Below are 140,119 nucleotides of genomic sequence, written 5' to 3'. Positions count from 1 at the left end.
TGTGTGTGTGTGTGTGTGTGTGTGTGTGTCGCGATCACGCAAAAACGGCTTGACCGGTTTGAACGAAACTTGGTATACAGATCCCTTACTACCTGGGATGATATGTTCTGGGGGTCTCGCGGCCCCCCTGCACATGTGGGCGGAGCTACAAACAGCTAATCAGATTCCACCCATTCAAGTCAATGGAAAAAATGTAAAAGGCTGCCATTCTCACAGTAATCAAGCCAGAGTCCCCACACTTGGCACAGGTGGTCACTTGGTGACCGAGGTTACAAATCCAGGTAAACTGCAGCCATTCTTAGACTGTTAATCGCAGGGTTCTCAAACTTGGTACACTTGGTCACTGAGTGAATGCGATTAAGATTCAAGAAAATGGGTGGAGCCTACAACAGCCAATCAAAATTCACCTATTGATTTTCAAGGGGAATATTTAAACTGCTGCTATTCTTACACTTTTAATGGCAGAGACTTCAAACTTGCTACAGTCAGTCAGTGGGTGACTGGGGTCCAAATTCACTAAAGGGGCGGAGCCACATACAGCCAATCAGATTTCCTTGGTGGATAAACTGCTTCAAATCACACATTTTTGATGCCAGGAACCTGAAAACTCACACACTTGGTCATTGAGTGACTGTGTGTCAAGGTTACAAAAAGTGGGCGGAGCTAAAAACAAATTTCACTGGAAAATATAAACTGCAGCCATTCTTACACTGTTAATGGCAGGGTTCTCAAACTTTGCACAGTTGGTCATTGGGTGACAGATTAGGATTTTGGAAGGTGGGTGGAGCCTACAACAGCCAATAAAAATTCACCTTTTGATTTTCAAAGGGAATGTTTCATCTGCTACCATTCTCTTATACTGGTAATAGCAGATGCCTCAAACCTGGTACAGTTGGTTACTGGGTGACTAGGGTCCAAATTCAGGAAGGGGGCGGAGCCACAAATAGCCATATTTGTTTATTTTTCAATGGGAATATACAAAGTATTGATACCAAGGACCCCAAAGCTGATAAACTTGATGATTGAGTGACTGTATGTCAAGGTTAGAAAAAGTGGGCGGTGCCAACAACTTCAATTTTTACATTGCAGGGTTCCCAAACTTTACACAATTGGCCACTGGGTGACTGGGATGAATATTCAGAAATGTGGGTGGAGCCTACAACAGCCAATCAAAATGTACCTATTGATTTTCAAGGGGAATATTCACATTGCTACCATTCTTACACTGTTAGTGGCAGAGGCCTCAAACCTGATACAGTCAGTCATTCGGTGACTGGGGTCCAAATTCACTAAAGGGGTGGAGCCACAAACAGCCAATCAGATTTGTTAGTTTGATTTCAGCCATTCTGTTATTGGCAGGGTTCTCAAACGTGACACAGTTGGCCACTGGGTGACTGGGACTAATATTCAGAAAAGTGGGTGGAGCCTACAGCAGCCAATCAAAATTCACCTTTTGATTATCAAGGGGAATATTTACATTGCTGCCATTCATGCACTCTTAATGGCAGAGGCCTAACATCTGCTACAGTCAGTCACTGGGAGACTGGGGTTTAAATTCTGAAGGTAGCGGGCCAAAAACAGCCAATCAGATTTGTTTAATTTCAATGGTAAAATGCAACTTATTGATGCCAAACACCCCAAAGCTCATAAACTTGGTCATTAAGTGACTGTATGTCAAGATTAGAAATAGTGGGCGGTGCCAAAAACAACTAACTTTTTACATGGGGAAATGTAAACTGCAGCTTTTCTTACACTGTTAATGGCAAGGTTCTCAAACTTCACACAGTTGGTCACTGGGTGACTAGGATTAATATTTGGAAAAGTAGGTGGAGCCTACAAGAGCCAATCAAAATTCACCTATTGATTTTCAAGGGGAATATTGAAACTGCAGCTATTCTCACACTGTTAATGGCAGAGGCCTCAAACCTGCTACAGTCGGGCGTTAAGTGTTTGGGGTTCAAATTCAGTAAAGGGGCGGAGCCAAAAACAGCCAGATTTCTTTGCTGGATAAACTGCTACCATTAGCACAATTTTGATGCCAGGAACCCAAAAGCTCACAAACTTGGTCATTGAGTAGTGACTGTGTGTCAAGGTTACAAAAAGTGGGTGGAGTTAAAAACAGATTTTTCTGGGAAATTGTAAACTGCAGCCCTTCTTCACTGTTAATGGCAGGGTTCTCAAACTTAGCATAGCTGGTTACTGGGTGACTGGGATTAATATTCAGTAAAGTGGGTGGAGCCTAAAAATGCCAATCAAAAATCAAATGTTACTTTTCAAGGAGAATATTAAAATTGCTGCCATTCTTGCACTGTTAATGGCACAAGCCTCAAACCTGGTACAGTTGGTCATTGGGTCACTGAGGTTCAAATTCAGAAAAGGGACAGAACCACAAACAGTTAATCAGATTTGTTTCATTTCATGGGAAAATACAAATCATTGATGCCAAGGACCCCAAAACTAACAAACTTGGGCATTGAGTAGTGACTTTGTGTCCAGGTTACAAAAAGTGGGCGGAGCCAAAAACACATTTCACTGGGAAAGTGTAAACTGTAGCCATTCTTACACTGTTTATTTCAGGGTTCCCAATCTTTGCCCTGATGGTCACTGAGTGACTGAGATTAATATTCAGGGAAGTGGGTGGAGCCTATAATAGCCAATCAAAATTCACCTGTTGATTTTCAAGTGGAATATTTAAATTGCTGCCATTTTTACACTGTTAATAGCAGATGCCTCAAACCTGCTACAGTTGGTCATTGGGTGACTGGGGTTCAAATGCTGGAGAGGGGTGGAGCCACAAACAGCCTATCTGATTTGTTTAATTTCTATGGGAATATACAAATTATTGATGCCAAGGACCCCAAAGCTCACAAACTTGGTCATTGAGTGTTTGTGTGTTAGGGTTAGAAAGTGGGCGGAGCCAACACCAGTCAAATACATACCCGGGCAACGCCGGGTCATCAGTGGGTGGAGACAAATACAAATTTCACTGGGAAAATGTAAACTGCAGCCATTCTTACACTGTTAATGGCAGGGTTTTTAAACGTTGCACAGTTGGTCACTGGGTGACTGGGATTAATATTCAGAAAAGTGGGTGGAGCCTACAAAAGTGAATCAAACTTCACCTATTGCTTTTCAAGGGGAATATTTAATTGCTACGATTCTTGCACTGTTAATGGCACAGGCCTCAAACCTGGTACAGTTGGTTATTGAGTGACTGGTGTTCAAATTCAGAAAAGGGGGTGGAGCCACACACAGCCAATTAGATTTGTTTCATTTCAATGCAAATTATTGGTGCCAAACAATGCAAAGCTCACAAACTTGGTCAGTGAGTAATTGTGTGTTCGGGTTAGAAAAAGTAGGTGGAGCCAACACCAGCCAAATACATAGCCGGGCAACGCCGGGCAATCAGCTAGTAAATAAATAAAATTGACACCCACAGAGAGTACCGCACTTTGGTATTATATTTTCATATATTTGGCTACAATGGAGCAATATTAGGTTTGTCCACTAGATGTCATGAGACTCCAGTTGCTTTTAAAATTGTATTAGTATATTGTATGATGTTATACATACATATATATATTGTATAACATAATGTGATAATTTATATTTATGATTTTTGTTATTGTATATGCTGCATGATTGCAATATTATGGGTATTGTCTCTAACAAAGCCTTTTCATTATTGCACGTTTAGGTTCCTTTCCCTCACTACAATTGTGATCATTACTATTCTTTTTAGGCGCATGCGTACGTATGCCATAGCCTACGCATGACGCTATTCCCCACACCGTTGCATACATATATATGCATTGACACATAGACGTAATGCGTCACACGTCATGATGCCATAGACGGCAACTAAAACTTCTGCCCACCATTTTTTTCCCGCGGACGCCCTCATTAGTTTATTTAGAGCAGGATGGAACACCCAGCTGGCCCCAGAGGCGCTCTTGCCCATACCCATTGGGATATCAGTAAGTTTTGACCTTATACGATCCTTGACACACGGTTTGACCTATTATTTCAGTTCTAATTCTGATTTTATTTTTTTTCAGGCTCAAAATTATTGATACACAATTTAGGTTGTTATAATTCCATCCAATCCTGTGTATTTTTATTTTATTTATTATTTATTATTTTTTACTTATCTCCAATCAAGAGAATTGGTTTACTATGGAATTTTGTCTAATATTACAATCAATGCACATGGTTATAAAACTGCAGTTTATATACCTTTAGCACGTCAATTTTTCATATCCTATTGATATCCTGGGTATACCGCCCTCTTGGTTGTAGGATTGCATACATTCACATATAACACAAGCGTTTTACATATATAATTACATGACGGCTCTGACAACACCCGCTGTGATGAACATGGCTTTCCCCAGGGTGTTCTTTCATTGTTTTTTATGTGTCTATATTTTATACATTTGAATCATAAATTTGAATGTATCAATTGGTGTATCGATGACATATATGCGCTTACTCAGGATTTTATGTCAGAATCCTGGGTTTAAAAAAGTGAGTTGGATTGTTAAATTTTTGATTTACAGTGGCTTGCAAAAGTATTCGGCCCCCTTGAAGTTTTCCATATTTTGTCACATTACTGCCACAAACATGAATCAATTATATTGGAATTCCACGTGAAAGACCAATACAAAGTGGAGTACATGTGAGAAGTGGGACGGAAATCATACATGATTCCAAACATTTTTTACAAATAAATAACTGCAAAGTGGGGTGTGCGTAATTATTCAACCCCCTTTGGTCTGAGTGCAGTCAGTTGCCCATAGACATTGCCTGATGAGTGCTAATGACTAAATAGAGTGCACCTGTGTGTAATCTAAAGCCCCGTCTACACGAGGTGATCCGGCCCGCCTCTTCCGCATTCCCCGCGCGTACCCGCCGCGTACCCGCTCGCCGCGCGTGCGTCGGATTCGATCCGCCCTTGTCCCCGCCCGGTGCCGCTTATCTTCTGCTAGATTCCCTACCATTGCCCCCTCGTGGGGAACGAGCAGGGAATCAGCGGTGGCAAGATCCGACCTGTCGGATCTTATCAATCGAGCCGCATCATCGGCTCGATTGATAATACACCTCGGAGCGTCATCTAAGCGTGTAGATGAGGCTTAATGTCAGTACAAATACAGCTGCTCTGTGACGGCCTCAGAGGTTGTCTAAGAGAATATTGGGAGCAACAACACCATGAAGTCCAAAGAACACACCAGACAGGTCAGGGATAAAGTTATTGAGACATTTAAAGCAGGCTTAGCTTACAAAAAGATTTCCAAAGCCTTGAACATCCCACGGAGCACTGTTCAAGCGATCATTCAGAAATGGAAGGAGTATGGCACAACTGTAAACCTACCAAGACAAGGCCATCCACCTAAACTCACAGGCCGAACAAGGAGAACGCTGATCAGAAATGCAGTCAACAGGCCCATGGTGACTCTGGACGAACTGCAGAGATCTACAGCTCAGGTGGGGGAATCTGTCCACAGGACAACTATTAGTCATGCACTGCACAAAATTGGCCTTTATGGAAGAGTGGCAAGAAGAAAGCCATTGTTAACAGAAAAACATAAGAAGTCCCAGTTTGCCACAAGCCATGTGGGGGACACAGCAACCATGTGGAAGAAGGAGCTCTGGTCAGATGAGACCAAAATGGGACTTTTTGGCCAAAATGCAAAACGCTACGTGTGGTGAAAAACTAACACTGCACATCACTCTGAACACACCATCCCCACTGTCAAATATGGTGGTGGCAGCATCATGCTCGGGGGGTGCTTCTCTTCAGCAGGGACAGGGAAGCTGGTCAGAGTTGATGGGAAGATGTATTGAGCCAAATACAGTGCAAACTTGGAAGAAAACCTCTTGGAGTCTGTAAGACTTGAGACTAGAGATGGGCCGAACCTCCGATTTTAGGTTCGCGAACCTTCGCGGAAGGTTCGGTTTGCGGAAAAGTTCACGAACCGCAATAGACTTCAATGGGGAGGCGAAATTTTAAAAATAGAAAAAATTCTGACGGCTGGAAAAATGATAGAAAACATGTTTCGAAGGGCTCTAATACCTGGAGGCAAACATGATTGAAGGAAATACACATCAATAGTCTCAGGCAAAAATCTAGATTTCACATAAACCCCTATTTTAGGCCTCCCTTCCTCGGGTCTCATCTGCCACGGAATTATACTATTTCAAAAGCCAGTTTACATACCATAGCTGGGAATCGAACCCAGGTCTCACTGTGGTGGGCAAGTACCTTAACCGCTGTACCACAACAGTACTAACCGAAGCTGGCCTAGCATTTACCATTTATGTTCAATGCAATAGAAACATTAGGTTGCTTAAAGGGAACCTTAACTGAGAGTGATATGGATGTTTCCTGTTAAACAATACCAGTTGCCTGGCAGTCCAGCTGATCTCTGTGACTGCAATAGTGGCTGAATCACACCCTGAAACAAGCATGCAGCTAATCCAGTCTGACTTCAGTCAGAGCACCTGATCTGCATGCTTGTTCAGGGGCTGTGGCTAAAAGTATTAGAGACATAGGATCAGCAGGAGAGTCAGGCAACTGGTATTATTTTAAAAGGAAAAATCCATATCCTTCTCAGTTTAGGTTCCCTTTAAGGATTTGTAGCATAAAAGCCAACTCACATTGGCTGGGAATTGAACCCGGGTCTCCCTAAGGAGCTGTGGGCCCCGGTGCAAGTTTTACATTGGGGCCCCCCAAGCACTCTATACATAACAATTAATACGGCACACCAAGACATGCCAATGGCAACTACAGTGTAAGAGGTGCTTATTATGATTATTATGAGCACAGGACCAATAGAGAGCTAATACTGTAGTTGAGGCAGGGCCCTTCGGGGCCCCTCTGGCCCAAGGGCCCTGATGTGGTCACTACCTCTGCAACCCCTATTGCTACGCCCCTGGTACCACAACAGTACTAACTGAAGCTGGCCTAGCATTAACCATTTATGCTCAATCCAAGAGAAACATTAGACAAGACAAATAACATTTATATCACGCTTTTCTCCTGGCGGACCCAAAGCACCAGAGCTGCAGCCACTAGGGCATGCTCTATAGGTAGTAGCAGTGTTAGGAAGACTTGCCTAAGGTCTCCTACTGAACAGGTGCTGGCTTAGATCCTTAAGCAGTGCCTGGATGGTATAATGGTTAAGGGCTCTGCCTCTGACACAGGAGACCAGGGTTCGAATCTCGGCTCTGTCTGTTCAGTAAAGCCAGCACCTATTCAGTAGGAGACCTTAGGCAAGTCTTCCTAACACTGCTACTGCCTATAGAGCGTGCCCTAGTGGCTGCAGCTCTGGTGCTTTGAGTCTGCCAGGAGAAAAGCGTGATATAAATGTTATTTGTCTTGTCTAATGTTTCTCTTGAATTGAGCATAAATGGTAAATGCTAGGCCAGCTTTAGTTAGTACTGTTGTGGTACAGCAGTTAAGGTACTTGCCCACCACACAGTGAGACCTGGGTTCAATTCTCAGCCATGGTATGTAAACTGGCTTTTGAAATACTATAATTCTCTGGCAGGTGAGACTCTCCTCCCTCCGGTAGGAGGGAGGAGGGAATAGGCTGGAGGGTGAGAGGTAGGGAGTAATATACAAGAGCCTAATTAAATTCTCCCTAGCAGATTGTGTGTAGCAGCTGTCCCTTAACTAATTAGTGTAGGCAGTTGAGTGAGTAAAACGGCACAAGGACCTTGCCTTTTACAAGGGGGGGGGGGGGGGGCTCCAGGCGTGAGTGCAGTCTGATTGGCAACAATATGCCTGCTGACTGTGATGTAGAGGGTCAAAGTTCTGCTCCATAGAGCATTATGTGGCGAATCGAACTTCAGAGAAAGTTCGCCTTTGGTAGGCGAACGCGAACCACTGAAGTTCGCCAGGAACCGTTCGCCGGTGAGCCGTTCGGCCCATCTCTACTAGAGACCGGGGCGGAGGTTCACCTTCCAGCAGGACAACAACCCTAAACATAAAGCCAGGGCAACAATGGAATGGTTTAAAACAAAACATATCCATGTGCTAGAATGGCCCAGTCAAAGTCCAGATCTAAATCCAATCGAGAATCTGTGGCAAGATCTGAAAACTGCTGTTCACAAACGCTGTCCATCTAATCTGACTGAGCTGGAGCTTTTTTGCAAAGAAGAATGGGCAAGGATTTCAGTCTCTAGATGTGCAAAGCTGGTAGAGACATACCCTAAAAGACTGGCAGCTGTAATTGCAGCAAAAGGTGATTCTACAAAGTATTTGACTCAGGGGGCCGAATAATTACGCACACCCCACTTTGCAGTTATTGATTTGTAAAAAATGTTCGGAATCATGTATGATTTTTGTTCCACTTCTCATGTGTACACCCAGGCGCGTCGTTAGGGCAATAGATCCGAAGCACGTGCTACAGGTCTTGCCCAGAGTGCCACGAACCTCTGAGCACCTGGTGCGGGGCACTTGAAAGGAAGCGTCGGCGTCTGTTGCTATGACGCCGCTTCTCTATGCTCCCCTCCGTGGCCAGCCAAGTACACATGCGGAAGCTGCTGCTCTGCTCCTTCTCTATGTCATCTCCTGAAGACTCGGTCACGCTTAAGCTCCGCCTCCCAGCAAGTTTTGAATGGAGCGTGTTCTTGCTGGGGCTGATGGGGAGCTGAAGCGTGCCAACAAGACTTCAAGGAGAGGGCTGCGGGAGCATTTCACCGCACTGAACAGGAGCGATGGAGCAGAGCAGCAAACTGAGGAAGGGGAGAAGAAAGCCAGAGCCAGCAGCAGCGCCAGCGTGTGGAAGAATGCATGTGGGGGAGGAGGTAGTCTGCCTTTCAGTCTGGCTTGTTTACTTTTTGTGTCTCTCCCCTCCTTCTCCCCACCCTCCTCTCCCTCGTGAATGTTGCACTCACAGAGAATGTTGTGTGTGGTGTGGGCAGAAAAGGGTGGAGAGACAGAGAGAGAGGTGTGTGTGTGTGTGTGTGTGTGTGTTCTAAATTGGGGTAGTATGGAAACTGTGGGTATGTGTTGTGTGCCTGTATGTGTATGCCTCTGTGTCCCATCCTGTGTTTGTTGTTTACCTCCCTGTTCCCTAGTGTGTGTGCCCCCCTTCCCCCCCCCCCCCCCCATCCTGTGTGCGTGTGTGTCTGTCCTGTGCCCTGCCTTCTGTGTGTGTGCTGATCTCTGCTACGTTCGATATGTACAGTATAAGCTGTTACTCTGTGCCTGTACTGATAGTAAACTAGCTGCAGTGTGTGCTGATCTTTGCTACCTCCAGTATGTACTGTATAAGCTGTTACTCTGTGCCTGTACTGATAGTAAACTAGCTGCAGTGTGTGCTGATCCTTGCTACCTCCAGTATGTACTGTATAATCTGTTACTCTGTGCCTGTACTGATAGTAAACTAGCTGCAGTGTGTGCTGATCTCTGCTGCCTCCAGTATGTACAGTATAAGCTGTTACTCTGTGCCTGTACTGATAGTAAACTAGCTGCAGTGTGTGCTGATCCCTGCTACTTTCAGTACAGTATTAGCTGTAAAGCCTGATACACACATACAATTTTGATTAGCCAATTTTAGCTCTGTCATTGTCTGTTGGCCCACTTACTGCATGAGGGTGGTAAAATTGGTCAGTGATTGACCATTCAAAATTGTATGTGCGTATACATCTTTGATCTATGCCTATACTGATTGTCAATTATCTAAATAAAGGACATGGGGCTCCATCCAATATTTTGACGGGTAGGCCCGTTATCTGTAGCTTACACCGCTGCTAAGTTTATGTAAATTTGGCCCCACCCATGGCCCACTCACTGTGTGGCCACACCCATTTTTTTGCCACGGCACGCTGCTCGCGGTGCATACACCCCTCACCTCGTGCTTACAGGTGCCCCCAATCTCCAAGGACCCTAAGAACGCCCCTGCGGACCTCAAGATAGTGTGTTCTCTCGCCTAACTCATCAATTTGCGGTGTTGGTGGCAGATCTTATTTCATTCCTTATTGAGCCTTTTAGATCAGCAAGAAGGTCAGAAGAAATGTCTTTTAATGAAAAGTTACAATTAGAGGGTGTATCATTGTCAGAATCAGAATTCTGAACTCTCTGAAATGACTTCCTGCCGCCATGCCTCGTAAGCCACACCCCTCAAAAAAGTTTAATTTCTATGTCCAGGAGAGCACCCATTTAGGATTGCAAATTGTTTCAGTGTGGGTTGGTTGTGGTATTGGATTTTTTTGTGAGGATCAGTCAGGGTAATGGATTGTTTTAGGAGATAGACAGGGTTCCGCTAGGAGGGTGTGGCGGCAGGTGTCTGTCTCTTTCTCTTCATCCTGTCCAGAGTCCCACGCATGGTCCCAGCTTCTGCTCCCTGATGATGGGTGATAATTCAGATTTTATTGTATGAGAACAGAGAAGCTGGTGGACTCAATTGATTCTGAACAATCACATTATCGATTGTTTCCCTAAAGAAATGGTTAACTGGCATGGCTGATTTTCTCATAGATATTATGGCAACCTCTTTTGATTTTTGGAATAGCTTTGGTTATTTAATACTGTGGATCGCATAAATATAATATGTTCTTTCAATCTGATTGATCTTACTGAAAAAGCAAAAATTCGCCTTAAAGGGACTCCGAGCACAAAAAAAAAAAGAAAGTTGTACTCACCATGGGCTTTCTCCAGCCCAGTGCTGGTCGGGAGGTCCCACGCCGGCGTCCTGGCTCCTCTCCTTCTCCCCGCTCCGGAATGGCTGGCAGGCCGCAGCCCGGGCGACACTCTCCCGAGTGTCGGGCTTCTTCTTCCGCATATGACGCGGATTACGTCACACGCCGGCCGCCTCGCGTCATCATGGCGGCCGGCGTGAAAGTACTGCGCATGCGCGCTTTGTTCGCGCATGCGCAGTACTTTCACGCCGGCCGCCATGATGACGCGAGGCGGCCGGCGTGTGACGTAATCCGCGTCATATGCGGAAGAAGAAGCCCGACACTCGGGAGAGTGTCGCCCGGGCTGCGGCCTGCCAGCCATTCCGGAGCGGGGAGAAGGAGAGGAGCCAGGACGCCGGCGTGGGACCTCCCGACCAGCACTGGGCTGGAGAAAGCCCATGGTGAGTACAACATTCTTTTTTTTTTTGTGCTCGGAGTCCCTTTAAATTTGCTTGATGGGCACCTTAAAGGAAACCTAAAGTCAAGAAAAAAAATATAGTTTAACTTACCTGGGGCTTCTATCGGACCCCTGCAACCCTGTGTCCGCGCAGTGACAAACCAATCCTCTGGTTCCCCGCAGTGACAAAGTTTCATTTTTAGGCAATACAGCCAGTCAATGGTCAGACTCACTGCGCCTGCACAGCCCTGGCCGCATGCATCCTCAATCCCACTCCCATCACCGGGAGCATCCTGAACATGCGCAGTACAACATTGTCTCATACTGTGCATGTGCAGGACGCTCCAGGCGACAGGAGCATGATCGAGGATGCATGCGGCCAGGGCTGTGCAGGTGCAGTGAGCTGAGGTAGAAGTCCCAGGTAAGCTAAACAGGCTTTTTTTCTTGACTTTAGGTTCAATTTAAGTCTTTGCTGTAGCTGAAAGGAAGGGGGAGGAACAACAATGGACACTGGCTGCTTTGTTTAGCAAATAAGGATTAACCTAGGTGATAACCCTTGTGGATATTAGCAGATGTGGTGTCACTAGGCCCAGCGTAGAAGATGAAGGAGACTTGCCTTGTACATGGACTAGGCCCAGCGTAGACGATGAAGGAGGTTTGCCTTGTACATGGACAAGGCCCAGCGTAGAAGGTGAAGGAGGCTTGGCTTGTACACGGACTAGGACCAGCATAGAAGATGAAGTAGGTTTGCCCTGTACATGGACTAGGACCAACGTAGACTATGAAGGAAGGTTGCCTTGTACATGGACTAGGTCTAGCATAGACAATGAAGGAGGCTTGCCTTGTACATGGACTAGGCCCAGTGCAGAAGATGAAGGAGGCTTGCTTTGTACATGGACTAGGCCCAGCGTAGGAGGTGAAGGAGGTTTGCCTTGTACATGGCCCAGCATAAAAGATGAAGGTGGCTTGTCCTGTACACGGACTAGGTCCAGCGTAGACAGTGAAGGAGGCTTGCCTTGTACATGGACTAGTTCCATCATAGATGATGAAGGAGGCTTGCCTTGTCTTGTATATGGTGGTAGATTTGGAAACACAGCAAGGTTAGTATTAATAGAATGACCAGTGTGGCTCGGACAGGAAATAGCTGATAATACAGAAAGACTGCGGGATCTGCAAGAGAAACACAAAGACAGATTTACACCTCAAGAATAGCTTACAAACACAGAAAACACCATGAGGTGTTTAAAGGGAATGTCTGAGGTTTAAAAGAAAAATCTACTTACCTGGGCCTCCCTCTAACCCCTGGAGACGTCCTGTGCCCTCACTAGAGTTGGGCCGAACCTCCGATTTTAGGTTCGCGAACCGGGATCGCGAACTTTCGCGAAAGGTTCGGTTCGCGGTAAAGTTCGCGAACCGCAATAGACTTCAATGGGGATGCGAACTTTGAAAAAAAAAAATAATTATGCTGGCCACAAAAGTGATGGAAAAGATGTTTCAAGGGGTCTAACACCTGGAGGGGGGGATGGCGGAGTGGGATACATGCCAAAAGTCCCCGGGAAAAATCTGGATTTGACGCAAAGCAGCGTTTTAAGGGCAGAAATCACATTGAATGTTAAATGACAGGCCTAAAGTGCTTTCAAACATCTTGCATGTGTATACATCAATCAGGTAGTGTAATTAAGGTACTGCTTCACACTGACACACCAAACTCATCGTGTAACGCACCGCAAACAGCTGTTTGTGTAGTGACGGCCGTGCTGGACTGGTGCGCACCATGGCGAGAGTGCACGTTTTGGTGGCTTTACAGCCCATATGGTCACCTGGCTGATGTAGCTGAATGACAGAACAGTGACTGTCCAGCTGATCAAATTTGGTCTGACCACAATGAGGCAACGACCTTATTATCGTGGGTGTGACCCCCGAGACACTCATCTAGGCGCCGGTCATTGCTCCATTGTGATACGCAAGCCCCTTCACCACGGCAAGGTAATGATCACGAAGGGGAATGGGCGCATGTACATGCCTTTTCTTTTGTTGTTGCAGCTGACCGCAGTGCAGCCAGAAAAATTAGGCAGTCATGTACACGCACCCGAAAAATTATTACAGCGGCCGCTGCTAGCAGCGGCCTAAAAAATTCAGCAATCCGCCTGGAGTCCCGGACCCTGTTGGTGGTGGCGGAGAAGGTAGTGAAGCGGCCTGCAGGCAGACATGCTGTGTGGAGGGACTGGGAGCGACTTAGTCTTCTTGGGGCAGGCCAGGCAGCCAGTCACACGGCGTGCAGGCAGAGATGCTGTATGTGCGGGGACTGACTTAGTCTTGGGGCGGGCAGCAGCCCTCCGGGATCCATGCCTCATTCATTTTGATAAAGGTGAGGTACTTAACACTTTTGTGACTTAGGCGACTTCTCTTCTCTGTGACAATGCCTCCAGCTGCGCTGAAGGTCCTTTCTGAGAGGACGCTTGCGGCAGGGCAGGAGAGAAGTTGGATGGCAAATTGGGACAGCTCTGGCCACAGGTCAAGCCTGCGCACCCAGTAGTTCAAGGGTTCCTCATCGCTGTTCACAGCAGTGTCTACATCCACACTTAAGGCCAGGTAGTCGGCTACCTGCCGTTCCAGGCGTTGGTGGAGGGTGGATCCGGAAGGGCTACGGCGAGGCGTTGGACTAAAGAACGTCCGCATGTCCGACATCACCATGAGATCGCTGGAGCGTCCTGTCTTTGACTGCGTGGACACGGGAGGAGGATTAGTGGCAGTGGTACCTTGCTGGCGTTGTGCCGTCACATCACCCTTAAAGGCATTGTAAAGCATAGTTGACAGCTGGTTCTGCATGTGCTGCATCCTTTCCACCTTCCGGTGAGTTGGTAACAGGTCCGCCACTTTGTGCCTGTACCGAGGGTCTAGTAGTGTGGCCACCCAGTACAGGTCATTCCCCTTGAGGTTTTTTATACGGGGGTCCCTCAACAGGCAGGACAGCATAAAAGACGACATCTGCACAAAGTCGGATCCAGTACCCTCCATCTCCTCTTGTTCTTCCTCAGTGACGTCAGGTAAGTCAACCTCCTCCCCCCAGCCGCGAACAATACCACGGGAAGGTTGAGCAGCACAAGCCCCTTGCGATGCCTGCTGAGGTTGTTCTCCTGCCGCTGTCCCCTCCTCCTCCTCCTCCTCCTCCCCCAAAGAAACACCTTGCTCATCATCCTCTGAGTCTGATTCGTCTTCTGCACACGACTTCTCTTCTTCCTCCTCCTCCTCCCTCTGTGCTGCCGCAGGTGTTGAGGAAACAGCTGGGTCTGATGAAAATTGGTCCCATGCCTGTTCCTGCCGTAACGGTTCCTGGTCACGCTCATTCACAGCTTCATCCGCCACTCTACGCACAGCACGCTCCAAGAAGTAAGAGTAGGGAATTAAGTCGCTGATGGTGCCCTCACTGCGGCTCACCAGGTTGGTCACCTCCTCAAACGGCCGCATGAGCCTGCATGCATTCTCCATCAGTGTCCAGTTGTCGGGCCAGAACATCCCCATCTTCCCAGACTGTTTCATTCTACTGTAGTTGTAGAGGTAGTGGGTCACGGCTTTCTTCTGTTCTAGCAGGCGGGAGAACATGAGCAGGGTCGAGTTCCAGCGAGTGGGGCTATCGCAAATGAGGCGTCTCACCGGCATGTTGTTTTTGCGCTGAATTTCCGCAAAGCGTGCCATGGCTGTGTAAGACCGCCTCAAATGCCCACAGAACTTCCTGGCCTGCTTCAGGACATTCGCTAAGCCAGGGTACTTTGCCACAAATCTTTGAACCACTAGATTCATGACATGTGCCATGCAGGGTATGTGTGTCAGCTTCCCCATATGCAAAGCGGCAAGCAGATTGCTGCCGTTGTCGCACACCACGTTGCCTATCTCCAGGTGGTGCGGGGTCAGCCACTCATCCACCTGTTTCTTAAGAGCAGCCAGGAGAGCTGCTCCAGTGTGACTCTCCGCTTTGAGACAAGCCATGTCTAAGATGGCGTGACACCGTCGTACCTGGCATGCAGCATAGGCCCTGCGGAGCTGGGGCTGTGTAGCTGGAGAGGAGAACTGCCACTCAGCCAAGGAGGAGGAGGAGGACGGCGAAGAGCATGTAGCAGGAGGAGAGGAGGTGGCAGGAGGCCTGCCTGCAAGCCGTGGAGGTGTCACAATTTGGTCCGCTGCGCCCTGCTTGCCATCGTTCACCACCAGGTTCACCCAATGGGCTGTGTAGGTAATGTAGCGGCCCTGCCCGTGCTTGGCAGACCAGGCATCCGTGGTCAGGTGTACCCTTGACCCAACGCTCTTCGCAAGAGATGACACCACTTGCCTCTCAACTTCATGGTGCAGTTGGGGTATGGCCTTTCTGGAAAAATAAGTGCGGCCTGGCATCTTCCACTGCGGTGTTCCGATGGCCACAAATTTACGGAAGGCCTCAGAGTCCACCAGCCGGTATGGTAACAGCTGCCGAGCTAAAAGTTCCGCCACGCCAGCTGTCAGACGCCGGGCAAGGGGGTGACTGGCCGAAATTGGCTTCTTCCGCTCAAACATTTCCTTCACGGACACCTGACTGCTGCTGTGGGCAGAGGAGCAGGAACCGCTCAAGGGCAGAGGCGGAGTGGAGGAGGGTGCCTGTGAAGGTGGAAGGGAGAAAGCGGCAGAAGCAGATAATGCACCTGATGGAGGAGGAAGAGGAGAAGGAGGGTGGCTTTGCTTTTGTGTGCTGCTGCTGCTTTTGCTCAGGTGGCCATCCCATTGCTGTTTGTGCCTTTTCTCCAGGTGCCTTCGTAAGGCACTTGTCCCTACGTGAGTGTTGGCCTTTCCACGGCTCAATTTTTGTTGGCAGAGCGAACAGATGGCTTTGGTCCGATCTGAGGCACACACATTAAAAAATTTCCACACCGCTGAGCCACCCTGGGATGTGGGCACTATGGGGACCTCAGCAGCTGATGCTGAAGGGCAAGGCGGCTGGCTGTACATAGGTGGCGATACATGGTGCCGGACTCTGCCACCAGCTGTTTCTGACGAAGAGCTGCCCCAGCTTCTTTCAGCAACTTCTCTCCTCCTACTACTCTCTGACTCCCCCTCTGAACTGTCCCCCTCTTCATCTCCTCTATTGGGTACATACAGAGGATCCCTATCATCGTCATCATCGTAATCATCCTGCCCAGCTTCGCTTGCCTCAGACAAATCCAAACATGCACCAACATCAGTAGGTCCTTCATCCTCCTTACACGTTACATCCATAATGTTGCCGCTTAACTCAGACATATGAGCTGGTGAAAATTCATCTGGCTGTAACAACAATGGCTGTGCATCAGTGATTTCACCACTAAATAATTCTTGCGAAGTGTCAAATGCAGCGGAAGTGGTGCTAGTAGTAGCACTGGTGGCTGAGCAAGATGAGGTGTTCTGTGTCGCTAAATACTCAACCACGTCCTGACAATCTTGGGAGGTGATGGGACGTGCCTTCTTCCGAGCACTGTACTGTGGGCCAGGTCCACACGAAATTACATTTACACGACCTCGCGCAGACCTGCCGGGTGGCCTTCCTCTGGCTCTGCCACTACCTCTTCCTCTACCTGTTTTGTCCATATCGGGTATGCACGGAGTGGTATATCACACTGCGTGCACTCACGTAGGTAGGTGGGTTCACTTAACTGCACAGGTATGCGCACTGATGCGGTGGGTTCACTGAACAGAACAGGTATGCAGTGGCGGGTTCACTAAACAGAACAGGTATGCAGTGGCGGGTCCACTGAACAGAACAGGTATGCAGTGGCGGGTTCACTGAACAGAACAGGTATGCAGTGGCGGGTTCACTTAACTGCACAGGTATACAGTGGCGGTTCACTAAACAGAACAGGTATGCAGTGGCGGGTTCACTTAACTGCACAGGTATGCGCACTGATGCGGTGGGTTCACTGAACAGAACAGGTATGCAGTGGCGGGTTCCCTTAACTGCACAGGTATACAGTGGCGGTTCACTAAACAGAACAGGTATGCAGTGGCGGGTCCACTGAACAGAACAGGTATGCAGTGGCGGTTCACTAAACAGAACAGGTATGCAGTGGCGGGTCCACTGAACAGAACAGGTATGCAGTGGCGGGTCCACTGAACAGAACAGGTATGCAGTGGCGGTTCACTAAACAGAACAGGTATGCAGTGGCGGGTTCACTTAACTGCACAGGTATACAGTGGCGGTTCACTAAACAGAACAGGTATGCAGTGGCGGTTCACTAAACAGAACAGGTATGCAGTGGCGGGTCCACTGAACAGAACAGGTATGCAGTGGCGGGTTCACTGAACAGAACAGGTATGCAGTGGCGGGTTCACTTAACTGCACAGGTATACAGTGGCGGTTCACTAAACAGAACAGGTATGCAGTGGCGGGTTCACTTAACTGCACAGGTATGCGCACTGATGCGGTGGGTTCACTGAACAGAACAGGTATGCAGTGGCGGGTTCACTTAACTGCACAGGTATACAGTGGCGGTTCACTAAACAGAACAGGTATGCAGTGGCGGGTCCACTGAACAGAACAGGTATGCAGTGGCGGTTCACTAAACAGAACAGGTATGCAGTGGCGGGTCCACTGAACAGAACAGGTATGCAGTGGCGGGTCCACTGAACAGAACAGGTATGCAGTGGCGGTTCACTAAACAGAACAGGTATGCAGTGGCGGGTCCACTGAACAGAACAGGTATGCAGTGGCGGGTTCACTTAACTGCACAGGTATACAGTGGCGGTTCACTAAACAGAACAGGTATGCAGTGGCGGTTCACTAAACAGAACAGGTATGCAGTGGCGGGTCCACTGAACAGAACAGGTATGCAGTGGCGGGTTCACTTAACTGCACAGGTATACAGTGGCGGTTCACTAAACAGAACAGGTATGCAGTGGCGGGTCCACTGAACAGAACAGGTATGCAGTGGCGGGTTCACTTAACTGCACAGGTATACAGTGGCGGTTCACTAAACAGAACAGGTATGCAGTGGCGGTTCACTAAACAGAACAGGTATGCAGTGGCGGGTCCACTGAACAGAACAGGTATGCAGTGGCGGGTTCACTTAACTGCACAGGTATACAGTGGCGGTTCACTAAACAGAACAGGTATGCAGTGGCGGTTCACTAAACAGAACAGGTATGCAGTGGCGGGTCCACTGAACAGAACAGGTATGCAGTGGCGGGTTCACTTAACTGCACAGGTATACAGTGGCGGTTCACTAAACAGAACAGGTATGCAGTGGCGGGTCCACTGAACAGAACAGGTATGCAGTGGCGGGTCCACTGAACAGAACAGGTATGCAGTGGCGGTTCACTAAACAGAACAGGTATGCAGTGGCGGGTTCACTTAACTGCACAGGTATACAGTGGCGGTTCACTAAACAGAACAGGTATGCAGTGGCGGTTCACTAAACAGAACAGGTATGCAGTGGCGGGTCCACTGAACAGAACAGGTATGCAGTGGCGGGTTCACTTAACTGCACAGGTATACAGTGGCGGTTCACTAAACAGAACAGGTATGCAGTGGCGGGTCCACTGAACAGAACAGGTATGCAGTGGCGGGTCCACTGAACAGAACAGGTATGCAGTGGTGGGTTCACAGCACAGGTATGCAGTGGTGGGTTCACAGCACAGGTATGCAGTGGTGGGTTCACAGCACAGGTATGCAGTGGTGGGTTAACAGCACAGGTATGCAGTGGTGGGTTAACAGCACAGGTATGCAGTGGTGGGTTAACAGCACAGGTATGCAGCCAGGGAGACAAGCTAAGCCTAACTAATCTTTCCCTGAGAGACAGTCTGCAGCAGCTCGCCCTACTCTGACTAATGCAGGCACACGAGTGGCCGTAATGGCCGCCGCTGCCTGCCTTATATAAGGGGGGGTGGGGCTCCAGGGGCTAGTGTAGCCTAATTGGCTACACTGGGCCTGCTGTCTGTGATGTAGAGGGTCAAAGTTGACCCTCATAGTGCATTGTGGGGCGAACCGAACTTCCGGAAACGTTCGCCTGCGGGAGGCGAACGCGAACCACCTAGGTTCGCCGGGAACCGTTCGCCGGCGAACCGTTCGGCCCAACTCTAGCCCTCACCACAGCTCCGCTCCCTGCCGGTGGGCCGCGGTCCCGCTTGGTGCAAGATGCCTACATGAGAACTTCTGACATCATCTGGAGTGTACTGCTCAGGTGCAGTAGTTCTAGCTCTAATGTGGTGCCCAGAACTGAATTCCATATTCCAGATGTGGCCTGACTAGAGAGTTAAACATGGGCAATATAATGCTAGCATCTCGAGTTTTTATTTCCCTTTTAATGCATCCCAAAATTTTGTTATCTTTAGCTGCAGCGGCTTGGCATTGACTATGATTATTTAACTTGTTGTCGATGAGTACTCCTAGGTCCTTCTCCAAGTTTGATGTCCCCATCTGTATTCTATTTATTTTGTATGGTGCTAGACCATTGGTACGACCAAAATGCATGACTTTAAATTTTTCAACATTGAATTTCATCTGCCATTTGTGTGCCCATTTAGCCATCTTATCCAGATCCTGTTGCAATATGACACTATCTTCCTCCGGTTGTCCATTAAGAAAAAAAGACAAAAAGAAAATCCAACACTGGTGAGTCACCAACAACCGTGTACGATACTGAGGACATGCAGGAACCAAACGCCTGCCATGCTATGTTATTCTTATAGGTGGTCAGGAAGATACAAATGATGCTAGGTTGCATGCAAATTTCATGCAAATTGTATGCACCAGTTAGGAGCAATCAAATGGACTTCCGGCTGATTTTGTATAATTTGCATGAAACATGTATGCAAGCTGGAATTATAGTAACCTCACTGACAGTCTTTAAGTGTCCTCTGTTAGAAGACAATGCAAAGGTAGTGTGGCACCTGTAGCAATAAATGTATTGTTAATGCAGTGGCATCACTAGGGGGCAGGGCTGCTCAAATCCGATCCGGGAGACATCCGGATAGTTGCTATCCGGATATCTCCCAGTAAAGCTGTGCGGGGGGGGTCAATCTTACCAGAATTACGTCTTCTTCGGTCCGTACGTGTCGCCTCCCACGATGCGCTTCACGTAACTACAAACACTTCCTCCTTTCGGGTTGAAGGAGGAAGTGTTTGTAGTCACGTGACCGGCGCATGCGGCACTTAGAGCGCATCGTGGGAGGTGACCGCGTACGGACCAAAGAAGATGTCAGACAGGTAAGATTGACCCCCCCTTCCCCGCACACACAGCTTTACTGGGAGATATCCGGATAGCAACTATCCGGATGTCTCCCGGATCGGATCTGAGCATCCCTGCTACTCCCTAGGTAGGTGTCAGACCGCAACAGGTGTCACCAGCAGAGGGGGTGGGTGGGTGGGACACCAAATTCCAGGCTAAGCGACAGTGGAGTAGGATGGTGTAAATATATTCCAGGCTATTGCCCACCCCTCTCTCCCTTATAGAAAATTGGTACAATATATCCCCTTCCCAACCCCATTCTCAACAAATGTAAGCAGTGCCAGGGACAGGGAGCCCCCTAAGAGCGAGCCAGGAGTAGGAGCTCTGACTGGCACAATTGTCTAGTGTCATCCTCATGTGTCCCTCCTGCACGCAGGTGTAACTGACCCAGCCTGAGGGGTGTGTACACTCATGCATGGCAGTCACCGACTACGCATGCACAAAGTTTGGCAAATACATTAGGCTAGGTGCAAACACCAGAAACGCTTGCAGAGCGTAAAACGCTGTGTTTTTGCCGCTAACGGCAGTCTATGGGCCGCAGGAGAAAAACGCATGTAAAACACGCATAAGTGTTCTTTATGCATTTTACAGTATGTGTTTCGCAAAACGCTGGTTCTGTTGCATAATGTGTAGGATGGCTGCCAAAACTCACATAATGAAAGTCAATAGGAACGCAATGGTATGCTTTTTTCATGCGGTTTTCCATGTGTTTTTATATGTGTTTTTGCTTAAAAAATTGTTTAGTGATGCATTTTCGCTTTTTGTTTTCTTCGTAGTGATTTTGCATAAAAACGCAAGTGAAAAAACACATGAAAAACGCATATTTATGCATTTTGTATATGCAAACTGCAAATGCGTAAACACACAAGCAAAACCCATCAAAAACACAAACTCACAAAAAAAATTGCAACAAAAACGCACAAAAAATGCAACGCACATGCCAAAAAAACGCTACCTTTCACGCTATGTCAGAGACTGTGGATGATGATTGAGATTTTACACAGATTTTCAGGTTTGTTCCCAAATAGGAGTTTCACTTTTTGCACCGGATCTATTGGCCCCGGTGCAGATTTTACATGCCCCCCCCTCCAAGCACTCTACACATGACAATTGATACGGTGCACCAAAACCTGTCAGGAAAAACTACAGTGTCAGAGGTGCAAGAAGGGGACGGGGAGCAGTGTGTTAAGGATTACTACTAATCAAACTATCTATAGGAGTGATTATTACCAGCACAAGCACAGAGCCAATAGAGAGCTAAAACTGTGATAGAGGGTAGACCCTTCGGGGCCCCTCTGGCCCAAGGGCCCCAATGCGGTTGCTACCTCTGCACCTCCTATTGTTACGCCACTGAGCAAAACATAGTGTGTTATACCTTATTGCAGGTATACTGTGCAGTCAACACACATCAATCACAAGCAAATGTGAGCAGCAATAGTGATCTCATGTGTGTAATGCCTACACAGTGTGTTTATACCTCGTCACTGGCACACGGTGCAGTCACATGACACACAACTAGCAAAACAAATGTGAGCAGCAATAGTGATCTCCTGTGTGTATACTATGTTAATAACTCATTGCAGACACACTGCACAGTTACATGCAGAGGCATAGCTAGGGTGTTCAGCACCCGGAGACAAAGACAGATTGTGCCCCCCCTCCTCCCCCCATGGACAGTCCTGTGCAAAAAAGGGGCATGGCCGAGCATCTGAATATGCTTATGGTCCTGGGTGGAGCCAAATGTACAAATGGAGTTTAGATAGCCAGATGTGCCCCCCTTTAGATAGTCAGATGTGTACTAACAGCAAACACTCCCATTCTGACAATGACGTCACGTCATGTCTCCTCTGCAGTGTGCACAGTGTCCCCTTGGTAACAGCGCTGTCTCTTGCCACATGATGCCGCTGTAACCAAGGTGAGGACACTGCAGAGGAGAGATGACATCATCACTGGAACCTTAGAGCCGCTGAGTCTTCTGCTGTTATTAATGTTACTTAACTCCTCTGTGGAGGGTGGGAGATAAGTGAGGGCACTTCAATTGGTTAGTGATCCACCTCTCACGCACGTGGGGGTGCGGCGGCCGCATTGAGCGTCATCACAGTGCTGTTCCATGGGACATATGTCCCCCTTGCCCTCCCCTCCCCCCCCCCCCATAGCCACGCCTCTGGTCACATAACACACCTCAAACTTGTATTTCTTCTCACATTCTCTGGTCGAAGTCAGTCCTACTTTTGATTTTTATATACAGTATAAACAGTGATTGAAATCTTCAGAAGAGAAGATTTATGTAGAAAGACCTGTACAAACAGGACCCATAGTGTCTGCAGAAACCCCTCCTGCCCCTCCTGCACTCACCGTATCGGTAGAGGGTGGCACTCTCTGTGGAGTGGTGCAAGTAACAAGCGACATTCAGTCCCTGGACCTCCCTTGTGATGGTCAGTGTGGAAGTCTTGGTGAAGGTCCCGTCCTCATTCTCTGTCAGGTTCTCTTGAATCTGGTCACCTCTGGGTTGGATGCTCCAGGAGATGTTCAGCTCTGGAGGGTAGAAGGTCTCAGCTGTACAGATCAGTAGAGGATTCTCGGCGTCCTCTCTGAGTGTCAACACAGGACTTGCTGAGGAACACATAATACAAGGTGAAAGGAATATTACATTTGAGGCCCCTTTAACACTTGCATTGCCAGCAGGGAGTACGTTACTGAGCAGGGCTAGGCTATGCATATGACCCTGACCAGCAGGGAGTACGTTACTGAGCGGGGCGAGGCTATGCATATGACCCTGACCAGCAGGGAGTACGTTACTGAGCGGGGGCGAGGCTATGCATACGACCCTGACCAGCAGGGAGTACGTTACTGAGCAGGGGCGAGGCTATGCATATGACCCTGACCAGCAGGGAGTACGTTACTGAGCGGGGCGAGGCTATGCATATGACCCTGACCAGCAGGGAGTACGTTACTGAGCGAGGCGAGGCTATGCATATGACCCTGACCAGCAGGGAGTACGTTACTGAGCGGGGCGAGGCTATGCATATGACCCTGACCAGCAGGGAGTACGTTACTGAGCAGGGGCGAGGCTATGCATATGACCCTGACCAGCAGGGAGTACGTTACTGAGCGAGGCGAGGCTATGCAAATGACCCTGACCAGCAGGGAGTACGTTACTGAGCGGGGCGAGGCTATGCATATGACCCTGACCAGCAGGGAGTACGTTACTGAGCGGGGACGAGGCTATGCAATTGACCCTGACCAGCAGGGAATACGTTACTGAGCGGGGCGAGGCTATGAATATGACCCTGACCAGCAGGGAGTACGTTACTGAGCAGGGGCGAGGCTATGCATATGACCCTGACCAGCAGGGAGTACGTTACTGAGCGGGGCGAGGCTATGCATATGACCCTGACCAGCAGGGAGTACGTTACTGAGCAGGGGCGAGGCTATGCATATGACCCTGACCAGCAGGGAGTACGTTACTGAGCAGGGGCGAGGCTATGCATATGACCCTGACCAGCAGGGAGTACGTTACTGAGCGAGGCGAGGCTATGCATATGACCCTGACCAGCAGGGAGTACGTTACTGAGCGGGGCGAGGCTATGCATATGACCCTGACCAGCAGGGAGTACGTTACTGAGCGGGGAGAGGCTATGAATATGACCCTGACCAGCAGGGAGTACGTTACTGAGCAGGGGCGAGGCTATGCATATGACCCTGACCAGCAGGGAGTACGTTACTGAGCGGGGCGAGGCTATGCATATGACCCTGACCAGCAGGGAGTACGTTACTGAGCGGGGGCGAGGCTATGCATACGACCCTGACCAGCAGGGAGTACGTTACTGAGCAGGGGCGAGGCTATGCATATGACCCTGACCAGCAGGGAGTACGTTACTGAGCGGGGCGAGGCTATGCATATGACCCTGACCAGCAGGGAGTATGTTACTGAGCGGGGGCGAGGCTATGCATACGACCCTGACCAGCAGGGAGTACGTTACTGAGCGGGGGTGAGGCTATGCATACGACCCTGACCAGCAGGGAATACGTTACTGAGCGGGGCGAGGCTATGCATATGACCCTGACCAGCAGGGAGTACGTTACTGGGCGAGGCTATGTATATGACCCAGTCGGTGCACTCTTCAGCTGGGTCATATGATTGATGTTTTTTGCGTTGTGGTGCGATACAGCAGGAGCAAAAAACAAATGTAAAACAGGACTGAAGTAAATAGTAATTTAGAACAAAGTTCCCTATTATATTAATTATTTCTGGTTTATACTGTAATTTGTAGTGCCAACACCTTCAGGGCCGGCGCTACAATTAAGGCAAGGGGGGCAATTGCCCTCGGACCCCAGAGTCCATAGGGGCCCCCCAAGTATCTCTCAATTAAACATTTTATATGTCTAGCCAGGCCACTGGGTACCATGGCATGTACGGTGCGGGGGTGGAGGTGAGGCAGTAACAGCAAGCAGGGAAAGGAGTCCGTCCATATGCAGAGGTACGCAATGGAAGGGCAAAGGTACAACTCACCTGTCAGAATTAACTGGAAGTTTAGCAAACCTTCTCCACTTCGCACAGGGTCTCCTCTCTGCTGCCCTCTAGTGGTGCCTGACGCCTCTCATTACAGTGACTGGGAGATGTGGAGAAGACTTGCTGAAGTTCCCGCGGCACTGACTGGTGAGTAGTACCCTTGTTTCCACTCCACACTGCTCTGCATATGAGAGGTGGGGAGAGGCTACCTGATCTTGGGGGGCACATCTAGCTATCCATACTAGCGAGGGACTACCTAAAATGGAGAAACATCTGGCTATATTTTACTGGAGGGCGAGGCTTCCTAATACTGGAGGACACTTCTGGCCATTTAGTTAGAAAGGGATGGGGGGTCCAGCAGCAGAAGGGGTTGGTCAGGGGGGCCCCCCAAGTTGCATTTGCCCCGGAACCCCATTAGAGCTAGAACTGACTCTCAATACCTTGCTTGGTTCTTCTATACCAATGACTCATTTTTTATTGCAGAAAAATGGACAAACAAGGTCCATACAGATAATCAACGGCTGTGCTGTACTCTGTCTCTAGCAATTTCCTTGTGTCCTCCATAAGGCAGGAATGGATTCATAAGATGTTTTTAGCTGGAGATGACAAGAGGGTGTTGTCTGTACCGATGCCAGGTATGGATGAGAGTTCTGAATCAAATGTGACTCCTGAAAAACTAGCTTGGGGAGCTGGAGGTATTACTGGTAATGTTAACAGTTGTGACCGGTATACATGTCCACTCACCTGTGACCAATAGATGTGTCCCATCCCCTTTGTAGGAGCCTAGGAAGGTGTCCCGGTATGAGCAGACATAAAAGCCAATGTCTCTGATGGTGGCCTGAGAGATGGCCAGGGAGTTGTGTGTGATGATGATCCTGGATGAATTCTCTGTCAGTGTTACCTCCTGCAGTTTCCCGACCTTCCAGTAAGCATGGAGGATCTCTGTCTTGTCATCAGTGCTGATATTACAGGACATGTGAGCTCTCTCGCCCATCGGCACCTGAAGGATCGCTGGATGCTGGGTGACTCTCACTGCGACAACACCTGAAGAGACACAACTCATAATTATATAGGAAATGTTTGGAAGATCTTCCAGTCTCGTGTTCCAGTAACTATGACTGAGACACACGACCCTTCACCAGTCCACTGACTGTGTACGGCAAAATGGAGCCTCAGGGTGGTTCATGCTCAGTGTTCCCCCAATTCCAGCCTCATACAGGAAGAGGAGACTGATAGAGGGACGACTCACAACAACATGAATAGATAGAAGTCAATGAACACCTCATCCCCCCAGAAGATCTGCCAACCTTAGTCCACGCCTTCATCACATCCCGACTGGACTACTGCAATGCTCTCTACACTGGCCTTCCAAAAAAGTCTTGCACCGCCTACAGCTGATACAGAATACTGCTGCCAGACTGCTAACCAACCAACCCCGTCACTGCCACATAACGCCAGTCCTGCACTCCCTTCACTGGCTACTGAAGGGTCCTATTCAAGATCGGCCTACTGACATTTAAATCCCTGAATAATCTAGGCCCTGGATACATGAAAGATATGTTGCAGCTACGTAGCAATCCCCGCATTCTCAGATCCACAGTCATACCCAGAGTCTACTTGGAAAATTTTGGTCCCAGAGCCTTCTGGCATGCTGCCCCTACGTTTTGGAACTCCTTACCTCAACAGATCAGGACAGCTCCATCCCTGGACATGTTTAAATCCAGACTGAAAACCCACCTGTTCAGTTTGGCATTTGCAGAAATATAACTTTTGTTGTGTGGATACTTCATCCTACTACCAATTACTGAATCTGAGAGAGCTTAAGCGCTTTGAGTCCTATGGGAGAAAAGCGCTATAGAAATGTTATTGTATTATTGTATTGTATAACTTCAATGGAACGGGAGAGCTGGGACTGGAATTTGTCAGCCGTTCCCAAAAAATACTCCGATAGTAAATAACTGTAATGAGGAGAAGAAGGAAGACCGATGATATTAGAACTTCCCTAGAAGCTGCCTGGGAGGGAAGAGGGGTGTCCTTATGGATGAGGTCATTTAGGTGCTAGGATCGGCTGGCATCTAATAGATAGAGATGTCGCGAGCATAGAATTTTCCATTCATGAACGCCGAGTGCGAACTTCCGCAAATAGTTCGTGAACAGGTGAATCTGGCGATCCGCCGTAGACTTCAATGGGCAGGCAAATTTTAAAACTTACAAAGACTGCTTCTGGCCCGTAAATGTGATGGAAAAGTTGTTTCAAGGGGTCTAACACCTGGAGGGGGCATGTCAGAGGGGGATCCATGCCAAAGGTCCCACCAACAATTATGGCGTTGATGCAGAGTCTGGTTTTAAACCCTAAAGGGCAGAAATCACATTATGCACAGCTCTGGGTGTCAGTGGGCTGTGGAGTGTCTCACACAGAGAAATGCAATAGTACTATCAGAATACAGTGACATAGTAATGCACTGGAGAAGTTCTGTGCCTGCAAATTAATGAGGCAACAGCAGTAGTGTGCACACAGCTCTGGGTGTCAGTGGGCTGTGGAGTTGAGTGTCACAAACAAAACAACACTGGAGACTGATGTGCTAGCCCTCAATAAGGCGTACGTACAAAAAGGGCGCCTGGACAAAAAGGGCGCGGGGTGTAAACTCTAAATAATAATTAATCATTAATAGGGTTTATAAAAATAGTGTGCTATATTTCGTTTACAAATAAAGTTTAACAAAATTATAAATCATTAAATAATGTTTATAAAATCGAAAATTGTGAAAACGTTAATCTTCCCTATTTGTAAAGTTAAACTTATAATTACGTTTATTAAAAAAACAATAATATATGTTTAATTGTTATAATTGTATATTATTGTGAATAACCTTCATTTATGGTTAGTTCTTATAATAAAATCTGAAAATATTCTTTATAACGATGATATAAATATAAGTACGTTCGTAATAAGTGTTGTAAAACATTAGTAATTATTACTAAAATTTTACTAAAACTATACCTAAGCCTACTCTTACACAGAACCCTCCCTGTACCTATCCCTAACCCCTAGACCCCCCTGTTGGTGCCTAAACCTAAGACCCCCCTGTTGGTGCCTAAACCTAAGACCCCCCTGTTGGTGCCTAAACCTAAGCCCCCCCCCCCTGTTGGTGCCTAAGTAACCCTCCCTGTACCTACCCCTAACCCCTAGACCCCCCTGTTGGTGCCTAAACCTAAGACCCCCCCTGTTGGTGCCTAAACCTAAGACCCCCCTGTTGGTGCCTAAACCTAAGACCCCCCCTGTTGGTGCCTAAGTAACCCTCCCTGTACCTACCCCTAACCCCTAGACCCCCCTGTTGGTGCCTAAACCTAAGACCCCCCTGTTGGTGCCTAAACCTAAGACCCCCCTGGTGGTGCCTAAACCTAAGACCCCCCTGTTGGTGCCTAAACCTAAGACCCCCCTGTTGGTGCCTAAACCTAAGACCCCCTGTTGGTGCCTGAAACCTAAGACCCCCCTGTTGGTGCCTAAACCTAAGACCCCCCCTTTATTATGTGGATAATAATGTTTTACTAATTATTGATGCAAAAAATATTTTGCAATTTACGTAACGTACTGATCGCTTTATTTTGTGAATAATAATGTTTTTTATTATGTGGATAATAATGTTTTACAAATTGTGACTCCAAAAAATATATTCCAATTTACATTACGTACTGATCGCTTTATTTTGTGAATAATGTTTTAAAAACAGTAAGGGATAAAACTTTAAATAATGTTTTAATTATTTAAATAAGATAAATATATTTAGTATTTTCATAAATGTTATTCGGCACGGGTGCATTTTATAAACGTAAATCACCACAAGCTCAGTTATAAATCATTAAACAGCTCTGGGCGCCGTTTGTAAACTTTATTTAGCTCCGGGCGCCGTTTGTAAACTTTATTTAGCTCCGGCGCCCTTTTTTCCTGCTCGGCGCCCATTAAACGTTATTTAATATGGGAGTGAATGGCGGCGCCCTTTTTGTCCACTAGCTGCCTGCGCCCTTTTTTCCCAGCTCCCTCAATAAGGCTGTTTGGGATGCTTTCACAGCAAGTGAGGAACAAGAACACAGGCCTAGCTAATGCTTTCCCTACCTATCTGCAGCAAGTCTGACCCTGCATTCACTAACAGTCAGCAGCCAGCAGAGAACTGATCCAATATGGCCACTGCAACTGCTTTTTGATACGGGGGTGGGGGATCCAGGAGGGGGTGCTAGCTGATTGGCTGCTATACGTCTGCTGACTGTGAGGTAAGGGGTCAAAATTTAGCTCAATGATGATGTATAGGGGGGAATCGAACACGCCAAATGGTCGCTATTTGCCGCAAATGCGAACAGTCGATGTTTGCAGAATTCTGCTCGCCTGCGAACTGTTCGGGCCATCTCCACTAATAGATGCCATTGTAAAGTATCGGCAATTGGGCATCCAGACAGTAAGTTGGGCACCCAATGGGCATAGTAGCTGATCGGCTACTCCATAGGGAAGAATTATTGTAGCCAATCCTCTTTTTTGTAGATGATGGGCAACAAATAGCACCAGGAGGGGGGGGGGGGGTTAGGGTTAGGCATTAAAAGTGGTGGTTACTGTGAAAATGAAGGCCACATTAGTCTATAACAAAATATTGGTAATATAAATTACCAATATTTTTACTATCGGCACCACTTGGCGCCCAGTTCACACAGTGGCACCGCTACAAGTATTCCTTCTATGTTCATGCAATAATGCTCTCTACTGTCTCTACTTAAAGTGAGGCAAATCATGGCATAGGCTTTCTCCTTCATTTGCCCTCAAAGCCATTTAAAGCCGGATTGTCACCATAAAAATCAAATTTCAACAGCAACTGGTCTGAGTGTATTAAGTGATAAAGATGCCAATCCTGCATTCAAAACTTTTTCTGCTGTTATATAACATACTTAAGGAGCACTGGCCCTTTAATAGTCAGTGCCAAACAGTTGCATGCTGGGGGTTCTTTTTATCTATAATATATTCTTCCATTTATTTCCCTGCCTAACTGGCTATCTGAAACATGATCCCCTGCTCACTTGTGTTTACAAACAAGGCTGAGTTGACTCAGCGATTGGAGGAGAAAAGAAACAAAAAATAAAGGGCAGAAAAGCAGCCCCAGTCTCAACCAACACCGCTAAGGATAGGGAGCTCAGACCTGAACAACTCAGACTGTGTGCGCAGCCTGGGAGTACTGATTGATGGGAAATTAAGCTTCAGGAATCAAATCTCAGCTGTTGTGAAACATTCCTTCTTTCACCTAAGGAATATTGCAAGGATTAAACACCTAATTCCTTCAGAGGATCTTCCAACCCTAGTTCATGCCTTCGTCACATCAAGGTTAGACTACTGCAACGTCCTCTGCACAGGCCTGCATAAGAAAGACTTACGCCGCCTGCAATTAGTACAGAATGCCGCCGCAAGGCTGTTAACGAGCCAACCCCGCCATTGCCACATAACACCAACCCTGAGCTCACTCCACTGGCTACCGATAAAATGGAGAATTCTGTTTAAGATTGGCTTACTGACATTCAAATCCTTGCACAATCTGGGCCCTGGATACCTGAAGGACTTGTTGCAACTGCATCACACCCCCCACAATCTTAGATCAAAAGGACGTAACACCTTGGTCACCCCCAGAGTCCACCTCAAAACCTTTGGAGACAGAGCCTTTTGTCATGCTGCCCCTACACTTTGGAACTTCCTGCCACACCCAATCAGGACAGCTCCATCCCTGGAAGCATTGAAGTCTAAACTAAAAAACACACCTCTTCACTGTAGTGTTGGGCGAACACCTGGATGTTCGGGTTCGGGAACGTTCGCCGAACATGGCCGCGATGTTCGGCATGTTCGGGCCGAACCCCAAACTCCCCGAACATCCCGCTTTTGGGGGCCCTATGGGGTCGCAGGCATAAGGGGGGAGCATGCCCCGATCGCGGGGGGGGGGGGGTCGGAAATTCCCCCCACCCCCTCCGCTAGCGCTCCCCCCTCTGCCCGCTTCCCAATACAAAAGTTTGATGAAAGTAAAATAGTACCGGTGGTGGTGGCTGGCTGCTGCAGTGGCTGGCTGGCACTATGAAGTGACTGAGGAGGAGGAGTCGGAGTAGGACGCGTTGAGGGAGGCCGGGCAGCGGGCGGTTCAGCAGTAGTACCCTTGTGGTACTTCCGCCCTTTCTCTGACCTCACGTCCTCTGCATACGAGGGTACGCGTCACGCGTACCCTCGTATGCGTCATCAAGTAGAGGACGTGAGGTCAGAGAAAGGGCGGAAGTACCACAAGGGTACTACCGCTGAACCACCCGCTGCCCGGCGTCACTCTCCGGACTCCTCCTCCTCACTCACTTCATAGTGCCAGCCAGCCACTGCAGCAGCCAGCCACCACCACCGGTACTATTTTACTTCCTTAAACTTTTGTATGGGGAAGCGGGCAGAGGGGGGAGCGCTAGCGGAGGGGGTGGGGGGAATTTCCGACCCCCCCCCCCCCCCCCCCCGCGATCGGGGCATGCTTCCCCCTTATGCCTGCGACCCCATAGGGGGGCCGTATTCGGCCGAACAGGGCCCTGTTCGGCCGGGCATTCAGCAGTTCGGGCGAACCCGAACAGTTTGGCCGAACACCACCAGGTGTTCGGCCGAACTCGAACATCACCCGAACAGGGTGATGTTCTGCAGAACCCGAACAGTGGCGAACACTGTTCGCCCAACACTGGCATTCATGAACATCTGACTATCTCCTCTGTAACACAACCCAGCCTGCAACCCTGTATTAATCTGAGACACAGCTATGCGCTTTGAGTCCTATGGGAGAAAAGCACTTTACAAATGTTATTGTATTATTATTATTGTATTGTATTGTACTGTAAATGACATCAGGATTTATCCTAAACTGTGGGCAAAAGACATGACCCCCACCAGGAACAGAATTCTCTTCATTTCACTGAAATCAAAGCGTGGGCAGTACAATACATGTGTTATGTAAGTAGATCAAGTATTTATCTAGTTATATATGTGTTTTTTCCCTGGCATAGTATGGCTGATCCTACTTCTTTAAAGGGTTCCTCCTCAGTGCTGTAAACATGTTTCTCCTGGCCAGGGAACTGCTTAGGATTAGGGCTGATAATATGGTCTCTAAGCCCCGAGTAAGACCTCCTCTCTGTGGCAGGTTATTGTGAAACCAATTACTTCCATTATTTAGCATTATCAAAGCAAGCCAGATGTTGTTCGCAAATGCGTCACCCAGCTTTGTGGTCACACGGAGCAAAGTGTTCCTCCAACAAAGAGGTCAATGAGTGTCGGCATTTTTTGTGTACTTAATTATATAAAGGTGCCCATTAACAATACAATTCTTCTGACGACCAATCATCCAATTTGATCATAATCTCATTTGTAAATGTTATACAATTTGATCAAGTTAATGGAATCAATCTATTTTTCGGATCGATTCCATCAATCTGATCCAATTTTATAGCAGCTTTGCTTCCGTTAGAGGGCGCAAACGATCGTTTTCGTTGGATATTATGATTTAATTGGACAATAGATCGTCCAAAGGATTGTATGGTTAATGGGCACCCTCAGAGGGACATGTTGGAATCAGAGAAAAGACACACAAATGTGCCAGTGTCACCAAACTGATTTGCAAGATTCTTAGGGACTGATTGGAAGTTCAACAAAAATCTCATGAAACTGCCAGTGACGATTTCACTCAACTCTAGTGACAAAAATTTACAAAATACAGCAAAGTCCACGGAATCCTGCACCGGCGGGAATTGTCTGGTGGTGGTTACATGTGCTTGCCAGTTGCCTGAGCAACCAGCCGAAAAAGCACCGAGCTACTTAAAAAATAATATTCTGAGTTTGTAGCCAGTAACCTGCATTTCTATTGATATAAAGTTCTTAACAAAGAAAGAAAACTCAGAGATCGGGGGCGTAACTAGAAATCACTGGCCCCCCCCCTGCAAAACTTTGGATGCCCCCCCCCCCCCCCCATCCCCTCGCTTTCTGCACAGGTAAACTGAGAACCAGTTCAGACTCTTAACCCTAACCTACAAAGCTCTCCACAATCTCTCTCCCCGGTACATATCCTCACTAATCTCCAGATACAAACCCAACCGCAACCTCAGATCGGCACACGATCTTCTGTTGTCCTCTTCTAGAATCACCTCCTCACATTCACGCTTACAAGATTTTGCACGCGCTTCACCCCTTCTCTGGAATCTCCTCCCACAACACATCTGTCACTCGGCAACCTTTGTTACTTTTAAACGCTCTCTAAAAACTCATTTGTTCCGACAAGCATATGCGCTACCTTAGGCCACCTCCCTTTGTCCTAAGACCAAATTGCACTCCTACTAGGTATCTTAAAACACACTGCCTCTATATATTTGTTGCATACTACCCCTCCTCCTGTTCCCCCCATTCCCTTTAGATTGTAAGCTCACAAGGGCAGGGCTCTCTCCCCATTTTGTGTCTTGGAAATCATTATACATTTTATTCATCATGTTACTTTTATCACTGTCATTACCAATTCTGTATGTTGTATCATTCTTTGTATTTTGTCACTAATTATGTATCTTGTATATTGTGTATTATGTACCCCATGTTTGTTTCTTACTTTGTACAGTGCTGCAGAATATGTTGGCGCTTTATAAATCAATAATAATAATAATAATAATAATAACCAATGTTAGTCATTTGGCTAGTGCACACTTGTATGTGTTTTCCCCATGCAGAGAAAAACGGACAGCAGTGAAGCACGGCACACATTTTCTCTATCAGTTACATTCGCTTCTGTGATAAACCCTACATGTTTCACACATACAGACACACAGGGGCCCATATGCAATTATTTTTTTCACCTGTTATCTTCTAGGAGATAATTTTCATCTTCTCTTTACACTAAATTTTCTGCATTTTACAATTGAAAAAGTTCCCAAAAGTTGGTGAAAAAGTGACATCAAACGTATTTAAATGTATTTAGAGTATTTTCTCGCTTGCTGGTGGCTTGAAAGGCATTTTCTGACAAGTTGTGAAAATATCAATAAATAAGTAACAAAGAGAGGTGCTAGGTTGGTTCACACCATAAAAATGTTATTAGATAGCTAAAAAAAATATACTTCATGTAAAAACTTCAAATTCCAATAAGATCCATGAAAAATGATCCCGCGTTGATATATTGTGGTGGTGCCTACTCACACATACAACAACAACAACAACAAATAACATTTGTAAATCGCTTTTCTCCCGTGGGACTCAAAGCGCATAAGCATGGCTCCAACCATCGTGGTACAGAGGAAGAATTTTATAAATCTGGAAATGCCAGGCTAAACAGGTGGCTTTTCAGTCTGGATTTGAATAGCTCCAGGGATGGTGCTGTCTTTACTGGGTGTGGCAGGGAGTTCCAAAGAGTAGGGGCAGCATGACAGAAGGCTCTGTCTCCAGATTTTTTGAGGTGCACTCTGGGAGTGACCAAGTTTATAGAACTTGCTGATCTGAGGTTGTGAGAGGTGTGGTGCAGCTTCAGCAAGTCCTTCATGTATCCAGGGCCCAGATTGTGCAGGGATTTGAATGTCAGCAGCCCAATCTTGAAGAGTATTCTCCATTCTACTGGTAGCCAGTGCAGTGAGCGAAGGATCGGTGTAATGTGACAGTGGCGAGGCTGGTTTGTTAGCAATCTGGCAGCAGCATTCTGCACTAATTGCAGGCGACGCAGGTCCTTTTTGGGGAGGCCAGCATAAAGGGCATTGCAGTAATCCAGTCGTGATGTGATGAAGGCGTGAACATACAGTACCATACATGCCGGGCTCACCTGATTTCCCGCTAAAAAAAATTTCCTCAGTTAAAAAAACCCGGTCTGGATAAATCCCAAGTTGTAAATGGTTCTTCCAAAAAGTCTGACTGTTTCATATAAAGGAGTTAGTGTATATTCAGCAATATGAGAGCGTTACAGTAAGTTTCCTGCAGAGGCCGTGTCTCACAGACCCTCACAGACTTATTTATTGCTTTTTGTGTGGAGGGGACCGGGGGATATCCCCAATCCTAAGAGAACGGCTGCAGCAGGATATATTTTGGTTCAAATAGTTGGAAATAAAAGGAGGGGCCCTTCAAGAATTCTGATCTTTTGAAGTTGTGAAAATATCACCTCGGAGAAAATTCTGAGAAAAAGTGAATTGCATATGGGCCTTGGTGTGCAGAAACGCATACAGAAAACTGACAGATGAGAGTGCTCCCAGCCTCAGCTTGTTACACTCACTCTGTCCACCTCTGATCTCTGCACACTCCTCCAGCATCACTAGAGAGGTTGGGGGCTTGGGGCTGTGTAGAAGAGACTGCTGCACACTGAATAGGGACTGTCTACAAATCTGATCTCTCAAGATGCACACAATTTGCATTACTTTTGCATGCAAAGAACACATTGACCATCACTGCCTTTCATGGATGTAGCTTGAATCACAAACAACAGATCACACAGCAAAGTGCAGCTAATACTGATCACCGAGCTAAGGAATCCTCACACTACATCCAGTGTCTGGATCTGGATACAAGATGGCTGCCGCCACGTACCTGTAACAATGCCCAGGAGAAGGAGGATGATCGCCATGGTGATGTGAGCAGACAGGTGAGAGAGACACATATGGAGGACAGAGAGGGACACTGTTCCCCTCTCCAATCTCCCCCCCCCCCACCCCACTGCGACAGGAAACCACAACTCGCATGCCTGCAACACGACAGCCCTACTGACCGACTTATTCAATTACCTGACTATATATTTCCTGTGACATCATGGGTGGGGTATTTCTGGGGTCACTGGGACACAAGTCATGTGGCCAACAAAACACAAAACCCCCTTCAAATCAGACAACCGCAGCTCCGAACGACAGATTCGATGTCAGCATATCTCTATAAAGGTGGCCCTACCATAAACCATTCAATTATTTTATTAATTTTTGGGGGAGTGGTTTCAACCAGAGAAATCTTATTAGTATAATTGAATGAATAATTTGAAAAATCAAACCAATATAGCATACAATTACGAGTAATGTTTTAGATTAAAAAAAATGTTTAAACGGAATAATACTTACTTCCTGTTTTAATATTTTTAACAGGCACACCATGATGTTCGTTGCAAACTCCCCCCCCCCCCCCCCCTCCCCACACAACAGTCTTTCTCCCCTACTTATCACTACAATGAGACGTGTACTGTGCCCGACAGGCCGATATTTGCTAGTTGCCTTTAAAGGCTTCCCAAGCTGGATAGTGAGGTCTTCGTACTCCCGTGGCATTGGCACACACGTTCCTGTCACATACAATGGCCTCAATTCACTAAGATCATGCTGGAGATTATAAGGCAAGAGTAAACTTGCCACCGCACAGTCTTCATTCCTTACGTTACCTCCTCTGTAGTTAAGTTACCTCCTCTTTGGTTATTTTCACACACAGTTAATTAACAGCCTGTCTTTAACTTTAGAATTCTGGAGTTATTTTAAGGATTGAAGAGTTAACTTAAAGACAGAAGAGTTAACTTTAGGCTTGCCTGAGGTAAAATGTTTCCTGAATACGACATGCCTTATCACCATGGAGATAACTATAGAAACGTTATTAAAGACAGGAGATAAGCTTAGTGAATTGAGGCCATTGTCCCGTGGTAACGGAGATCGTGGTCACAGCATTCACAACTACCCCAGCCTCTCGGAAGTAATCTGAAACATGGGTAAGGCCTCATTCACATTGGGTGCATTCAGAAACGTATTTAATCGTATGATAAAAAAAAGAATGCATTGATGCACGTTTCATCAAAAGTTTCCGTGCGATATTGCTGATTTTTTTTTAAGTGGACCCATGCGTTTACATGCGCTTAAATGCACTTTTTTCAGCATGTTTTGCTTATGTGAAGTAGCAGTTATCAATAAAGGTTTGTTTTCATTTGAAAATGTTTTGTTTTTATTTTTAATTGGGAGAAAAAACACATCTCTAAAGCACACTGCTATGTGCTTCTGTGCGCCTATATGCACTAAAAAAAGTTCACCCATTCACTTGCATCGCTGTGCGCTTTACAGCGCAATGCACAGAAACGCCTGCAACACCACTTTTCTCAAACGGACAGTAACAAAGCGTATAGAAGTGAACTTGTTACATTAGAATTAATGAAAAAAGCGGTGCCAAGCAAAGCGCACAGCACAATGCACTGTGAAAAGCGTACAGCAATGTCCCTAGTGTGAACAAGGCCTTAGGCTCAGCATACCGGCCTTCACCTATACTGTTCAGCCTTGTATAAGAGAAGGAGTGCCTGTGTGTACAGAGACCATTTCTTGTGAAAAGAAGGTGGATTCCTGGAGAGTGAGGAGGACTGAAGGAACCAGAGCAACGGTCACACGTCGTCACACTGTCACATCCCAGAGGAAGGGTCCTGAGTCAGGGTCACATTGTCACATCATTAATACAGTGGTCACACTGTCTTCATCGTGACAGAAGGGTGGGCTGAATGCAATCAGCTCATAAGACAAGATATCAGACGGGATAAAGAGGGGCTTCAGGCAGGGCCGGCCCGCCCATGAGGCGGGGTGAGGCGGGTTCCTCAGGCGACAGGAAGTGGAGGGGCAGCACCAGACATAAAGAGGAAGTGACTGCGGAGCCGGAGAGAGTGCTGTGCAGGCTGCAGTGCAGACTCTGCAGTGAAGTCCGGCTGCTCCTGTGGTGCCCGACCATGCCTCCGACCCCGTGCCTGGCTGCACACACCGGGAGTGACCCTCCGCCGCCGAGACCGAGTCCGCCCGGACTGTGTTCTGGCTGGGACCCGACCCGCCCCGTCCCCCGTTAGGCTGTGCACCGCCTGCCCGCCAGTTCTGATGCCACGTGCCACCCACATGATGCCGCCAGCCTCCGAGTCCGACGACTCCGAGCTCTGCGGCCTCTGTCTCCTCCAAGGCTGCACGCTGCCTAAGCCTGCTAATGGCGGCGGCTGCCGCCCGCTCTGCTGCCCTGCCTGATTGTCACGGTCAGTCACTGAGCGCCGCCGACGTGACCGTGACTATGATGATGAGCCTGGCTGCTGCCGCTCACCGGCCTTGCCCGCCAGCGCGAGATCCAAGATGGATGGAACATGCCCGCGGCCGCCGCAGCCGTCTGTCCCCTGCCTGCCAGTGCCAGCCAGTGCAGGATGCATGCTGAATGCCTGCGGATCCCCGACGCCCGCCCTTCGCCATCGCCACCGCCAGACCCGGAGGGAGACCCCATCCCCGGTGAGTCAGTCACTTTGCTGCCTCACTCAGGCTTTCTTCACGGTCGGTTGGTCGGTCGTGTGGGGGATGTTATGTAATGTTATGTACAGCAGATGGGGCCGGGGGTATAATACAGGGCACCACTGGCAGTAATGGACGTACAGTAGGGAATTAGTAATGGTGGGCATACTGTGGGGAGGGAATTGGAATGGAATCAGTATAGAAGACATATGGGGGGGGGGGGCTTGGCAAGGGGAACAGGAATCAATGAAGGGGATGACAAAGTCGAAAGGAAGGGGGGGGGTCGGGCACAAGAAAGGGGCTAAGTGGGAGCAGGAAGATGGTGACATGGGAGTGGGGATCAAAACATGGAGAGGGAGGAGGGCAGTGACTGCAAGGAGGGGCATAAGACAGAGAGACTCAGGAGAGAGAGTGGCAAATAAGGAGGCACAGGGGAGAGGACACAGAAGGGAGGCACAGGAGAGAGTTGCAAAGGAGTCACAAGAGAGAAGCCACAGAAGGGAGGCACAAGAGAGAGGGGCAAAGAAGGAGGCACAAGAGAGGCCACAGAAGGGAGGCACATGGGGAAAGGACACAGAAGGGAAGGACAGGATGCACAGAAGAGTGGCAAAGAAGGAGGCACGAGAGAGAGGGGCAGACTGAAGCAGTCTCCTTTAATTTTGCTTTAAGGGGGGGGGGGGGGGTGTCGACCAGGGGGGGGGGGGGGGCGCCTTCACGATCTTTGCCTCAGGCAGCAGAAAGTCCAGGACCGGCCCTGGCTTCAGGCTAAGAACATGGAAGATCTCCATTATCTATGACATTAGCACCTTACTCTGGAGCAATAAAACAATTTATGGCATTTTCGGATCGTGCTTTCAAGGTTTATAGACAGAAGCCATTTCTTATTCTGGTTAGACTGGTTTCTTTAACCAGGAACCAATCAGGGAAGGTCTGAAGATCTGAAACTGGAAGCTGCATCATTGTCAAAGAGCAAAAGGCAGAGAGGAAGAAAATGATTGTACATTAAACAAGAGGTGAGCCAAGGGACCCGACAGACGGTGAGTATAATCGGTCATTAGAGATGGGACAGAGATGCCAATAAACCTGGTTCTGGAGTGCCTAGGCACAGGCTGATGCCCAAAACATTGTGCTGGTCAGGGCCGGTTTAAGCAACAATGGGGCCCCAGGGCAAAATAAACCTGGGGGGCCCCCCCCAACAGATACCCCGGAGCAAAAATCGGCATTAGGGGACCTTTTTTGCAGCTGGTATAGTCAGGGTGTGAAGTCCCAATCGGTCGGAGCTCCACATTCTGGCTATCCCAGCCTGCATGGGGGACAAGGGGTTAAAAAGTTTCAGGAGGGGGGGGACCCCACATAATTAAAAAAAAAAAAAAATTCCCACACTCTAAACATAAAAAAAAAATTGGGAAAATAGAAAAAAATGCCAGGGATCTTCATACAGCCATATTGCGGCTGTATAGCGATCCCTGGCCAAAGCGCTGCTGGAAACCCCGTCAGGAAATGTATTGCGCTTTCGTTTGATGCATGTACAATTACACTACCGTTAGGTTAGCTACTAAAAGTGACATTTACCGCATTTAAAACTATACTTTTTTCCTTCAAAACTTTAAAATCGATTTTCTCAAAAACTATAATTCTTTTTGAAAAATAGTGTTTTCCTCTTATTCCCAATGATCTCCTTAACATGTCCTGCAAATTTAGGGTTTCTAGCATTTAAGGTGGATTTGCTATTAACCATTAAAGTCGGCGGGTTTTTAAATGTGTATTTTTTTTCCTTTGAAACTTTAAAATCAATTTTCTCAAAAACTATAAGGTTGATTTGAAATTTTTTTTCCCTCTTGTAGCCACTGGGGGCCCCTACAAGCTCTGGGGCCCTGGGGCAGCTGCCTCCTTTGCCTCTATGGTAGCGCCGGCCCTGGTGCTGCTGGTAAAGACTGCATGGATCACTGCCAGTGAGAATTCAGTAAAGGACTCAGTTCTCAGGACTTGTTAAGGCCCAGTCCTCCTTACCAGGGCTGTGGAGTCAGTACAAAAATCATCCGACTCCAACTCAACAGTTTATGAAACCACCGACTCCATCTCTGACTCCGGGTACCCAAAATGGCTCCGACTCCTCGACTCCACAGCCCTACTCCTTACTGTTGCTTGTTGAATCACTGTTGTGTGTGTGTGTGTGGGGGGGGGGGGGGGGGGGGGCTACCCTGCGTTGGCAGTGCGACTCCTTTCTAATCTCTTAAATTTGTGGTTCATAGCCAGAGTGTTTTCTTGTGAGATGAAACAGAAGCCATGCCAGGATAATGAAGTAGAAGACGATGAGTTGCCAACTTTTGTATACAGACTTCAGCTGCAGAATTGCCATGAACTGACCCCAATCTCGCTTAGCCGGATTCCCGATAACACGACCAAGTTCACTGTTCACCACTCATGAAGTCTAAAAAAAAGAAAAATGACAATTTTCACTCTGCAATGTGTTACACAGGGCTCCGCTAATAGCTTGTGATGATTAAATGCATATATATATATATATATATATATATATATATATATATATATATATATATATATATATATATATATATATATATATATTAGCAGACAGGCGGCTGTTGGGCACAGGAATGTGGGGAAACAGCGTGTAAACACATTGGTAAAGTGTAGTAGGAATAGTAAAGAAAATGTGTTGTGTCAGTGTGTATGTACAGTATATGTAAATAATATGAGTGTGACAGTATATATATGCAGGGGAGTGTAAATAAACGAATTTGTGGCAATACAATAATGGCAAAAGCAGTAAATAAGCATTGATTTTTACGGTGAATATTTACAGTGTTGCCATTCTTACACTGTTAATGGCAGAGACCTCAAACCTGCTACAGTCAGTCATTGGGTGACTGGGACCCAAATTCACTAAAGGGGGCGAAGCCATAAACAGCCAATCAGATTTCTTTGCTTGATAACCTGCTTCTATTTCAACATTATTGATGCCAACCCCAAAGTTCACAAACTTGGCCACTCAGTGACTGTGTGTCAAGGTTCCAAAAAGTGGGCGGCACCCAAAAAATAACGGGGAAATTGTCAACTGCAGCCATTCTTACGCTTCTAAAACTTCACACAGTTGGTCATTGGATGATGGGGTTCAAATTCAGAAAACGAGGTGGAGCCACAAACAGCCAATAAGACTTGTTTCATTTCAGGGAAAATTTAAATTATTGATGCCGACTTGCCAAGGACCCCAAAGCTCATAGACTTGGTCATTGAGTGACTGTATGTCAAGGCTGGAAAAAGTAGGTGGAGCCAACAAAACCAACTTTTTTACATGGGAAAATGTAAACTGCAGCCATTCTTACACTGTTAATGGCAGGGTTCTCAAACTTGGCACAGTTGGTCACTGGGTGACTGGGATTATTATTCTGGAAAGTGGGTGGAGCCTACAAGAGCCAATCAAAATTCACCTATTGATTTTCAAGGGGAATATTTAAATTGCAGCCCTTCTTGCTGTTAATAGCAGAGACCTCAAACCTGGTACAGTGGTTATTGGGTGTCTGGGGTTAAAATTCCCAAGAAGGGTGGAGCTACAGTCAATCATACAGTGGGATGTGAAAGTTTGGGCAACATTGTTAATCGTCATGATTCTCCTGTTTAAATCGTTGGTTGTTACGATAAAAAATGTCAGTTAAATATATCATATAGGAGACACACAGTGATATTTGAGAAGTGAAATGAAGTTTATTGGATTTAAAGAAAGTGTGTAATATTTTGTTTAAACAAAATTAGACAGGTGCATACATTTGGGCACCACAAAAAATAAATAAAATCAATATTTAGTAGATCCTCCTTTTGCAGAAATTACAGCCTCTAAATGCATCCTGTAGGTTCCAATAAGAGTCTGGATTCTGGTTGAAGGTATTTTGGACAATTCCTCTTTAATTACAAAACATCTCTAGTTCATTTTGGCTTGATGGCTCTTTTTCACTCACACCACAGATTTTCAATTATATTCAGGTCTGGGGACTGAGATGACCATTCCAGAACTTTGTACTTGTTCCTCTGCATGAATGCTTTAGTGGATTTTGAGCAGTGTTTAGGGTCGTTGTCTTGTTGAAAGATCCAGCCCCGGCGCAGCTTCAGCTTTGTCACTGATTCCTGGACATTGGTCTCCAGAATCTGCTGATACTGAGTGGAATCCATGTGTCCCTCAACTTTAACAACATTCCCAGTCCCTGCACTGGCCACACAGCCCCACAGCATGATGGAACCACCACCATATTTTACTGTAGGTAGCAGGTGTTTTTCTTGAAATGCTGTGTTGTTTTTCTTTAAATTTTAGTTTAAGCAGTCTACAGCACCTTATTCCAAAATAAAGCTGGCTCCTCTAAATGTGCTTTAGCATACCTTAAGCAGCCCTGTTTGTGCTGTGGGCAGAGAAAAGGCTTCTCCTGCATACATCAACATCTCCTTATGTAAAGTGCACCAAATGGTTGAACGATGCACAGTGACTCCATCTGCAGCAAGATGATGTTGTAGGTCTTTGGTGCTGGTCTGTGGGTTGACTCTGACTGTTCTCACCATTCGTCGCTTCTGTCTATCCGACATTTTTCTTGGTTTGCCACTTCAAGCCTTAACTTGAACTGAGCATGTGGTCTTCCATTTCCTCAATATGTTCCTAACTGTGGAAACAGACAGCTGAAATCTCTGAGACAGCTTTCTGTATCCTTCCCCCAAACCATGATGGTGAACAATCTTTGTCTTCAGGTAATTCGAGAGTTGTTTTGAGACCCCCATGTTGCTCTCTTCAGAGAAAATTTAAAAGAGGAAGGAAACTTACAATTGACCCCCTAAAATACTCTTTCTCATAATTGGATTGACCTGTGTAAGTAAGGTCAGGGGTCACTGAGCTTACCAAGCCAATTTGAGTTCCAATAATTAGTTCTAAAGGTTTTGGAATCAATAAAATGACAAATTTATGCACCTGCCTAATTTTATTTAAACAATTATTGTGCACTTTCTGTAAATGCAATAAACTTAATTTCACTTCTCAAATATCACTGTGTTTGTCTCCTATATGGTATATTTAACTGACATTTTTTATCGCAACAACCAACGATTTATACAGGAAAATAATAACGATTAACAACGTTGCCTAAACTTTCGCATCCCACTGTATTTGTTTATTTTCAATGGGAAAATTAAAATTATTGATCCCAATGACCACAAATCTCAAAAACTGTGTCACTGAGTGACTGTGTGTCAAGGTTAGGCAACACAGCCCCACAGCATGATGGAACCACCACCATATTTTACTGTAGGTAGCAGGTGTTTTTTTTGAAATGCTGTGTTGTTTTTCTTTCAATTTTAGTGTAAGCAGTCCACAGCACCTTATTCCAAAATAAAGCTGACTTCTCTAAATGTGCTTTAGACAAAGTTGGCCAAGCCAACCACCACTAAATACATACCCAGGAAACACCGGGTCATCAGCTAGTTCATCTATACAACAGCATAACTCCTGCACCCACATTGTACGCTCAGCACTACCATAGTTGCATTTTACACTGTGGTCTATGGTGGTGCCAAACATACCAACCGGACCCACACCCTAATTACCTGCTTTGTGTTATATGTAGGGATTGCAGCTTATGCACTGTATTATTACCTCTCTTTCTAACACTGTGACTGTCTGTATCCCTTCTGTCCACACAGGGGAACGCCTCGCACCTCCATCATTGGAATGAGTCCAATAATTATGGTAAGGCAGGAATTTTCATTCTCATTTGGGACCAGAAAAGTAGCGGGAATCGCGCGCGCAGATATGTGTGCATCCCTGCTGAGTTATGGAGCTCCGTAAACAGCCTGCCAGCCACGATTGGAGCTGCCCCTCTGATCGTGGCTGGCGGGACTGTTGACCGCGAAACGCGTTGCGATTTTATGGAGCTGTGAATAAATTGTATATTTTTTACTCTGCATTTGAGTATATGTCCACTACCAGAGGGAGGTAAGTCCACCTCGACTTCCCTCTTTTTATCATTTTTAGAACATTGTTTTACTCTGCTTGGCGCCTCTGTTCGTACATATTACAGCAGGATAGTGTAATGAGGATGACACAGGCGACCTGGGTTTGACTCTCGGCTCTGCCTGTTCAGTAAGCCAGCACCTATTCAGTAGGAGACCTTGGGCTACTGCCTATAGAGCGTGTCCTAGTGGCTGCAGCTCTGACCTAACACTGCTACTGCCTATAGAGCGCCCCTAGTGGCTGCAGCTCTGGCCTAACACTGCTACTGCCTATACAGCTTGCCCTAGTGGCCGCAGCTCTGGCCTAACACTGCTACTGCCTATAGAGCGCCCCCTAGTGGCTGCAGCTCTGGCCTAACACTGCCATTGCCTATAGAGCACCCCCTAGTGGCTGCAGCTCTGGCCTAATACTGCTACTGCCTATAGAGCCCCCCTAATGGCTGCAGCTCTGGCCTAACACTGCTACTGCCTATACAGCGCCCCCTAGTGGCTGCAGCTCTGGCCTAACACCGCTACTGCCTATAGAGCACCCCTAGTGGCTGCAGCTCTGGCCTAACACTGCTACTGCCTATAGAGCACCCCCTAGTGGCTGCAGCTCTGGCCAAACACTGCTACTGCCTATAGAGCACTCCCTAGTGGCTGCAGCTCTGGCCTAACACTGCTACTGCCTATAGAGAGCCCCCTAGTGGCTGTAGCTCTGGCCTAACACTGCTACTGCCTATAGAGCACCCCCTAGTGGCTGCAGCTCTGGCCTAACACTGCTACTGCCTATAAAGCTCCTCTAGTGGCTGCAGCTCTGGCCTAACACTGCTACTGCCTATTGAGTGCCCCCTAGTGGCTGCAGTTCTGACCTAACACTACTACTGCCTATAGAGTGCTCCCTAGTGGCTGCAGCTGTGGCCTAACACTGCTACTGCCTATAGAGCGCCCCCTAGTGGCTGCAGCTCTGGCCTAACACTACTACTGCCTATAGAGCGCCCCCCTAGTGGCTGCAGCTCTGGCCTAACACTACTACTGCCTATAGAGCACCCCCTAGTGGCTGCAGCTCTGGCCTAACACTACTACTGCCTATAGAGCGCCCCCCTACTGGCTGCAGCTCTGGCCTAACACTGCTACTGCCTATAGAGCGCCCGGTGGTTGCAGGTCTGGCCTAACACTGCTACTGCCTATAGAGCACCCCCTAGTGGCTGCAGCTCTGGCCTAACACTGCTACTGCCTATAGAGCACCCCCTAGTGGCTGCAGCTCTGGCCAAACACTGCTACTGCCTATAGAGCGCCCCCTAGTGGCTGCAGCTCTGGCCTAACACTGCTACTGCCTATAGAGCGCCCCCTAGTGGCTGCAGCTCTGGCCTAACACCGCTACTGCCTATAGAGCACCCCCTAGTGGCTGCAGCTCTGGTCTAACACTGCTACTATCTATAGAGTGCCCCCTAGTGGCTGCAGCTCTGGCCTAACACCGCTACTGCCTATAGAGCGCCCCATAGAGACTGCAGCTCTGGCCTAACACTGCTACTGCATATAGAGCACCCCCTAGTGGCTGCAGCTCTGGACTAACACTGCTACGTCCTATATAGCGCTCCCCTAGTGGCTGCAGCTCTGGACTAACACTGCTACTGCCTATAGAGCGCCCCCTAGTGGCTGCAGCTCTAGCCTAACACTGCTACTGCCTATAGAGCACCCCCTAGTGGCTGCAGCTCTGGCCTAACACTGCTGCTGCCTATAGAGCGCCCCCCAGTGGATGCAGCTCTGGCCTAACACTGCTACTGCCTATAGAGCTCCCCTATTGGCTGCAGCTCTGGCCTAACACTGCTACTGCCTATAAAGCTCCCCCTAGTGGCTGCAGCTCTGGCCTAACACTGCCACTGCCTATAGAGCACCCCCTAGTGGCTGCAGCTCTGGCCTAACACTGCTACTGCCTATAGAGCGCCCCCTAGTGGCTGCAGCTATGGCCTAACACTGCTACTGCCTATAGAGTGCCCCTAGTGGCTGCAGCTCTGACCTAACACTGCTACTGCCTATAGAGCACCCCCTAGTGGCTGCAGCTCTGGCCTAACACTGCTACTGCCTATAGAGTGCCCCCTAGTGGCTGCAGCTCTGGCCTAACACTGCTACTGCCTATAGAGCACCCCCTAGTGGCTGCAGCTCTGGCCTAACACTGCTACTGCCTATAGAGCACCCCCTAGTGGCTGCAGCTCTGGCCTAACACTGCTACTGCCTATAGAGCGCCCCCTAGTGGCTGCAGCTCTGGCCTAACACTGCTACTGCCTATAGAGCGCCCCCTAATGGCTGCAGCTCTGGCCTAACACTGCTACTGCCAATAGAGCCCCCCTAGTGGCTGCAGCTCTGGTGCTTTGAGTCCGCCAGGAGAAAAGCACAATATAAATGTCCTGTGTTTGTTTATATCCCCATATCAAACAATCACAGTCTAGTTTTTTTCTTTTCCAGCTGATCATCGTGGGATGCTTCATCATCCAATCAGGAGGGGCTCAACAACAAAGTACTCCACCCTCTATCCTCCTGCAAGTGTCTACCTCCCTCTATGACTCTGTGCAGCTGCCTTGCTCCTTCCCCTTCGTGCGGGGGCCAGAAGGCTTGACGGTGGTGTGGGTGAAAGTGGAAGGCAATGGCAGCAGCGTGGTGGTCCATAAATCTGTGGATGGTAAAGCCGATCTCAGGGAACAGGATCCACAGTTCACAAATCGCACAGAGTTGTCCAAGGAGATCACAGGAGGGAACCTGAACCTGACGCTGAGTGAGGTCTCCTTCCGGGACGAGGGGACTTATATCTGCAAGGCTGCCCATAAGACTGCTGATGGAGATCTGGCTGTGCAATTATCTATCAGTGGTTAGTTTCTTCATTACAGATTATTAGGAGACATCGAACTGTTTATGTTCCACAGTTGAACTCCAGTCCTGGGGGGCCACATCCATGCCAGGGTTTAGGATGGACAGAGAAATGGAGAAATGTATTCTACTTGATGAATCACACCTTTCCTGATTCATTCCCATCAATTCATTTGAGTTGTGCCAAAAACGTGTGAGGAATTTGGCCCTTGAGGACTGGAGTTTGACATCTCCTTCTACATGCAGTCCTTTGGCCGTATGATACGCTGTGAGGTCTCCTGGCTTCTGGCGGTAAGACGTAGGGTGCATTGATCTCCTGGGGTAAGCTGTAGGGTGTTATGCCTCCTAGTGGTAGGTTGTGGTTCCCTCTTACTCCTGGTGATAGGCTGTGAGGTCTCCTGGCTTCTGGCGGTAAGACGTAGGGTGCATTGATCTCCTGGGGTAAGCTGTAGGGTGTTATGCCTCCTAGTGGTAGGTTGTGGTTCCCTCTTACTCCTGGTGATAAGCTGTGAGGTCTCCTGGCTTCTGGCGGTAAGACGTAGGGTGCATTGATCTCCTGGGGTAAGCTGTAGGGTGTTTTGCCTTCTAGTGGTAAGCTGTGGTTTCCTCTTACTCCTGGTGATAAGCTGTGAGGTCTCCTGGCTTCTGGCGGTAAGATGTAGGGTGCATTGATCTCCTGGGGTAAGCTGTAGGGTGTTATACCTCCTAGTGGTAGGTTGTGGTTCCCTTTTACTCCTGGTGATAAGCTGTGAGGTCTCCTGGCTTCTGGCGGTAAGACGTAGGGTGCATTGATCTCCTGGGGTAAGCTGTAGGGTGTTATGCCTCCTAGTGGTAGGCTGTGGTTCCCTCTTACTCCTGGTGATAAGCTGTGAGGTCTCCTGGCTTCTGGTGGTAAGACGTAGGGTGCATTGATCTCCTGGGGTAAGCTGTAGGGTGTTATGCCTCCTAGTGGTAAGCTGTGGTTTCCTCTTACTCCTGGTGATATGCTGTGAGGTCTCCTGGCTTATGGCGGTAAGACGTAGGGTGCATTGATCTCCTGGGGTAAGCTGTAGGGTGTTATGCCTCCTGGTGGTAAGCTTTGGTTTTCTCTGGCCTTGTGATAGGCTGTGAGGTCTCCTGGCTTCTGGCGGTAGACGTAGGGTGCATTGATCTCCTGGGGTAAGCTGTAGGGTGTTATGCCTCCTAGTGGTAGGTTGTGGTTCCCTCTTACTCCTGGTGATATGCTGTGAGGTCTCCTGGCTTCTGGCGGTAAGACGTAGGGTGCATTGATCTCCTGGGGTAAGCTGTAGGGTGTTATGCCTCCTAGTGGTAGGTTGTGGTTCCCTCTTACTCCTGGTGATAGGCTGTGAGGTCTCCTGGCTTCTGGCGGTAAGACGTAGGGTGCATTGATCTCCTGGGGTAAGCTGTAGGGTGTTATGCCTCCTAGTGGTAGGTTGTGGTTCCCTCTTACTCCTGGTGATAAGCTGTGAGGTCTCTTGGCTTCTGGCGGTAAGACGTAGGGTGCATTGATCTCCTGGGGTAAGCTGTAGGGTGTTATGCCTCCTAGTGGTAGGCTGTGGTTCCCTCTTACTCCTGGTGATAAGCTGTGAGGTCTCCTGGCTTCTGGTGGTAAGACGTAGGGTGCATTGATCTCCTGGGGTAAGCTGTAGGGTGTTATGCCTCCTAGTGGTAGGTTGTGGTTCCCTCTTACTCCTGGTGATAAGCTGTGAGGTCTCCTGGCTTCTGGCAGTAAGACGTAGGGTGCATTGATCTCCTGGGGTAAGCTGTAGGGTGTTATGCCACCTAGTGGTAAGTTGTGGTTTTCTCTGGCCTTGTGATAGGCTGTGAGGTCTCCTGGCTTCTGGTGGTAAGGCGTAGGGTGCATTGATCTCCTGGGGTAAGCTGTAGGGTGTTATGCCACCTAGTGGTAAGCAGGGCCGGCCCGCTCATGAGGCGGGGTGAATTTTTTCAAAACTTGCCTCAGGCGGCAAAAAGTCTAGGGCCGGCCCTGGTGGTAAGTTGTGGTTTTCTCTGGCCTTGTGATAGGCTGTGAGGTCTCCTGGCTTCTGGTGGTAAGACGTAGGGTGCATTGATCTCCTGGGGAAAGCTGTAGGGTGTTATGCCTCCTAGTGGTAAGCTATGTGAAGTTTTGGCTTTTGCTGGTGATGTGGGTTCCTCCGGCTTTCCGCATACTTATAACAAGTCGTGGAGACCTCTGGCTCCTAGTGATATGCTACAGGGTCCTCTGGCTCCTAGTGATATGCTACAGGGTCCTTTGGCTCCTAGTAGTGATAAGCTACAGGGACCTCTGGCTTGTAGTGATATGTTAAAGGGACCTCTGGCTTGTAGTGATATGTTAAAGGGACCTCTGGCTTCTAGCGATATGCTGCAGGGTCCTCTGGCTTCTAGTGATATGTTACAAGGTCATCTGGTTCCTGGTGATAAGTTAGTAGGTGTCCAGGCTTATGTTTTGTTGTAGAGTGTTCGGGTTACTGGTGACCAGATGTAGGGACCTTACTTTCTCATGATAAGTTCCATGGTCCCTACTTTCTGGTGGACTCTCTGAGATCAGTCAGAACTTGAATTTACAATGAGAGTGACACACACCTTTGACTAGATTCAGCAACACTATGCTGTAATCAATGTTAATTATAGCTAGAACTTGGAAATTAAACAATACCTTTTATTGAATAACTGAATAGATTACAGTTGAGGCTCTCCAGACATTTCAGGATTCTCAGTCACGTTGTGCATAAGGAGCTAATGTTTATATACATACTGACACTGTGATAAATGTATATTTTTTAAATAATTCTATGCAACAAATTTTGTTCAGGTGTGAAGCTACCAAATTATTGTTCTTTCCTTTGGTAGCAGCTCAGAAGACATCAGAGCCTCCCATAGGAGATTCAGAAAACATGTCATACCTTATCTCTCCTGCTGCCCCGCTATCATTGTACGGACCAGTCCTGGTCCTGGACTACACACTCCACTTATCTCTCTTCCAGGGGCTGATCCTAAACTTTTTGCTGCCTGAGGCAAACTTGCCAGTATGTGGCTCCCCCCCCCCCCCTAAATTCGGAATGACCGCACAACACTCAACAATTTACTCTGCTTCATTCAATGTTCTCAGTCAGCAAGGGAACATATGCAATAACCTGAGACATGACATGCTCCAGCTGAACACAACAACACATCGGCTGGCTGGCTGCAAGTCTGTGACAAACACACTGCTCACCCTCAGCCAGTCAAGTGTCCTCCATTCCTCCTCAGTCAGGACAGCAGTGCCACCGACTCCATTCTGCTATGAAAGTCAAATGAAACAATGCTGCTCTGCTGCCTCCCCCCTCCTCACTCACTGTCAGACTCCTCACACAGCACAACAAGCTGCTTTTCCCCAATGATGCTCTCCTCCTTCCCTTCTCCTCACTCACTGCTAGACTTCTCATACAGCACAACAAGCTGCTTTTCCCCAATACTGCTCTCCTGCCTCCCCCCTTCTCACTCACTGCCAGACTCCTCACACAGCACAACAAGCGGCTTTTCCCCAATGATGCTCTCCTGCCTCCTCCTCCTCCTCACTCACTGTCAGACTCCTTACACAGCACAATAAGCTTCTTTTCCCCAATGATGACCTCCTGCCTCCCCCCTCCTCACTCACTGTCAGACTCCTCACACAGCACAACAAGCTGCTTTTCCCCAATGATGACCTCCTGCCTCCCCCCTCCTCACTCACTGTCAGACTCCTCACACAGCACAACAAGCAGCTTTTCCCCAATGATGATCTCCTGCCTCCCCCCTCCTCACTCACTGTCAGACTCCTCACACAGCACAACAAGCTGCTTTTCCCCAATGATGCTCTCCTGCCTCCCCCCTCCTCACTCACTGCCAGACTCCTCCCACAGCACAAGCTGCTTTTCCCCAATGCTGCTCTCTTGCCTCGCCCCTCCTCACTCACTGCTAGACTCCTCACACAGCACTACAAGCTTATTTCCCCCAATGATGCTCTCCTTCTTCCCTCCTCACTCACTGTCATACTCCTCACACAGCACAAGCTGCTTTTCCCCAATGATGCTCTCCTACCTCCCTCCTCCTCACTCACTGTCAGACTCCTTACAAAGCACAACAAGCTGCTTTTCCCCAATGATGACCTCCTGCCTCCCCCCTCCTCACTCACTGCCAGACTCCTCACACAGCACAACAAGCTGCTTTTCCCCAATGCTGCTCTCCTGCCTTCCCCCTCCTCACTCACTGCTAGACTCCTCATACAGCACAACAAGCTTCTTTTCCCCAATGATGCTCTCCTGCCTCCCCCCTCCTCACTCACTGCCAGACTCCTCACACAGCACAACAAGCTGCTTTTCCCCAATGCTGCTCTCCTGCCTTCCCCCTCCTCACTCACTGCCAGACTCCTCACACAGCACAACAAGCTGCTTTTCCCCAATGATGACCTCCTGCCTCCCCCCTCCTCACTCACTGTCAGACTCCTCACACAGCACAGCAAGCTACTTTTCCCCAATGATGCTCTCCTACCTCCCCCCTCCTCACTCACTGTCAGACTCCTCATACAGCACAACAAGCTGCTTTTCCCCAATGATGCTCTCCTCCTTCCCTTCTCCTCACTCACTGCTAGACTTCTCATACAGCACAACAAGCTGCTTTTCCCCAATGCTGCTCTCCTGCCTCCCCCCTCCTCACTCACTGTCAGACTCCTCATACAGCACAGCAAGCTTCTTTTCCCCGATGAAGCTCTCCTCCTTCCCTTCTCCTCACTTACTGTCAGACTCCTCACACAGTACAACAAGCTGCTTTTCCCCAATGATGCTCTCCTGCCTCCCCCCTCCTCACTCACTGACTTAGTATATCGGTCTGGTTCCTATACAAGGCGTACAGATGCACATACCAACTTGCTGCTTAAAGACACGTGAGCAGAGGCGGATGCACCACCCTGGTCCTGCTAGTGGGGTCCTGGTGCCTAGTAATATTTCATCAAACAGTAGAGCATCTCGTTACATGTTCATTCTCTGCTTTGATGGGCTTCTCAGATCTTGTAGGTCACAATGATAATTCCTTGTTCGTGTTTTTATTCCAGGCTTGAATGCAAACAGCCCCTCTATAATCTTCACTTCCATCAGTGGGAAACGTCGCCTGAAGTTCTTCATCTCCGGGGTCTTCCAGAACCCCGAGGTCACATGGTACAATTTACCGAATACGGCAGACTTAACAAGAGAAGCCACACAAAACATCACCAGTCTCGGAGACGGGCGGAAGATGGTCGAATCCGTCCTGAATGTGGAAACCACGATGAACAAAGAATACTTCTGCTACATCAATGAGGGGAGGCTGAGCAGAAGGGCCCGCGCTGTGATATCAGGTATGCTGCTCTGATCATATAGGTGGGGGTAGAATAGTGCTAGGTATAGGTAGGTTAGTGCTGGGCCTTAGTAGGTGGTAGGTTAGTGGTGGGAATTGGTAGGCGGTAGGTTAGTACTGGGGATAGGTAGGTGATAGGTTAGTACTGGGTATAGGTAGTGGGTAGGTTAGTGCTGGGGATAGGTAGGTGGTAGGTTAGTGGTGGGAATTGGTAGGCGGTAGGTTAGTACTGGGGATAGGTAGGTGATAGGTTAGTACTGGGTATAGGTAGGGGGTAGGTTAGTGCTGGGGATAGGTAGGGGGTAGGTTAGTGCTGGGCATAGGTAGGTGGTAGATTAGTGCTGGGCATAGGTAGGGAGTAGGTTAGTGCTGGGCATAGGTAGGTGATAGGTTAGTACTGGGCATAGGTAGGTGGTAGGTTAGTGCTGGGGATCGGTAGCGTAGGTTAGTGCTGGGCATAGGTAGGTGGTAGGTAAGTGCTGGGAATAGGTAGGGGGTAGGTTAGTGCTGGGCATAGGTAGGGGGTAGGTTAGTGCTGGGCATAGGTAGGGGGTAGGTTAGTACTAGGCATAGGTAGAAGGTAGGTTAGTGCTTGGCATAGGTAGGGGGTAGGTTAGTGCTGGGCATAGGTAGGGGGTAGGTTAGTGCTGGGCATAGGTAGGGGGTAGGTTAGTGCTGGGCATAGGTAGGGGATAGGTTAGTGCTGGGTATAGGTAGGGGTAGGTTAGTGCTGGGGATAGGTAGGTGGTAGGTTAGTACTGGGCATAGGTAGGTGGTAGGTTAGTACTAGGCATAGGAAGAAGGTAGGTTAGTGCTTGACATAGGTAGGGGGTAGGTTAGTGCTGGGCATAGGTAGGGGGTAGGTTAGTGCTGGGCATAGGTAGGGGGTAGGTTAGTGCTGGGCATAGGTAGGGGATAGGTTGTTGCAGGGTATAGGTAGGGGGTAGGTTAGTGCTGGACATAGGTAGAGGGTATGTTAGTGCTGGGCATAGGTAGGGGGTAGGTTAGTGCTGGGTATAGGTAGGGGGTAGGTTAGTGCTGGGGACAGGTAGGTGGTAGGTTAGTACTGGGCATAGGTAGGGGGCAGGTTAGTACTGGGCATAGGTAGAGGGTAGGTTAGTACTGGGCATAGGTAGGGGGTAGGCTAGTACTGGGCATAGGTGGGTGGTAGGTTAGTACTGGGCATAGGTAGAGGGTAGGTTAGTGCTGGGGATAGGTAGAGGGTAGGTTCGTTTTGGGCATAGGGAGGGGTAGGTTAGTACTGAGCATAGGTAGAGGGTAGGTTAGTGCTAGGCATAGGTAGGGGGTAGGTTAGTGCTGGGCATAGGTAGGGGGTAGGTTAGTACTAGACATAGGTAAGTGGTAGGTTAGTGCTGGGCATAGGTAGAGGGTAGGTTAGTACTAGGCATAGGTAGGGGGTAGGTTATTGCTGAGCATAGGTAGAGGGTAGGTTAGTGCTGGGCATAGGTAGGGGGTAGGTTAGTGCTGGGCATAGGTAGGGGGTAGGTTAGTGCTGGGCATAGGTAGGGGGTAGGTTAGTGCTGGTCATAGGTAGGTAGTAGATTAGTGCTGGGCATAGGTAGGTGGTAGGTTAGTGCTGGGCATAGGTAGAGGGTAGGTTAGTGCTGGGCATAGGTAGAGGGTAGGTTAGTGCTAGGCATAGGTAGGGGGTAGGTTAGTACTAGGCATAGGTAGGGGGTAGGTTAGTGCTGGGCATAGGTAGGGGGTAGGTTAGTGCTGGGCATAGGTAGGGGGTAGGTTAGTGCTGGGCATAGGTAGGGGGTAGGTTAGTACTGGGCATAGGTAGGGGGTAGGTTAGTGCTAGGCATAGGTAGGGGGTAGGTTAGTGCTGGGCATAGGTAGGGGGTAGGTTAGTACTGGGCATAGGTAGATGGTAGGTTAGTGCTGGGCATAGGTAGGGAGTAGGTTAGTGCTGGGCATAGGTAGGGGGTAGGTTAGTGCTGGGGATAGGTAGAGGGTAGGTTAGTGCTGGGCACAGGTAGAGGGTAGGTTAGTGCTGGGGATAGGTAGGGGGTAGGTTAGTACTAGGCACAAGTAGAGGGTAGGTTAGTGTTAGGCATAGGTAGGGGGTAGGTTAGTGCTGGGCATAGATAGTGGGTAGGTTAGTGCTGGGCATAGGTAGATGGTAGGTTAGTGCTGGGCATAGGTAGAGGGTAGGTTAGTGCTGGGCATAGGTAGGGGGTAGGTTAGTGCTGGGCATAGGTAGATGGTAGGTTAGTGCTGGGCATAGGTAGAGGATAGGTTAGTGCTGGGCATAGGTAGAGGGTAGGTTAGTGCTGGGCATAGGTAGGGGGTAGGTTAGTGCTGGGGATAGGTAGGGGGTAGGTTAGTGCTGGGCATAGGTAGGTGGTAGGTTAGTGCTGGGCATAGGTAGGGGGTAGGTTAGTGCTGGACATAGGTAGGGGGTAGGTTAGTGCTGGGTATAGGTAGGGGGTAGGTTAGTGCTGGGCATAGGTAGGTGGTAGGTTAGTGCTGGGCATAGGTAGGGGGTAGGTTAGTGCTGGGCATAGGTAGGTGGTAGGTTAGTGCTGGACATAGATAGGGGGTAGGTTAGTGCTGGGCATAGGTAGGGGGTAGGTTAGTGCTGGGCATAGGTAGGGGGTAGGTTAGTGCTGGGAATAGGTAGGGGGTAGGTTAGTGCTGGGCATAGGTAGAGGATAGGTTAGTGCTGGGCACAGGTAGGGGGTAGGTTAGTGCTGGGGATAGGTAGGGGGTAGGTTAGTGCTGGGGATAGGTAGGGGGTAGGTTAGTACTAGGCACAGGTAGAGGGTAGGTTAGTGCTTGGCATAGGTAGGGGGTAGGTTAGTGCTGGGCATAGGTAGGGGGTAGGTTAGTGCTGGGCATAGGTAGGGGGTAGGTTAGTGCTGGGCATAGGTAGGGGATAGGTTAGTGCTGGGTATAGGTAGGGGTAGGTTAGTGCTGGGGATAGGTAGGTGGTAGGTTAGTACTGGGCATAGGTAGGTGGTAGGTTAGTACTAGGCATAGGTAGAAGGTAGGTTAGTGCTTGACATAGGTAGGGGGTAGGTTAGTGCTGGGCATAGGTAGGGGGTAGGTTAGTGCTGGGCATAGGTAGGGGGTAGGTTAGTGCTGGGCATAGGTAGGGGATAGGTTGTTGCAGGGTATAGGTAGGGGGTAGGTTAGTGCTGGACATAGGTAGAGGGTATGTTAGTGCTGGGCATAGGTAGGGGGTAGGTTAGTGCTGGGTATAGGTAGGGGGTAGGTTAGTGCTGGGGACAGGTAGGTGGTAGGTTAGTACTGGGCATAGGTAGGGGGCAGGTTAGTACTGGGCATAGGTAGAGGGTAGGTTAGTACTGGGCATAGGTAGGGGGTAGGCTAGTACTGGGCATAGGTGGGTGGTAGGTTAGTACTGGGCATAGGTAGAGGGTAGGTTAGTGCTGGGGATAGGTAGAGGGTAGGTTCGTTTTGGGCATAGGGAGGGGTAGGTTAGTACTGAGCATAGGTAGAGGGTAGGTTAGTGCTAGGCATAGGTAGGGGGTAGGTTAGTGCTGGGCATAGGTAGGGGGTAGGTTAGTACTAGACATAGGTAAGTGGTAGGTTAGTGCTGGGCATAGGTAGAGGGTAGGTTAGTACTAGGCATAGGTAGGGGGTAGGTTATTGCTGAGCATAGGTAGAGGGTAGGTTAGTGCTGGGCATAGGTAGGGGGTAGGTTAGTGCTGGGCATAGGTAGGGGGTAGGTTAGTGCTGGGCATAGGTAGGGGGTAGGTTAGTGCTGGTCATAGGTAGGTAGTAGATTAGTGCTGGGCATAGGTAGGTGGTAGGTTAGTGCTGGGCATAGGTAGAGGGTAGGTTAGTGCTGGGCATAGGTAGAGGGTAGGTTAGTGCTAGGCATAGGTAGGGGGTAGGTTAGTACTAGGCATAGGTAGGGGGTAGGTTAGTGCTGGGCATAGGTAGGGGGTAGGTTAGTGCTGGGCATAGGTAGGGGGTAGGTTAGTGCTGGGCATAGGTAGGGGGTAGGTTAGTACTGGGCATAGGTAGGGGGTAGGTTAGTGCTAGGCATAGGTAGGGGGTAGGTTAGTGCTGGGCATAGGTAGGGGGTAGGTTAGTACTGGGCATAGGTAGATGGTAGGTTAGTGCTGGGCATAGGTAGGGAGTAGGTTAGTGCTGGGCATAGGTAGGGGGTAGGTTAGTGCTGGGGATAGGTAGAGGGTAGGTTAGTGCTGGGCACAGGTAGAGGGTAGGTTAGTGCTGGGGATAGGTAGGGGGTAGGTTAGTACTAGGCACAAGTAGAGGGTAGGTTAGTGTTAGGCATAGGTAGGGGGTAGGTTAGTGCTGGGCATAGATAGTGGGTAGGTTAGTGCTGGGCATAGGTAGATGGTAGGTTAGTGCTGGGCATAGGTAGAGGGTAGGTTAGTGCTGGGCATAGGTAGGGGGTAGGTTAGTGCTGGGCATAGGTAGATGGTAGGTTAGTGCTGGGCATAGGTAGAGGATAGGTTAGTGCTGGGCATAGGTAGAGGGTAGGTTAGTGCTGGGCATAGGTAGGGGGTAGGTTAGTGCTGGGGATAGGTAGGGGGTAGGTTAGTGCTGGGCATAGGTAGGTGGTAGGTTAGTGCTGGGCATAGGTAGGGGGTAGGTTAGTGCTGGACATAGGTAGGGGGTAGGTTAGTGCTGGGTATAGGTAGGGGGTAGGTTAGTGCTGGGCATAGGTAGGTGGTAGGTTAGTGCTGGGCATAGGTAGGGGGTAGGTTAGTGCTGGGCATAGGTAGGTGGTAGGTTAGTGCTGGACATAGATAGGGGGTAGGTTAGTACTGGGCTCAGGTAGGGGGTAGGTTAGTGCTGGGCATAGGTAGGGGGTAGGTTAGTGCTGGGCATAGGTAGGGGGTAGGTTAGTGCTGGGAATAGGTAGGGGGTAGGTTAGTGCTGGGCATAGGTAGAGGATAGGTTAGTGCTGGGCACAGGTAGGGGGTAGGTTAGTGCTGGGGATAGGTAGGGGGTAGGTTAGTGCTGGGGATAGGTAGGGGGTAGGTTAGTACTAGGCACAGGTAGAGGGTAGGTTAGTGCTGGGCACAGGTAGAGGATAGGTTAGTGCTGGGCATAGGTAGGGGGTAGGTTAGTGCTCGGCACAGGTAGGGGGTAGGTTAGTGCTGGGCATAGGTAGGGGTAGGTTAGTGCTGGGCATAGGTAGAGGGTAGGTTAGTGCTGGGCATAGGTAGGGGGTAGGTTAGTGCTGGGCATAGGTAGGGGGTAGGTTAGTGCTGGGCATAGGTAGGGGGTAGGTTAGTGCTAAGAATAGGTAGGAGGTAGGTTAGTGCTGGGCATAGGTAGGTGGTAGGTTAGTGCTGGGAATAGGTAGGAGGTAGGTTAGTGCTGGGTATAAGTACGGGGTAGGTTAGTGCTGGGCATAGGTAGGGGGTAGGTTAGTGCTGGGGATAGGTAGGGGGTAGGTTAGTGCTGGGCATAGGTAGGTGGTAGGTTAGTGCTGGGCATAGGTAGGGGGTAGGTTAGTGCTGGACATAGGTAGGGGGTAGGTTAGTGCTGGGTATAGGTAGGGGGTAGGTTAGTGCTGGGCATAGGTAGGTGGTAGGTTAGTGCTGGGCATAGGTAGGTGGTAGGTTAGTGCTGGGAATAGGTAGGAGGTAGGTTAGTGCTGGGTATAGGTAGGGGGTAGGTTAGTGCTGGGCATAGGTAGGGGGTAGGTTAGTGCTGGGGATAGGTAGGGGGTAGGTTAGTGCTGGGCATAGGTAGGTGGTAGGTTAGTGCTGGGCATAGGTAGGGGGTAGGTTAGTGCTGGACATAGGTAGGGGGTAGGTTAGTGCTGGGTATAGGTAGGGGGTAGGTTAGTGCTGGGCATAGGTAGGTGGTAGGTTAGTGCTGGGCATAGGTAGGGGGTAGGTTAGTGCTGGGCATAGGTAGGTGGTAGGTTAGTGCTGGACATAGATAGGGGGTAGGTTAGTACTGGGCACAGGTAGGGGGTAGGTTAGTGCTGGGCATAGGTAGGGGGTAGGTTAGTGCTGGGCATAGGTAGGGGGTAGGTTAGTGCTGGGCATAGGTAGGAGGTAGGTTAGTGCTGGGCATAGGTAGGTGGTAGGTTAGTGCTGGGAATAGGTAGGAGGTAGGTTAGTGCTGGGTATAGGTAGGGGGTAGGTTAGTGCTAGGCATAGGTAGGGGGTAGGTTAGTGCTGGGGATAGGTAGGGGGTAGGTTAGTGCTGGGCATAGGTAGGTGGTAGGTTAGTGCTGGGCATAGGTAGGGGGTAGGTTAGTGCTGGACATAGGTAGGGGGTAGGTTAGTGCTGGGTATAGGTAGGGGGTAGGTTAGTGCTGGGCATAGGTAGGTGGTAGGTTAGTGCTGGGCATAGGTAGGGGGTAGGTTAGTGCTGGGCATAGGTAGGTGGTAGGTTAGTGCTGGACATAGATAGGGGGTAGGTTAGTACTGGGCACAGGTAGGGGGTAGGTTAGTGCTGGGCATAGGTAGGGGGTAGGTTAGTGCTGGGCATAGGTAGGGGGTAGGTTAGTGCTGGGCATAGGTAGGAGGTAGGTTAGTGCTGGGCATAGGTAGGTGGTAGGTTAGTGCTGGGAATAGGTAGGAGGTAGGTTAGTGCTGGGTATAGGTAGGGGGTAGGTTAGTGCTAGGCATAGGTAGGGGGTAGGTTAGTGCTGGGGATAGGTAGGGGGTAGGTTAGTGCTGGGCATAGGTAGGTGGTAGGTTAGTGCTGGGCATAGGTAGGGGGTAGGTTAGTGCTGGACATAGATAGGGGGTAGGTTAGTGCTGGGTATAGGTAGGGGGTAGGTTAGTGCTCGGCATAGGTAGGTGGTAGGTGAGTGCTGGGCATAGGTAGGGGGTAGGTAAGTGCTGGGCATAGGTAGGTGGTAGGTTAGTGCTGGGCATAGGTAGAGGGTAGGTTAGTGCTGGGCATAGGTAGGTGGTAGGTTAGTGCTGGGCATAGGTAGGGGGTAGGTTAGTGCTTGGCATAGGTAGGGGGTAGGTTAGTGCTGGATAGGTAGGTGGTAGGTTAGTGCTTGGCATAAGTAGGGGTCAGGTTAGTGCTGGGCATAGGTAGGTGGTAGGTTAGTGCTGGGCATAGGTAGGTGGTAGGTTAGTGCTGGGCATAGGTAGGGGGTAGGTTAGTGCTGGACATAGGTAGGGGGTAGGTTAGTGCTGGGTATAGGTAGGGGGTAGGTTAGTGCTGGGCATAGGTAGGTGGTAGGTGAGTGCTGGGCATAGGTAGGGGGTAGGTAAGTGCTGGGCATAGGTAGGTGGTAGGTTAGTGCTGGGCATAGGTAGAGGGTAGGTTAGTGCTGGGCATAGGTAGGTGGTAGGTTAGTGCTGGGCATAGGTAGGGGGTAGGTTAGTGCTTGGCATAGGTAGGGGGTAGGTTAGTGCTGGATAGGTAGGTGGTAGGTTAGTGCTTGGCATAAGTAGGGGTCAGGTTAGTGCTGGGCATAGGTAGGTGGTAGGTTAGTGCTGGGCATAGGTAGGTGGTATGTTAGTGCTGGGCATAGGTAGGGGGTAGGTTAGTGCTGGGCATAGACTGACTGTAAGAGGTTAGTATGAGGATAGCATCAGATAAGTAAGGTATCGGTAACATTTGAACGTTTGATAACAGGACCTCCTCCTCGTGTTTCCTATCATACTGCTGTAATTTAGTATATGCACTTGTACCTACCTTAGAGATAACTCAAACTACATATTAACTATGTATGTATTTGTATTTCTACTATTGTCATGACTGTACAGTGTCTTGAATTTCTTATGTATATTTGTTCCCCATGATTTGTTTTGTATGTACAGCGCTACGGAAGATGTTGGCGCTATATGAATAAAAAATATTCATAATAATAACAACAGGTGATAGTGGAATAGCAGTAAAATTACCGCAATATCTTGTGCCTGAATTAACACGTGGCGGTTTTATGTGAATGCGATTGGATGGGGCAGCCTGGTGAACGATTGCCTCTTACATCCTCTCTCGTTTTGTATTGTAGATGGAACTAAACCTGTGATCATACACGGCCAACCTTCCGGTTCCCCCACAATGTACACCGCCTGGAAGATCAGCATAGCGATCCTCTCCTCCACCCTGATCTGCATCCTGATTGTATAGTGAGTGGAGCAGGAGCTGCTGCCCAGAGACGAACCGACATTAACTAACTAATTAAAGGCGACTTGGTGGCCGATCGACCATCCAATTTGATTATTATAATCGAACTGGATTAAAATCGGTGCCGCCAAGTGCATGCCCGACCGACAAAGCGACCAATTTCCTGATGGAAATTGGTCGCATGGTCGATCGCATATGCCGCAAGATGTCGAGCCGATGTTGGTTGGTCGGGTGTGTGGCAGTACGGCAGCAATTTCCAGAACAAATGACGAGACGGCATAACCCCCGCCGCTAATGTATAACTGTGCCCTCCCGTCTGTGCATTTATACGTTACCTGTCCTGTAGCAGCTTCCGTGCGATGTCCGTAATCTGGGCGGCTCTCTGTACGCGCTACTGGGGCATAGCATCTGACGTCAGGCGCTGTACGGATAGCTGGCCGGAGGATTATGGGACACCATGCGGTGGCTGCTACAGGACAGGTAATGTATACATGCACACACTGGGGGGGGGGGACATTATACATTGGGGGGGGGGGCAGCGCTTCCCTGAGGATTTCATGCTGACATCGGACGGGAATCGGCCTGTAGTGTATGGGCAGAATCAACAACAAACAGATTTATCTCTAATCAGATTCAATTGGAGATGAATTGGTCTCTTTGTCAAATCTGCCCATAATGGTCAGGTCTATGGGCACCTTATTTTTTTTCCTCCCTTCACTGGATTATATAGTGAGCTATAGCTATATTCAAATGTCCAGCGCTGCGTAATATGTTGGCGCTTTATAAATACAATAAATAATAATAATAATGAGGCTTTGCATCCAGCTTATGCTCAATATGCATGGAGTGTGCATGGCAGAATGGCAGATGTGATGTATGTATGAGTGGGGTTGGACCTGTTTATATCCTAAGGCTCCTCCTTGTTTTTAGTGTTTTTAAATTGTGTGGGTTTTGATATGTGCTCAGACATGTTGTCCTAATAAACTTTACATTGAATTGGTCAGTGAGGCTTGATTGAGCTTTTTCCTGCCACCTTTCTTACTCAGTTTATAACTTGAGTTACAGGCCCACTGCATTTATCTTTGTATGTGTAGTTGTTGGAGGAGGATTTGCTTTTTGCAGGACCATTAAAGAGTAACTCCGGTGAAAATTATGTAATAAAAAAGTACTTAATTTTTACAATAATTATGTATAAATGATTTAGTCAGTGTTTTCCTATTGTAAAAGCTTTCCTCTCCCTGATTTACATTCTGACATTTATCACATGGTGACATTTTTACTGCTGGCAGGGAATGTCAGTAGAAGGAGATGCTGCTTCCTTTTTGGCAGTTGGAAACAGCTGTAAACAGCTATTTCCCACAATGCAATGAGGTTCACAGACAGGAAACTGCCAGGAAAATGGTCCTCACAGTCTCCTGTGGGAGGGGCTTCAGCACAATATTAGCCATACAGCGCCCCCTGATGATCCATTTGTGAAAAGGAATAGATTTTTCATGGGAAAGGAGGTATTGGCTACTGATTAGGATGAAGTTCAATTATTGGTCACAGTTTCTCTTTAACCCCCTCTTTTGAATTCTATGGGCACCTTATGTCATGTCTGGGGCACAGAGAAGGCTGAGAGAGGCACTCCAATGCTCTGCAGCCAGGTGCTCTCTCAGTCTTGGGTCAGTTGTCCTTTAAAAAGCGCTTGTAGTGTGATCCAGTCCTAACACATATTGGTGGAGCATGCTTCAGGGGTCTGCAAACACGGCAATGTTAATGGGGGCTCTCTGATTTTTACAGCGGACAAGCATAGACGTGGTGATTGCTGATGTGTAAACAGCCTGACAGGTCATTACACAAGGGCACCGCGGCGTTACAGCTAACAAGCTGCTGGGGGAGAGACAGTTAAATAATTATCCCGCAGCTGCTTCAGGTATGCGGCGCCCCCTGGGAGCTGGAGGAGGAAATTGCAGATGATGATGGAGGGCTGAGCGCAGGTGAGATATTCCCAGGTGACCTCGGAGATGTGACGTGCGGCAGAGCGGGGGTGGGGGGCAGAATCGCCTTCCTCCTCCAGTAACACCCCCTGCACTGACCCACACATCACCCCTCCAGAGAATTCCCCCCACAATACCCCTTCCTGAATATATATATATATGTGATAACTGCTGCTGTCTGTATATAGTCAGGTGTTTATAAACCAGCCTGTGTGATTGTTATGAATTAACAGCAGAGATGTGATTGAGAGGCTTATAATCCCCACTAGCATACAAATATAATGCAAATTGTATGCACCCTGTAAATGAGCCAATCAGACGCACTTCCTGATCATGCCAAAAAATGCGGGCAGCACGGTGGTGTAGTGGTTTGCAATCTCGTCTTGCAGCACTGGGTCCCCTGAATCCCAGCCAGGGCACTATCTGCAAGGAATTTGGATGTCCCCCCGTGTCTGCGTGGGTTTCCACCTGGGCACTCCGGTTTCCTCCCACATCCCAAAAACATACAGATAAGTTAATTGGCTTCCCTCTAAATTGGCCCTAGACTACAATGCATACATAGACATATGACTATGGTAAGGATTAGATTGTGAGCTCCTCTAAGGGACAGTTATGTGACAAGACAATATACTATAACAGCGCTGCGTAATATCAGCTCTATATAAATACTTAAAGGGTCACTTAAGTCTATAAAAAAAAAAAATGAGTTTTACTCACCTGGGGCTTCCTCCAGTCCCCTGCAGCTGTCCGGTGCCCACGTACTCTAGCTCGGATCCTCCTGTCCCCAACGCCAGCTACTTCCGTTTTCAACGACAGACGTTGACAGGCCTGGGAATGCGAGTGATTCTTCGTGTTCCTGGCCACAATAGCGCCCTCTATACTGCTATTGCAGCCAGGAACGCGAAGAATTACTCGCGTTCCCAGGCCTGTCGGCGCCTGTCACTGAAACCGGAAGTAGCTGGCGTCGGGGCCAGGAGGATCAGAGCGAGACTGCGTGAGCGCCGGACAGCTGCAGGGGGCTGGTGGAAGCCCCAGGTGAGTAAAACTCATTTTTTTTATAGCCTTAATTGTCCCTTTAAATCCTACTAATATTATCAATGGGAAAGTTTGGATGTTTGTTACTCAATCACGCAACAATGGCTGAACAGATTTGAATGAAATTTGGCACACACACAGTACATTACCTGGAATAACATACCGGATACTTTGTATCCCCAAAACCAAAAAGGGGGCGGAGACAAATACAAATTTCACTGGGAACATGTAAACTGCAGCCATTCTTACACTGTTAATGGCAGGGTTCTCACACTTTGCACAGTTGGTCACTGGGTGACTGGGATTAATATTCAGAAAAGTGGGTGGAGCCTACAAAAGCCAATCAAAATTCACCTATTGATTTTCAAGGGGAAATATTTACATTTCTGCCATTCTTGCACTGTTAATGGCACAAGCCTCAAACCTGGTACAGTTGATCATTGGGTGACTAGGGTTCAAGTTCAGAAAGGGGGTGGAGCCACAAACAGCCAATTAGATTTGTTTCATTTCAATGCAAATAATTGATGCCAAACACAGCAAAGCTCACAAACTTGGTAATTGAGCAATTGATTAATTGTGCGTTAGGGTTAGAAAAGTGGGCACAGTCAACACAACACCAGCCAAATACATAAGCGGGCAACACCGGGTCATAAGTGGGTGGAGACAAATACAAATTTTACTGGGAAAATGTAAACAGCAGCCATTCTTACACTGTTAATGGCAGGGTTCTCAAACTTTGCACAGTTGGTTACTGTGTGACTGGGGTTAATATTCAGAAAAGTGGGTGGAGTCTGCAAAAGGCAATCAAAAATTACCTATTGATTTTTCAGGGGAATATTCCATTGCTGCCATTCTTGCACTGTTAATTGCACAAGCCTCAAACCTGGTACACATTATCATTGCATGACTGGGATTCACATTCATAAAACAGGGTGGAGCCACACACAGCCAATATGATTTGTTTCATTTTAATGCAGGTTATCGATGCCAAAGACCGGCAAAGCTCACAAACTTGGCCATTGAGTAATTGTGTGTTAGGGTTAGGGTTAGAAAAAGTGGGCGCAGCCAGCACCTGCAAAATACATAATCGGGCAATGCCAAGTCATCAGTAGGCAGAGACAAATGCAAATTTCACTGAGAAAATGTAAACTGCAGCAATTCTTACACTTTTAATGGTAGGGTTCTCAAACTTTGCACAATTGGTCACTGGGTGACTGGGATTAATATTCAGAGAAGTGGGTGGAGCCTACAAAAGCCAATCAAAATTCACCTATTGATTTTCAAGGGGAATATGTAATTGCTACCATTCTTGCATTGTTAATGGCACAAGCCTTAAACCTGATACAGTCAGTCATTGGGTGACTGGGGTTCAAATTCAGACAAAGGGGTGGAGCCACAAACAACTAATCAGATTTGTTTAATCTCAATGGAAATTATTGATGCCAAAGACCGCAAAGCTCACAAACTTGGTAATTGAGTAATTGTGTGTTAGGGTTAGAAATAGTAGGCGGAGCCAACATCAGCCAAATACATACCTGAACAATGTTAGGAAATAAGTGGGTGGAGAAAAATACAAATTTCATTGCGCAAATGTAAACTGCAGCCATTCGTACACTGTTAATGGCAGGGTTCTCAAACTTTGCACAGTTGGTCACTGGGTGACCGGGATTAATATTCAGAAAAGTGGGTGGAGCCTATAAAAGCCAATCAAAATCCACCTATTGATTTTTAAGGGGAATATTTAATTGCTGCCATTCTTGCACTGTTAATCACCTTTACCTGGTACAGTTGGCCATTGGGTGATTGGGGTTCAAATTCAGAAAATGGGTGGAGCCACATCCAATCAGATTAATTTTATTTTATTACAAATTATTGATGCCAAAGACTGCAAAGCACACATACTTGGTCATTAAGTAATTGTGTGTTAGGGTTGGGAAAAGTGGGCAGAGCCAACACCAGCCAGATTCATACCCGGGCAACGCCGGGCGTCCAGCTAGTGCATAATAATTGTACTGTGTGAATGAAAGTGGAGCGCTGGATAAAGGCTTTTTCTTTTTTACTCAATACTTGCCCCCTCACCCTAAACACCTGCCTGGATCGCCTATACCTAAAATCGGTCTTGCCTCCGTTAACTCACAGTCGTGTAATAGTGACAGACGCATAAACAGATACAAATAACGGATAACCTATCCGAAATCTCTACAGAACTACAAATCCTGATCAAATATACTTCCTAACAATATAGACCTGAATCTACCGCCGTGTCCAACAGAACAGTAATCAGAGTATAGAAATAGAGAGGCTTGCAAGGAATAAAACAACTCCACAGCTGATAATAAAATCTCGATTGTGCAATCTTACCAAATGTATAGAGGATAAAAGTACACAAAGTATATATACTTTGAACAGATACTTTACATTTAGGTGGTCACTTAAATTAAGGTGCCCATACACAGTTTTCCCGTTCGATTATCTGCAGAGTCAATCATTCTGATCAAATTAAATGGATTGGATTTAAAGAAAACCTGCAATGAGAAAAACCTCCCCTAGGGGGTACTCACCTCGGGTGGAGGAAGCCTCCGGATCCTATTGAGGCTTCCCCCGTTCTTCTTGGTCCCACGGCGGCGGCGAAAATCCTCCCAGAACAGCGGGGATGTAAATATTTACCTTCCCGGCTCCAGCGCAGGCGCAGTATCGGCTCTCCGCTCGGAGATAGGCGGAAATAGCCGATCGCTGTCGGGCCGCTCTACTGCGCAGGTGCAAGTCTCCTGCAAGTCTCCTGCACCTGCACAGTAGAGCGGACCCGACAGAGATAGGCTATTTCCGTGCTGAGAGCTGCAACAGCGCCCCCGCTGGAGCCAGGAGAGGTAAATAAATCAAGCATTGTCAGGCTTGTCGGGGGAGGATTCCGGGGCGCTTCGGCGGAGTCAGCGCTGTACTGCCTGCAACTACAGGGGAGGGGGAAGCCTCATTGGGACCCTGAGGCTTCCCCCTCCCGAGGTGACTACCCCCCAGGGGAACTTTTTTTGTTACAGGGTCTCTTTAAATGTCCATTTGATCCAATTTTGATTGAGTTTGACTAAACAAAATCGATCGAAAGAATTGACCGATCAAGACATAAAATCTAGTTTCATCGGGGATGTGGCAGGAGCGGTAGTGCATAGACCACCCATAGCATTGTAATGCTGCTGCGCTGGTTGATTTTCAATAGATTCCCAGCGTCCCAATCAATTGATTGCTTTCAGAAAGGATTGGAACAGAGCTTTACGTAGATGTGGTCAGATTGTACAATCCCAATTGTATCCTCAGTGGGCACCTTAAGGCTATAAACGCTTTTCTGAGTGCTTGCTGAGCGCTTGTTATTGCTGAGCGCTTTTTAAAAATCACTCCCATTCACTTTCATTAAATTTGCTTTAAAAATCGCCACTTATGCAATTGCGCGACCGCTGCAATTTTTACGCGATTTTTACTGCAATTTTAATGAAAGTCAATGGGAGTGATTTTTAAAAAGCGCTCAGCAACCACAAGCACTCAGAAAAGTGCTTATAGTGTGGATCCAGCCTAAAGGTGGCCATACACTTATAGATTTGCAGCAGATTCGACCATCAGATAGATTTCTGTCAGATGCCTGTCAAGTCCAATCTGACAGGAATCTGATGTGTGCCACATGCTAGGAACAGATTTCTAGTTGCTTTCAGAATGAAATCTATTGGAAATCGATCTAAATGCATTATTGGACCATTAGATCCAATGCAACTCTACGGGCCATGGATCTGCTGCCAGCAGCCGATTAACCTAGATTTTCCATTCTGTCAGATAGATCAAATCGGCCGCAAATCAATCAAAATCAGCCACAAATGGATCAATTTGCAATTTCAATGGAATCAATATCTGATCGATTCTATAGAGTCAATCGATCGATCACGGGAATCGACCAGTGTATGGGCCCCTTAACTATGTGACTGCTAAGTATATAATGTAAAAAAGTCAGGATAATAAAGGCCTCTAGATTGTAAGCTCGCAAGGGCAGGGACCTCCTCCTAGTGTTTTGTATTCTGCTGTAATTGATCATCTGAACATGCACCAGTATTGGTGATGTCTCCACCACACACCAGCCATGTCTATAGTTGTATTGCTGGATGTCCTGATTGTACAGTGTTATGAACCTCTCATGTATCTATGCTCCCCACTATTTGTCTTGTACTGTGTACTGCGCTATGGAAGATGTTGGTGCTATATAATTAAAAAATACTAATAAAGGAGAGGCCTTATCCTTGTTTTCTCTTTAGTATCATTATTGCCTTAGCCCTAAGTATATATAATTATATGTGGACACATTCTATGCTGAGGTTTTGGGGGTGTACACCTTCACAGGAAACACAACCGCGGGTGTAAATTACACAGGAAATGCGATCAGTGTGACAGCATCTGGTACAGACAGCTAATAAACCCCGTATGCCAGTGATGAGGGAAAATGACAGTATTCTTTAGCCATTCATTTTCATGAAAATACTATTACATTTGATTTTCAAGATAAAATTCCATCGAAAATAATTTTTGTTATTTTTTTATTTTTCACGTTTTTTTAATTTTCACATTTATTGCAAATTGTCATAGTAAAATTATTGAGTTTTTGTGGAAAATTAGTCGCGGTAAAAACATAGTTTTTCTGCGTTTTTGCGAAGTTTGGGATTTTTTTTTTCTTTTTGCATTAAAATATTGATTTTTATGGTGCATACACATTGGGGACAAAAGTGGCTAGTCGCTAGTGCATAGGGAACGCGCACGCAACAGCCCGGCGACAGCTCCGCCCCCGCGACAGCTGTCTACACGGACGCGGCGGAAGCTGTCGCCGAAGGTCCCTCCCCCCGCCGGAAGCTCCATACATTGTGTATTGCGTTGCGTACAGTTGTGTTGAAGTTGCGGCGACAGCTGTTGCCGGCGACAGCTCAGACTAGCGACGGTTCATGGGCGCGCGCGTCATACACACGGGCGAACTGTCGCTGCAACATGCGCGTACCATGTGGTTGCAGCGACAGTTGTAACCCGTGTGTATGTAGCTTTAGCGTTTTTTCAGTTTTTAAAAAATTTAGTGGAAAACATTAAAATACAAGTTTGTTTTTTTTTTGGAGAAATTTTTTTGAATCGAAAATTGTTTCAAATCAAAGCAACTCTGCTCTAGGCATGGCAATACATGATAGGATCAGTGGTGTCCCCCCAGCCCTCTCATACGTACAGTACAGAAACTCTGCTCTAGGCATGGCAATACATGATAGGATCAGTGGTGTCCCCCCAGCCCTCTCATACGTACAGTACAGCAATAAAATCTGCAGAAACATGACAACTCTTCATAAGAGGAATAACCGATGTCACATGTCACACAGGACGCAGAGTGACATTCGGTGTCATCACACAGCTGGTAGCAGGTGACAAGCCCAGCGTGGCAGTGTATGACTGGCAGCCTCAGGCACAGCAGGACCCCCAGGGATTCCCCCTACGCAGATCTGGGAGCTGGAGGTGTAATTATATTAGCAGATGGTTCTCTGGCTGCGCAGGTAGCAGTGTCAGATCTCTGTGTGACTCTCTGCGACTCAGGTAAGGGAATCTGCACTATCTCCATCCCTCTGTCCCAATATTCACCTGTCTGTCAGTGTGGGGAGGTGGGCTCCTGTCTGTCAGTGTGGGGAGGGGGGGCACCTGTCAGTCAGTGAGGGGAGGGGGGCACCTGTCAGTCAGTGAGGGGAGGGGGGCACCTGTCTGTCAGTGTGGGGAGGGGACTTCCTGTCTGTCAGTGAGGGGAGGGGGCTCCTGTCTGTCAGTGTGGGGAGGGGGGGACCTGTCTGTCAGTGTGGGGAGGGGGGCACCTGTCTGTCAGTGTGGGGATGGGGGGAACCTGTCAGTAAGTGAGGGGAGGGGGGCACCTGTCTGTCAGTGTGGGAGGGGGGACCTGTCTGTCAGTGTGGGGAGGGGGGCTCCTGTCTGTCAGTGTGGGGAGGGGGGCTCCTGTCTGTCAGTGTGGGGAGGGGGGCTCCTGTCTGTCAGTGTGGGGAGGGGGGGCACCTGTCAGTCAGTGAGGGGAGGCGGGCACCTGTCTGTCAGTGTGGGGAGGAGGGAACCTGTCTGTCAGTGTGTGGAGGGGGGCACCTGTCTGTTCCTGAGCGGTGCAATATCAGGGTGGGCAGGGGTCTGTTCATTGTGCTACACTTCAGAATTCATAAAAATGTTTAACAGGTACATTTCTGGACCCCAGAACAAGGTAAATGTCATGGCCTCTTCCCTCTGGGTCTGACAACAGAGCACTTCAGTGATGACCCTGCATTGGGTAAATGTGAGCCTTGTAGCACCGGAGTCAAATCCTGCCCAGTCTACATGGAGTTTGTATTCCCTTCCCATATTTAGTGGGTTTTCTTCCCACCCAGCAAACCTACTGATGGCTTTACAGAGGAAAAATACACAAAATTACCCCCAGACTGTGGGGAACATTAGAGTGTGAGCTACTTGGAGGCGGAGTTTGTGAGATGTAAGCTGTGCAATGTACTCTGTAGAGCAGGAGTCCCCAAACATTTTCGGTCAAGGGCCGGGACAACATACTTCAGATTGCTGGGGGGCCGGAGTATAGATACAATAAAGTAGAAAAATATTACATTGAGCTTAGGTATTGTAGAAAACACCATCTCTAAGTAATACATTTTGTGTGTGGGGGGCCGGTAAAAAAGTCTCAGGGGGCCGCATTCGGCCTGCGGGCCTTAGTTTGAGGACCACTGCTGTAGAGAGTCAGAGAGCATCCGTCACTGTGTCATATAAATACACACTAAAGTTATTAAAGGGCAACTTGTCAAAAAAACAAAACATGCTCTCTAGTAGAGAGAGACATCTAGTGGCTAAACAACAAAACTGCATATTGCTACAAATGCATTGTGGAATACGACTGAATATGGTGGTTCTGGTGAAATCACTGCATATCCCAAAGTGAGATACAATTACTTTCCCCACCCCCTGTTGCTTTAAAGGACAACTGAAGTGAGAGGGATATGGAGGCTGCCATATTTATTTCCTTTTAAACAATACCAGTTGCCTGGGAGTCCTGCTGATCCTCTGTCTCTATTACATTTAGTCGCAAACCTTGAAAAGCATGCAGCAGATCAGGTACTCTGACTGAAGTGTGACTGGATTAGCTGCATGCTTGTTCCAGGTGTGTGATTCAGCCACTACTGCAGCCAAAGAGATCAGCAGGACATCCAGGCAACTGGTATTGTTTAAAAATAGATAAATATGGCAGCCTTCATATATCACTTCAGGTGTGCTTTACCATACTCTTGACCATACTTATACTTATCGATTTTCCCGTTTGATTCCTGGAAATCTGCCAGAACTCACTTGCTCTAAGATGTCGAACACATTGAATCTTAACCACTTTACCCCCGCGCGTACGGATTTCTCCGCCCCTTTTTCCATCCTTTCACCCCCAGGGACGGAGAAATCCATACTCTGCGCACTCCCGCCGCTGTCCGCGCTCCCGCTCGTAAACACGCCGCCCGCTGCTAGTAAACACGCCGCCGCCCGCTCGCCCAGAGATCAACGAACGGGAAAATCCATTCCCGTTCGTTGATCTCAGCCCCGCAATGATCTGCTGCCGCTCGGCTGAGCAGCGCGATCATTGTGAAAAATAACAAAGTCCCAGCCTCTTTCTACTTCCTGCAAGCGTCCGGAAGGACGCTTGCAGGTCGCCTGAAACAAATTTGTAATGTTGCCATCTTGTGGCCAAATAGTAAAACTACACCCTAACCATTTTTTACACACAAATAAACTTGTTTTACACAAAAAATTAACTCCTTACCTCCCACACTCCTAATTTTTTTTTTTTTTTTGTAATTAAAAAAAAAAAAAATGTACAATTTAAAAAAAATACATAAATAGTTACCTTAGGGACTGAACTTTTTAAATATTTATGTCAAGAGGGTATAACACTGTTACTTTATAAACTATGGGCTTGTAATTAGGGATGGACGCAAAACTGAAAAAAATGCACCTTTATTTCCAACTAAAATATTGGCGGCAAACATTGTGATAGGGACATAATTTAAACGGTTTTATAACCGGGATAAATAGGCATATACATTTAATGGGTTTTAATTACAGTAGCATGCATTATTTAAAAACTATAAAGGCCGAAAACTGAAAAATAATAAATTTTTTCCCACATTTTTTCCTATTTTCCCATTAAAACACATTTAGAATAAAATTATTCTTGGCATAATGTCCCACCTAAAGAAAGCCTAATTGGTGGCGAAAAAAACAAGATATAGTTCATTTCATTGCGATAAGTAATGATAAAATTATAGACGAATGAATGGAAGGAGCGCTGAAAGGTGAAAATAGCTCTGGTGGTCAGGGGGTAAAACCCCTCAGTTGGGAAGTGGTTAAAGGACTACTGAAGGGAGAGGGATATTGAGGCTGCCATATCTATTTCCTTTTAACCACTTGAGGACCATGGGCTTAACCCCCCCCCCCCCCCCCCTCCCTAAAGACCAGACCCCATTATTTATTTATTTTTTAGTAAATATTTATGTTATTCTTTTTATATTAAATGTCCTTATTTTATTTTTATTTTTTTTCTCCCTCCCTCCCCCCGCCAGCCAATCAGCGTGATCGGCTGTCATAGGCTGAAGCCTATGACAGCCGATCACTGTCATCTCTCCCAGGGGGAAAGCCATGTCACACAGTAGTGTTGGGCGAACACCTGGATGTTCGGGTTCAAGCCGAACAGGCTGAACATGGGCCAGATGTTCGGCATGTTCGGCCCGAACCCCGAACTCAATGGAAGTCAATGGGACCCCTGAACATGCCCATTTTGAGGGCCCTATGGGGTCGCAGGCATAAGGGGGGAGCATGCCCCGATCGCGGGGGGGGGGGGTCGGAAATTCCCTCCACCCCCTCCGCTAGCGCTCCCCCCTCTGCCCGCTTCCCCATAAAAAAAGTTTAATGCAAGTTAAATAGTACCGGTGGCTGGCAGTGGAGTGAGGAGGAGGAGTCCGTCTAGGAGAGTGACGCGTTGAGGCCGGGCAGCGGGCGGTGAGGTCAGAGAAAGGGCGGAAGTACCACAAGGGTACTACCACTGAACCGCCCGCTGCCCGGCCTCAACGCGTCACTCTCCTAGTCGGACTCCTCCTCCCCACTCCACTGCCAGCCACCGGTACTATTTAACTTGCATTAAACTTTTTTTATGGGGAAGTGGGCAGAGGGGGGAGCGCTAGCGGAGGGGGTGGGGGGAATTTCCGACCCCCCCCCCGCGATCAGGGCATGCTCCCCCCTTATGCCTGCGACCCTATAGAGGGGCCGTATTCGGCCGAACAGGGCCCTTTTCGGTCGAACAGGGGCCCTGTTCGGCCGGCCATTGAGCAGTTCGGGCGAACCCGAACAGTTTGGCCGAACACCATTAGGTGTTCGGCCGAACTCGAACATCACCCGAACAGGGTGATGTTCTGCAAAACCCGAACAGTGGCGAACACTGTTCGCCCAACACTATCACACAGCTGTCCCCAGTACAGCGCTGCCTTAAATCGCAGATCTGCACGGGTATAAAAGACGGCGCATTCGTCGTCTAACAGTCTCCTAGCGGCGATCGTCGTCATTCATGCAGAGATATGCGCGCATCAGCGCGGCGCAATCTCCTGCAAATCACCGCTCCAGGACTTGACGCCAATTGGCGTTAGGCGGGCCTGGGGCTGCCGCCTTGGTCACGCCCATTGGCGCTAGGTGGTCTTCAGGTAGTTAAGCAATACCAGTTGCCTGGCAGCCCTGCTGATCCTCTGCCTCTAACTTTAGCCAGAGACCCTGAACAAGCATGCAGCAGATCAGGTGTTTCTGTCTGGCATTATTGTCAGATCTGACAAAGTTAGCTGCATGCTTGTTTCTGGTGTGATTCAGACACTGATGAAGTCTGTGTGAACACCGCTCAACCCACCAATCACTGGACCATGCACGACCAGGTCAGCAAGGCCCACACTACACAGCAAGAAGGTCCGCACTTGTCCAGGATTCAAAGTCTTTAGGACGTATCCAGTATAGCAATACACACATGCATCAATAAGCTAACATGTTTCGAGCTACCTCAGCTCTTAATCATAGCTTATCGTTATTCAGACACTACTGCAGGCAAATAGACTAGCAGGACTCCCAGGCAACTGGTATTGTTTAAAAGGAAATAAACATGGCAGCCTCCATGTCCCTCTCACTTCAGGTGTCCTTTAATAGTTTATTGTAAGTCAAAAAAAGCAAATACAGTTATACAGAAATATTTGTGTTATGGAACTTATCAAAAAGTTTAAAAGTCCCCTTTGAGGCTGTGACAGGCATTTGTATAATTTGTATAAGGTTAAGCGTTATACTCTAATCATTTATAGACTGGGGAACAGTTAAACTTCCTGTGGTTCAAATAATCCGGAGACCAGAAGTGCTGTCTCTGTAAGCTGCCCCCCTACAATCAGCACAACAAGAATTTCATCATTTTTGGTCAGTGCCACAATTGTGCCCATTTATGCTGCAAAAATTAAGATTTGTGCTGCCTTTTTTTTTTGTTGAGATATCATCATTTTTTACCCCAGACAATAACATCACTCAGCCCCCGTACAGCAGCCTTCGGACATGAGACTGGTGCGGTTGGGTAGTGCTGTGTTTGTGCTCATTTGTGCTGCAAAAACTAAAGGTTTAAAAAATAAAGATGAAAAGTTCACTCCGCCCCCTACAAAAGTGCAGAGGCCATGTGAGCGTTCGACCTTTATAAAAACTCAAATATCTCAAACTATAAAAGATAGAATGATGTTTCTTGCAGCATAAATGTGGCACTACCCAGCCACATCAGGTTCATGTCCATAGGGAGGCTGGTGATGATATTGTCTTAAACAAATAAGCATTATTATCTGCAAACCGAAAGCAGCACAAATGGTCATTTTTGCAGCACAAATGGGCACAAACATGGCACTAACCAAACATACTGGAATTTTTATTTGTGCCGATTGTAGATGGGCAGCTTCACAATGCTCTGCGTACATTTACTTACCGTACTTAGATAGGTTCACTGGGGTGTTTGGTGTACCTACAGCATTTTCATATTGTTGTTTATAGTGTTCCAGTCACAGATAAACCTTCTTGCCCACCAGTATTTCCAGGCCCTGTCTCCTGTGTTTCCTGTACATTTACTTGTCCAGTATTGTACCACCTGCTGGCAAACACAAACTCATACCCCCCAACCGTCCCGTTTTCGTCGGGATTCTCCCGATTTGGGGGGGCCCTCCCGCTATCCCGGGCCCCCCCTCTTGAATCCCGACGGCTGGCAGAGAATAGAGGCGGAAAAACTGATCGAGGCTCCAGCCGCGGTACTGAGGGATGCGGGAGCCCGGCTTCAATACTTCCTCCCTCCCTCCCTCTCTGAATGCCCCCAAATGTATGTCCGTGTGCCCCCCTCTCCTCCCCTCCCTATAGGCAGAGTGAGCGCAGCGAAGCGGGCAGTCGGGTCCTCTTACCGCTGATGCACGCATACTGTCTCTGGCATCGGACCTCCATGTGCTTCCTGTTTACTATGACGTCACAGGAAGCACATGGAGGTCGGATGCCAGAGACAGTACGCGTGCATCAGCCAGCGGTAAGAGGACCCGACTGCCCGCTCCGCTGCGCTCACTCTGCCTATAGGGAGGGGAGGAGAGGGGGGCACACGGACATACATTTGGGGGCATTCAGAGAGGGAGGGAGGGAGGAAGTATTGAAGCCGGGCTCCCGCATCCCTCATTACCGCGGCTGGAGCCTCGATCAGTTTTTCCGCCTCCATTCTCTGCCCAGGCGCACCCCCCCACCTAAAAGTGGCACCCTCCTCCCCACCCACGGTGACGGGCATTCTCCCCCCCTCCACTGACAACCCCCCTAATTAATGTTAATCACATAAGGGGACACTGGGGGCACATTAGGAGGGAGGGAGAAGCTTAATAGCGTCCATGCGGCATCCATGCCGCATACGCATCCCCGGGCTGGTGCCTCGATCGGGTTTTCTTTTCCCCCCCTCGGCCACCCTTACCACCCTCCTCCCCCTCCCACTGGCACCCTCCCTTTCGGGAGTAATTAATTAAAAATTTTTAATAAAAAATAAATAAAAAAAAATAAAATAAAATAAATTAGTGGGCGTGACTAGGGGGTTGTGGCGTGGCCAGGGGTGTGGCCTAAGTGTCCCGCTTTCGACACTTAAAATGTTGGGAGGTATGACAAACTGTCTCCAGCAGAGCAATGACAATACACCTCTCATATGTTCACAGGGTAATCCCAGCTCGGTGCAGTAGATGGCGCTGCTGTATTGTGTCCTGACCATCTCCCTCCTCGTGTATCTGGCTGGTAAGTGTTTCAGCTTCAACCACTTATCTAATGCTGGGGGTCATGAATTTTAGCCCCTTCAGAAATTATAGCTTTCAAATATGTAAAACACTGTAAGGAAAAAGGACATGACAGAGCAGGGAGGCTGCGGACTTGGGAGAGAAGAGAGACTGAGGATTTGGCAGAGAAGCAGGGAGGATGAGGATGTGATGGAGGTGTAGGGAGTTTGAGGACTTGGTAGAGTAGAAATGATGAAGACTTAGAAAAGGGATAGGGTGGTCAAGGACGTGATAGAGCAGAAAGGATGAAGACTTCCAACAGTTGCAGTTAAGCTGAAGACATGATAGATCAGAAAGGATAAGGAATTGAGAGAGGTGCAGGAAGGCTGAGGACTTGATAGAGAAGAAAGGATAAGGACTTGTGAGAGGTGCAGGAAGGCTGAGGACTTGATAGATCAGAAAGGATAAGGAATTGAGAGAGGTGCAGGAAGGCTGAGGACTTGATAGAGAAGAAAGGATAAGGACTTGTGAGAGGTGCAGGAAGGCTAAGGACTTTATAGAACAGAAATGATGAAGACTTGGAAAAGGGATAGGGTGGCTAAGGACGTGATAGAGCAGAAAGGATGAAGACTTAGAAGAGTTGCAGTTAAGCTGAGGACATGATAGAGTAGAAAGGACGTGGACATGATGGAGGTGCAGGAAGTCTGAGGATGCATTAGAGCAGAAAGGACGTGGACTTGGGAGAGGTGCAGGGAGGCTGAGGACTTGATAGAGCAGAAAGGATGTGGACTTGGGAGAGGTGCAGGGAGGCTGAGGATGTGATAGAGCAAAAATATGGACTTGGGAGAGGTTCAGGGAGGCTGAGGATGTGATAGAGCAGAAAGGGCATGGACTTAGGAAAGGTTTAGGGAAGCTGTGTGGATGTGATAGAGCAGAAAGGATGTGGAATTGGGAGAGGTGCAACCTGGTGCATGAAGGCTGAGGATGTGGTAGAGCAGAAAGGATGTGGACATGATGGAGGTGCAGGGAGGCTGAGGATGTGATAGAGAAGAAAGGATGTGGACATGATGGAGGTGCAGGGAGGCTGAGGATGTGATAGAGAAGAAAGGATGTGGACTTGGGAGAGGTGCAGGGAGGCTGAGGATATGATAGAGCAGAAAGGATGTGGACTTGGGAGAGGTGCAGGAAGGCTGAGGACTTGATAGATCAGAAAGGACGTGAACGTGATGGTGGGGCAGGGAGGCTGTGGACGTGATAGAGCAGAAAGGATGTGGACTTGGGAGAAGTGCAGGGAGGCTGAGGATGTGATAGAGCAGAAAGGATGAGGACTTGGGAGAGGTGCAGGAAGGCTGAGGACTTGATAGATCAGAAAGGATGTGGACATGATGGAGGTGAAGGGAGGCTGAGGACTTGATAGATCAGAAAGGATGTGGACATGATGGAGGTGAAGGGAGGCTGAGGACTTGATAGATCAGAAAGGATGTGGACATGATGGAGGTGAAGGGAGGCTGAGGATGTGATAGAGCAGAAAGGATGTGGACTTGGGAGAGGCGCAGGCTGAACTGTTTTGCATTTAATTGTCCCTTCTCAGAATGTGACTATATACTTCCAAAACCCCAATATGAAGAGATTCTTGTGCCTCGGTTCGGCAATGCTACCCTTACCTGCCAGTTCAGCTTCATCGAGAACACGTATGACCTGGGCTTCAGCTGGCACCGAGAGGACATTGTGGAGGAGATCGAGGTGGATGATATCCAGGCATACATCCAGCAGAGGTACGAGTACAAGGAGCCGCAGCTGGTCTACAGCTTCCACAAAGACAGAGAAGACCTGCAGGAGCAGAGCTATCACTTCCAGGACCGAGTCCGGGTGGACATTAATGAGATCCCGGAAGGAGACCTGTCAATGCACATTCGCAATGTGGACTATCAGGATGAAGGACTCTACACCTGTAAAGCCATCAGCCCCTATGGGAAAGGAGAGGTCAAACTGAAACTTCTCATACAAGGTAACCCATGTCTAGCACATGTTCCTCCTAGTGATGATCGCAATAAAAAATTTCACTTATGCGTAATTTTGCATAATTTTGATAATTATGAAAAATTACTCATAATATTGCATTATTACGAGTATATGCATGATTTTTGTAATAGCTAATTTGTAATTATTCACAATTTCACTTATTTCCGACCAGTTTTTGCATAATTACAATTGATTGCGATCAGGGTCGGACTGGGACACTAAGGGCCCACCGAGGAAGTTTCCGCCTGGGACCTGCCACCCCCCCCCCCATTTTGGGCTAGCATACACATGTACTCTAGTAATTTTGCATGATTATGGTAGGGAATAGATTGTGAGCACTTCTGAGGACAGTCTCCAATAGGGATATGTCCACATGCAGTGCAGCGCAGCAAAAATAAATGGGTGTCACCACGCACTGGAACATGGGCGTGGTCATGACCTGCCTTCCTAAACTGGGGACACCTAAAGACCAGGGTATATCTATACTGGGGACACCTATATACCTGCCTACCTAAACTGGGAAATCTACCGCCAATCTGATTGCATTTTGTGGGGAAATCTGCCGCCAATCTGATTGCATTTTGTAATAAGTAGCGGTGTGTTATTCACAGAGATTAGGTCAGACCAGATACATTTTAGATAAAAGAATCAAGTAGTTACATGCCTCATGATAATTCATAAAGTAGTCAAATGGCAGCAGATACCCCCACAAAATGCAATCAGCAATGATATAAACACTTAAAAATAATACCCCATAAAACTCAATGCCACATATACAGTATGTCACATGCAATCATTTTGTGTATCTCTGCTAGTACCACTCAGTATATAAACTGCATAGTAACACTGGGAGCTCATAAATCAGCCGCCTGGTGTTTGGGCCCGGGTTCAGTAAAGTGTCAGCAGTGTAATGTTAAACCGGACCGGAACTCAGAACTTCCTCTCTGCTCTAAAAGATACACAGCAGCATAATAACCTTTACATAAAAACATTTCTTGGTTACAGCTGATACAAATCCTGCAATAAATCTGCAGTGTGTCTACTTCCTGCTTTCATGGAAGCAAAGAAAGGGATAACGCTTATCTGCCATCTCTGACATGGCGGTCATGTGACACGGAGAGATCAAATTAAAGTTGTGATTAGTCACAGATGAGGGGGAATTAGACAGATTAAACTCGCTGAATACATACAGGGAATACATACAGGCTTCCGAGTTGACTCTGCCTTCTCTGACTGGTCGAGGGCTTCCGAGTTCTGTGATTACGTTAAAGAGAACCTGTAACAAAAAAAAAGTTCCCCTGGGGGGTACTCACCTCGGGAGGGGGAAGCCTCAGGATCCCAATGAGGCTTCCCCCTCCCCTGTAGCTGCAGGCAGTCCAGCGCTGGCTCCCCCGAAGAGTCCCGGAATCCTCCCTCGACAAGCCTGACAAGCGCTGATTTATTTACCTTCCCTGGCTCCAGCGGGGGCGCTGTTGTGGCTCTCAGCACGGAGATAGGCCGAAATAGCCTCTGTCGGGTCCGCTCTACTGCGCAGGAGCAGGACACTTGCGCCTGCGCTGTAGAGCGGCCCAACAGCGATCGGCTATTTCCGCCTATCTCCGAGACGGAGAGCTAATGCTGCGCCTGCGCTGGAGCCGGGAAGGTAAATATTTACATCCCTGCTGTTCGGAGGGGCACAACGAGACCGCCGTGGGACACAGGAGGACGGTAGAAGCCTCAATAGGATCCGGAGGCTTCTTCCACTCGAGGTGAGAACCCCCCGGGGGAACTTTTTTTAGTTACAGGTTTACTTTAAAATTACCGAGTTGCGGTAATACAGTATTTCTGCAGAAATCTGATTTTCTGAGTTCCGTTTTCCGAGTACTCGAGTAATGGTCTTTTGATACATTTTTGCATTTTCTGATTGGCCCAGTGCTTCCAAGTCCTGTGATTGGGTATTGTAAATACAAATTTCGGTTGATCGGAAATGTGGAAATTTCAGTTCCACAAAATCCGAATGAACATCCGCAGTGTCCCTTCACCTTGATAAAGCGGCTTGAAGAGACTCTGAAGCGAAACAAAAATTGCTATTTTTACCTGGTAGTTCACTTCAGTAGTCTCAGTAGAGGTAAACCGCCGCACCACCGCTGCAAAACGAGGGCTTTAAACCCCCAAATCCCGGGACAAACATCCACGACTTTCCTGGTCGTGTATTTTGCTGCCCGGGGAGGCAGAGCTTTGAGCTGTAGCTCTGCCTCTACTGACGTCAATTGCCGTGTGGATCTCCGCCTCTCCCCGCCCCTCTCTGCGAAGGAAGAGTGAGAGGGACGGGGAGAGGCGGCGATCCGTGGTGATTTACGTCAGTAGAGGCAGAGCTACAGCATAAAGCTCTGCCTCTTTCAGGAAGCACTCCCCGGATTGCCCCCTGGGGATTTTGGGGGTCTAAAGCCCTTGTTTTGGCTCGGGGATACGGCGGTTTACATCTACTGAGAGTACTGAAGTGAACTACCAGGTAAAAATAGCAATTTTTATTCACTTCAGTCTCTCTTTAGCGCCCGCGGAACTAGTGGGTCCATCTGAGGGGATCATCCGTCTCTCTCTGACACACCTTCCATGCCTGTACCACGCTTGACTCTTCTGGGCTAAGTATCAATTCACTATGCACTATATATGTGCTGCTCCGCTGGTTATTTATTCATATAGACATATGCATGCATTAGTTTACATTGTACAGTGAACCAACATTTCCCCTACAGGAATATGTACCCTGCAATGTCCACACTGACTAATAGCTTCCCTCTATTTGCCCCCACAGAGGAGGAGGAGCCTCCGGTGACATTTGATACGGTGGACAATGCCACAGTAGTACGTTGCGTATCCAAGGCCTGGTACAAGGTGCCCATTGTGCGCTGGCAGAACCGCCGAGAGGATGATGTAACCGATAATTCCACCGTGGAGGTCCTGGAGCAGAAAGAAGACGGTAGTCGCAGAGTCATCTCGACACTGACCGGGGTGAAGAGCAACGAGATCTACCGCTGCTTCGTCCGGGACGTCAAGAAGGCCAGAAGAGCGCGAACCATCTGGAGGAAGCTAAGTACGGGGCACAGAGAGATGCTGTAGAACTTGTGTAACTTCCTACATAAATTGCATAAATCACTCTAAACTTAAAGCAAGTCTGAAGCTATTTTAAAAATAAAAAACAGATACTCACCTAAAGAGAGGAAAGGATCTGGGTCATATAAAGTCTTCCCGTTCTCCTCAGTGTCCTCGTCCCCCTGCAAGCTCCTCCGTTTGTATCTCACACTGCGGGAGACTTCGGCAGTCTTCGGAAACACTCAAGCTCCCAAAGACTGCCGGCTCTGTATTGCGCACCCACGAGTGCATGAGAGAGCGCAATACAGTACAGTATGGAGACTCGGAAGTGCCTTGAAGACTGCCAAATCCAGCCTAACCCAGAAGAGAGCAGTCCACGACCGAACGGTCATAGACTGCTTATGGGGGAGCCTGCGGGGGAACGCAGGGATTGGTAGGAGAACAGGAATGCTCTATAGGACCCAGTGCCTTCCCTCTCCTTAGGTGAGTATCTGTTTTTTTATTTTTAATATAGCTTTAGACTCCCTATAAATGTGTTCTGGGGTAATGGAGAGGTTGAGTCACTCCCTGCTATGCTACTGGCAGCAGGAAGCAAAGGGAGATAGACAGCAAAACAAACCTGAGAGGTCCTATCTGCTCTGTAAAAAATATTTGTGGGTTGCTATGGGTAACAACACTACACCTCTGTTTGGCACCATTTCACAGGAAGTGTGATAACTTGACACTCATCACAGCATACAGCATAGGAGATAGAACTTCTTAGACATCGTCAAAGGTTCAGGAGTGTATTTGTAAAACAAATATACAGATGTGTTCATCAGCAATCTTATATCTTCGTTACATGTTACCTCGGAAAAGCAAATGGTCTGTAGAATCTTGTGCGTTCCATGCAGACTTGGTCTATCCCTAGTGATTAGACTAGGCTTTCTCTTATGATACATCTATGCTAGTTGCACTTAGGCCTATATACAGCATACAGATAATGTAGAAGGAAAGTAGAAACAGAAGTGAGAAGTAAAGTCATAAGTGAGAAGTCTCCTCGGGAGCCCATGTTGGCTATTCTTATACTAGCCTCTAAAGAGTTAAATGTGACATCATCCAGCAGAGATGGTCCAGTCCCCATCGCATGCAATTGGCTGATAATAGCATGTGATGGATGACCCTATCCGCGCCTGCTCCGATGGGACAAGCCAAATATGGCCTTTCCTCTACTTTTACCCAGAAATTAGGTAAAATGTTCCCTGGCTATTGTTTACCTTTAGGAAATATGAAAGCACGCAATGTTTACAGCAAAGGCTGCCTGGGTGTCTGTACACCGTGGCTCTCTGGCCTTGTGTAGTCAGATGCACAATGTTCTCTAGTGATTCTAGAAATCCTCCTTAGAGGTAGACTCTCTGCAAATCAAGTCTTTTAACTAAACTCAGCTAAAGTAACTGAGGCCTAAGAATTAAAGCATATCATACTTAAATTCTAACATGCTCCCACTGGTGCTAGTAAAAAAGGGCGCACAGGGATAGTGGACAAAAAGGGCGCCGCCATAGACTGCAATGCAAAATATTGGCTATTCGGCGCCCGACAGGAAAAAAGGGCGCACGAGAAATAGCGGTTACAGGGATCGTGTTAACAAAGGTTTTCGTTTACAGGATAAAGTTTATAACAAATATCGTTTACAAGTTCGTTTAGACTTTGTATTATACTTATTTTTTCGTTTGTAAATTTCGCTTATATGGGTTTTAACTAGTTTTTTCGTTTTAAAAATGCGCTTATAAAACTATAACAACTAAAATTTCGTTTACACTTCAATTATCATTTAAAATTCGTTTTCATATGTATAATGCTTAAATAACGTTTCTAAAGCTGATTGTATTAGAAATACATCGCTTATGGTATTAACTTTGTTTTTACACTTCTAATGCGTTGATTATAGTTACTAAAATATCGCTTTAAATATTACTGTTATTTTAAGATTTCTACGTGATTTTAAGGCTAGTTATTCTATTACAAATATATAAATTATTTTATTCATGTTATTTGGAGTGAAGTATTTTAAGGATTAAATATATTATTGTTTATATGTGTTTAGCGTGTTTTGTGCAGTGGGGATGGTTAGGTTTAGGCATTACTAGGGGGTCTAGGGGTTAGGGATAGGTACAGGGAGGGTTAGGACCAGGGTGGTGGTTAGTTTTAGGCACCACCAGGGGGGTCTTAGGTTTAGGCACCAGAAGGGGAGTCTTAGGTTTAGGCACCAACAGGGGGGTCTTAGGTTTAGGCACCACCAGGGGAGTCTTAGGTTTAGGCACCACCAGGGGGGTCTTAGGTTTAGGCACCACCAGGGGGGTCTAGGGGTTAGGGATAGGTACAGGGAGGGTTAGGTATACATACAGTGCAATATACACCACCAGGGGGGTGGTTAGTTTTAGGCACCACCAGGGGAGTCTTAGGTTTAGGCACCACCAGGGGGGTCTTAGGTTTAGGCACCACCAGGGGGGTCTTAGGTTTAGGCACCAGAAGGGGAGTCTTAGGTTTAGGCACCAACAGGGGGGTCTTAGGTTTAGGCACCACCAGGGGAGTCTTAGGTTTAGGCACCAACAGGGGGTCTTAGGTTTAGGCACCACCAGGGGGGTCTTAGGTTTAGGCACCAACAGGGGGGTCTTATGTTTAGGCACCACCAGGGGAGTCTTAGGTTTAGGCACCAACAGGGGGGTCTTAGGTTTAGGCACCACCAGGGGGGTCTAGGGGTTAGGGATAGGTACAGAGAGGGCTCTGTATGAGAGTAAGGTTAGGTATAGTTATAGTACAATATATGTAATATATACAATTTATTACATTATGTGTATTTACACAAAGGGGGGTCTAGGTGAGAGGGATAGGGATAAGGAGAGATATCTGTGACCCTAAAGTTAGGTATAATTGTAGTAAAATACCTGTAAAACCTACCATTCTAGTACTATGCTTAATACAAGTGTAAATATCGTTTTTGCTATAGACGCTATTTGACGTTTCATTTCAGAATTCGTTTACTGTTATAGACGGTATTTTGCCATTTCATTTCCGTTTATTTAACGTATTTAGCACTAAATTATCGTTTATAACCTCTTAAACGAAAAATACGGTTTTGCATTCAAACTTATAATTTCGGCTACACCCCGCGCCCTTTTTTCCAGGCGCCCTTTTTTGATATACGCGCTCCCACTATCCAGTACTAAAATATATATATTTTTGGGGTTGAATTCTACTTATGTTTCCTTACTTAAGAACATCTGTCACAAAAAATGTGATTTGAAATGAAAGCTTGTAGGAAAATCCATAGTGACTTCTATGGAGCCCCAGCTGGTGAAACTTGCTGTTTACTGCTTCTGTTAGATGTTTATGTTCCTCCCCCCTGTGACCAGCAGATACTTGCAGTTAGGTTGAGTGGGGATGGTGGGTGCAGCACACTCTATATTTTGACTCATATGCTCTTATATATGGTTAATGAGAGGGAATGCAACCAGAGCTGGGACAAGGTCCTCCAGCACCCAAGGCTGAGACACCAAAGGGCGCCCCTCCATCCCTCCCACCCCAGCCATCACACACTGATTGCTATTAGACTAAGAGGTGCCCCAGGGCCCACAACCTCCCCAACACCTTAATATCTAGTTATCTGGCTTGCAGTCACTGCTATGTATCCCCTTTTCTTATTTCTTTCTGCTTCAAACACAATTAGGAATGACAGCTAAATGAATTGTGCGCCCCCTCCTACACTGCGCCCTGAGGCTGAAGCCTCTCCAGCCTATGCCTCGGCCCGGCCCTGAATGCAACAGTCATCTAGAAAGGCTAGGGCCAGAGGGGTGAATGGTGGAAACACTTGATAGGTTAATGGCTTATTTCATCCTAGTGTTGCTATTATTATTATAATTATTATTATTATTATTTATTGGGTTTATATAGTGTCATTCTATTACAAGAGGGTTCTCCTACATCCTCCACAAACAATAAACGTGTCCACAATGGTACGCATACCTGAATGGACAAATAACCTGATGGTGAACCTACCTGAGATTGCCCAACCATGCGAGCCTTTCACATGCACATTCTTAGCTCGATTGATTGAAATGCCATTTGAGACTTTTGTATAACATGGGGATTCTACTGGGTGCTTACCCCGATGTTTGCTGCACCCCTCAAGGATTAGAGCCTTTGCCTCTGTGGGTGATCCCAAACCGGTTCACACTGTGGGTAATACGGAGCATAAGGTTGTTGTTCTCCTCCTCCTCTCCCGAGTCTCCTCTCCCGCCCCCATGACCCCATGACCCCAGTGGCACGCAAACACGGCTCCATGCGGCCAAACAGGAGTGGGATGTTCCAAGATTCTCGGGACCCCAGTGGCATGCAAACACAGCTCCATGCGGCCAATCAGGAGTGGGATGTTCGAAGATTCCCGGGGCAAGAAGTCATTGACGACCTATGAGAAGCTGGCAGCAAGGGAGGTGAACAGGACATGACACTCATTGTACGTGTCACAGAGTCCTGAATGGGCAGCCACGGCAGCGTAACGGTAACGGGGATGGTGCTGGCCCGCTTAATACTTATCATGGGAAGGAGCCAGGACTTTAAAAGGGTGCTCTCAGGTGCGGAGCCTGGCTGGAAGGGAGAGGTGATTTGCTCACCGATGCGCCCCCTGGGTGGTGATTGAAAAAGGCACCTACGGCAGATTTCCTATGTGTACCCTTCCAGATACGCCTCTGTCACACTCAACATATTTGTTCACTCAAATAGGTGTCTGCATAGGAGGAGTTAGCATCCACCATTAGCATAGAGACCCCCAGGATGGGGTGTCCGTTCTTAGGCCATTAGTCTAACTACAATCCGATTTTGTCTCCTAAGCCCCCTTTCACACTGGTGTGTTGGGTTACCCTGTTTTTACCGCAGGGTAAAGCTACACCAATGAAAGTCTGTGGGGCTTATCATACCTGTGCGATGTGGCGGAAGTGACGTTTTCCCCGCACGCCTGACTCTAGTGCAACAGCACATTGATGGGTAGCATGCGTGGAGACTTGCAGCGACTGGAAGTCGTGTAAGTCGATGGTGATACAGTTTTTTTTTTTTTAAATTCACGTTTGCGTTTCAGTGTGCAGAAGCGTATTTTGTCATTACACTTCCACGCAATTCGAACGTCAGCCACAGGAAGTGAGCGCTACAGAGCCTCACTTCCTGCTTGGCTTGCAGCCAAAATGGAGATTACCGCACAGTGTGGTGTGATCAGCTGATCGTACCGCACGGCAACCGCAGGTCAGCAGTATGAATCCGGCCTGAAGTGGAGTTCCCCTTTAAACGATTGGACTTGATAAGGCTTATGCATGTCCTATTGCTTCCTGTAACAAAGGAGTGAGTTTAGGGACAGGTCATTATTACAGATGGTCGATACAATACTAATGATTCCAGCTTCCATAAAATTAATGAAAATTGTATGCAGATTGGAATTGAGACAATCAGATGCCTTTAGATTTTGATTGGCCCAATCCAAAGTCATAAACAACTTGCATTATATTTGCGTTCAAGCTGGAGTCATTAGCATCTTACTGACCATCTCGAGTACTCGTGAAACTTGACAGATGTGTCTCTGTGGATGATGTTTGTACTTAGCTTGTTAAGGGTCCCGACTCCATCATTCAAGCCCTGAGTTAGTGGCATGAGTGTGACAAACCTCAACTATCATCCATGCTGTGTTCCCCTCACTATATGTTGTCTTTCTTCCAGAGAAAGGGGCGCTGAGGGAATATGGGGAATTCTAAACACTCGACAGGACCTGAAAATTGAAGAAATCAACGTGGATGAAGAAAACATGAACAAGAACAGTATCATCTTCCCTGACTCCAGCATGTTCTCTGACTCTACCACTTCCACTGACTCCACCATCTCCACCCACTCTACCACCTCCACCATCTCCACCGACTCTACCACCTCCACCTTCTCCACCATCTTCACTGACTCCACCATCGTCCATGACTCCACCACCTCCACTGACTCCACCATCTCCACTGACTCTACAATCACCACCGTCTCCACTGACTCTACAATCACCACCTTCTCCACTATTTCCACTGAGTCCACCACCGACTCCCCCACCTCCTCCGTCTCCACCATCTCCACTGACTCAACCATCTACCCAGACTCCACCATCTCCACCGTCTCCTCAATCTTCACTGACTCCACCATCGTCCATGACTCCACCATCTCCACTGACTCCCCCATCTCCACTGACTCTACAATCACCACCGTCTCCACTGACTCTATCATCTCCACCTTTTCCACTATCTCCACTGAGTCCACCACCGACTCCCCCACCTCCTCCGTCTCCACCATCTCCACTGACTCCACAATCACCACCGTCTCCACTGACACCATCTCCACCTTCTCCACCATCTCCACTGACTCTACCACCCATGACTCCAATATCTCCACTGATTCGACCATCTCCAATAACCCCACGATCTCCACTAATCCCACCATCTCCAGTGGCTCCACTATCTCCAGTGGCTCCACTATCTCCACTGACTCTACCGACTCCACCATACCGACTGATTCCACAGTGTCTACAGGCTCCACCACTTCTAATGACTCCACCATCTCCAACACTACTATCAGCCCATAAGCCCTGGAGAGATGGACCAGGACTGTAGTGACTACTGTAGATGTAGCAGCCTTATAGAAGTGATATGTTCAGTCATGCTATTATGTGATCTGAGATTGCCATGGTTACTCATGTAATAACTGCCACTTATGAAAATAATTAGTTTCACCATACATTTATTCTTCATAATCTATATATATAAAATCGGATGTATGTGTGTGTGTGTGTGTGTGTGTATGTGTGTGTGTGTGTGTGTATGTGCCGCGATCACGCGAAAACGGCTTGACCGATTTGAACGAAACTTGGTATACAGATCCCTTACTACCTGGGATGATATGTTCTGGGGGTCTCGCAGCCCCCCTGCACACCTGGGCGGAGCTACAAACAGCAAATCAGATTCCACCCATTCAAGTCAATGGAAAAAATGTAAAAGGCTGCCATTCTCACAGTAATCAAGCCAGAGTCCCCACACATGTCACAGTTGGTCACTTGGGGACCGAGGTTACAAATCCAGGAAAAGTGGGCGGAGCATAAAACAGCCAATCAAATTTCAGCCATTCATTTTAAATGGGAAAATGTAAACTGCAGCCATTCTTAGACTGTTAATCACAGAGTTCTCAAACTTGACACAGTTGGTCACTGGGTGAATGTGATTAAGATTCAAGAAAATGGGTGGAGCCTACAACAGCCAATCAAAATTCACCTGTTGATTTTCAAGGGGAATATTTAAACTGCTGCTATTCTTACACTTTTAATGGCAGAGGCTTCAAACTTGCTACAGTCGGTCATTGGGTGACTGGGGTCCAAATTCACTAAAGGGGCGGGGCCACATACAGCCAATCAGTTTTCCTTGGTGGACAAACTGCTTCCATTCACACATTTTTGATGCCAGGGACCTGACAGGTCACAAACTTGGTCATTGAGTGACTGTGTGTCAAGGTTACAAAAAGTGGGCGGAGCCAAAACAACTTTTACTGTGAAAATATAAACTGCAGCCATTCTTACACCGTTAATGGCAGGGTTCTCAAACTTTACACAGTTGGTCATTGGGTGACAGATTAAGATTTTGGAAGGTGGGTGGAGCCTACAACAGCCAATAAAAATTCACCTTTTGATTTTCAAAGTGAATATTTCATCTGCTACCATTCTCTTCTACTGGTAAACGCAGATGCCTCAAACCTGGTACAGTTGGTCACTGGGTGACTAGGGTCCAAATTCAGGAAGGGGGCGGAGCCACAAACAGCCAGATTTGTTTATTTTTCAATGGGAATATACAAAGTATTGATACCAAGGACCCCAAAGCTGATAAACTTCATAATTGAGTGACTGTATGTCAAGGTTAGAAAAAGTGGGCGGGGCCAACAACCTAATTTTTTACATTGCAGGGTTCCCAAACATTACACAATTGGCCACTGGGTAACTGGGATGAATATTCAGAAATGTGGGTGGAGCCTACAACAGCCAATCAAAATTCACCTATTGATTTTCAAGGGGAATATTCACATTGCTACCATTCTTACACTGTTAGTGGCAGAGGCCTCAAACTTGATACAGTCAATCATTGGGTGACTGGGGTCCAAATTCACTAAAGGGGTAGAGCCACAAACAGCCAATCAGATTTGTTAGATTTATTTCAGCCATTCTGTTATTGGCAGGGTTCTCAAACGTGACACAGTGGCCTCTGGGTGACTGGGACTAATATTCAGAAAAGTGGGTGGAGCCTACAGCAGCCAATCAAAATTCACCTTTTGATTTTCAAGGGGAATATTTACATTGCTGCCATTCATGCACTCTTAATGGCAGAGGCCTAACATCTGCTACAGTCAGTCACTGGGAGACTGGGATTTAAATTCTGAAGGGAGCGGGCCAAAAACAGCCAATCAGATTTGTTTAATTTCAATGGTAAAATGCAACTTATTGATGCCAAACACCCCAAAGCTCATAAACTTGGTCATTAAGTGACTGTATGTCAAGATTAGAAATAGTGGGTGGAGCCAAAAACAACTAACTTTTTGAATGGGAAAATGTAAACTGCAGCTTTTCTTACACTGTTAATGGCAGGGTTCTCAAACTTCACACAGTTGGTCACTGGGTGACTAGGATTAATATTCGGAAAAGTAGGTGGCGCCTACAAGAGCCAATCAAAATTCACCTATTGATTTTCAAGGGGAATATTGAAACTGCAGCCATTCTCACACTGTTAATAGCAGAGGCCTCAAACCTGCTACAGTCGGTCGTTAAGTGTTTGGGGTTCAAATTCAGTAAAGGGGCGGAGCCAAAAACAGCCAGATTTCTTTGCTGGATAAACTGCTTCCATTAGCACAATTTTGATGCCAGGAACCCAAAAGCTCACAAACTTGGTCATTGAGTAGTGACTGCGTGTCAAGGTTACAAAAAGTGGGTGGAGTTAAAAACAGATTTTTCTGGGAAATTGTATACTGCAGCCCTTCTTCACTGTTAATGGCAGGGTTCTCAAACTTAGCATAGCTGGTTACTGGGTGACTGGGATTAATATTCAGAAAAGTGGGTGGAGCCTAAAAATGCCAATCAAAAATCACATGTCACTTTTCAAGGAGAATATTAAAATTGCTGCCATTCTTGAACTGTTAATGGCACAAGCCTCAAACCTGGTACAGTCGATCATTGGGTCACTGAGGTTCAAATTCAGAAAAGGGGACAGAGCCACAAACAGTGAATCAGATTTGTTTCATTTCATGGGAAAATACAAATTATTGATGCCAAGGACCCCAAAACTCACAAACTTGGGCATTGATTAGTGACTTTGTGTCCAGGTTACAAAAAGTGGGCGGTGCCAAAAACAAATTTCACTGGGAAAGTGTAAACTGCAGCCCTTCTTACACTGTTTATTTCAGGGTTCCCAATGTTTGCCCAGATGATCACTGAGTGACTGAGATTAATATTCAGGGGAAGTGGGTGGAGCCTATAATGGCCAATCAAAATTCACCTGTTGATTTTCAAGTGGAATATTTTAATTGCTGCCATTTTTACACTGTTAATAGCATATGCCTCAAACCTGCTACAGTTGGTCATTGGGTGACTGGGGTTCAAATGCTGGAGAGGGGTGGAGCCACAAACAGCCTGATTTGTTTAATTTCTATGGGAATATACAAATTATTGATGCCAAGGACCCCAAAGCTCACAAACTTGGTCATTGAGTGTTTGTGTGTTAGGGTTAGAAAATGGGCGGAGCCAAAACCAGTCAAATACATACCCGGGCAACGCCGCGTCATCAGTGGGTGGAGACAAATACAAATTTCACTGGGAAAATGTAAACTGCATCCATTCTGTTAATGGCAGGGTTTTTAAACTTTGCACAGTTGGTCACTGGGTGACTGGGATTAATATTCAGAAAAGTGGGTGGAGCCTACAAAAGTGAATCAAACTTCACCTGTTGCTTTTCAAGGGGAATATTTAATTGCTACCATTCTTGAACTGTTAATGGCACAGGCCTCAAACCTGGTACAGTTGGTTATTGGGTGACTGGGGTTCAAATTCAGAAAAGGGGGTGGAGCCACACACAGCCAATCACATTTGTTTCATTTCAATGCAGATTATTGATACCAAAGACCGCAAAGCTCACAAACTTGGTCAGTGAGTAATTGTGTGTTAGGGTTAGAAAAAGTAGGCGGAGCCAACACCAGCCAAATACATACACGGGCAACGCCGGGCAATCAGCTAGTCAGTAATAATAATCATGCATGAAACCCCTCACAATTACGCAGTGCTACAGTTACTAAGTTCAGTCACAGAAACTTCTCTTTAGCTAATATCTTATGGGGAAAAATATTTCTTAATTCAAAATTATTCAGGTGTTGTCTGCCAGTAGAGTACCGCCCACTTGCCTTCCCCTCCTCTCTCCATAGAACAGAGCAGGCTGCATGTGCAGTGATCATTCCTAAAACCATCACCTGAAATGATCACTAACAGTTATTGAGCACTAGTATGGGCCTTCACAGTGCAGCAACTATTCCCAGATGTGAACTTCTAAGTCAGCGCCAGGCACACATCATCTGTGTTATCAGCTCACGCAGGGCCTTATTTCACATCCTGACAATAAAACATCACTCAAACACAACAACCAGCAATATAAGCAGCATCATGTGCCTTGTATGGTGGGGCAGAGGGGGCCGTGCTGAAGCAGTGAAATATCAGGTCTGTGTTCAGATCTTGAGAATGTACAAATAGTAAACAAATACAAGGGGCACGTGGCAGCGCTATGCACAAGAGGATACAATCTAAAGAATAAATTATATATAGACTATAATAAACTATGGAAGATGTCATCTATTTTTAAAGTAGTGTAATGTTCCCTTGTATGGTATAAGTGGAGAAGGCCATGCCTGCACCCCTCTAGGTACGCCACTGGGCTGTGCTGCATCAGTGACTGAATACAGTATACAATCAAACAGTTCACAAATAGAAGAAGCAATGTAAGGTAGCGCTGTACACTGGACAGTGTTTCTGAAACCTGTCCTTGTAACTCCCTAACGGTGCATGGCAGGCAACCTCCCCTATGCACAGGTGGGGTAATTAGTGTCATCCAACTAGCTGAGACACCTACGAAACATGCATCATGGCGTAGCTAAGGAGCTGTGGGCCCAGATGCACGTTTTACAATGGGGCCCCCCAAGCATTCTATACATAACAATTGATACGGCGCACCAAAACCTGCAAATGGCAACTACAGTCAGAGGTGCAAGAAGGGGATGGGGAACAGTTTATTAATGACTTCCACTATTGAAAGTATATATAAAAGTCATTATTATGAGCACAGGACCAACAGAGAGCTAATACTGCAGTTGAGGGAGGGCCCGTTGGGGCCCCTCTGGCCCAAGGACCCCAATGCAGTTGCAACCTCTGCAACCCCTACTGCTACTCCCCTGCATGCTGCACACCAAGGGAAACATCAGAGCTGTTCTACTGAGGGTCTTACAGACCAGATATCAGTAATTGAACCTGCTCCTGTCCTATGAATATGAGTTGATTGGTGAATTTACATTTCCATGCAAGGTACACTGTGTATAGTCCATGAGACAAAGTCAGAGGGTGGAGAAACAAAGTGAACACATCAAGTACCACCTGGGTCCCCTCCTCTCCAGGTCTCCATAACAGTTGCTATAGCTGCTATGGCTATTGTTACACCCCTGATTTCTTGTAAAATACAGGCCAAGTTTACAGAATCTCCTCGGAGCTTCAGTAATCCCCACCAGCCTGGCAGAATTTCAGTAAATCAGCCTGGATATGTCACTGCAGATTGTACTCTTGTCTGAGGAGGTGACTTCGGGTGGGTTGGGAAGTTTGGAAAGTGGCTGTTGGCCATTGCGGTATCTCAGTGGAGAGCAGGAGAGAAGTCCTGAATGGGAGACTGGGCATAGGTAATGAGTTCAGAGGAGAGGAGAAGGCGGAGTGCAGAAGTGACCTTATGGGGTTGTGTGTGGGGATTGGGGTACAGGCAGTAGAGGTGTATGACTGAGCAGGCAGAGCTATGGAAGTCTAAGCTGTATATTAGGTGGAGCTGGTAACCAGTGTAAGGATGGAGGAGAAGCAGCAGGAGAGGTGAAGAAGTCATACATCAGAGTTCTGGAGGGAATACCATGCTCATCACAGGTGGGCCACGCCTATAGACATTGTAGAAGCCTCGAAGATCATATATTCACATGTCCATACATCGTCCTTTTATTGTTCTGAAAGCTAACCATGTATGGGTCCATAATAAGCCATTACTGAAAGCAGGGATTCCTGCCCAATAAGAAACTGATGAAGAAGTAGTCATCTATCTCCCAACATGCCTCAAGTTAAACATGGCAATTTCAACTTGTGTGGCCACCTCATCAAATAACAAAAATGATGAGGTGTGAAAATAATCATCTATATTCATCCTACAGATGCCACATGCTGCAAAACAGTACAAGCATACTTCAGGGATGGTAATTGGACATACATAACATACAGATCCCCGATCTGGTGATCAATGGCTGCACAATAGCATGACTGACGTTAGTTGGCCACATGTGATAGCCTAAATTCTGACATATAAGAGCAAGAATTTTAAATATTGATTAGAGGAGATTTACTAAGACAGGGTGCATCAGAAGAAGGTATTTCTCCTGCACAGGTCAGGGAGATAGAGATGGGGCTATTTGTACGAGAGCAGACTAGACAGAAAAGGACTTGTGGAAGGGGGTTTGATGCTGTAGAAGATGTAGAAGCAAGATCTAATTTGCTCTGATATAGTAAATCTGCAGCTCTACGATGTGATAAATCTCCATCATTGCCGGGAGAGGGCTGTTGGTGTGTAAGATTGTTTTCTTACTATTCAGTCTTGGAATTCAGCTACACAACGATAAGATGTCCGTAAGTGGCCTCCAAAGGGTGGAAAGTGATCTGCTGATAAATGCATTGGTTAAGTTGCTACAATTTCAAGGACTGAGTAACCTCCAGAGGAAAAAGTATGAAGTTCTTCCTGGGAAAACGTATGGTATTTATTGATGGTTACTAGTGATAAATATTGTTGATCTGTACGGGAGAGTGAAATACGTGAAATATTAATAAAGAAACATGACTCTATGTTACAACTCTGGTTCTATGGCTATCTTATTTTGCGTCAAGCATGGGTGTCCACAAGTGGGACAAACTTGGGGTACTTGCTCCACTCCCTGGAATGTTATCTCTACCAAATGACATAGCTTGTAAAATCCCATCATACTCAAGAGCCAGAATAACCAGAATATTTAGTCTTCAAATAAGTGAAGGATATTTTAAACTTTTATGGTGACTTTCATCGGCCTGACCGTATTATGACATACAATCGTACCTGCAGAGCTCTGCTGGATGTTCCAGCACCACCCCAGTTCCTGCTCCAAGATCATGGTTCCACCAGCCAATAATTGCTGAACTGTATTTGGTTAAAACACATTGATGTATTTGGGAGGTTTTTTTTAGTCAGAACTATCCCCAATGCTCTGAGATCTTCATTTTGGCTCAGTGCAGTTTGGTTTCATGCATGGCCAGATTTACATCTCCAGAGCCTGCAGGCACAGAAGTTCTGACTATTCAATCCTTTGTCAAATCTCCAAATCCCAACTCAAACGCGGGTTTTCCCGCTGCATCACAAGTGTTCAAGTTGCCTCCATCTCTGGCTGGCAGCACCTGGCATCTCCCCTTCTTCCCCTGGAGCAGCGCTGAGGTCACCACGGCTGGGTCATAAAGAGCCGGATGGGCGTATGGCAGTGGCGTAGCAATAGAGGGTGCAGAGGTAGCGACCGCATCGGGGCCCTTGGGCCAGAGGGCCCCTGAGGTCCCTCCCTCAAGCACAATATTAGCTCTCTATTGGTCCTGTACTGGTAATAATCATTTATAGAGATGCTTGAAATAGTAGTAATCATTAACAAACTGTTCCCCATCCCCTTCTTGCACCTCTGACACTGTGGAAATCCTTGGCAGGTTTTGGTGCACCATATCAATTGTTATGTATAAAGTGCTTGGGGGACACCATGTATGGGCACCGGGCCCATAACTCCTTAGCTACACCACTGCTGTATGGTACAGCACAGTGATGTTAGCACAGCTCCAGGATAGTAAGTGCAAGGTTGCAGGCCCATGACAGTCACCTCTCAGCCCAGTGACGCCTTTAGGTACGTTCCTAGTGTGCCTACTGCTAAGTCTGCACCTGTTTTCATGCTTACATAATCAATGTTATTGCCCTTATATTAAAACATTGCTATAAAAATGATACTTTATCTTAGAAGGCACTTGTGCTCCTAAAAAGCCCTCGGTTTTGGATCATGGGTATCACCTATTGTACAATCTGGGATCTCATATAGAGGCCAGGTCGCTGCCATCAATCCGCAATAAAGCGTATGGATGCGCTAAGTCTAACTCTAGCTAAAATCATGTAGGAAAAAGTGTTAATACACAACCTTTCTAGAGAAAGCAAAACTAACGATATTAATATCAAAACGGTTATGGTAACGTCTCTCAGGAATCGTGACCCTTTTACAGAGATTTTCAGAACAGCACTTAGATGAACGATTTTTAATCGTTTATTTAAAGAAATAATGCAGAACTAAATATAGCAAGTGAAACAAATCGATACAGAAATAATAAGGATTAAATGTGAAAATATCTATTGATAGTCTGAGCAATGTGTCAAGTTATTGTATGTCCTTTTGCGGTAATAAGTCCAACAAAAGATATGAAGTCCAATTATGGAAAAGTTCTGTGGAATGTATAGAAGTCCTTTGATAGACCAGCCAAATCCGTGATGGTATCAGAATCAGAATCAGAATAATTTATTTCGCCAAGTACAACAGGGGTTGTACCCGGAATTGTTTTTGGCTCATACAGGGTCGGTAACAAACACATACATGCATCTTCAACACATACAATCATATACAGTAGTACAAAGTAGACATATACCTCTGTGTACAGACAGCACATGGCTATAGTGAAGGTCGCGTGGGGAAGTCTGGAGTGCTATGTGAGGGGAGCAGCCTGCCAACTACCGACAACGCTCACTCGATCCACAGCAGCTCCAGACGCCCCACAGTGTATCCTGGAAAAGAGTGATAGAGAGAAAGAGAGAGAGAGAAGGGATAGCTAAAGAGAGAATGAGGAAAGAAGGAGAGATCCAAAACAGGAGGAGAGAGCGTCCCTATTAGGGCTGCAGATTTAAACACCCTGGGTACAGTCCGACAATCAGTCCAAGCCCTGGCATGCTGCCCGGAATCCACTTATGGTGGTTGCAGGCAGAGGGGACCCAGTGCCTGGGAGCGAAAGGAGCCAGTGGCCGCACAGGCCGATGGAGCTAGTGGCTGAGTTGGAGGAATCCCACCAGGAGAGGGAGATGAGGGGACCGACTTGGGGGCACAGCACGCATATCGGGCTCACCTGGGCAGGGCAGCAGTGATGTGCCACCAGGGGTTGATGTGATCTCCCCTGCGGTCTGGATGGGGAGGTTTCCTGCCTGTCCCTGGCAGCAGCGGTGGTTGGTCAGAGGCAGGGCGAAGCCGTGAGGTGCCTGGGCCTATCCGTCCCTCCACGTGGGTGGCGCGGCCGCTCAGCTGATCCTGGCAGTCACGTGGTAGAGAGCGCGGAGATCACGGAGCTGCGGCTCTATGGTGGTGGAGCTGCGGGGCTGTAGCGGCAGATGGAAGCTCGGCTCTATGATGATGCAGCTGCGGGGCTGTGGTGGCAGATGGGGGCTCCCGCTCGAGCAGATGGCCAATGGAGGAGGGCGGCCGGCCTCCGACATTCCGTCCATCCCAGCGGTCTCCCGTTCAGCATCCACGAGGCATCCAGGTCTCCCGGCAGACGGCGGTGCAGTGGCCCCTCTCACAGCCTGCAAGGAATGCGGAGGCCGGACCGGTGGCGTCAGCGCGCATCTCTCCCCGCGTCTCTCGCGCTCACAGGTCCCAGAGGATGCTCCACATGGTGGTGAGCTTCCCCTGCAGTCTCCCGCGGCGAAGCACCCGCCCAGCCGATGGCAGCCTGCTCTGCACGCCTGTGTCCCCTGCATCTCACCAGGCAGATTGAGTTTGTAGGTGAGAGCAGTTTGGAGATATTAAAGAGAAGAAGCGAAAAAAGGCCGGAGCCCTGTGGCCGTGGCGTCCGCACCCGGCGCCATCTTGAACAGCATAAGGATGGCTGGAGTCTCTCTCCCAGCTTGAGTGTCCAGTCAGTTTTTTAAACCCTTTCTCTGCCAGAGGGTGTGGATGGTAACAAGAGAGGTTTTCCCACCCTTAGCAATCTGACCTCAGGCTGAAGTCCGGTCCCAGTCTTAGAGACCGAATTGGGTATGTTCTCCAATTAGGTCATAACTCGGTTGATATCAGACATATCATTTAAAAAACAGCATTTTACATTCTGTTATCATGTTCTGAACCAATTGCTATCAAACTTGCTTGGGGTGACACCTTCTCTGTCTTGGGAATCGATATCTCAGGCTGTGAGGCAGCTATTTGATTGATTAACGTTTTAGAAGGTGTGCTGTGCTTGTCGCATTACACACTGTGAATGGTGGTTGACTGCACCTCAGCTGTTCCGCAATATCCATCGAATTAGGGAATACTGTGAAATGAAATATCAAAGTCTCATTAAGGGACATGTCTTTGGGTTTCTGCAGGAATGTGGTCACCTAATGATTTTACGACCTGGTCTGTTTTTCTCTTCCATGCATCACCTTATCTTTAATACTAGAATGTGGAAACTTCCTGGAGGGGCTATATTGCCCCCCTGATAAAAAAAAAAAACCTTCCTGTGTAGCAGAGGTCTGGTTTTGAAAGGAACACAGTTTTCTCAAAACAGGCTCATGAATTTAAAGGGGTACTTCAGATCATATTTTGTGCACGGGCGTAGGGCCCGAGGTCGCAGCGGTCGCACCCGCGACTGGGCCCAGCTCCTGCAGCCTGAGGGGAGGGGCCCGGGGCCCCCCGCATGTGTGTGTACATACTTGCAGCGGCCGGCACTTAATTAACCTGGCCGGCTCGGGAGGGCTCTATTTGCGGCTCCAAGACAGATACAGTGCATGCAGACACATCCACGCACTGTCTGCCTGCCTGGTCTCCAGAGTAATTGTCTCCCTCCCTCGCTCTCTTCAGACAGCAGCGGCCACTTCAGTGTGTGTGACTGCTATACGTCACACACACAACAAAGTCACGCTGTCTGGGCTGGCTCTGATCTCTGAGGAGATTACGCGTCATCTCCTCTCTGCAGCTGCTGTCACTCACTCCATCCTGACCTTCCGGACCGCCCCCTCTACGCTCCAGTTGGCCCTTCACTGATCTTTGGCTGGCCTGGCTCCTCCCATATCCCTCGAGTGAGCTGCAGTCAGTGTGGGAAAGTCGTGTTTGTCGCCTGGCTGCAATTCTGCTGAACTGCTGCCAGTCAGTGGGGAGATCGAGGAGTCTGGAGCTTTGTAAGTCCAGGCTGCAATGCCTCTCCTACTGTGTCCCTGTCTCTCTCCCTAGTTCCTATGGTTGTCTCCCCCCCCCCCCTGTACCTCCCTATGGCTGTCTCCCCCCTGTGTCCCTGTCTCCCCCTATGGCTGTCCCCCCCCCCCTGTGTCCCTGTCTCTCCCTGTGGCTGTCTCCCCCCCTGTGTCCCTGTCTCTCCCTGTGGCTGTCTCCTCCCCTTGTCCGTCTCTCCCTATGGCTGTCTCCTCCCCGTGTCCCTTTCTCTCCCTGTGGCTGTCTCCCCCCCTGTGTCCCTGTCTCTCCCTGTGGCTGTCTCCCCCCCTGTGTCCCTGTTTTCCCCTGTGGCTGTCTCTACCCCTGTGTCCCTGTCTCACCTGTGGCTGTCTCCCCCCCCCCTGTGTCCCTGTCTCTCTCCCTAGTTCCTATGGTTGTCTTCCCCCCCTGTCTCCCCCTGTGTCCCTGTCTCTCCCTGTAGCTGGCCCCCCCCTGTGTCCCTGTCTCTCCCTGTGGCTGTCTCCCCCCCTGTGTCCCTGTCTCTCCCTGTGGCTGTCTCCTCCCCTTGTCCGTCTCTCCCTATGGCTGTCCCCCCCCCCCCCTGTGTCCCTGTCTCTCCCTGTGGCTGTCTCCCCCCCTGTGTCCCTGTCTCTCCCTGTGGCTGTCTCCTCCCCTTGTCCGTCTCTCCCTATGGCTGTCTCCTCCCCGTGTCCCTTTCTCTCCCTGTGGCTGTCTCCCCCCCTGTGTCCCTGTCTCTCCCTGTGGTTGTCTCCCCCCCTGTGTCCCTGTTTTCCCCTGTGGCTGTCTCTACCCCTGTGTCCCTGTCTCACCTGTGGCTGTCTCCCCCCCCCCCCCCTGTGTCCCTGTCTCTCTCCCTAGTTCCTATGGTTGTCTTCCCCCCCTGTCTCCCCCTGTGTCCCTGTCTCTCCCTGTGGCTGCCCCCCCCCCCCCCCTGTGTCCCTATCTCTCCCTATGGCTGTCTCCCCCCCCCCCCATGTCCCTTTCTCTCTCCCTGTGGCTGTCTCTCTCCTTGTGTCCTCGTCTCTCTCCCTGAGTCCCGGTCTCTCTCCCGGTTGCCCTGTGTCTCTCCCTGTGTCCCTGTCTCTCTCCCCGGCTGTCTCTCTCCCAGTGTCCCTATGTATCTCCCTGTGGCTGTCTCTCTCCTTGTGTCCCGGTCTCTCTCACGGTTTCCCTGTGTCTCTCTTTGTGGCTGTCTCTCTCCCTGTGTCCCTGTCTCTCTCCCTCTGTCCCTGTCTCTCCTTGTCTCTCTCCCTGTGTCCCTGTCTTTTTCCCTGTGTCTCTCCTGTGTCCCTGTCTCTCTCCGTGTCCCTGTCTCTCTCCCTGGCTATCTATACTGCGGCACCTACTCTTGGCTACCTATACTGGGGCACCTATTCCTGACATCCTATACTGGGGCACCTATTCCTGACATCCTATACTGGGGCACCTATTCCTGGCTATCTGTACTGGGAGCACCTATTATTATTATTTAGTATTTAAATAACACCAACATCTTCCTCAGCGCTGTACAGAGTATATTGTCTTGTCACTGTCCCTCAGAGGAGCTCACAATCTGATCCCTACCTGGCTACCTATACTGGGAGCACCTATTCCTGGGTTACCTATACTGGAACACCTATACCTGGCTACCTATACCCTAGGTACCTGTACCTGGCTATTTAATGTAGGGGGGGCCCAGGTCCAAATTCCGCATTGGGGCCCTGAGGTTTGTAGCTACGCCACTGATTTTGTGCGCAATTTTGTAAGATTGCGTGGAAGGCGCAATCCGCCAGTGAATCCATACGTCACACCTATATCTGCCCCAATGTTTGAGCCTTCATTGGATGTTAGGGCCCGTTTCCACACAGTGCAGCCATGCATCCTGGGAGATGCGATGCCGGTAAAGCTGTGATACAAGACGCCGCCGTAAGGCTATAGACATTCGGATGCCTGATATGAAAAAATGCAGCATGTTGTCCGATTTCCACCGCATGCAATGCGAACGCAGTCCGAAAACACATGCAGGGAAATGCTGTGAATTCGCAGAAATGGAAATGACCCTACAATTTTCCGTCAGATCTATTAGATCATATCCGACCGGTCCAACTGGATTTGGATCGATTTTGCAATTGATTTTGTGTACTTATCAATGCAAAATTGATTGCAAAATCAATTGGAAATGATGGACATCACGATGCAATTTCTTATGATATCACCGGTTGATCTGATGGGAAATTGTACCATGTGTATGAGGCTTTAGAGCTTCGCTGAGCAGCTTTCACCTTCTTAATTGCTTTTCATCCGTTTCAGAAGCTATAGTCTGCAGTGGTGTGATGAGAGGCCTGGAACGGCTGCTGTGACGGACATTGTTGTCCTCCATGTTTCACATTCACTGTGGCTCTGGGTGTCGTAACCAAGTTATAACAAAACTTCTGATAAGCTAACATTTTCCAGAAGTCAAGCTGTGTATCTCAGGAAGTGGCGATTCACACTTCAACCACATGGCTATGTACGATTCTGAAACCGTCAAGGCTTGTTTATCATAAGAGCTGTGCGGTGATCATATCCTGGCCCCTCTGTCTGAGATGTGCTTGTAGAACCTGAGAAATAAGCAGCGATCAGCTCAGGGGTACATGAGTAATCAGTTGTGGATCCCCCATATCTGGCTGGTCCAGCTGACATCTCTTCCCCCCCTAGAATTGCCAGTATTATGGCCACACATCTGAATGTGCCATTCAAACAACACTGGTCGTATTCTACAATGAAAATACTCTAAATTGGACACATTTTACTGCCACTGTTTTATTCTGTATAATCTCAGAAAAAAAAAGAGATTATTTTTTAGACTGCTGACGTTTTTCTGATCTCCAGTTCCAGCAGTAATCCTCCACCCTCAAATCCTTAGTCATCTTTTGAGCTTGTTCCCCCACTTCCCAGACCACCTAAGGAGTCTATCAGTGGAGGGAAGATCAGTGGTGTCTGGTAAAGCCTTCTGCTCATCTTTTGTGATAAGAGTGCCACTTTAAAGAGAACCCAAGGTGGGCAGATGGGGGGCAGATGTTCTCTGCCTCATAACATGCCTCAGTGTCCCCTAGATCAGAGATGGTCGTAGTCAGGCAACTTCGCTATGCTGGAACTACGCGTAGTTTTACGCAATTACGCTTTGCCAAACTACGGTATACATTTCGTAGACTACGCGTTAAAATACGCAATTACTTGTAGAGTGAAGCGTAGAGCATGCAGAAAATTTTTCGTATTAATTCCTCTTTAATTGCTTAATCTGGGAATTCTTCTATGCATACATTCCCCTTTCCAATGCGTAAATTTGTAAACATACAATCGCACGCGGAAAATTAGACACGAGTAACGCATTCGTAGTCCACTACGCAATACACATGTTAACTACGCATAGTGGCATAAACCGCGTAGCGGTACTTCACTACGCATAAATTCGTAAGCGTAGTTTTGAAACCACCTACGAACTACGATGCGTAGATGCGAACTACGATGCGTAAATTCGCACTGGTGTAGTTTATGCTCATCCCTGCCCTAGATGCTGCTTTCTGACCCCCATCGCCGCGCTATAGCCCCCCCAATATTAGCGGCAAATTTTGTCACTATCTCTGAGGTAAACAGAGGGATTCCCTGTTCAAAACGCCCACCAGGGGCATTCCTGCAGGGTTTCCTGAGCTGCCATTGGGCAGCTTTCTCTCCCTGGCCACACCTCCTGCTGCTCCCCCGCCTCCCTGCACACTATGAGAGACACACAGTCTCTCCGTGCAGCATCGTCACCCAGGGGTCACCAAAGGGAAAGTGGGCCATTGCGGCCCACGGGAGCAGCATTTTCTGCAGCTACCTGATCCACTCAGCCCCCTGGATCAGGTAGCCTACTTTTTTTTTTTTTTTGAGCCCACCTTGGGCTCTCTTTAAAGGAGATCTTTAAGAAGTGAAGAAAAAAGTTGAGATGTACTTACTTACCTAGTCCTCCGTTTAACCCCCTATAAGCCATCAGGTCCCTTGCTGGCAGACCAATTATAATGTCACCAGCGAGCTGGGTGCAGGGAGGGCCAAATTATAGCTCACCCTGATGCTGCTCAAATTCCCGGCGGTGCTAAATACTATTCTTCATCGCAACTTGGAGGGAGAAGTAATTTGGGGTTCATCGGTTGCCGGAACCCTGAATTACTCTTACGCCCCCCCACACACTATAGTTACTGCATTACTGCCATCTGCTTCGCCTTGCTGTCCTTCCAGTCCACTGTGCCGCTTTACCCCCCCCAACTAAAGCCTGTGACTAGTTCAGCCGTGGGCTACTGTGCATGCATAAGCCCTGCGTCTCATCTCCTAGATTGCACGCCCATAGCCTGGAGCGTTCAGCACATGTGCAATTGCCAGTGTTACGAATTGCGCATTTTCAGAACCCTGCCGGTCACGTAAGCCTCATCGAGGAGACGCATGCGGCTGGGAAAGCACATCCAGTGACAGAGGCACAGCGCAGAGGAACTGGAAGACAGCAAGGGACCTGAAAGGTTACAAGAGGCTCGAAAAATTCACAGGTAAGTAAATGTCACATTTTTCTCCAACACTTAAAATGGGGACTTGGAAAAAAATACATACCTGGGGCTTACTCCAGCCCCCTTCCGGCTTTTTGCTCCCTCTGCGTCTACCTCTTCCTCCTCATTCGTCCGGAACTGGCCCTGGAAAATCCTCCAGTTGGGATCAGTCGGCGCAGGCACAGTCTAGGCACGCCCTCATCTCACTCCCGTTGCCGGGAGCATACTGCGCCTGCATGTGCGTGGCCAGGCCGCACATGTGCAGGTGGCCCCGGACGGGAGGACTAATTTCAGAAGAATGAGACAGAGGAGGATGGTGAGGGAGCGATAAGCCTGGAGGAAGCCCCAGGTATGTACATAGTCCTCCCCATCTCAAGTACACTTTAAGGGCTTGATTCACAAAGCGGTGCTAACAGTTAGCACGCTGGTGAAAAGCCCTTTATCATGCCTTGGGCTCGATTCACCAAGCGGTGCAAAGTGTTAGCACCGTGGTGAAAAGGCCCTTATCACGCCTAAACTCAGTTTAGGCATGATAAGTTTAGGGGCTTGATTCACAAAGCGGTGCTAACAGTTAGCACGCTGGTGAAAAGCCCTTTATCATGCCTAAACCCAGTTTAGGCATGATAAGTTTAGGTGTGATAAGTTTAGGGGCCTGATTTACAAAGCGGTGCTAACAGTTAGCACCCTGGTGAAAAGCCCTTTATCATGCCTAAACTCAGTTTAGGCATGATAAGTTTAGGTGTGATAAGTTTAGGTGTGATAAGTTTAGGCATGATAAGTTTAGGTGTGATAAGTTTAGGTGTGATAAGTTTAAGCGCCAACTGCGTTAGCACCGCTGTGCACAGCTGATCAAAAGTTTTACGCTAGCAAAGACTGGTGCACTTCGTATAAAGTTTAATGGCGCTGCTTTGCGTGCGGGACTTTGCAAGCGATCTAAACTTATCTAAACTTAGCATGCCTAAACTTATCACACCTAAACTTTTCATGCCTAAACTTATCACACCTAAACTGGCTTTTCACCAGAGTGGTGCAATGGTTATCATGCCTAAAGTCTCTAACTGGGTTAGCACCGCTTTGTGAATCGAGCCCTAGGTGTGATAAGTTTAGGCATGATAAGTTTAGGTGTGATAAGTTTAGGCATGCTAAGTTTAAGCGCCAACTGCGTTAGCACCGCAGTGCACAGCTGATCAAAAGTTTTACTCTAGCAAAGACTGGTGCACTTTGTATAAAGTTTAATGGCGCTGCTTTGCGTGCGGGACTTTGCAAGCGATCTAAACTTATCTAAACTTAGCATGCCTAAACTTATCACACCTAAACTTATCACACCTAAACTTATCACGCCTAGGGCTCGATTCACAAAGCGGTGCTAACCCAGTTAGAGACTTTAGGCATGATAACCATTGCACCACTCTGGTGAAAAGCCAGTTTAGGTGTGATAAGTTTAGGCATGATAAGTTTAGGTGTGATAAGTTTAGGCATGCTAAGTTTAGATAAGTTTAGATCACTTGCAAAGTCCCGCACGCAAAGCAGCGCCATTAAACTTTATACGAAGTGCACCAGTCTTTGCTAGCGTAAAACTTTTGATCAGCTGTGCACTGCGGTGCTAACGCAGTTGGCGCTTAAACTTATCACACCTAAATTTATCATGCCTAAACTTATCACACCTAAACTTATCACACCTAAACTTATCATGCCTAAACTGAGTTTATGCATGATAAAGGGCTTTTCACCAGGGTGCTAACTGTTAGCACCGCTTTGTGAATCAGGCCCCTAAACTGGCTTTTCACCAGCATGGTGCAATGGTTATCATGCCTAAAGTCTTTTAGGCATGCTAACTGGGTTAGCACCGCTTTGTGAATCGAGCCCTAAGTGTGGGAGAAAAAAGTTGAGATTTACTTACCTGTGGCTTCTTCAAGCCTCCAGTTTAATAAAAGTAGCAGTAAGTGGTATGGTACTGGCAATCAAGCACTGACCAAAAGAGGATTTTTTAGTTATAGATATGGCACTATAAAAACGTCAATGGCAATTTATACAGCAGAGCGGAGCACCAACTACCGGTGGTTGTTCTTCACATTTCATAACTAGTTTCCTAAGACGATGAGTCCTACAGACCTTCAGCAGGAGTAGGTGGACATATGACGTGATAACAATGGTGGGGTGCCTGTGTAAGGAAGGAGGGGGCTCCTGGATCTATCGATATGACAAGACAGAAGATGTAGGAAAATTGTGAACTGTCCCTTTAAGAGCTTTCGGAAATTTCCCCTCAGAGACATAAATAGAATATTATGCGTTCTGTAAGCTGTGAAATGAAATGCCAGCAAAAACCACAGAGCTGTTTCCCCTTTCTCACCCTGAAACACTGAGGGCTGTCACTGACACATGTGAGTGTGAAGGCATAGGCGACACTGTTATCACGCTCAACCCTGCACTGTATGACTCTCCACAGCAGCAACAGCAGTATGGGCCACTGATGAGGGGTGGTCAGGTCATCTACCCTGCTGACCACTGCACTGCTCTCCTCCACCACTGATTGGACAATTCTGGAGGTCAGGTCATCTATCCTGCTGACCACTGCTCTGCCCTTTACCACTGATTGGACGATTCTGGAGGTCAGGTCATCTACCCAACTGACCACTGTACTGCCCTCCTTCACAACTGATTGGACAAATCTGGAGGTCAGGTCACCTTCCTTGCTGACCACTGTACTGCCTCCTCTTTCACTGATTGGACGATTCTGGAGGTCAGGTCATCTACCACTGCACTGCTCTCCTCCACCACTGATTGGACGATTCTGAAGGTCAGGTCACCTTCCTTGCTGACCACTGCGCTGCCCTCCTCCACCACTGATTGGACGATTCTGGAGGTTAGGTCATCTACCCTATTGACCGCTGCACTGCTTTTCACCACTGACTGCATGATTGCCCTGGACTAACATGGACTATCACAGAAGTGGATTATATGTAACAAGCAGCTGATTGTTCTGCCCAGGTAATGATAATAATAATAATAATATTAATTTCCGTGTATGATCAGGATACATAAGAATACAGAATAAATGCCATGTAAACCACCGAACAGAAATATTAAAACAAACATTTATTAATAATATATACAGATAAAAACACTGCTGAAAAGCAGAATCAGTTTGGCTCTCTAAGGTTTTGAATTGCAGACACATACAGTGTATATATATTGCCAGGGTCGGACTGGGGCACTAAGGGCCCACCAAGAAAGTGTCAGCTTTTGCAGCCAGCAGCAAAATTGCAGCCAGCAGCGGCAACGAGCGGGAATCACTTACCGGGATCAGAGGGCTCTGCGTGCCGCTGCTGGTCTGGTCTCCTGCACTGACACTGTCCAATCACAGGAAGTACTGCGAGAGCGTGATTGGACAGTGTCAGTGCAGGAGACCAGACCAGTGGCACACAGAGCTATCTCGATAAGCCTGGCTGGCTGCCTGCAATTCTGGAGGGGGGGCACGGAAGGGGGGGCCCTAGGTGAGGGAGGGGGGCTTTCCCCCCTCCCTGCCGCTCTGTGCCCACTTTCCCCCCATCCTGCACTGTGCCCCCCTCCTTTTCAACACTGGGGCCTCCAGGAGGCAGGGTGGCCGAGGCCCCCCAAGGGAAAAATCGGCACTTCAGTGGCTCAATCCGAGCCTGTATATTGCCTGTATATTGCATATATATCAAATTCAATGAGCAAATCAGTGTTTCCAACTCATTTCTTTAATTCTAAGGGCTCGATTCACAAAGCGGTGCTAACCCAGTTAGAGACTTTAGGGGCCTGATTCACAAAGCAGTGCTAACAGTTAGCACCCTGGTGAAAAGCCCTTTATCATGCCTAAACTCAGTTTAGGCATGATAAGTTTAGGCATGATAAGTTTAGGTGTGATAAGTTTAGGCATGATAAGTTTAGATAAGTTTAGATCACTTGCAAAGTCCCGCACGCAAAGCAGCGCCATTAAACTTTATACGAAGTGCACCAGTCTTTGCTAGCGTAAAACTTTTGATCAGCTGTGCACTGCGGTGCTAACGCAGTTGGCGCTTAAACTTAACATGCCTAAACTTATCACACCTAAACTTATCATGCCTAAACTTATCACACCTAAACTTATCACACCTAAACTTATCATGCCTAAACTGAGTTTAGGCATGATAAAGGGCTTTTCACCAGGGTGCTAACTGTTAGCACCGCTTTGTGAATCAGGCCCCTAAAGTCTCTAACTGGGTTAGCACCGCTTTGTGAATCGAACCCCTAAACTTATCATGCCTAAACTGAGTTTAGGCGTGATAAAGGGCTTTTCACCAGCGTGCTAACTGTTAGCACCGCTTTGTGAATCAAGCCCCAGGTCTTGTGGCTAGCTAAATATATAAATACAGTTAAAGGGAACCGGAAGTAAGAGACATATGGAGGCTGACATATTTATTTAATTTTAAATGATACACATTGCCTGGCTGTCCTTCTGATTCTCTGCATCTAATACATGTAGCCATAGCCCCTGAACAAGCATGCAGATCAGATGTTTCTGACAAACATTATTCAAGACCAGCTCCATGCTTGTTTCAGATGTGTGATTCAGACACTGAAAGTAAGATTGTCAGGACTGCCAGGTAACTAGTATTGTTGAAAAAACGGGAGCATCTATATCCCTCTCCCTTCAGGTTCCCTGTAAGTGATGGATTATATGCAAGTAGCCCCAGAACCTGCATAATTTAGACTTGTCAGCAATTTAAACTGCTCTCCCGAAGAGCAAGTCATATAAGTGCGCCCTTCCCCCCCTTTCCCGTTAGGTAGCCCCCTTTCCGTCCGGTATACAGTGCCGGATGTGCCCTACGTATAAGGTAGCCATCCTCCTATAGAGAGAGAGAGAGAGAGAGTGTGTGTGTGTGTGTGTGTGTGTGTGTGTGTGTGTGTGTGTGTGTGTGTGTGTGTGTGTGTGTGTGTGTGTGTGTGTGTGTGTGTGTGTGTGTGTGTGTGTGTGTGTGTGTGTGTGTGTACAGTGTGTGTGTGTGTGTGTGTACAGTGTGTGTGTGTGTCTTACTGCCTGGGATGATATGTTCTGGGGGTCTCGCGGCCCCCCTGCACATGTGGGCGGAGCTACAAACAGCTAATCAGATTCCACCCATTCAAGTCAATGGAAAAAATGTAAAAGGCTGCCATTCTCACAGTAATCATGCCAGAGTCCCCACACATGGCACAGTTGGTCACTTGGTGACCGAGGTTACAAATCCAGGAAAAGTGGGCGGAGCATAAAATAGCAAATCAAATTTCAGCCGTTCATTTTAAATGGGAAAATGTAAACTGCAGCCATTCTTAGACTGTTAATCACAGGGTTCTCAAACTTGCCACACTTGGTCACTGGGTGAATGCGATTAAGATTCAAGAAAATGGGTGGAGCCTACAACAGCCAATCAAAATTCACCTATTGATTTTCAAGGGGAATATTTAAACTGCTGCTATTCTTACACTTTTAATGGCAGAGACTTCAAACTTGCTACAGTTAGTCAGTGGGTGACGGGGTCCAAATTCACTAAAGGGGCGGGGCCACATACAGCCAATCAGATTTCCTTGGTGGATAAACTGCTTCAAATCACACATTTTTTATGCCAGGAACCTGAAAACTCACACACTTGGTCACTGAGTGACTGTGTGTCAAGGTTACAAAAAGTGGGCGGAGCTAAAAACAAATTTCACTGGAAAATATAAACTGCAGCCATTCTTACACCGTTAATAGCAGGGTTCTCAAACTTTGCACAGTTGGTCATTGGGTGACAGATTAGGATTTTGGAAGGTGGGTGGAGCCTATAACAGCCAATAAAAATTCACCTTTTGATTTTCAAAGGGAATGTTTCATCTGCTACCATTTTCTTATACTGGTAAAAGCAGATGCCTCAAACCTGGTACAGTTGGTCACTGGGTGACTTGGGTCCAAATTCAGGAAGGGGGCGGAGCCACAAACAGCCAGATTTGTTTATTTTTCAATGGGAATATACAAAGTATTGATACCAAGGACCCCAAAGCTGATAAACTTGATGATTGAGTGACTGTATGTCAAAGTTAGAAAAAGTGGGCGTTGCCAACAACTTCATTTTTTACATTGCAGGGTTCCCAAACTTTACACAATTGGCCACTGGGTGACTGGGATGAATATTCAGAAATGTGGGTGGAGCCTACAACAGCCAATCAAAATGTACCTATTGATTTTCAAGGGGAATATTCACTTTGCTACCATTCTTACACTGTTAGTGGCAGAGGCCTCAAACCTGATACAGTCAGTCATTGGGTGACTGGGGTCCAAATTCACTAAAGGGGTGGAGCCACAAACAGCCAATCAGATTTGTTAGATTGATTTCAGCCATTCTGTTATTGGCAGGGTTCTCAAACGTGACACAGTTGGCCACTGGGTGACTGGGACTAATACTCAGAAAAGTGGGTGGAGCCTACAGCAGCCAATCAAAATTCACCTTTTGATTTTCAAGGGGAATATTTACATTGCTGCCATTCATGCACTCTTAATGGCAGAGGCCTAACATCTGCTACAGTCAGTCACTGGGAGACTGGGGTTTAAATTCTGAAGGTAGCGGGCCAAAAACAGCCAATCAGATTTGTTTAATTTCAATGGTAAAATGCAACTTATTGATGCCAAACACCCCAAAGCTCATAAACTTGGTCATTAAGTGACCATGTCAAGATTAGAAATAGTGGGCGGAGCCAAAAACAACTAACTTTTTACAAGGGGAAATGTAAACTGCAGCTTTTCTTACACTGTTAATGGCAAGGTTCTCAAACTTCACACAGTTGGTCACTGGGTGACTAGGATTAATATTTGGAAAAGTAGGTGGAGCCTACAAGAACCAATCAAAATTCACCTATTGATTTTCAAGGGGAATATTGAAACTGCAGCCATTCTCACACTGTTAATGGCAGAGGCCTCAAACCTGCTACAGTCGGGCGTTAAGTGTTTGGGGTTCAAATTCAGTAAAGGGGCGGAGCCAAAAACAGCCAGATTTCTTTGCTGAATAAACTGCTTCCATTAGCACAATTTTGATGCCAGGAACCCAAAAGCTCACAAACTTGGTCATTGAGTAGTGACTGTGTGTCAAGGTAAGGCCTAATGATGTTGATCCAGGGATTTTATCTGATTGCCATCTGGAGTCGGGAAGGAATTTTTCCCTTTTGGGGCCAATTGGACCATGCCTTGTAAGGGTTTTTTCGCCTTCCTCTGGATCAACAGGGATATATGAGGGAGCAGGCTGGAGATGTACTTTGTACTGGTTGAACTCGATGGACGTATGTCTTTTTTTCAACCAAAATAACTATGTAACTATGTAACTATGTAAGGTTACAAAAAGTGGGTGGAGTTAAAAACAGATTTTTCTGGGAAATTGTAAACTGCAGCCCTTCTTTGCTGTTAATGGCAGGGTTCTCAAACTTAGCATAGCTGGTTACTGGGTGACTGGGATTAATAATCAGAAAAGTGGGTGGAGCCTAAAATGCCAATCAAAAATCACATGTCGCTTTTCAAGGAGAATATTAAAATTGCTGCCATTCTTGCACTGTTAATGGCACAAGCCTCAAGCCTGGTACAGTTGGTTATTGGGTCACTGAGGTTCAAATTCAGAAAAGGGGACAGAGCCACAAACAGTGAATCAGATTTGTTTAATTCCATGGGAATATACAAATTATTGATGCCAAGGACCCCAAAACTCACAAACTTGGGCATTGAGTAGTGACTTTGTGTCCAGGTTACAAAAAGTGGGCGGAGCCAAAAACAAATTTCACTGGGAAAGTATAAACTGCAGCCCTTCTTACACTGTTTATTTCAGGGTTCCCAATCTTTGCCCAGATGGTCACTGAGTGACTGAGATTAATATTCAGGGAAGTGGGTGGAGCCTATAATAGCCAATCAAAATTCACCTGTTGATTTTCAAGTGGAATATTTAACTTGCTGCCATTTTTACACTGTTAATAGCAGATGCCTCAAACCTGCTACAGTTGGTCATTGGGTGACTGGGGTTCAAATGCTGGAGAGGGGTGGAGCCACAAACAGCCTATCTGATTTGTTTAATTTCTATGGGAATATACAAATTATTGATGCCAAGGACCCCAAAGCTCGCAAACTTGGTCATTGAGTGTTTGTGTGTTAGGGTTAGAAAGTGGGCGGAGCCAACACCAGTCAAATACATACACAGAAAAGCCTATAATTTGCCATAGGCAGCACTGAAGGCACACTGGCTCACCCACTAATCCTGGTGTTTCCTTCCCCTTTGTTTCCTCCCCACTACCCTCTAGATTGTAAGCTCGCAAGGGCAGGGACCTCCTCCTAGTGTTTCTCATACTGCTGTAATTTTAACATATGTATATGTACCAACTACATATCAACTATGTATGTATCTGTATTTATTCTATTCAATGTCATGACTGTACAGTGTCTTGTATTTCTTATGTATATTTGTTCCCCATTATTTGTTTGTACTATGTACAGTGCTACGGAAGATGTTGGCGCTATATAAATAAAAAATAATAATAATAATAAAAATAATAATACACAGGCAACGCCGGGTCATCAGTGGGTGGAGACAAATACAAATTTCACTGGGAAAATGTAAACTGCAGCCATTCTTACACTGTTAATGGCAGGGTTTTTAAACGTTGCACAGTTGGTCACTGGGTGACTGAGATTAATATTCAGAAAAGTGGGTGGAGCCTACAAAAGTGAATCAAACTTCACCTGTTGCTTTTCAAGGGGAATATTTAATTGCTACGATTCTTGAACTGTTAATGGCACAGGCCTCAAACCTGGTACAGTTGGTTATTGGGTGACTGGGGTTAAAATTCAGAAAAGTGGGTGGAGCCACACACAGTCAATTAGATTTGTTTCATTTCAATGCAAATTATTGGTGCCAAACAATGCAAAGCTCACAAACTTGGTCAGTGAGTAATTGTGTGTTAGGGTTAGAAAAAGTAGGTGGTGCCAACACCAACCAAATACATACCCGGGCAACGCCGGGCAATCAGCTAGTTATAGCTAAAATTGTCAGGGATCCTGATACAGCAATATTACAGATGATTAATATCCCATTGGCCAAAGCGTTGCCACTTCCGCCTGGTTTCCACACTGTGTACTGACCACCTGGAAACCCCAGAGGGGAGTTCACTGCTCTTTCCTTTGATATATGTATATTTACACTATCAATAGGTTGATACATTATCTGTCATTTACCTGCACTCAAAAAATAATTTTTAATAATGTTTTAATATTTTTATTCTTACCATAACTCGATTACACTCAAAGCGCTGTCAGTACCATTTCCAGGGCGATTTGCCTATAATGGAAGGTATAGGGAAATCGCAAAGTGCTTGAAAAAGAATTGTATTTATTCTTATTTATTCTTTTCTGGGTCAAAGAGTTCACTGACATCAGGAAGTTAAAATCACAATATCTCTGCAAAAGCGATTAGAAAAGCGCTGTAAAAAAAAAAAAAAAAAAATGCCCAGGTAAGCACCAGGAGGCGCTAAAAAAAATAATCACCTACAAAATCGCAAAACGCTGGCCTCAGCGATTTATGATGTGAGCAAGGCCCAAGGGTAAAAAAAAAAAAGAGTTCAACTTACCTGGGGATTCTTTCTACCGGCCTGCTGCAGACATCCTGTGCCCGCGGCGGAACAAAACGATCCTCCGGTTCCTACCATGAATCGCTTCCTGGTTTTTGCAACTTTAATGTTGCAGTTCACTGCGCCTGCACGCCCCTGGCTGTGCATGTCCGCTCCATCTGATGTCGCCAGGAGCTTTCTGTGCTGCTGGTTAACAGACTTAGATTAGATTCTTCTCATTTCTGCTGCCTAGTCGAGAGAAATGTAGAAATTTAGGACCATTTTTTTTCCAGGAATCTGAGCGCAAAATATTCCAGAGGGGCATAAATTGGAAATGCTGCGGTAATTTGGGCACCTGGGGTAGTTCATCTAATATCAGTAAATTATTGATATGCTACTATTGGGCTCTATGTAATTCTGATATTTATAATCTTGTCATTTTTGGTGCTATTTTACTATCTCTAAACCTAGCCCTAATGATACCTAACCCTAACCGACCCCCCGTGCCGCAATCTTTGCCGATATAAAAGCGCCACACCCAAATTACTCACTGGGCACCTGCATAGCCGCAAGTAACATTGTGGTCGACTATAAGGTGCCCATTTCACCGAAGCACTGCTGGTGCCTAAATTACCATCTTCATCCAGAGGGTATGTTGGGGTGGACTTTACTCTTGAGCGCCAATCAGCTGACAGATCATGCTAGAAATGTGAGATTATAGAGGTTATCTACTTTTATACCAGTCAGCATGCCAGAATACTATCCTAACATCATAATAATATTAATATTATTAATAATAATAATACATTTCAAAACAGGTCAATATTTTTGAGTGCTGCTCACATCCTATGTATTTGTGGAGATTGCACCATCAGTTTGTTACTAAATGAGGCACATGTGGTATCATTTTATCCTCGTTTCGAGCTGTACAATACATTTTGGTGGGTCTTAAAGCTTGGACACACATCACATAAAAATAGGTAGGAACAAACTCAATCTAACATAAAAAAAAGGCATTTTCTAAATTATGATCACATTTGAGAAAGTTTTAGCAAAACTACAAGAGACTTATGTAGTAACATTTTAACCGTGATAAGTAGTAGAATAGAGTTGAGAGAGTTTTAGGGTTGAGGCCCATGTATTGTGTATTCTTTTTAGTCACAAACTGAATCAAAGGCAATTACATTTTTGCAAATGCTGTACCAAAATAAAAGACTTGTAAAATGAAAACAAAGTGACAGAATATGCTAGAAACAACATATAGTGTTACCTTAGAAACTTGGCTTTTTAAATATGTATGCCATGAGGGTATATTACTATTATTTTTGCAAATAAGTTCTTATAATCATCAATAGTGTACAATGAGAAAACAAAAACGAAAAACAGAAAAAAGACACCTTCATTTTCAAATACAATATTGTCACTATACATTGTGCTAGGAACATAATTGTGAGAAAACGCGGAAAAGCCACCGCGCCTTCTGACAGCAAGGCGGCTGATTCCGCGTCCAATGCGGCGGTTTGCACGCGGAGGCGTGCGTCTGGTAACATGGCAGAACGTGGAAAAGCCGCCGCCGCATGTACTGACAGCGAGGCGGCTGGTTCCGCGTCCAGCGCGGCGGTTTGCACGCAGCAGCATGCCTCTGGTGTGGCTGAGTCTGTTAGTTCACACAGGTTTAGGAATACGCGTACGCGCGCTGAGAGGCAGAACTTTTATGACGGCCAAGAGGGGACCAGTTGACCAGGCTGGTTAGCTGACGCCAGAGCAAGTTTCTATTGGTCCATCACTTAGGGGTGGCGCCAGAGAGCGCTACACTATATATAGTTGCTGCTGGCCAGTCACAAGTTGTCTGCCATTGCGAACACTACGTGAAAGCACTCAGACCTTAGTCAGATCCTGCAGTGTGTTTGAACCAGGAGGACCTGGGAATTCACACTGAGCCAGATTACTTGTATTGTATTCTGTTTATGCTTAGACCAGTTCCAGGGTGTAGAGACCATGGACCTCACACCCAGACTACGGAACCTGTGTTTTCAATCTATTTATGCTTAGACCAGTTCCAGGGTGTAGAGACCACGGACCTCACACCCAGACTAGGGAACCTGTGTTATCAATCTGTTATACATCAGACTAGTTCCAGGGTGTAGAGACCACGGACCTCACACTCAGACTAGGGAACTTGTGTTATCATCTGTTATACCTCAGACTAGTTCCAGGGTGTAGAGACCACGGACCTCACACCCAGACTAGGGAACTTGTGTTAACATTCTGTTATACATCAGACTAGTTCCAGGGTGTAGAGACCACGGACCTCACACCCAGACTAGGGAACCTGTGTTATCAATCTGTTATACATCAGACTAGTTCCAGGGTGTAGAGACCACGGACCTCACACTCAGACTAGGGAACTTGTGTTATCATCTGTTATACCTCAGACTAGTTCCAGGGTGTAGAGACCACGGACCTCACACCCAGACTAGGGAACTTGTGTTAACATTCTGTTATACATCAGACTAGTTCCAGGGTGTAGAGACCAAGGACCTCACACCCAGACTAGGCATTGTTTGATATCTGTTATGACTTATTGCTTTCCTGACTACTCCTCTGATCTCTGATTCGGTACCTTGCATATCTGATATTCTGTTGCCAAACCCTGCTTGCCTTAAGTACCGAATCAGCCTTCTGTCTCTGTACCTTATCTGACCGTGTGTTGCCGACCTGGCTTGCCCGACCTCGAGAGCTATCTCTACTATTAAGAGATAGTCTCCAGATCACTCAGTGACATTTGTCTTTATTGTCACTCACTCTCTGGACCTTCCTTCTTCCAGCCTGACTCCGCCCCTTGGGGAGTCTCAGGCTACTGGAAGGTTTCCTTATCTCTAGAGCAGTATTGCCTATACTGTCTCTAATTCCCTATGCTATACTCAAAGTACTACCGTTACACCAAAAACTCACATTATCCAGGTGTCCAGAGGTTAGCAATATATTTGTATTATCGGTGATTCTGCATATCATCAATAATCAGGTATAATCTGTATTCTTGGTGATACTGCAGATCACCAATAATCAGATTCTCTCTGCGTGCTGACACCAATCGTTACAGTAATCTAAATGTTGTTATAACCAGGATGAATAAGCAAATACAATTAGTGGGTTTAACTTATAGTTAGCACTGTTTATTGTAAAGCTATAATGGATGTAAATGGACAAATAGGGTGTTTTTCAGTTTCTTTTTCTCTACTTTTTCCTTTAAAATGCATTGAGAATAAGGTAATTACTAAACAAAATTATCACACACTAAAATCCTAATCTTTCCTGAAAAAGATCATTTAGGTGTGAATAGTAGTAATAAAGTTATTGGTGAATGAATGGGAGCAGTGCTGATATGTGAAAATTCATTTGGTCCTGAAGTGGTTAAAATTTGTAATGAATTAATTATTGAGAAAGATACTGAATATTTCACCTGAACTTTGTGTAACTGAGCAGTATAGCTGTGCGGCGCCAGAAACAAGGGTATGATTGTGACTTTGCAATGTTACTCAGCCACAACATGACCTAATTTACATGTCATTTTAAGAATTGATAAAGAAAGAGAAGGCAGAATGTTGTTGAGAAACGCAGAAGAGGAAACCACAGAACTCAGAAGAATCAAAACTTCAAACACAGCCTCCCATGAGTCACCATATAACTCGCACTTCCACGAAAATAAAGCCAGTTTCAATTCTTTATCAGCTTAGCGGATAGACAGCTGAGGAATTTATGAATGTCATCAGAACCAGTGATAAGTGGAAATGCCGATATTCTTTTTGCATTCATTTTTACAAAAATAAATTTAAAATTCGACTTTCGAGGGAAAATGCTACTGAAAATCATTCTGTAATAAGTTTATGATTTTTGCGATTTTATTTTTGAGAATTTCTGTGTTAACATAAAAGATTTTTTGCGTTTTCACAGTAAAATTAATAAGTTTTCGACTTTTTGTGAATTCTTTCAATATTGCAAAGATTCAATGTATGTTTGCAAATATTTTCTCAAAATCAAAAATGCCATTTTCAATTTGAAAAAAATTGGTGAACAACACTGATCAGGACGTGTTCACTATATTTGTGGTCTGATTGATCTCAGAACCAGAACTGATGCATAATATCCAGAGCTAGGCTGGTTGTGTGCTCACAAATTCTATATGGAGAAGAAAAGAAAACCTTTAACCACGACCAGAACTCAGATATTGGGGTCTATTTCTGAGAGTGTCAGTCACAGGTTATGGCACCCTGGCACAGTCCACCACCGGTGCTGATATCTTTACCTAGCCATAAACTTGCCATATGCAGATAGTCAGATAAGCCTTTATCCAATTAACTTTTCTCCTGAACTTCCTCCTCTTAGCAATTGAAAGAACTTAAAGCAAATAAAAAGTAACATCAAATCTATTTTCGGTAATTTCTTGCTTGGGGGTAGTTTTAAAGGTATTCTATTGATAAGATTTGATCTCCTTGGAGAAAATGCAGAAGAAAAGATAGTCAGGTGTGGGCCATAGTGATTGTCACTAGTGGTACATTCCATAGACAATGGAGGTCGGTGGTCTCATAATCAGTTTCCCACATAATATAAACATTTTATAAAGCAACTGAAGAACTTTATTGAAAGATAGTAGTAGGGGAAAAAAATAAATCAAGATATTGCAAAGTGAGAAGTTAAAAAATTGAAGATAGTCTGATCCCCTCTCTATCATGAATGGGACATGACAAGGGACCTTTTAAAAAAAAACAAAAACAAAAAAAAAAACCTTTTTACCTTTTTTTTATCGTAACTTTAAAAATATTTTCCCCTTATTTTCTGCAAAACTGGTGATTCTAGCATGTATGAGGGTACAAAAGTTGGCAGCCATTGAAATTTCTAAAAAAAAAAAACATTACAAAAGGCCCCTCCCCACGCCACTGTCCTGGTTTTTTTAGGCTTTGTACACCTTTTAAAAAGAAATTGTTGCTGCAGAGATGCCCTCAAGGTTCTAGACACTCGCCCTGCCATTAAAGTCAATGGGGCTCCCTGCAAACTTCCTGTTCACTAATTTTTGCTGTAAAATTTGCAAATACATTTGTGTATGTAAAATCGTGATGTTTGGACATCACTACTAGTCATAACGTTAGGTTACTTGCAAGAGAGTACAGTATAGAAGATACTTTTAAACACAGGACACTCCAGACTATGAGCACGCGCAGAAGATCTGACCTGGCGAGGTTGCCATCTTCAATGGAGGCGATACTGGGACTCCGGAGCTGCGGCGAGAAACATATCGGCTGCCAGAGCGATTAGTTTTTTCCTGACACCCAAACTCGGGTCCTGCAGCATTTCTGCTGATTTCTGAGGCGTTTCTGCCTCAATGTTAAGTATAAGAAAGTGGAAAACCGCTCTGAAAAGCGCTAGATCAGAGTGGTTTTCCAAGCGTTTTTGTTACAGAAGCTGTTTTACTGTAACAAAATATAAATCTGCTACACAAAAACGTTCCAAAAAATGCTAGGCATGTTTAGAAAATTGCTCTAAACATGCCTAGAATCGATTTGTTAGATCCAAGGAAAAGTGGAGATCATTATATTAAGGTACTCCCTAAAATGAAGCAAAGCTGTTTTACTGATATTAAGATCAGGGGTGTTTCTAGCCACTTTGTCACTCCAGGCAAGAAAACCTGTGGCGCCCCCCCCCCCCCACTCAAATCTCAGGGCCAGCCAGGGGAGAGTGGGGCATATAATATCAAGAGGGGTCACGCCACTCACTATGAGGGTGTCCCCTCTGCTGCTCTGTACACTGCGCAGCAAGTGTGTCTCCCTCCCTCCGAGTCCTGCCCAGACCCACACAGCAGCAGGCATGATGCTATATATGCCTGTGTTTAATATCCATTCCCAGGAGCCACTGGGCGAGCGGGGGGGATATGGGCGAGCGGGGGGGGGGGGGCGGAATCAGGGCCGGCCAGCCAGCCAGGATGCATATAAAAAAATTATCAAGAGCAGCAGTCAGATCTGAGGATTGGCACTCACTGTCTGTGTGTGTGTCGTCTCTCAGGCTCTGCTAGTTTGTGCGCTGTGTGCACACTGACTCAGGTCAGGTGTCAGCCGGCGGTAGCACTGGTCCCTCCGTCTGGCGTCACACACAGGGCCGCCATCAGAAATTTTGGGGCCCCTCACAAATCATCAGTCCGGGCCCCCCCCAACGAGGTGCAAGTGTCCGAATGGACGCGTTGCAAGCCTCAATATCGAGCACTTCCTCCTTCAAGCCGGAAGGAGAAAGTGCTCCATCATTTTTTTAGAACCTCCCAGTTTTATTTTCTGTTTGAAAAAGCTAAAAAAGTAGGTTTAATGCTATTGTCTCATATGGTAATGATTCAGCTTTTCCCATAGTCTCGCAGTTAGCAATCATGTGACCCCCAACAAGACAAATTCAGCAATCATGAGGCCCCCAACAAACCATGAGGCCCCCAACAAGACAAATTCAGCCATCATGAGGCCCCCAACCAGACAAATTCAGCAATCATGAGGCCCCCAACAAGACAAATTCAGCAATCGTGAGACCCCCAACAAGACAATTTCAGCAATCATGAGGCCCCCAACAAATCATGAGGCCCCCAACAAATCATGAGGCCCCCAACAAGTAAACATTCAATCATTAGGCCCCCAACAAGACAAATTCAGCAGTCATGAGGCACATAGACAGACAGCATTTCACATAAATAGGCAGAATGCCCCCTTATTATGGTAGACACCTCTCACCTGGATTCTGACAGGGACCCCCAGGTTAGGTAGTGAGTGACATGGAGCCCTTTTAGGTAGTGAGTGAGTGACAGGGAGCCCCTTTAGGTAGTGAGTGAGTGACAGGGAGCCCCTTTAGGGAGTGAGTGCCAGGGAGCCCCTTTAGGTAGTGTGTGAGTGACAGGGAGCCCCTTTAGGCAGTGAGTGAGTGCCAGGGAGCCCCTTTAGCTAGTGAGTGAGTGACAGGGAGCCCCTTTAGCTAGTGAGTGAGTGACAGGGAGCCCCTTTAGGGAGTGACTGAGTGACAGGGAGGCCCTTTAGGGAGTGAGTGAGTGACAGGGAGGCCCTTTAAGTAGTGAGTGAGTGACAGGGAGCCCCTTTAGCTAGTGAGTGAGTGACAGGGAGGCCCTTTAGGGAGTGAGTGAGTGACAGGGAGGCCCTTTAAGTAGTGAGTAAGTGACAGGGAACCCCTTTAGGGAGTGAGTGAGTGACAGGGAGCCCCTTTAGGGAGTGAGTGAGTGACAGGGAGCCCCTTTAGGGAGTGAGTGAGTGACAGTGAGGCCCTTTAGGTAGTGAGTGAGTGCCAGGGAGCCCCTTTGGGTAGTGAGCGAGTGCCAGGGAGCCCCTTTAGGTAGTGTGTGAGTGACAGGGAGCCCCTTTAGGCAGTGAGTGAGTGACAGGGAGCCCCTTTAGGGAGTGAGTGACAGGGAGGCCCTTTAGGGAGTGAGTGAGTGCCAGGGAGCCCCTTTGGGTAGTGAGCGAGTGCCAGGGAGCCCCTTTAGGTAGTGTGTGAGTGACAGGGAGCCCCTTTAGGCAGTGAGTGAGTGACAGGGAGCCCCTTTAGGGAGTGAGTGAGTGACAGGGAGGCCCTTTAGGGAGTGAGTGAGTGACAGGGAGCCCCTTTAGGGAGTGAGTGAGTGACAGGGAGGCCCTTTAGGGAGTGAGTGAGTGACAGGGAGCCCCTTTAGGGAGTGAGTGAGTGACAGGGAGGCCCTTTAGGGAGTGATTGAGTGCCAGGGAGCCCCTTTAGCTAGTGAGTGAGTGACAGGGAGGCCCTTTAGTGAGTGAGTGACAGGGAGGCCCTTTAGTGAGTGAGTGACAGGGAGGCCCTTTAGCTAGTGAGCGAGTGACAGGGAGCGCCCCCTCAGCCGCCGCCGCTTTCCCTACCTTGCCAGCGTCAGACCTCAAGATCAGCGGCGACCCGACCAGAGCGGGCGCTGGACGCACCCGCTCTATATGCGGAAGTTACGTCACTTCCGCATATCAGTGCGGGCGCTGGGTCCTAGCGCCCGCACTATTGTCGCCGCCTGATCGGGGTCTGACGCGGCGGAGGCAGCGGCGGAGGCAGCGGCTAGAGGGATGGAGGGAAGGAGCAGCGGCCAGGCGGGGGTTGAGCGGCGGCCGGGCGGCACCCGCCAGGTCCGCGGCGGGGATGGGGCCCCCCTACAGGCCCGGGGCCCGTGACGGGAGTCACGGATGTCCCCCCCTGATGGCGGGCCACACGGTGCCTTCAAGCACGTGTGACAGGCGGGGGGCGGAGTTAGGGGCGGCGCCGGCGCGGCGTGTAAACAAACTAGCGTGCGGCGGCCGCACGCTCTAAACAGAGAGGGAGAGAGGGGGCGGGGAGAGGGGGCGAACCAGTAGGCGGCGGCACAGCACTCCCACATAAACTAATGTGCGTGCTGCTGCTGCTCGCTCGGAAAAGAGGAGAGGAAGGGGGCGGACCAGTAGGCGGCGCCGGGCACAGGCTGAGCTGCCTGTCACAGCCGGCGCCGACCTGGCTGAAAAAAAGAAATAAAATAAACACGAACAGAGCGGTGACTTGTCGGGAGGGCGCCCACTTCCACCAATGGCGCTATAGGCAAAAATTTAGAGTTGCCTAGTGACTCAGACGCCCCTGATTAAGATTATAACAATGCACCCCCTATCTTTCTTAACCACGTCAGCGGTGAAAATCCTCCCGGAGTGGCAGCGATGTAAATATCTACCTCCTTGGCTCCAGCGCAGCCGATCTCCTTCGGGCCGCTCTACTGCGCAGGCACAAGTCTCCTGTGCAGTAGAGTGGACCCGACGGAGATTGGCTATTTCCACCTATCTCTGTCAGAAGAGCCGCAACAGCTCCCCCGCTGGAGCCAGAAAAGGTAAATATTGCACAGCCTGACAAATTGTCGCCTGTGCGTTCCGTGGGCTACAGCGAGACCGCTATGGGCCACATGAGGACGGGGGAAGCCTCAATAGGGTCCAGAGGCTTCCCCTTACTGAGGTGAGTACCCCCCAGGGGAACCTTTTTTCATTACAGGTTTTCTTTAGGCCTGTAGGTTTGTTTATTTTTTGCATCTGAGCAACTTTCACCTCCCATTCATTTGCAAATAACTTTATCACTACTCATCACAATGAATTGGTCTACATCTTGTTTTTCCCATCACCAATTAGGCTTTCTTTGGGTGATACATTTTGCTAAGAATTATTTTATTCTAAATCCATTTTACAAGGAATATTAACCACTTAAGTCTATCTGGATGGATATATCCATCCAGATAGACTGTGCTGCTGCTGCTGAGTGAGGCACGCGATCGTGCGCGCACTTGGGCGTGCTCACGCTGCCTGCCGTTACCCCCCCCCCCCCCCCCCCCCCCGATCCGTGAATGGGAATATAATTCCCATTAACCGATCTAAATCCCCCGCAGAAAAAACAACACTTTCTAATCAGAGAGCTCGGTATTTCTGCCCCCCCAAAAAAATGTACAGCCTCCTTATAGTTCCTGGTAGCGTGATCGTACGCTCCAGGACTTTTTTGGCTGTGGCCATCTAGTGGCCAAATACATTTTTTAAATAAATAATTTTTAAATAAATTTTTAAAATAAATAATTACATTATACTACATCTAAAATTAGATGTTTACCTCACAAACTAAAATTACCCAAATACAATTTTTAATTAAAAAATAAATAAAAAAAATTACAATTAAAAAAAAATTGCATAAATAGTTACCTAGGGGTCTGAACTTTTTAAATATACATGTCAAGAGAGTATCTTATTACATTTTTTAAAATTATAAGCTTGTAAATAGCGATGGACGCAAATTGAAAAAAATGCACCTTTATTTCTAAATAAAATATCGGCGCCATAAATTGTGATAGGGACATAATTTAAATGGTGTAATAAGCGGGATAAATGGGCAAATAAAATACATGGGTTTTAATTACGGTGGCATGTATTAATTTTAAACTATAATGGCCAAAAACTGATAAATAATGATTTTTTTCCATTTCTTTCTTAATCTTCCTGTTAAAATGGATTTAGAAAAAAATTATTCTTAGCAACATGTACTACCCAAAAAAAGCCTAATTCGTGGCAGAATAAACAAGATATAGATCAATTAATTGTGATAAGTAGCAATAAAGTTATTGGTGAATGAATGGGAGATGAACGTTGCTCAGATGCATATGATTTTAGACACTGTAGGCTGAAGTGGTTAAAGGACTTACGAGCCCAAATAGCAAAAAAAAGATAAGTACGTTAGTCGCTTTTAAATGCACGGAGGACGCCATCCGCGCCCTCCGTGCAGTTCCGCCGGGTCCCCGCAGTGTGATCGCCCCCCGTGCCGCTCCCGACCCCCCAGACGGGGTCGAGCTCCCCTTCCTCTCCTAAGATGGCCGCCGGCGCTGGGCGCGACTGCGCAGTCCGCACACACGTTAGTGCGGCTGCGCAGCTCTAGGGCCTCCCCCCTCGATCCACGCTACTGTGCGCTACTGTGCGTGGATCGGGGGGAGGGCCCTAGAGCTGCGTAGCCGCACTAACGTGTGTGCGGACTGCGCAGCCGCGGCCAGCGCCGGCGGCCATCTTAGGAGAGGAAGGGGAGCCCGACCCCGACTGGGGTCGGGAGCGGCACGGGGGGCGATCACACTGCGGGGACCCGGCGGAACTGCACGGAGGGCGCGGATGGCGTCCTCCGTGCATTTAAAAGCGACTAAGGTACTTATCTTTTTTTTGCTATTTGGGCTCGTAAGTCCTTTAAGAAAGAAATGGAAAAGAATACTTATTTCTCAGTTTTTTATGGCCATTATAGTTTGAAATTAATACATGCTACCGTAATTAAAACCCATGTATTTTATTGGCCCATTTGTCCCGCTTATTACACTATTTAAATTATGTCCCTATCACAATGATGGTGCCGATACTTTATTTGGAAATAAAGGTGTATTTTTCAATTTGCGTCCATCACTATTTACAAGCCCATAATTTAAAAAATGATATTAATATACTCCTTTGACATGCTTATTTAAAATGTTCAGACTCTTAGGTAACTATTTATGTTGTTTGTTTGTTTGTTTTTTTTTAATAGTATTTTTTTTATTTATTTTTTTTTATTAAAAAATGTATTTGGGTAATTTGTGGTGTGGGAGGTAAACAGCTAATTTCAAATGTAAAATAATGCATTTGTTTAATAAAAAATAGATGTGGGTGTAGTTTTACTTTTTGGCCACAAGATGGCCACAGTCAAAAAGTCCTGGAAGTGTACGATCAGGCTTCCAGGACGCATTAGGAGGACGGGAAACTTTTTGTGAATCAGAAAAACAACAGCCTCTGTTAAGATGCTGTTGGTTTTTCTGCGGGGGGCTTCGATCAATGAATGGGATCTATAATCCCATTCATTGATCGCTGGGCTAATGGCCGGCGGTGGGAGCACGCGTGGGAGAGTGCGTGGCCTGCAGGAGTGCGAGCAGCCCAACTGGATGACAATGTTCATCCAGTTGGGCTTAAGTGGTTAAAGGACAACCGAGGTGACATGTGACATGATGAGATAGACATGGGTATGTACACTGCCTGGCACACAAATATCTAGGCTGTGTTCCTTTTTTTCTTTCTCTGCCTGAAAGAGTTAAATATCAGGTATACAAGTGACAGTTTCTGTCTAGGTTGGGAGTGGTTCGGACTATAGATTAACCCTCACTGATAAGTAATTACAGCTATAAAACACTTTCCTGTCAGTAAATGGCTTCTGAGAGCAGGAAAGAGATAAAGAGGGTCAATTGAACATAGATTTTAGCTCTGGCAAACTTCAATGAATGTGTCATTGAGCAGAGACAATGAAACAGTAAAAACTTAAAAAGTAGATTTAAGTATAAAATAAAACTGTGGGATAGCTAAAAAAAAACATTTTTAGGAGGAGGAGGATAGATACAATTGTTTATCTCATCCGTTTATTTTCACCTCGGATGTCCTTTAACCACTTGAGGACCGCCCCCGGCCGATGGGCGGCGGCAAAGTCCGGGCCCAAACGACCGCAATACGCCCATCGGCGGGGGCGGCTGCGGGAGTGGCTATGCGGCGATCGCGTCATTTGTGACGCGATCAGCCGCCGGGGACTGGCTCCGCCCACCGCTCGTAGTAACCCGCCGGCCGTTCGGAAGCGCCGGCGGGTTACTAGCACCCGGATCGCCGCTGCACATATGTATAATAGGCTTTGTAATGTATACAAAGCCTATTATACTGGCTGCCTCCTGCCCTGGTGGTCCCAGTGTCCGAGGGACCACCAGGGCAGGCTGCAGCCACCCTAGTCTGCACCCAAGCACACTGATTTCCCCCCCCCCTGCCCCCTGATCGCCCACAGCACCCCTCAGACCCCCCCCTGCCCACCCCCCAGACCACTGTTTGCACCCAGTCACCCCCCTAATCACCCATCAATCACTCCCTGTCACTATCTGTCAACGCTATTTTTTTTTTATCCCCCCCGCTGCCCACTGCCCCCTCCTGATCACCCCCCACCCCTCAGATTCTCCCCAGACCCCCCCCCAGACCCCCCCCCCCGTGTACTATATGCATCTATCCCCCCTGATCACCTGTCAATCACCTGTCAATCACCTGTCAATCACCCGTCAATCACCCGTCAATCACCCCCTGTCACTGCCACCCATCAATCAGCCCCTAACCTGCCCCTTGCGGGCAATCTGATCACCCCCCCACACCAATAGATCGCCCGCAGATCCGACATCAGATCACCTCCCAAATCCATTGTTTACATCTATTCTCTCCTCTAAACACCCACTAATTACCCATCAATCACCCATCAATCACCCCCTATCACCACCTGTCACTGTTACCCATCAGATTAGACCCTAATCTACCCCTTGCGGGCACCCAATCACCCGCCCACACGCTCAGATTGCCCTCAGACCCCCCCTTATCAATTCGCCAGTGCAATATTTACATCTGTTATTCCCTGTAATAACCCACTGATCACCTGTCAATCACCTATCAATCACCCCCTGTCACTGCCACCCATCAATCACCCCCTGTCACTGCCACCCATCAATCAGCCCCTAACCTGCCCCTTGCGGGCAATCTGATCACCCACCCACACCAATAGATCGCCCGCAGATCCGACATCAGATCACCTCCCAAGTGCAGTGTATACATCTCTTCTCTCCTCTAAACACCCACTAATTACCCATCAATCACCCCCTATCACCACCTGTCACTGTTACCCATCAGATTAGACCCTAATCTGCCCCTTGCGGGCACCCAATCACCCGCCCACACGCTCAGATTGCCCTCAGACCCCCCCCCCCCCCTTATCAATTCGCCAGTGCAATATTTACATCTGTTATTCCCTGTAATAACCCACTGATCACCTGTCAATCACCTATCAATCACCCCCTGTCACTGCCACCCATCAATCACCCCCTGTCACTGCCACCCATCAATCAGCCCCTAACCTGCCCCTTGCGGGCAATCTGATCACCCACCCACACCAATAGATCACCCGCAGATCCGACATCAGATCACCTCCCAAGTGCAGTGTTTACCTCTCTTCTCTCCTCTAAACACCCACTAATTACCCATCAATCACCCCCTATCACCACCTGTCACTGCAGTGTTACCCATCAGATTAGACCCTAATCTGCCCCTTGCGGGCACCCAATCACCCGCCCACACGCTCAGATTGCCCTCAGACCCCCCCTTATCAATTCGCCAGTGCAATATTTACATCTGTTATTCCCTGTAATAACCCACTGATCACCTGTCAATCACCTATCAATCACCCCCTGTCACTGCCACCCATCAATCACCCCCTGTCACTGCCACCCATCAATCACCCCCTGTCACTGCCACCCATCAATCAGCCCCTAACCTGCCCCTTGCGGGCAATCTGATCACCCACCCACACCAATAGATCGCCCGCAGATCCGACATCAGATCACCTCCCAAGTGCAGTGTTTACATCTCTTCTCTCCTCTAAACACCCACTAATTACCCATCAATCACCCCCTATCACCACCTGTCACGGTTACCCATCAGATTAGACCCTAATCTGCCCCTTGCGGGCACCCAATCACCCGCCCACACCTCAGAACGTCCTCAGACCCCAGCCCTGATCACCTCGCTAGTGCATTGCTTGCATCTATTTCCCCCCTCTAATCACACCTTGAGACACCCATCAATCACCTCCTGTCACCCCCTAGCACACCTACCCATCAGATCAGGCCCTAATTTGCCCTGTGTGGGCTCCTGATCACTCGGCCAAACCCTCAGATCCCCCTCAGACCCCCTTCCGATCACCTCCCCAGTGCATTGATTGCATCTATTTTCCCCTCTAACCGCCCCCTGAGACACCCATCAATCACCTCCTGTCACCCCCCTAGCACTCCTATCCATCAGATCAGGCCCAAAACATCCTGTCATCTAAGAGGCCACCCTGCTTATGAAAGGTTCCACAAAATTTGCCCCCTCATAGACCGCCTGTCATCAAAATTTGCAGATGCTTATACCCCTGAACAGTCATTTTGAGAAATTTGGTTTCCAGACTACTCACAGTTTTGGGCCCGTAAAATGCCAGGGCAGTATAGGAACCCCACAAGTGACCCCATTTTAGAAAGAAGACACCCCAAGGTATTCTGTTAGGTGTATGATGAGTTCATAGAAGATTTTATTTTTTGTCAAAAGTTAGCGGAAATTGGATTTTTATTGTTTTTTTCACAAAGTGTCATTTTTCACTAACTTGTGACAAAAAATAAAATCTTCTATGAACTCACCATACCCCTAACGGAATACCTTGGGGTGTCTTCTTTCTAAAATGGGGTCACTTGTGGGGTTCCTATACTGCCCTGGCATTTTAGGGGCCCTAAACCGTGAGGAGTAGTCTAGAAAACAAATGCCTCAAAATGACCTGTGAATAGGACGTTGGGCCCCTTAGCGCACCTAGGCTGCAAAAAAGTGTCACACATGTGGTATCGCCATACTCAGGAGAAGTAGTATAATGTGTTTTGTGGTGTATTTTTACACATACCCATGCTGGGTGGGAGAAATCTCTCTGTAAATGGACAATTGTGTGTAAAAAAAATCAAAAATGTGTCATTTACAGAGATATTTCTCCCACCCAGCATGGTTATATGTAAAAATACACCACAAAACACATTATACTACTTCTTCTGAGTACGGCGATACCACATGTGTGACACTTTTTTGCAGCCTAACTGTGCTAAGGGGCCCAAAGTCCAATGAGTACCTTTAGGATTTCACAGGTCATTTTGAGACATTTGGGTTCAAGACTACTCCTCACGGTTTAGGGCCCCTAAAATGCCAGGGCAGTATAGGAACCCCACAAGTGACCCCATTTTAGAAAGATATTGAAATATGATAACAGAGGCGCCAAGCAGAATAAAATTAGTTAAAATTGTTAAAAAGGGGGAAGTGGGTGGACTCACCTCCCTTCTGAAAAAAATGGCCGGACAATGGACAGGTTACTTACAGTCTAAAGTAACATTTATTAGTAACTCCAAAAGTGCAACGCGTTTCACGGGTAACAGTCCCGCTTCTTCAGGCAAACGATTATTTGGAGGGTGCTGGGGAAGGGAAACAAAAGGAAAAAAAAGGGGATTGCCAGAGGAACGCAAATACCAGGCACCCAAAGGTGCACCACAAGTCTACAGCAATAAAATGTGCAATATGCATTTAACAGCAAGATATGCATACAAAATAGACTGAGAACGTGTGCAAATAGCATGTATAAAGTGACAGTGCACATATCCATAATATAAAGGCAGAGTATGAGTCACTCTTAGTAAAATGATAAGACAGTAAAAAAATGAATTTAAAACAGGGAGAAACAGAGAAAAGTTACGTTTTTAAAGGAGTGAGTGCAGCAGTATATTATGATAAGGCAAAAAAGGCATATAAAAAAAGGCATATAAAAAAAAAAAAAAAAAAAAAAAAAAAAAAGCAGTGTTTCAAGATGAGCAAATGTTCAACTTACTAGAGTTATAAGAAGCAGAGAAAGGTTTCATTTTTGAAGGAGTGAGTGCAGCAGTATATTATGATAAAACAAAAAGGCATACTAAGAAACAGCAGTGTTTAAAGGTGAGCAAATGCTCAACTTACCAAAATCAGGTCATGAACCAGGTAGAGCGCCTCTGTGAGGTGTGGGGTGCTCTGTCTTAAATTTATAAGTGACTGGAATCACCCAGAATGGGGGATGGGAAGTGGGAGCGACAGAGGTCGCATGCTGATGACATATGGTAGTAGGGCGGTGCAGTACTGTGATCAATGTGGGAATAGGATGCAAACCTATGTGTATGATGCTGGATGGGAAGGGAAGGGGGGGGGGAGAAAGAGAGGGATATAGGCAAAGGGACTGGGATATGCATAAGTAACAACATGCTTACTCCCATAGTGTACCTTGTATGGGTTGGTAGTGGATGGTGAAAAGCGCATAGGATTGGAGGTGGCCTAAATCTTAAGTAAAAACAATAGATGTGGTGTTTGTTATAGGGTCGGAGGCTGGAGAAAGGAAATGTAGAAAGGTTAAATAAAAGTTGCACTTGGAATACATAAAAAGTTCATGTAAAGAAAATGCATAAAAAAATTTGTTCATGCCACACTATGCCGAATGTTGGATCCAAAATATACTGGAGAGGTTCATTCCAGCTAGGGTTAATGGTACAGGGTGAAAAACAGAAAACTGCTGTAATAATAGGAGTATGGATACAAAACTATGCATAGTTGCAAAAATTTGTATGAAGCATAAAACTTGACGAAAATACATTAAAAATGATAAAATAAGTAAATGATCAAAGCAAAACAAGTGTAAGACAAATATAATGGGTTCGAATAAAAGAGAGGACCATTTAAAATATATTAAAAAAAGATGATTCAATATACTTTCTCTAATTGTTCGTTTAGACCTTCGGGCGTTAGTGTTTTAAGAATTTGTATCCAGAACATTTCTTTATTCCTAAGGACCTCAAAAGCATTGTGCGGTGGGATGGATTCAATAAGCGTGAATTTGAGTGTTTGTGGATTGCAGTTGTGGGTGGAGCCGAAATGACGGGAAATGCTGTGAAGTGGATAGTTTTTCAATATATTGCGCTTATGTTGTCCTATTCTGTTTCGGACAAGTTGAGTGGTTCGCCCCACATATTGCAGATTGCATGAACAAGAGATCAAATAAATGACATTTCTGGTTGAACAAGTAATGTATTGTTTGATAATATACTGAATTTGGGTGGTATTGGATGAAAAGGAATCAGTGGTGTTTATGAAGCGACAGGCAGTACATCTGGATTTCCCACAGGGAAATGACCCAGGGTTTGAGATGGGGGTGGTTTCAGTGGGATTAGGGATAGGTAGGCGTAGTTTACTAGGGGCCAGGAGACTTTTGAGGTTGGGGGCCCTTCTGAATGTGAGTAAGGGAGTTTCAGGTATGGTAGGTTTGAGGTGAGGATCCTGTGTCAGAATCTCCCATCTGTTTTGTATTATGGATCTGATCTGTTTGTGGTGTTTACTGAATCCAGTGATAAATCTGGGGAAAGGACTGGGGGTCGAGGACGAAACAGTATTGTTGGTATTGGTGATGGTGGCCTTCCATTTGGCGTCTTTGATCAGTTTTTTTGGGTAGCCACGTTCTGCAAACTTTTTGGTAAGGATATCTGATTGGGATTGGTAATCGGAGAAATCGGTGCAATTGCGGAAGATTCTGCGGTATTGACTATAGGGAGTATTGGTTGTCCAGGGTCGGTGATGATGGCTATTGAAATGAATGTAATTGTTAGAGTCAACTTTTTTGAAATGTGTCTTGGTTTTGATGTGATGGGTGTTAGTAAATAAAACTAGATCGAGAAAATCGATGGTGGTGGGATGATGTTGGTGGGTGAACGTCAGACCGGCCGGGTTATCGTTCAGGAAGGTGAGGAAGGTAGGAATGAGGGAATGGTCGCCCTTCCAAATGAAGATCAAGTCATCGATGTATCTTTTATATAGAACAATGTTTTTGCTAAATGTATGTGTCTGGGAGAATTTGAGATGTTCCAGGAGGCCCATGGAAAGATTGGCATATGAGGGTGCAAATGAGCTGCCCATAGCGGTACCGGAAATTTGATGGTAATGATTGTCAGCAAATGAAAACACATTGTGTTGTAAAATAAATTCTGCACATTGAGTAATGAATGATTGTTGGGTGGCTGGCATGTCGGGATGGGTGGAAAGGAAATATGTTAATGATCTGAGGCCAAAGGTGTGTGGAATATTGGTGTATAAGGAAGACACATCACATGTCAGCCAGCTGTATTCTGTATTCCAAGGAATAGTGTTTAATATCTGAATAAGATGTTCCGAATCTTTAAGATATGATGGTAGATTTTGTACAAGGGGTTGTAAATGATAGTCTACAAATTTAGATAAGTTGCTGGTGATGGATTCTATCCCTGCAATGATGGGTCTACCAGGTGGATTGGTGAGTGATTTATGAATTTTGGGGAGATAATAAAAGAACGGTGTTTTGGGATGGTGATTGATGATAAAGTTCCTTTCATTCTTGGTAATGATACCATTTAAAAATGCTTGGTTAATGAAGAGTTTTAAATTAGCGTTATAGTTTGGGGTGGGGTCGGAGTCCAATTGTCTATAGTGTAGTGGATTGTCGAGTAGTCTATGGGCCTCTAGTAGATAGTCATTTTTATTGAGTAAAACTATACCGCCGCCCTTATCAGCGGGTTTGATGATTATGTCTGGATTATTTTTGAGGGTGTAGAGAGCTTTCTTTTCTGATGGAGTGAGATTGGATGAAGGAGATGGTGTGTCAAAGTCCAATTTTTGGAGATCATTAAGCACTAGTGTGTAGAAAGTGTCAATAAAATTGCCCTTTGAGGAAGTGGGGTAAAAACGAGAGCGGCCCTTGAGATGTGTATTGATGTATTTCTCAGTTTGAATTTCTTCTGCATTGATTGTACAAATGGGTAATTGGTCGTCGGCTGTGATGATGAGTGTATTGTTTGTTTCTCTTAGGGAAGTTTCGTGTTTTTTTATTGCGAAATGTCTTTTAAGGGTTAGTTTGCGTACATATGAATTGAGCTCGACAAATAATCTAGTCATTTGTGAGGAGTTGGTGGGACAGAATGAGAGACCCTTTTCTAATAGTTGGGTTTCTTTAGTGGTTAGGATGTGGCTGGAGAGATTGAAGATGCAGCGAGTTTGTTCAGTGGGATTGGTTGTCGGGGGGTTGGTAGCTCTGATCGATTTCTTTTTTCTTTTCCCTCGGTGTCCTCTTTTTCTGATTCTGGTAGGGGTCTCTTTAATTTGAATTTCGGTTGGAAGATTACTCGAGAGGCGGTGGGGCTCGGTAGTGGTATTAGTAAGGTGTTCTGGGTGATGCTGGAGGGAAGGTCTAAAAAAGATGATGACATAGCACTGTTGGGGTGGTCTTCATTGGGGAGGGGTTCAGTGAATATTTTGGTGGCAGACGGGAAATAGTTGTTGATCAAAGTAGTTTTTGTACCTGGAATGATCTTAGGACTCTGAGATTTGGGCATAGTGGATGATGGTGGAGAAGAATGTGTGTCATAAACACTGATTTGTGAGAGTCTGAGATCAACCTCCTCAGTGGGATTAGCTACAGGGGTGGTGTTGACTGTATGTGTTGAGGCTATTTTAGAAGTGTTGGTGATAGATATAGCCAGGGTTTTTGGAGGGGAGCCATTGAAAAAGTTGCAGGCTGGACTGAAATTGGGTGTGAATCTGGTATTTTTTATGGCGGAAGGTGTAGAGTGGAGGTTGTTCCCAGAGGTTGACATGATGTTATTAGTAGTCTGATTGGGGTGGGGAACATCTGAGGGAGGATGAGGTTTTTCAATAACGGTTTTGGTAGTGGGTTTAGTTTTGGGACCCTGAGGGGGATGTTTATGGGTGTGTTTATTGGGGACAGATTTGGTAACATTTTGTCCGAAACAGAATTTGGGTGCCGTTAGAACCAGTGGAGTGTTGGAATTGTTAATGGGAGTCTCTTGGGTAGTGACTGGTGGTTTGAAGCCCGGGGGGGGAACCAGTATAGGTGGTGGGTATGGTGGATACTGTGACGGGCGTGGAACCGTGAGACTCATGAGTGGGGGTGGTGGTGTAGGGTTGGGGAGTGCTGGTCTGGGATTGGTGGGGGGGAACCTGGTCCTCCGTTCCCTCTCCCTGTGTTCAGCATAGGCCAATCTGTCTCTGTTTAATTTCTTGAGTTTACCATCTATGGTGTCAGTTTCGAATTTTTTTAAACGTGAGATCAGATTGGACATGAGTGGTTGGTACTGTTTGTTTTTGAGGTGTAGGGATAATTGTTCTCTACAGGCTGTGATTAACGGTTGTAACTCTACAATGATGGACTGACGTTTTCTAATGATTCTCTCCATCATTCCCCCCGTACAGCTTTCTAGATATGTATACCAGTCATCCGAAAAAACGGTATCTTTAGGAAAAGCTGTAAGTGTTTTAATTCTGATGCCATCTGGAGAGATTTTTTCTAGGATGTAAGTCTCTTGCATAGCTATGTCGGCGATGTTGAAGAATTCGTCTTTAAGCGCATTCTCCAACTGAATGAATAGGGGTTTAAGATCAATGTCTGGAGCTGGAGCTTGGTCTGGAGAATCTGTGTTGATCTCAGGTGGTGGTATGGGAGTAGACTTAAACTGGGCCAGCAGACATTCCCTATGGGCGGCTCGTTTGTCAATGAAGTCCATGTTGTGGGCTGCAATCGGTAGAACACTCCGTCAGCGACGATGAGGCAACTAAAGCTTGAAAATGGGGGAGAAACCGAGAGCCCAATATGGTGCAGTATGTTAATATGGAGAGGTCTGTTGTGAATAAATGAGATGATTATACTCACAAGGGTGGGTCGCCACAAAGGCAACCACTGGAAAGGCCGGCGGGGAGAATTGTAACCTGACCCCGCTCAGGTTAAAAAGTCGCTCTCTGTAGATAGGAGAAAATGGGGATACACCCCTCCACCAAGGGTGGACTAGATGATATTGAAATATGATAACAGAGGCGCCAAGCAGAATAAAATTAGTTAAAATTGTTAAAAAGGGGGAAGTGGGTGGACTCACCTCCCTTCTGAAAAAAATGGCCGGACAATGGACAGGTTACTTACAGTCTAAAGTAACATTTATTAGTAACTCCAAAAGTGCAACGCGTTTCACGGGTAACAGTCCCGCTTCTTCAGGCAAACGATTATTTGGAGGGTGCTGGGGAAGGGAAACAAAAGGAAAAAAAAGGGGATTGCCAGAGGAACGCAAATACCAGGCACCCAAAGGTGCACCACAAGTCTACAGCAATAAAATGTGCAATATGCATTTAACAGCAAGATATGCATACAAAATAGACTGAGAACGTGTGCAAATAGCATGTATAAAGTGACAGTGCACATATCCATAATATAAAGGCAGAGTATGAGTCACTCTTAGTAAAATGATAAGACAGTAAAAAAATGAATTTAAAACAGGGAGAAACAGAGAAAAGTTACGTTTTTAAAGGAGTGAGTGCAGCAGTATATTATGATAAGGCAAAAAAGGCATATAAAAAAAGGCATATAAAAAAAAAAAAAAAAAAAAAAAAGCAGTGTTTCAAGATGAGCAAATGTTCAACTTACTAGAGTTATAAGAAGCAGAGAAAGGTTTCATTTTTGAAGGAGTGAGTGCAGCAGTATATTATGATAAAACAAAAAGGCATACTAAGAAACAGCAGTGTTTAAAGGTGAGCAAATGCTCAACTTACCAAAATCAGGTCATGAACCAGGTAGAGCGCCTCTGTGAGGTGTGGGGTGCTCTGTCTTAAATTTATAAGTGACTGGAATCACCCAGAATGGGGGATGGGAAGTGGGAGCGACAGAGGTCGCATGCTGATGACATATGGTAGTAGGGCGGTGCAGTACTGTGATCAATGTGGGAATAGGATGCAAACCTATGTGTATGATGCTGGATGGGAAGGGAAGGGGGGGGGGAGAAAGAGAGGGATATAGGCAAAGGGACTGGGATATGCATAAGTAACAACATGCTTACTCCCATAGTGTACCTTGTATGGGTTGGTAGTGGATGGTGAAAAGCGCATAGGATTGGAGGTGGCCTAAATCTTAAGTAAAAACAATAGATGTGGTGTTTGTTATAGGGTCGGAGGCTGGAGAAAGGAAATGTAGAAAGGTTAAATAAAAGTTGCACTTGGAATACATAAAAAGTTCATGTAAAGAAAATGCATAAAAAAATTTGTTCATGCCACACTATGCCGAATGTTGGATCCAAAATATACTGGAGAGGTTCATTCCAGCTAGGGTTAATGGTACAGGGTGAAAAACAGAAAACTGCTGTAATAATAGGAGTATGGATACAAAACTATGCATAGTTGCAAAAATTTGTATGAAGCATAAAACTTGACGAAAATACATTAAAAATGATAAAATAAGTAAATGATCAAAGCAAAACAAGTGTAAGACAAATATAATGGGTTCGAATAAAAGAGAGGACCATTTAAAATATATTAAAAAAAGATGATTCAATATACTTTCTCTAATTGTTCGTTTAGACCTTCGGGCGTTAGTGTTTTAAGAATTTGTATCCAGAACATTTCTTTATTCCTAAGGACCTCAAAAGCATTGTGCGGTGGGATGGATTCAATAAGCGTGAATTTGAGTGTTTGTGGATTGCAGTTGTGGGTGGAGCCGAAATGACGGGAAATGCTGTGAAGTGGATAGTTTTTCAATATATTGCGCTTATGTTGTCCTATTCTGTTTCGGACAAGTTGAGTGGTTCGCCCCACATATTGCAGATTGCATGAACAAGAGATCAAATAAATGACATTTCTGGTTGAACAAGTAATGTATTGTTTGATAATATACTGAATTTGGGTGGTATTGGATGAAAAGGAATCAGTGGTGTTTATGAAGCGACAGGCAGTACATCTGGATTTCCCACAGGGAAATGACCCAGGGTTTGAGATGGGGGTGGTTTCAGTGGGATTAGGGATAGGTAGGCGTAGTTTACTAGGGGCCAGGAGACTTTTGAGGTTGGGGGCCCTTCTGAATGTGAGTAAGGGAGTTTCAGGTATGGTAGGTTTGAGGTGAGGATCCTGTGTCAGAATCTCCCATCTGTTTTGTATTATGGATCTGATCTGTTTGTGGTGTTTACTGAATCCAGTGATAAATCTGGGGAAAGGACTGGGGGTCGAGGACGAAACAGTATTGTTGGTATTGGTGATGGTGGCCTTCCATTTGGCGTCTTTGATCAGTTTTTTTGGGTAGCCACGTTCTGCAAACTTTTTGGTAAGGATATCTGATTGGGATTGGTAATCGGAGAAATCGGTGCAATTGCGGAAGATTCTGCGGTATTGACTATAGGGAGTATTGGTTGTCCAGGGTCGGTGATGATGGCTATTGAAATGAATGTAATTGTTAGAGTCAACTTTTTTGAAATGTGTCTTGGTTTTGATGTGATGGGTGTTAGTAAATAAAACTAGATCGAGAAAATCGATGGTGGTGGGATGATGTTGGTGGGTGAACGTCAGACCGGCCGGGTTATCGTTCAGGAAGGTGAGGAAGGTAGGAATGAGGGAATGGTCGCCCTTCCAAATGAAGATCAAGTCATCGATGTATCTTTTATATAGAACAATGTTTTTGCTAAATGTATGTGTCTGGGAGAATTTGAGATGTTCCAGGAGGCCCATGGAAAGATTGGCATATGAGGGTGCAAATGAGCTGCCCATAGCGGTACCGGAAATTTGATGGTAATGATTGTCAGCAAATGAAAACACATTGTGTTGTAAAATAAATTCTGCACATTGAGTAATGAATGATTGTTGGGTGGCTGGCATGTCGGGATGGGTGGAAAGGAAATATGTTAATGATCTGAGGCCAAAGGTGTGTGGAATATTGGTGTATAAGGAAGACACATCACATGTCAGCCAGCTGTATTCTGTATTCCAAGGAATAGTGTTTAATATCTGAATAAGATGTTCCGAATCTTTAAGATATGATGGTAGATTTTGTACAAGGGGTTGTAAATGATAGTCTACAAATTTAGATAAGTTGCTGGTGATGGATTCTATCCCTGCAATGATGGGTCTACCAGGTGGATTGGTGAGTGATTTATGAATTTTGGGGAGATAATAAAAGAACGGTGTTTTGGGATGGTGATTGATGATAAAGTTCCTTTCATTCTTGGTAATGATACCATTTAAAAATGCTTGGTTAATGAAGAGTTTTAAATTAGCGTTATAGTTTGGGGTGGGGTCGGAGTCCAATTGTCTATAGTGTAGTGGATTGTCGAGTAGTCTATGGGCCTCTAGTAGATAGTCATTTTTATTGAGTAAAACTATACCGCCGCCCTTATCAGCGGGTTTGATGATTATGTCTGGATTATTTTTGAGGGTGTAGAGAGCTTTCTTTTCTGATGGAGTGAGATTGGATGAAGGAGATGGTGTGTCAAAGTCCAATTTTTGGAGATCATTAAGCACTAGTGTGTAGAAAGTGTCAATAAAATTGCCCTTTGAGGAAGTGGGGTAAAAACGAGAGCGGCCCTTGAGATGTGTATTGATGTATTTCTCAGTTTGAATTTCTTCTGCATTGATTGTACAAATGGGTAATTGGTCGTCGGCTGTGATGATGAGTGTATTGTTTGTTTCTCTTAGGGAAGTTTCGTGTTTTTTTATTGCGAAATGTCTTTTAAGGGTTAGTTTGCGTACATATGAATTGAGCTCGACAAATAATCTAGTCATTTGTGAGGAGTTGGTGGGACAGAATGAGAGACCCTTTTCTAATAGTTGGGTTTCTTTAGTGGTTAGGATGTGGCTGGAGAGATTGAAGATGCAGCGAGTTTGTTCAGTGGGATTGGTTGTCGGGGGGTTGGTAGCTCTGATCGATTTCTTTTTTCTTTTCCCTCGGTGTCCTCTTTTTCTGATTCTGGTAGGGGTCTCTTTAATTTGAATTTCGGTTGGAAGATTACTCGAGAGGCGGTGGGGCTCGGTAGTGGTATTAGTAAGGTGTTCTGGGTGATGCTGGAGGGAAGGTCTAAAAAAGATGATGACATAGCACTGTTGGGGTGGTCTTCATTGGGGAGGGGTTCAGTGAATATTTTGGTGGCAGACGGGAAATAGTTGTTGATCAAAGTAGTTTTTGTACCTGGAATGATCTTAGGACTCTGAGATTTGGGCATAGTGGATGATGGTGGAGAAGAATGTGTGTCATAAACACTGATTTGTGAGAGTCTGAGATCAACCTCCTCAGTGGGATTAGCTACAGGGGTGGTGTTGACTGTATGTGTTGAGGCTATTTTAGAAGTGTTGGTGATAGATATAGCCAGGGTTTTTGGAGGGGAGCCATTGAAAAAGTTGCAGGCTGGACTGAAATTGGGTGTGAATCTGGTATTTTTTATGGCGGAAGGTGTAGAGTGGAGGTTGTTCCCAGAGGTTGACATGATGTTATTAGTAGTCTGATTGGGGTGGGGAACATCTGAGGGAGGATGAGGTTTTTCAATAACGGTTTTGGTAGTGGGTTTAGTTTTGGGACCCTGAGGGGGATGTTTATGGGTGTGTTTATTGGGGACAGATTTGGTAACATTTTGTCCGAAACAGAATTTGGGTGCCGTTAGAACCAGTGGAGTGTTGGAATTGTTAATGGGAGTCTCTTGGGTAGTGACTGGTGGTTTGAAGCCCGGGGGGGGAACCAGTATAGGTGGTGGGTATGGTGGATACTGTGACGGGCGTGGAACCGTGAGACTCATGAGTGGGGGTGGTGGTGTAGGGTTGGGGAGTGCTGGTCTGGGATTGGTGGGGGGGAACCTGGTCCTCCGTTCCCTCTCCCTGTGTTCAGCATAGGCCAATCTGTCTCTGTTTAATTTCTTGAGTTTACCATCTATGGTGTCAGTTTCGAATTTTTTTAAACGTGAGATCAGATTGGACATGAGTGGTTGGTACTGTTTGTTTTTGAGGTGTAGGGATAATTGTTCTCTACAGGCTGTGATTAACGGTTGTAACTCTACAATGATGGACTGACGTTTTCTAATGATTCTCTCCATCATTCCCCCCGTACAGCTTTCTAGATATGTATACCAGTCATCCGAAAAAACGGTATCTTTAGGAAAAGCTGTAAGTGTTTTAATTCTGATGCCATCTGGAGAGATTTTTTCTAGGATGTAAGTCTCTTGCATAGCTATGTCGGCGATGTTGAAGAATTCGTCTTTAAGCGCATTCTCCAACTGAATGAATAGGGGTTTAAGATCAATGTCTGGAGCTGGAGCTTGGTCTGGAGAATCTGTGTTGATCTCAGGTGGTGGTATGGGAGTAGACTTAAACTGGGCCAGCAGACATTCCCTATGGGCGGCTCGTTTGTCAATGAAGTCCATGTTGTGGGCTGCAATCGGTAGAACACTCCGTCGGCGACGATGAGGCAACTAAAGCTTGAAAATGGGGGAGAAACCGAGAGCCCAATATGGTGCAGTATGTTAATATGGAGAGGTCTGTTGTGAATAAATGAGATGATTATACTCACAAGGGTGGGTCGCCACAAAGGCAACCACTGGAAAGGCCGGCGGGGAGAATTGTAACCTGACCCCGCTCAGGTTAAAAAGTCGCTCTCTGTAGATAGGAGAAAATGGGGATACACCCCTCCACCAAGGGTGGACTAGATGATATTGAAATATGATAACAGAGGCGCCAAGCAGAATAAAATTAGTTAAAATTGTTAAAAAGGGGGAAGTGGGTGGACTCACCTCCCTTCTGAAAAAAATGGCCGGACAATGGACAGGTTACTTACAGTCTAAAGTAACATTTATTAGTAACTCCAAAAGTGCAACGCGTTTCACGGGTAACAGTCCCGCTTCTTCAGGCAAACGATTATTTGGAGGGTGCTGGGGAAGGGAAACAAAAGGAAAAAAAAGGGGATTGCCAGAGGAACGCAAATACCAGGCACCCAAAGGTGCACCACAAGTCTACAGCAATAAAATGTGCAATATGCATTTAACAGCAAGATATGCATACAAAATAGACTGAGAACGTGTGCAAATAGCATGTATAAAGTGACAGTGCACATATCCATAATATAAAGGCAGAGTATGAGTCACTCTTAGTAAAATGATAAGACAGTAAAAAAATGAATTTAAAACAGGGAGAAACAGAGAAAAGTTACGTTTTTAAAGGAGTGAGTGCAGCAGTATATTATGATAAGGCAAAAAAGGCATATAAAAAAAGGCATATAAAAAAAAAAACAACATGGACTTCATTGACAAACGAGCCGCCCATAGGGAATGTCTGCTGGCCCAGTTTAAGTCTACTCCCATACCACCACCTGAGATCAACACAGATTCTCCAGACCAAGCTCCAGCTCCAGACATTGATCTTAAACCCCTATTCATTCAGTTGGAGAATGCGCTTAAAGACGAATTCTTCAACATCGCCGACATAGCTATGCAAGAGACTTACATCCTAGAAAAAATCTCTCCAGATGGCATCAGAATTAAAACACTTACAGCTTTTCCTAAAGATACCGTTTTTTCGGATGACTGGTATACATATCTAGAAAGCTGTACGGGGGGAATGATGGAGAGAATCATTAGAAAACGTCAGTCCATCATTGTAG

General features: G+C 46.9%; 2 protein-coding genes across 2 annotated transcripts; both read left to right on the top strand.

The window, feature by feature from the left end:
- The first annotated feature begins 39,057 nt into the window (after positions 1-39,057).
- Positions 39,058-60,726, top strand: LOC137545186 (V-set domain containing T-cell activation inhibitor 1-like). Its single transcript, XM_068266304.1, has 5 exons — positions 39,058-39,114; positions 43,775-43,820; positions 46,529-46,928; positions 51,999-52,280; positions 60,243-60,726. Exons 2-5 carry the CDS (start codon positions 43,803-43,805, stop codon positions 60,359-60,361), a joined length of 819 nt encoding a protein of 272 aa, XP_068122405.1. The 5' UTR covers positions 39,058-39,114; positions 43,775-43,802; the 3' UTR covers positions 60,362-60,726.
- Positions 60,727-68,912: 8,186 nt separating this feature from the next.
- On the top strand, positions 68,913-86,641 carry LOC137545185 (V-set domain-containing T-cell activation inhibitor 1-like). Its single transcript, XM_068266303.1, has 5 exons — positions 68,913-68,967; positions 75,675-75,750; positions 77,320-77,736; positions 80,545-80,823; positions 86,562-86,641. Exons 2-5 carry the CDS (start codon positions 75,699-75,701, stop codon positions 86,594-86,596), a joined length of 783 nt encoding a protein of 260 aa, XP_068122404.1. The 5' UTR covers positions 68,913-68,967; positions 75,675-75,698; the 3' UTR covers positions 86,597-86,641.
- The last annotated feature ends 53,478 nt before the right edge of the window (positions 86,642-140,119 follow it).

Source organism: Hyperolius riggenbachi, chromosome 2 (assembly GCF_040937935.1).
Source record: "Hyperolius riggenbachi isolate aHypRig1 chromosome 2, aHypRig1.pri, whole genome shotgun sequence".
NCBI classification, from domain to species: Eukaryota; Metazoa; Chordata; class Amphibia; order Anura; family Hyperoliidae; genus Hyperolius; species Hyperolius riggenbachi.
The sequence above is the reverse complement of the archived record's forward strand: the minus strand, read 5'-3'. Positions and strand labels throughout refer to the sequence as shown.

Coding starts and splice junctions, on each gene's coding strand:
- LOC137545186 (XM_068266304.1), top strand. Junction 46,929..51,998: donor TGTGCAATTATCTATCAGTG/GTTAGTTTCTTC, acceptor TTTTTATTCCAG/GCTTGAATGCAAACAGCCCC. Junction 52,281..60,242: donor GGCCCGCGCTGTGATATCAG/GTATGCTGCTCT, acceptor TTTGTATTGTAG/ATGGAACTAAACCTGTGATC.
- LOC137545185 (XM_068266303.1), top strand. CDS start 75,699: ATGGCGCTGCTGTATTGTGTCCTGACCATCTCCCTCCTCGTGTATCTG. Junction 75,751..77,319: donor CCTCCTCGTGTATCTGGCTG/GTAAGTGTTTCA, acceptor GTCCCTTCTCAG/AATGTGACTATATACTTCCA. Junction 80,824..86,561: donor AACCATCTGGAGGAAGCTAA/GTACGGGGCACA, acceptor TCTTTCTTCCAG/AGAAAGGGGCGCTGAGGGAA.